We start from the raw sequence: 144,179 nt of genomic DNA, 5'->3' as shown, positions 1-144,179 counted from the left end.
CACAGTCTGGAGAAAAGCATGCCGTGTACACCCTGTCTGGGGCTGAAGACACCAACTGGAAGGAATTCAGCAGCTGCCATCTCAAAGTGGCATTCAATCAACACCAGCCTAAGGTTGGCTCTGCCAACTCACTCTGTTAAATGTGGTTCTCGGGGTGAGAAGCTGAGACTCTGGCACCTAAAACCTCAACAAGCTGCACAGCAGAATCTCTCCCATCACCCAGAGGTGGCTGGAATGGAATACGATTCATTCGTTACTTGGTAAATAAACATCTACTGACGGTCTACTATGGGCTAGGTACAGTGCCAGGCACTGAGGACCCCACGGTCAGCAAAATCAGATATGGGTTCCCACACTCATGGAAAAGGCAGACAAACAAGAAAACTATCACAAATAAATGTAGAACTGCAGCTATGACAAGAGGCTGGGGGTGAGGACAGAGCCTATAAGGGGATTTACCCGGTGAGAGAGGTCGAGAGAGATTTCTCTGAGGAAGCGATGGTCAAGGTAACACCTACGGATGAAGAGTCCATTGGAAAAACAGGGAGGGTGGGGGACATTCAGGCACAGGAAGTAGTATGTGCAAAAGCCCTGATGTGGAGGGAGCCCAGCACTGGCCAGAGTGCAGACAAGTGGGGAGCATGGCCTGAGAAGGCTCTGGACAGGCAGGGAGAGGCCAGACTGTGGAGTTGAGCCCCTATTCTAAGAACAGGAAGCCACCAAAGGATTTTAAGCAGGAGGGTGACCTGATCAGATGCACACTTTGCAAAGACCACTGTGGCTTCTCTGTGAAGAGTGGCTGGAAGCAGAAGGTAGGCTTGGGGAGACAGTGGTGGTCTGGGTGGGAGATGAAGACATGATGCTGGCGGAGACAGAGAGACATGGACAGAATCCAGGGTTATTTTGGAGGAAAAATCAAGCAGCACTGGTGTTGAAGTGGACGTGAGGCAGGGGGAGGCTGAAGCAAAGGAGGGGACAAGGATGACTCTTAGACTTCTTGTCTGAGCCTCTCCTTCTCTGAATTGAGGACCTCCTCGTTTGGGCGATCAAGGGTTCTCTAACCCTGAGGGGTCCCTAGAGCAGGGCTGGCAAAGGTCTTCTGTGAAGGGCCAGAGAGAAAGCATGTCAGGCTTTCAAAGTCTCTGTTACCTTGCTCTGCTGTTATAAAGGAAAAACAACCACGACAATAGGTAAACAAATGGGTGTGGCCGTGTTCCAATAAAACTCTATTTACAAAACAAGTGGCCCTACCCTAGAGAACCTGGAGGAATGTGAAAACTAGCCTGAAATCTTGGATTCCCCAGTCCCAAAGAGCTGGAGTATTCCAGTGAATTGGGGTGTTCATTCCCAGGCCTACAAGCCTTGGACCTCCCCAGGAAAATGAAGTAGAGCACTGAGGACTCTGAGGAGCCCAAAGCCCCACAAAAGACCTGCAGAAAGGGTCACTGGGAGACTTCCAGAGCTGGAGCTGGGCTGATAAAATAGATGTCTAGCTTCCCCCGGCCTTCTCGGAGACCCCAACACCTTCCAGAAAGGAAACCCAGGACAAGTCCTTCCTATACATCTTCATCTGTACTTGAAACAGAACTCTGGGAGAAACACAAGAAGGGCACCCAGGAAACTAATAAGTGCTCATCTGTAGGCCTGGGAATGGGAATGAGACTTTCACATGTATACCTTTTATATCGTTTTGATTTCTGAACCATAGCAATAGACTAAAGTATTATAACAGTAAATAAATTTCTTCATAAAACACACTGTAAAACAGTAAATAAATTTCTTCATAAAACACACTGTTTCTATAGGTACAGAAATGTATCTAGTTGCCGACCATTAGATTTTAACTATGAAAAAGACCCATATTTATCCCTAAAATCACAAGCTAAAATTAGGCTTGGGGCAGGTTTTCCTGTTGCACTGCACTTGGAACCATGGAGTTGGCTGTGAAAAATTAACAAAAGCACTCTTTTCTGGTTTCTCAGGTCTGCTCCCTCAGTTAGTAGAAGTCTACTTCCAGCTTCTCCTCTATGTTTTTAACAACTCCCCATCTCCAGGTAACAGCCCCCACTTTTACTGGGGGAACCTCCCCTCCCACGTTGGACACACTCTGGTAGGACTGTCAATCAAGAGATTCTGCCCACCTCGATGCTGGTCATGTGACCAGGCTAGGCCAATCAGCTTCCCTCTCCCCCAACAGGGTCTGGAGGGGGATCCCCCCAGAGAATGAAAAATTGTGAAAGTGCCTTGGAGAGTTTTGTTAGCTCCTGTTGCCTAGATCTTTGGAGCAGCTCTTTCTAAAGGTATGGTTATTTGACCTTTGTTTCCATGTTAACTGTTTTGTTTTATTTGATTAAATTGGCCAGTATCCATGTCTGTGAGTTGATACTGAAGAAGTGATCCTGCTTAACTATTTCCAGTGTGTCCCTGTGGCTTACAACGAAAGGGCAGACAGGATGTGCAAATCTCTGGCTTAGGACACCCCCTCTCTCCCCTTCCTCGCCAGACACCCTCTGCTTCAGCCCACTACAATTTCTGCCTTTTCTCCAAATGCACGAACTATACCTCTGTGCTCTGTTCCCGCTTTGGCACCTAAAAAAATTCCTACTGATCATTTGAGGCAGCAGATTGAGGCAGATCAGAGTGCCAGTCCTGGTGCCAATCTAGCATCCAGGGATTGCTTTTTGAAAAGCCCTGCGCTCCAAATATGAAACTGACCAGGCTCTTTTCCCTTGAGAAAGCATGACAGAATCTACCACAAGTCCAGGACCCCCTGAGCCCATTTCAGAGATGAGAGGATAGTGCTATGGTTATGACAGCACTGAATTTAAGTGTTTCTGCCAGCTGGCCTTGGGCAAGGTGCTTCCTCCTTCTAGGTCTCAGTTTTCTCATCTGTAAAATAGGTATATGAATTCTGCCTTCATCCTAGAAAGGGCTTATTTATATATTTAACAAACACACCCTACCAGACATTGTTCTAAATGCTTTACATACATTGATTCATGTAATACTCATAACAACACCATAAGGCAGATACTATTATTATCCCCGTTTTGCAGATGAGGAAACTGAGGCACAGAGAGTATGAAAACTGTAACTTAGTTGTCCACAGTTAAAGAGCTGGTGTGGGGACGAAATGAAAGACTGCATGGAAACTACTTAGCACAGGAGTATCAGTATCAGGAGATAATACGTGTTTCATAAAATACTAGTGGTATGGACTGAACTGTGTGGTCCCCAAAATTCGTATGTTGAAGCCTATACCCTCAATGTGACTGTATTTGGAGACAGGGCCTTTAAAGGGGTAACTAAGATTAAATGTAGTCATAAGGGTGGGGCCCTCATCCAATACTGGTGTCCTTATAAGAAGGAGACACATGGGATGCACACACACAGAGAAACGGCCATATAAGGACACAGCAAGAAGACAACCATCTGCAACCCAAGGAGAGAGACCTCTGGAGAAACCAAACCTGCCAGCCCCTCGATCTTGGGCTTTCAGCCTCCAGAACTGTGAGAGGTACATTTCTGTTGTTTAGCCATCCAGTGTGTGGGATTTTATTATGGCAGCCTGGAGCACTAATAACACTATTGAAGAAGACCCCACCTTGTGGTGGAAATCCCAGCTGTTTTTCAAATGCTCCTCGGCCTCCCACCAGGACATATTCTCCTTCAGGAACTCCCTGCCCCATTCAGGATAAAGTCAGACATCCTTGGCAAGATCTACAGAGCCCTCCAAAATACCTCTGCAAGTTCACCGTCTATCACCCATCCAGTCCCACCCTCCGTTCAACCATAATGAATTTCACACTTCCCTAAACATGCCAGGCCTTTGTACGTACCATCTCCACCTCTCATGTCCTCCTCTCGTGCCTTCACCCATCCCACTTCCCTGATGAGTTCCTATGCATCCTGCAAGACCCAGCCTCAGTATTTCTTCGGAGGTTTTCACGGAACTTCCCAGGCGGAGTTGGATACATCCCTCTCTGTGCCACTGCCATACCTTGCACAGGGTTCTGTTGTATTACACTGCTGCTACCTAACCTAGTGTCCCTCCACCACCACCACCATCGTCATCACTGTCACCATCTCTAACATCTATTGATGTGCTGTGTGCGAGGTACTGTGCTTAGCTTAATGCATAATCTTCCTTAAATCCTCTCGGTGATTTTGTGAATTGGGCTTGTCAGCATACTTTAGTTGCAAGGAACAGAAACTAACTACAGGTAATTTAAGCCACAGGGAAATTCCTGTAAGGAAATGGGGACCAGACCTTCTAAAGTAGCCTCTAGACTATAGCCAAGCCTGGGAGCAGACAAGGACCAAGGCACCTCTAGAAGCCAGAAAAAAAGAGGCACAGAGCACCTGGCTGGCTGGTCAGAAGAGTGTGTGGCTCTTGATCTGGGGGTGGTAAGTTCGAGCCCTACACTGGATGTAGAGATTACTAAAAAAAATGAAGGAGGAGGAGGAGGAGGAGGAGGAGGAGGAGGAGGAGGAGAACCAAAATAGAATAGCCTGATTAAAAGCCAGGGTTCTAGAACCAGACTCCCTGGGTTCAAATCCTGTTCATGCTACTCACTAGCTTTGAGGTTGCACAAATTACTTGGGCTGTGAATGCCTTGGCTTTCCCATCTGTGAAATGGGGATAATAGTATATGTCTGATGGTTTTACTCTAAGTATTAAATAAGTGTATGTAATTAAAGTGTTTACTACAGTGCTGAGTATAGACCACCCAATGGTGTATGGGTGTTAACTGTTATAATTGAGAGTCTTATAGAATGAGTTTGGTTAGGAGACCACCTTTGTAATTTAATCAAACTTCTTCCATTATTGGTCACCTTGTCTCACTGCTCAGGATTCGAATCCTAGGTAGAAAGCATCAAGAGTAGCCCAGCTTGTGGTGCAACCCCTCTGGAAAACAGTATGGAGGTTCCTCAAACAGTTGAAATTAGAGCTACCATTCGATCCAGCAATTGCACTACTGGGTATTTACCCCAAAGATACAAATGTAGGGACCCGAAGGGGTACGTGTACCCCAATGTTTATAGCAGCAATGTCCACCATAGCCAAACTGTGGAAAGAGCCAAGATGCCCATCGACAGATGAATGGATAAAGAAGAGGTGGTATATATACACAATGGAATATTATGCAGCCATCAAAAGGAATGAGATCTTGCCATTTGCAACGACGTGGATGGAACTGGAGGGTGTTATGCTGAGTGAAATAAGTCAATCAGAGAAAGACATGTATCACATGACCTCACTGATATGAGGAATTCTTAATCTCAGGAAAGAAACTGAGTGTTGCTGGAGTGGTTGGGGGTGGGAGGGATGGGGTGGCTGGGTGATAGACATTCGGGAGGGTATGTGCTACGGTGAGCGCTGTGAATTGTGCAAGACTGTTGAATCACAGTTCTGTACTTCTGAAACAAATAACGCAACATATTTTAAGAAAAAAGAAAAAGAAGAAGATAACAGGAGAGGAAGAAAAGGGGAGTATGTCAGAGGGGGAGACGAACCATGAGAGATGATGGACTCTGAAAAACAAACTGAGGGTTCTAGAGGGGAGGGGGGTAGGGGGATGGGTTAGCCTGGTGATGGGTATTGAGGAGGGCACGTTCTGCATGGAGCACTGGGTGTTATGAACAAACAATGAATCATGGAACACTGCACCAAAAACTAATGATGTAATATATGGTGATTAACATAACAATAAAAAATTAAAAAAAAAAAGAGTAGCCCAGCTTGGCTCCTGCACCCACTCCCTGTCTAGGACAGGATGGGGTCTCCAGTTACTGTGCCATGAGCCTGCAGCAAGTGGGAGGAAGGTTATTCCTCAAAAGAAAAGTAAGAGAGACTAGAATTTAACCCACATACAAATAATTTTCAACAAGGGGCCAAGGTAATTCAATGAGGAAAGGGTAATCTTCCAACAAATGGTGCAAACACAATTGGATATCCTTATGTTAAAAAATGAACCTAGACCTTTAACTTACACCACATGCCAAAAATTAACTGGAAATGGATCATAATCCAAATATGAGAGCTAAAACTTCTAGAAGAAAACATAACAGGAAACTTTTATGATCTTGGTCTAGGCAAACATTTCTTAGTAGTGACATTAAAAGTACAATCCATAAAAGAAAAAGTTGACAAATTGGACTTTATCCAAATTTCAAACTTTTGCTCTTTAAAAGACAGTGCTAAGGGGACGCCTGGGTGGCTCAGTCATTGGGCATCTGCCTTAGGCTCAGGTCATGGTCCCGGGGTCCTGGGATCGAGCCCCATATCGGGCTCCCTGCTACATGGGAAGCCTGCTTCTCCCTCTCTCACTCCCCCTGCTTGTGTTCCGTCTCTCACTGTGTCTCTCTCTGTCAAATTAATAAATCTTAAAAAAAAAAAAAGACAGTGCTAAGTAAAATGAAAAGACAAGCTACAGAATGGAAGAAAACATTTGCCAAACACGTATCTGACAAAGGACTTGTATCCAAAATAATGAATGGTTACAATTCCTTAATAAGGAAACAGACAACCCAATTTTTTAATGGGCAAAATGTCTGAATGAACACTTCCCCAAAGAAGGTACACCAATGGGTAAACAGTGTGTGACAAGGTGCGCACACCATTAGCCATCACAGAAATGCAAATTGAAACCACAGTAAGATGCCACAACATATTTAGAAGGACTAAATTAAAAAGACGGATAAATCAAGGGTTAGGACAGAGAGTAACTACAATCCTCATGCTCATGGTGGGAATGTAAAATGGTACAGCCACTTTGGAAATGATCTGGTAGTTTCTTTAAAAATTACTTAGTATACAACCCAGCAATTTCTCTCCTAAATACCTACTCAAAAGAAGTGAAAATATGTGTCCAAAGACATGTATGCAATTGTGTATAGCAATTCATAACAGCCCAAAACTGGACAATCCAAGTATCCATCAGTTGGTGAGTGGGTAAAATGAGGTTTATATCCATGCTAACAATAAAAGGGAACTCTGGACATATGCAACAACATAGATCTCAAAAACACTATGCTAAGTGAAAGAAGCCAGCCACAGAAGACTGCCTGTTGTATGATTCAGGTTACAGGAGATTTCTAGAAAAGACAAACTGTAGAGATAGAAACACATTGGGGGTCGCCTAGAGCTGGCAGTGGGAGTAGGCATCAACCGTAAATGGGAATGAGGGGACCTTGCGGAGTGATGGAAGTATTCTAAAACTGGATTGTGGAGGTGATTGCACAATTATATAAATTTGCTAAAAACTCATCGAACTGTACATTTAAAATGGGTGAATTTTAATGCATGTAAACTGTGCCTCAATAAAGCTTTTAAAAATAAGTGATAAACTATGAAATAACAAAAAAAAAAAAAAAAAAAAAAAGAAAGAATGGGAAACCAATGCTGTTAGCTGGGTTTGGATAGAAGAACCCAAACACGTATTATCCCTATTTTATGCACTAGGACAGTGAGAAACGGTGGCGTGCCCGATGTCACACAGCTAATAAGTGACAGAACCCAGATGCGAACCTCAACTCTTTGGCCCCAAACCCATGCTGCTGCCCCCTCCACTAAGCGAACTTTCTTCCCTGTTGTGCAACCTGCCTCCAGTCAGCACCGCTGCGGACGGAGCCATCATGAGGACTCTGCTCACATGGCAACGTGACCAGAATGCTCATCTGAATGACATGTAAGCAAGAGACATGCAGAGGCCTGATGTCCTCGGACGGTTCATTTTAAGTTGCAGTTGTTACTCTTCTTTGAGCGTGGTGTGCTCGGGTTCATTTGGTGCTTTTTGTATATTGCTCATCTGGCAGAGAATTACTACTCTACTCTACAAGTTCCCACAGATGGCTTTATTTTCCATTGCTATTAAATTGGTTTTGAACAAGACATAATTCTTCAAGTGCCTAGTGAGCTCTCTGGGTTTGCTCAGGCAAGATTCCATAAAAATGTAAATAATTGGAACACTTCTGGGATTATTTATCACAACTGACTTGTGGCTGTAAATTTATGTATTAATTTCAGCTATAAGCTACAGTGGGGAAAAGATGAACAGTTGAACAGACTCACCCACCTAACATCCTCTCTATGTCCCCATGTCCCCTTGGCTTCCAAGGAACATACTGTACAACGGCCCACAGATCTGGGTCTGAAAAACACTGGACAGCATCAGAAAGAAATTAGGTGGCAAGCAGGAAAAAAATCATCCCTCAGCAAGCCATAGACTGGTCTCTTACCACTCCCCCGGCTCTTGGAACTCCAGCCACATCAGCGTTCTTTTACTTCCTCCTGCTGATTCCTGCCTCAGGATCCTTGCACATGTGCTCCCTTGGCTTACAACATTCTTTCCTCCCTTTTTTTGTCTGAATAAACTGTACTCACCCTTTAGCTCTTGGCTCAGCATCACAAAAAGCCTTCCAGGTCTACTCTGGTGGTAGCATGCCTTCTCATCCACAGCACTACACACAACTGTAATTCCTCATTGTTTTGGGCTTTTTAAAACTTAATGTCCATCTCCCCTACTCAACTTTAAACTTCATGAGGGCTGGGCCCATGTCCTTTGTCACCTGTATCCCCACAGCCTGGCACAGAGTATGTGTTGAATGAATTGATGGCTCCATTTAAGAGTAGAAGAACATAGCTGGGCTCCCAGGGCTCTACCCATACACACTCAGAGCCCTTCATCACTGTCTGCACACAAGCACAGGTGTGCAGCTCCAGATGTGCCTTCACTCAGCCAGCACCTATATCTCCTTGTCAGAGGACTGCTCTCACTTTGCCTGGGCGTGCCAAAAGCCTGAAGGGGCTAGGAATTTCCATTCCCTTTAGGGAATTCCCTTGAGCCCGTAACCAGTTAGTGACAGGTACAGGTGTATAATCTTACCAGCTCTCTTGTCTCTGTGGGACAACCATCAGGCATGACCCGTGTTGCCTCTGGAGCTCCCTGTGGGACTGAGTCATGCTGGCCCTCCATGGGACCCTACTTGATGATACCACACTCTTCTTGCCTCTTCTGGTCCCCGTTCCGCATCTCCACTTCTCTACCAGTGTTCCCTGAGAACTCCTAATAAATCACTTTACACAAATCCTCATCGCAGGGCTGCTTCTGGGGAGCCCAACCTAAAACCGAGAGCCTGCTGCTGGAAAAGTTTCTCACTGAGCTGTAATTAACATCATAAATTTTAGTGCAAGAAAGCACTCCAGTCAGACCATTTGCTGATTCAGACAAGGATAGGTCCTGCCAGTAACCCTCTAACTGGCAAGAGTCATGTCTATAAAGAGAGAGCACTAAAACCCTCCACTTTCCAATTTTCACAGACATGACCCAGTGCCCCACTAAAAAGGAGTCAGGAGGCTGTGCCCCTGGCCTCCCAATCAAACTGGACATGAAGACTGTCTTGCGGGTGAGCCAAGATCATCTCTACCTACTCCTTCTCCAGGATTTCAGCTCAGGCCAGGGCAGGACTGAGCCTATGGGTGGGGAGAAGGGGGCCCTTTTGGCTAGAGGATCTTAGGGGGAGAAGATACAGGCTGTTAAGGTCTGTGCATACACAATCAAAAGAGGTTTAATAATGGGGCATATTTATTGAGGAATTTGCAATAAGGCAAAGTCACATGGTGTTATGAGAGGAAAGATCAGGGGAAACCTACATAGATAGGATTGGCTAAAAGGCCTCTCTGAGGAGATCCATTAAATTCAGCACTAGAGAGTTAGCTACATCGGGAAATACACTGGCCCACACAAAAGATGTCCATGTCCTGATCACCAGAGCCTAGAATCTGTTACCTTCCATGGCAGAAGGCACTTTGCAGATGTGACCGAGTGTAGAACTATAAAGTAGGGAGATTATCCTGGATTAGACCACAGGGCCCACTCTCATCACAAGGGTCCTCATGAGGGAAAAAGGGAGCAAGGGAAGCAGAGGTCTGAGTGACGTGGCCAGGAGCCAAGGCATCCAAGCAGCCTGTACTTCTGGAAAAGGCAAAGAAATGGATTCTCTCTCTAGAGCCTCCAGAAGGAATACACCTTAATTTCAACCCACTGAGACCCACCTGAGACTTGTGACCTCCAAAACTATTAGATAAGAAACATGTGGGGTTTGTTGTTGTTTAGGGAAGGTTTTGGTTTTCATTTTGGTTTCTTGTCAGAGAGAGAGAGAGAGTGCACACAAGCAGGGGGAGGGGAAGGGGCAGAGGGAGAAGCAGGCTCCCCGCTGAGCAAGGAGCCTAATACGGGACTTGATCCCACATGACCTGAGCCAAAGGCAGACGCTTAACCGACTGAGCCACCCAGGCATCCCGAAATGTGTATTACTTCAGGCCACAAAGTTTGTGGTCATTTGTTATAGCAGCCAGAGGAAATGAATTTGAGCATCGTCACACAGGGAACGGTTGTATACAAAGTTCTGAGGCAGGGGGGCTTCTAGTGTTATTAAGAAATATGAGGGTGACCAGTGTGGCTGGTACTTAGTTGGCCAGCCCCAATGACAAGGTGAGGTAAACAGGGGCCAGATCATGCGGGGCCTTAACAGACCACTGTAAGAAGTTTGGATTTTATTCAAAGACTGGTGGGAAGCCATTAAAATTTCTGATCCAATCTAATCAGCATTTTTCCAAAATCACTGTGGCTGCTGAACGGTAAAATGGGGGGAAGGCCTTCATGAGGAGCAGTAAGAGAAGCACGAAGACCAGGAAGCGGCTCCAGTCACCACAGAGTGAGACAGTGACAGTCCGCATCAGGGCAGTGGGGATGCAGAGGGAGAAGGCTGCAAGACAGATTTCAGACACTGATTATTGGCTCTGGAAAAAATCAAATAAAATAATCTGGACATCTTAATGCCAAAGGCCGTGCCATCAAGAGCGAGCCAGCTTTTCAGAGACCACATGTGGTCTTGACAGTGACAAAATGGCATCAGCACAGAAGCAGCCCCAGAGCAGGGACTTGGGGATGTTCCAGTAGAACAGAGAGGAGAAGGAAAATGTGTGTTCCTTCCTAAATGTCCAGCAACAAATGACTGCCTAGTGAGAAAGAAATTCAGCCAAAGTGCAGAAGGATGGTCTGGCCATGCTGTGGACCCTTGAGAAGTCAGATGTGATTTATGGGGACAGTGACTTATTCTCCTAAACAACTGTAAAGTCGTGACCGGAGTTCCATGAAAACCTCCAGTTCAACTTCCAATTTGAAGTTACAAAAATAAGCACAGATCCTTCAGGAATTCAGATTTGATGTGAAGTATATCCAAAGACCTGCCAACAGATTTGGAAATGTTAAAGACTCGTGCCTGCTGACAGAAGTGTTAAGTAGAATCAGTGTTCTGATTTTTTTTTAAAGATTTTATTTATTTGAGAGAGAAACCTAGCGTGAGTGGGGGGTAGGGGCAGAAGGAGAGAAAGAACCTGAAGCAAATTCCGTGCTGTCCAAGGAGTCCAGTGCAGGGCTCAATCCCAGGACCCTGAGATCATGACCTGAGCCGAAACCAAGAGGCAGATGCTTAACTAACTGAGCCACCCAGGCGCCCCTGGTTTTTTTTTAAGCCAGGACGAGGGGATGGTGCTTGTCCTACGGTGACCTTCCTGAGTCTCTTCTGTTCCTCACAAGAAACAATAGTTATAATGATGCTAACAAAAACCAACAAAAAAGCTCACATTTCTTGAGCACTTACTATATACAACAATCCTATAGACCTATTATTACCCCCGTCTTAGATAGGAGGAAACTGAATCTCATGAATTAAAATAATTTACCAACGTCATACAAGGAAGGAATGGAGATGGGTCTAACTACAAAATCAAGTTCCAAACCACAGATCTGCAAACTCTGGCCTGAGGGCAAAATCCCATCTGCCACTTGTTTCTGTAAATAAAGTTTTATTGGAACATACCCATACCCATTTATTTACCTACTGCGTATGGCTGCTTTCACACTCAAGGACAGAGCTGAGTAGTTGCAACAGAGACCATATGGCCCACAGAGCCTAAAATATTTACATGGCCCTTTACAAAAATAGTTTGCGAATTCCTGTTCTAGATCATACATGACACCGGAATGTTACCTCATAATGCATTCTCCTACTCTTCATGACACTTCCAAAAGTTAGAGCCTATTCCAGAGGACTGAATAAGAGACCCAGGATCCTTCCACTTCCCAGATGCCTCCCACTCCCATAGTTAGCCTGGGAAGACCCCTGGCAACCTTCCTCTTTGGCCTGCTCTGTGTTGAGAGGGTGGGGTGAGGGCTGCATTACTGCAAACAGGATTCCTGGTGCCTTGTGCCTCCAAGACCAGTTCCACACGTGAGAGAATGAGCTGGAGTACTCACTGGGGGACCACCCACTCCAGACATGGTTTTTTGAGAAGCATGACTGTTATTTATGAGATCATTTACTTTTCTAGCCAACCATAAAGTCCTGACCTGTATGAGTTCTATCAAACACCCCAAGCATGATTTCTATTACGAGGGTTTTCTGTTGGGGGTTGGGGGGTGCCTCCTAGAAAGTCTACTCTGCCGGAGGGAAGGGCAATGAGGATGGAAGGGCAAGGGTTTCTGACCATCTTGTAGCCCTTCCCCAAAGCCAACAGGAAAAGATGCAAAGGGAAGATGGGGGTCAGAGTCAGGCACGGTCCCTCCTCCCACTGGCTGACAACTATACCCACAATCCTTCCTAACCTTACCCGACCTGGTTCCTTTACTCCAGCTTCCACTCCTCTTTGATTTTTTTTTTAAAGATTTTATTTATTTATTTGAGAGAGAGAGAATGAGAGACAGAGAGCACGAGAGGGAAGAGGGTCAGAGGGAGAAGCAGACTCCCCGCTGAGCAGGGAGCCCGATGCGGGACTCGATCCTGGGACTCCAGGATCATGACCTGAGCCGAAGGCAGTCGCTTAACCAACTGAGCCACCCAGGCACCCTCCTCTTTGATTTTTAAAAGATTATCTTTGTATCATTTCTTTTCCATTTACCATCTTTGCTGATTGTTAAAGGGATACATGGCTAAGAATTTGTTCCATCTCCCTGGTTCTGAATTCTTGCGCCGTGCCACCCTGTAGGAGTTGTTAGAGCTTTGTAGTACATTATCGTATCTGGTGTTTCAAGTCCCTTGTCAGGAATCCTCACTGGACCACAGAATTATTTTATTAAGGTACTAAACAGTGGAAATTCCATGTGTTATTCTGTAAACTAATTTTGGAAGAATTTAAATCTCTAAACTCTTTAGGCTCCTATTCAGGCAATTGATACATCTATTTATCTAAACCATCTGCATTGCTCAGTACATTTTTATTTCAATTTTTATTTTTTGAGAGAGAGAGAGAGTGCACACATACACAATGCATGCACCAGTGGGGGAGGAGGAGAGGGAGAGGGAGAGAGACAATTGATGCAGAGATTGATCTTAGGACCCTGAGATCATGACCTGGGCCTAAATCAAGAGTCAGCTGCTTAACTGACTGAGCCATCCAGGCCCCCTCAGTAAATTTTTATAGTTTTCTTCATGCACTTCTCTTACAGTCTGGTTATTTTTTATTGATATTGCAAATGAGACATTTAATAGTAGCTGTCTTATTGGTTAATGATTTTTATTTTTTTAATATTTTATTTATTTATTTGAGAGAGAGAGAGAGAGAGAGAGAAGCAGCACGAGAGGGAAGAGGGTCAGAGGGAGAAGCAGACTCCCCACTGAGCGGGGAGCCCGATGTGGGACTCGATCCTGGGACTCCAGGATCATGACCTGAGCTGAAGGCAGTCACTTAACCAACTGAGCCACCCAGGCGCCCTGGTTAATGATTTTTAAATGTCAGATCCAGTCATGTTCCTGAACCATCCTACTGACAACATTCTAGTTCTCCTGATACATCACTTATGAATGATACATTGGTGTCATTGTTTCTCATAGTCGTGCCTCTTATCTCTGTAATGCCATATAGTCATTGATCAAAAACTTCACAACACACTTACATAGTATCAGTGAAGGTGAGTGTATTGGTCTGCTCAGGCTGCCATAACAAAGTACCACAGACTGGGTGGGTCAAACAACAGAAATTTATTTTCTCATAATTCTGGAAGCTAGAAGTCCAAGATCAAGGTGGCAGTAGGGTTGGTTTCTTGCTAGACCCATTAGAGAAGGATCTGTTCCAGGCCTTTTTCCTTGGCTTAAAGACGGCTGCCTTCCCCCCAGTGTCTTTACAAGGACATTCCTCTGTGCCCATCTATGTCCTTATTTCCTCTTCTCACAAGGACATCGGTCACACTGGATGAGGGTCCATCCTAGTAACTGCATGTTCACTTAATTACCTCTCTAAAGACTATCTCTCCAAATATAGTCCCATTCTGAGGTTCTGGGGGTCAGGACCTCACCATATGGATTTTGGGGTGGGGGGAACACAATTCAGACCCTAACAGTAAGCATCATTATCTCTAATGAAAACACATCTCATGTTTCCTCAGCAAGTCTGATGGGTACCTTGTTCAAAAGAGGGAATTTTATCACGCTTTTATTCCTCAAGTTTCAAAGAACTTTTTATAAAAAATTAATCTCAGGTTCTACTAAATGCCTTTTTTTGGTATCTATTGACAAATCATATGAGGGTTTTTTTTTTTTTACCTATTTCTCCGGTGTAATATGTTAATACATTCCTTGTTATTAAATGGTCCTGGATCAACAGAATATAAAAATAAATCCTACAGATCAATAGGAAAAGGATTTTTTTAATCTAGTATAAATTAGACAACAGATACAAAGAGAATTCAGAGAAAAGGAAACACTCTTGATCACTGAACATTCAGGGAGACACAAATTAAAAACAGAAATAAACCCATCCCACACAAGAATTAGCAAGGCTGTGGGAGACAGAACTCTCACACCCAGCAGACAGGAGAGTAAACCACAACCTCATTCACACATGCATGTGGGGAAAAGTATGCAATATTTGTGGTAGCATTGTTTATAATAGCCACAAAAATAAGGGAAGCCACCTAAATGTCCATGTGTAGAAAATAAAGGATAAACAAAATATAGTGTATTTGTATAATGAAAGAGCTAGATCTACTTGTGTCAACATGAGTAAATCTTGAGAACATAATGCCAAGAAGAAGAAGAAAAAAAGCAAGTTCCAGAGGGACACATTTAGAATAAAGCCAGTTATGAAATTTTAAGGACATACAAAATAATATGTAGCTGAATATTTATGGACACACAAAAATTGTAGGGATACAAAACATAGATTAGAAGGCTAAATACCAATTTCAAAGTAGTTGTTTTTGCAAGGGTGGGGGATGGAAGAAGGGAAGGAGGGGAGAGAATGAAACCAGGAGGGGTGCAAAAAAGGTGCCTCAACTAATCTATGAGATTTTCTTTTATTTTTTTAATAAAATTGATCTGAAAAACAAAAGTCTTTGCATTCTGGGGCTAAATCCTACTTGGTCATGGTGAATGATTCTATTAATATATTATTGAATTCTGCTTATTATCTTATTTATAGTTTTTCATCTAGTGCCTCAGTCTTCTGTTCTCCCCACCCCCACCACCAAATTCTTCAAGACTGGATTTCAGGGTTGTTCCGTCCTCATAAAATGAATTAGAGAGTTTTTCATGCTTTTCTATAATCTGGAACCGTTAGTCAAGTATAGGAAAAAATCTGCTACTGGAAAATTTGGGGGAAAAAAACACATTAGAAAAATCTCTTTTCAAGGAGGCTATTTTAGAGCTCCCATTTAGTTAACACTTTAACTTTTTAATTTTTATATGATTATTTTTCTCTTCACACATTACTTTTTCATGAGTCCATTTCTGTTGTTGAGATGGCACAAAAAATCTGCATCGTTACATTTTTTTCATCTCTTTACAAACACTTGTGCATAGTAATAGCTTGGTTTTAATCTCCCACACGCCATTTTGAGTTCCTCATTTATAATTTTGTTTGTTTTTCCTCCCTTCACTCAATATGCCAGAGGTTTATCTGTATTATTGGTTTTCTTCCAAGAACCATTTCTTGGATGCATTTATATCTTGAGCTTTTCTGTTTTTGAATCCATGGATTTCTGCTTTGTTCTCGAAGAGATTTATTGTTTTTACTTCCTGAAAATTTTTTTTCTAATTTTCATAGTTCTTGATTTTAAAGCTAACTTCATTTTTATTTTCAACAATAAAGAGCAATTTAAGGGCTTTGGCTATATCCTGTAAGTTTTCATATGTATGAGTCACATTCTCATTATTCTCTAAGTGGTCTTTGATTATATATTTTATTTTTCCTTTGACTCAATAATTACTTGGGAGATTGTTCTTTTTTCTTTATTTCCACATAGCAACAGCTGTTCAGTACAAATGTGAAAAACACAAAGTACAAGAGCAAGGCCAATGACGTGCCTACCACAGTGTCCAACATTCCATAAACATTTGCTCGATAGATGCACTGACTATGCATGACACAAACATAAAGCCTGGTAACCCTGAAAAATAACATCAACTCCCTAGTTATGTCCCAAAAGTCGAAATAATAACAAAATGAAAAGGGAAATAAGCAGAGTAGACATCCTCTGCCCTTTAGCCCATCACACAATTTGAATATTAGGTTCCACAGATGGTCCACAGATAACCTTAATACACAACAGGAGCGCCACACAACCAAATGAGGCCACCTAATGAATGGCAAAGACCTTTTGGCAACCAGGGCCTGACCTCACCCTCTCTCCATCTGCAAGCTAGTGTATTTGCTGAAATGTAACATGCATGCCCCCACATGCACCTAATGTGTCCATTCTGAAGATGTTTTAAGTCCGTCATAACCAGGGTCAATGGAGGTTACCATCCCCTAGCAGCAGACCATGGCAGCACAAACATCAGAACCAAGACTGGCCCAGAGGAGCTTTTACCAATTACATATGAAACAGACCCTTGACAAGACCTGCAGATTCCCACCCCCAACTTCTATCACATCTACCTGAGGATTTAAGATGCCCCTCTGTTGGAAGTCCAAAGTCCATCTGTTGTTATCATTTGTTTCAGGGACACAGATAACACCTTGTCCTTTTTTAAAATGTACTTTGTTGAAGTTCCCTCTCAAACTATAACAACATATACTCACATGAACTCTTCCCTTCAAAGTAACTAATGTCAACTACTTGGTATGTATCTTTCCATGTTTCTCCTGGGCTAATGCAAACAGGCATCCATAAAAAGTTACATGAATAGATTTTCTTTTTTGTCAAAAATGAGATCATCCTATACAAATTTGCTTTCTTTACTTAACAAGATATTAGATATTATAGGTATAGCTGCATGTTTTTGCGCCGGTAGCTACATAAAACTCCAGAGTATGAAATAATATAATTTACTCAATAATTTCCTATTTTTGTACATTTGGACTGTTTCCAAATTTTTCCAAGTATGCTGTAATAAATAAACATTTTTCTTTTTTTTTTTAAAGATTTTATTTATTTACTTGACAGAGACAAAGCAAGAGAAGGAACACAGGCAGGGGGAGTGGGAGAGGGAGAAGCAGGCTTCCGGCGGAGTAGGGAGCCCCAGACGGGGCTCGATTCCAGGACCCTGGGATCATGACCTGGGCCGAAGGCAGATGCTTAACAAATGAGCCACCCAGGTGCCCCAATAAACATTTTTCTATTGATTTGGTATTTTTGTCTACCCAAAGAGTATGTATATTTTGAGTATCAGTAACTACTTCCAGATTTTTGTTTAACCAATAGTCTAAGTTAAACAAATCACAAATTACTTTCAATGGTTAAAACAATTCTTACTCATACCAGCAAAGTATGAGAGAGTCCTTATTTCCCCCACATAGTCAGAAGCCATGGATTATGAATCATTTTCATTTTGGCCAAACTAATGAATTTCTAACATGATCTTACTGTCTTTTTATTTACATTTTCCCTTCCCCCATATGAATGAGCGTAATTTAATTCGCTTATTGGCATTTGCATTTCCTCTTGCAAAAATTGCCTACTCCTATCTTTCTTTACTGGATTGCCTACTCCTATTTCTTTACTGGATTTTTAAAATCTTTTCAGTTTGGAGTAGAGTAGAAAAATTAACCCTGGGGCTCTCCCCAGTACTTTTGCTGGAACTATCAAAAAAGCAGCACAGTCTAGTCTTTTTTTGTTGAAATCATTGATACAAAAGTAATGGAAGCACAGAGGTGCTGGTGCTGTCACGGCCACCATGGGAAAGAGTGAAGAAAAGGAAAATCAATATAGAGAAAAAATAAGTCAGAGTAGGGGGAGAGAAAGAGCTAATGACATCATCTGAAAACCCAGATACAGCCACACTCAAAGCTAGAAGGGTTTAGCCACTGCAGTTCCCAATTAAGATAGCCAAAACATTTTCTTCTGGGTTTGTGCTGGATTTGTCATTTGCAACCAAAACATTCCTGGCTGTAGTGAGTCTGCACACAACGGGATCACACCCTGATTCTGGAACAAAACCGTACCATCTGAGAGAACTGGACATTCTAAATTCCGGGTCCAGGTAATATCTGAACTGGCCTCATCACTGTTCCTAAATGTCCCCAAGGTTTCCTCCTATGTGACAGCCTCCAGAGGATTTGTGGCACAACAGTACACCAAGCCCATGGCAAGAGTTCACAGTGTATACCTATTTGTTGGTCACCAAACAAATTTCAAGTCTCTACAAGACACTTGGTTTACACCTGTGTATAGGCTGGACACACTCAAATGATACCAAACCAGCAAATGTGCAGAGACCCAAATTAAACAAGTCACAAGTTACTCTTGGAATGGCTGGGTATTTGTGTAAAAGGAGCACTGGAGTCCACAGATGAGTCAGAGGGCCTATGCAAGCTAGGTCTCCAACTGCTCATTGAAAACACAGTGGCTCCCCGAATGGGCTGTTATCATAGGCTATGCATCCTTAAACTATATGAGATTATTAGCTAGTGTTGTAATGAAAAGAAAGTAATTAGAACATGTGTTAGAAGGCTTTGTCTATTCTGGAAACTCTTTAACAGAGGGGAATCAAGAGAGCCTGCTGTGGGACTCCTGATTAGCATGGAGGGCCAGATATTGAAATGCTAACAGTTCACGTAAATGTTGAACATACTATCACAGTATCACAGAGGGTCATTTAGACACAACACATAGGCATCTCCCAACTACAGCAAAAATACCAGCAAGCGCTTTCATTTATTAAGTACCTGCTGCGTGCCAGATAATGAGTGAAGCAATTTTTGTGAATTACTTCATTTTTTTTCTTCATGCAATAGCTCAATAAGGTAGGTACCAAAACTTAAAGAAATCGAAGCTTAGAGAAGGGGGCTCCTGGGTTGCTCAGTCAGTTAAGCTTCCGATTCTTGATTTTGGCTCAGGTCATGATCTCATGGTCGTGGGATTGAGCCCTGCATCAGGCTCTGTGCTGAGTGTGAACCCTGCTTGAGATTCTGTCTCTCTCTCCCCCCCTCTGCCCCTCCCCCTGCTCGCTCGCTCTCACTCTCTCCAAAAACAGAAAAAAGGCTTAGAGAAGTTCTGAGGCGGAATAAGCTCTGTTATGCTGAAATAATAAAACCCTCAACATCTCAATGGCCTAAAACAACGAAGTTTAATTTTTGCTCATGCTACATGACCAGTGCAGACGGGGAGGGAGGGTCCTGCCCACGGTGGACCAGTGGGTGCTCTATCTGACCTGTGTCTCCACAATCGCTGCAATAGGGAAAACATGGCAAACTGCATGCTACATCTCAAAGCTTCCACGAGCAAAGGACACCCCTCACTTCTTGCATATCATTGACCAAACAAACCTCATGCCCTTATCCAAATTCAGGGTTGGGGAAGGAGAAGAGTGCAAGCCTACCTGTGCCCAAAAGGAAAAGAAATGGAAGTATTAGAACTGGTCAGAACTGGTCTCACTGAACACAAAAGAGCATGAGACAATGTGGCCTCTTCTAGAAACAGAGATGTGTCAGAAACTGTGGCGCACTCTCTGTTTCTCTCTATGCAACTGCTCCAGGTTAACACTTTAAAGTTGAAAGTCTCTTTGCCTCAACTACCCACGGATGACCATATCTCTAATGTCACTGCTGTTCTCATAGCTAATGACACTTAGATGATCTACATCCAGCCAGAATTTCAGAAGGAAAAACTTTTGATGTGTTCCCACCATGTAGAATCATTCTGCCTGTGCAGGTCCTTCGTCCCCTCCATGGAGACAGGTTTTTGCAGAACTCCATGGTTAAAGGTGGGAAAACAGGTTTCTCTTTTAGATCACATGGCACCTGGAAAACTCCTGGAGCTACAGCAAAATGCCTATTTGTAATAAAACACTGCAATACCTGTAGCTAGGCATCCATATACAGACAGTTCCTGAATTATAAATGGTTCAACTTAATAATTTTTTGACTTTACAATGGTGCAAATGGTACAATACTCATTCAATAAAAACCTTTCTTGGAATTTTGAATTTGGATCTTTTCCCAAGCTAGTAACATACAGTAGGATCCTCTCTCATGCTGGGCAGCGGCAGCCACAGCTCCCATTCAACCACACCATAATAAGGGTCAACATACAACAACCACCTGTACAACCATTCTATTTTTCACTCTCAGTACAGTGTTCAATCAGTATGAGATACTCAACACTTTACTATAAAACAGGCTTTGTGTTGGATGACTTTTTTATGTTTCAAGTTTTTATTTAAATCCTAGTTAACATATAGTATAATATTACACTATGTTTCAAGAGTAGCATTTAGTGATTCATCACTTAAATAAAACACCCAGTGCACATCACAAGTGCCCTCCTTAATGCACATCACCCATTTAGCCCATCCCCCACCCACCTGCCTCCAGCAACCCTGAGTTTGTTCTCTATCATTAATATGGTTTGCCTTCCTCTTTTTTTTCCCTTCCCCTATGTTCATCTATTTTGTTAAATTCCACATGAGTGAAATCATACGGTATTTGTCTTTAACTGACTTATTTCACTTAGCATAATACACTCTAACTCCATTCATATTGTTGCAAATGGCAAGATTTCATTCTTTTTGATGGCTCAATATTCTTGTGTGTGTGTGTGTGTACACACACGCCACATCTTTATCCATTCACCAGTTGATGGGACATCTGGACTCTTTCCATAATTGGCTATTGTTGATAATGCTGTTACAAACACTGGGGTGCATGTATCCCTTCAAAATCAGTATTTTTGTATCCTTTGAGTAAATACTTAGTAGTGCAATTGCTAAGTCATAAGGTAATTCTATTTTGAACTTTTTGAGGAACCTCCATATCATTTTCCAGAATGGCTGCACCAATTTGCCTTCCCACCAAAAGCGTTAAGAGGGTTTCCCTTTCTCTGCACCCCGCCAACATCTGTTGTCTCCTGTGTTGTTAATTTTAGCCATTCTGACAGGTGGGAGGTGATTATCTCATTGGGGTTTTGATTTGTGATTTTCCTGATGATGAGTGATGTTGAGCATCTTTTCATATGTCTGTTAGCCATCTGTAGGTCTTCTTTGGAAAAATGTCTATTCACGTCTTCTGTCCATTTCTTAACTGGATTATGTTTTTTGGGTGTTGAGTTTGATAAATTCTTTATAGATTTTGGATACTAACCCTTTATCAGATATGTCATTTGTAAATATCTTCTCCCATTCTGAAGATTGCCTTTCAGTTTGGTTGTTTCCCTCACTGTGCAGAAGCTTTTTATCTTGATGATTTTGCTCAACTGTCAGCTAATGTAAGTGTTCTGAGCACATCTTTAGGCAGGCTAGGTTAAGCTACGGTGTCCAATAGATGAGGTGTATTAAATGCAGTTTTGAATTATGATATTTTCAACCTATGACAGGTTTATAGGGACATAACCCCATCTTAAGTCAAGGAAGAGCTATACTTTCTAAATGTGTAAAAATAGAAAATGCAAGTTTCTTAAAACTCCCCCTAGCTGTCTGCTTTATTCACCATTTGGGCTTCCCTCAATACCCCCCATTTCTGTCTGTAACAACTTTCTACAAGAATTCTCACCTTTTTATTTCATTTTAATAGAACTTTTCAGCCTCCTGGGCATAAAACTCTTTAAAGTGCACATCTGGTTCAGAGGGGTTGTTTTTTTTTTTCCAAGAGAAGTTTAAAAACTTTCATTTTGCATTCAGGAATAAATGAGAAGTGGTGTTATTTATAATTGGCTCCTTCTAATTCAGACTAAATGTAGATTAATCCTAATTGATAACACATAAAATTTAATTAAACCTTAATAAAGAACCTGGGAAAGAGTTCTCAAAAGATAATATCAATGGTAATGTTGGATGCTGCACACTGCAGTACTTGAGATAAAACACAATTCGTAGGAGTATTTTCAGGGCTTTGTGCAAGTCCAGATACGGGTCATTATCTCAAATAGGACATTCATTAAAATTGTGGATAAATCTGAGAGGTGTTCTTCGTGCAGCTCACCAATAAGAAGTCTGGACCATAAGAGCCCCTAGTGACCTCAACCCTCCTTCCTCTCCCCAGCCTGTTGATCAGATGGCGGCTCAGCTCCCTGACCATGGAGCCACCCTGAATCATTGCCAGAAGCTGCCATCCCAGCCCACGATGCATCAGACAAACCCCAAACGACTGAATATCTCATTGTAGAAATCCAATTAACAATGCTACATAAACATCACCCTTCTGATCGATGTTCCTAGCAGAGAAACATTTTCATTTCATGTATTCACGAATATTTTTATGTGTTCAGGAGTGATTGAGGACCGATATTCCATGGTCAATCACCCCAATATCTAATTACTTAAAACATGAATAGAGAGCCCAGGCAGATGGGAGACCAGGCCCATAGGAATGGGACGCCTGCCCTAGAGATGGGAGCATACTCTCCAGCTGCTGGCAAAGCTAAATAAAAGAAGCAAACCCAGATGCCTCCAGGGGCCAGAAGGTAACCCAGGTGAGGACAGTGGGTTGGGCTGGGATCACAGCAAACTGGAAAGGGTCTGCCTAGTCCAAATGGGGCAACCATTTCTCCATTCTATCCATGCTTTCCATGAGGGACTATGGATCTAATGTTACCAGATCATTTTAGTCTTCATTAAAATTTTTTAATTTGGGGTGCCTGGGTGGCTCAGTTGGTTAAGTGACTGCCTTCGGCTCGGGTCATGATCCTGGAGTCCCGGGATCGAGTCCCACATCCGGCTCCCTGCTGAGCGGGGAGTCTGCTTCTCCCTCTGACCCTCCCCCCTCTCATGCTCTATCTCATTCTCTCTCTCAAATAAATAAATATTTTAAAAAAAATTTTTTTTAATTTGGATTGTAATCTGAATTTTTGAGTTGGTAGCAAATCTTTTTAAATTTTAAATACTCTGCAGGACTTGTGATTTCTCATGTTTAAGCTGACTCTAGATCTTTGAAGTTTCTTCCCTTCAGTTTTTTTTTTTTTTTTTTTTTTTTTAGAGAGAGACAGCGTTCACACACGGGGGCGGGGTGGGGGACCAGGCAGGATACGGAGACAGAACATCTCAAGCAGGCTCCATGCTCAGTACAGAGCCCAGTGCAGGGCTCAATCTCACGACCCTCAGATCATGACCTGAGCCGAAACCAAGAGCTGGATGCTTAACTGACTGAGCCACCCATGCACCTCCTTTTGGTTGATTCTTTAGCAAACATTTAGTGTTTTTTTGAGCATTCTAAGAAGGAACAGCCCATGCAGAGTGCCCAAAATAAGAGTATGCCTCGTGTGTTCAAGAAACAGCAAATAGGAGCACCTGGGTGGCTCAGTCGTTAAGCATCTGCCTTCGGCTCAGGTCATGATCCCAGGGTCCTGGGATCGAGCCCCTCATCGGGCTCCCTGCTTGGCAGGAAGCCTGCTTCTCCCTCTCCCACTCCCCCTGCTTGTGTTCTCTCTCTTGCTATGTCTGTCAAATAAATAAAATCTTAAAAAAAAAAAAAGAAAGAAAGAAACAGCAAATAGGGGTGCCTGCCTGGCTCAGTCAGTAGATCTCAGGGTCGTGAGTTCGAGCCCCATGTTGGGCATAGAGTTCACTTACAAAAAAAATTGAAGTATAAAATTTTAAAAATTAAAAGTATTAAATTAAAAAAATTAAAGTATACAATTTTAAAAAAAGAAACAGCAAATAAACTAGTGTGGCTGGAACAGAATGAGTGAAGGAGAGAGTAGGAGGTGAGAGAGAGGAACAGAGGAGGAAGCGGATCACATAGCGAGAAAGGTATGGGGCCTCTCAATCACTGGAATGACTGGTTTTTAGTCTAGGGGAGATGGGGAGCCACTGGAAGGTTTTGAGCAAAGAGACATGGGCAGACTTGTGTTTTTACCAGGATTCTTCTGGCTGCTGTGTTGAGAAGACCGTTGAAAAAGAAGTGGGGAGACCAGCTAGGAGACCCTAGCAGTATCCAGGAGAGGACAGTGGCTCAGACAAGAGTAGTAGCAATGGGGAGAGTAAAGAGATAGCAAGCTTCTACTTTAAAGGTAAAGCCAGGGGCGCCTGGGTGGCTCAGTCATTAAGCGTCTGCCTTTGGCTCAGGTCATGATCCCAGAGTCCTGGGATCGAGCCCCGTATCAGGCTCCCTGCTCTGCCGGGAAGCCTGCTTCTCCCTCTCCCACACTCCCTGCTTGTGTTCCCTCTCTCACTGTCTCTCTCTCAAATAAATAAATAAAATCTTTTAAAGGTAAAGCCAATAGGAATACCTGATACACAGGTTGTGGGGAGTGAGAAAAACAGAGGATTCAAGGACAATTCCAAACTTTTAGCTTGAATAACTGGAAGGATGACAGGTATCAATATATACCCCCCAATCCCAAATTTTCCCAGATGATTGCAAACAGCCAGGACACCCCATTTATCATCCCCTTTCCAATAATGATGATGATGTTGAAGAGTATTATCTTTTTATCAAGCACTTACTCTATGGCCAGGCATTTTTCTATGCATTATTGCATTTAATCCTCCATCCACTCTGTCAGTTAGATCCTGTTATTTAGTGCCATTTTCTCCATGATGACAGTGAGGTTCAGAGAAGTTAAACAAGTTGTCAAGTTCACAACGCTAGTAAGTGACACAGCCAGGATTTAAGCCCAGGGCCAATGACTACAAGGCCCACAACCACATCCACCATGCTATCTTCAAATCTACCTTTTTATATGTCAGCATGGGCTGGATCCTTTCACATATGTGATTTTACTTAATCTCTCCAATAATCTTATGAAGTAGGTACTCATGTTCCCATTTTCAAGTGGAAGTCAACTGAAATACCTACCCAAGCCCTACTTCCCTTATTCAGAAATCATTGTTCTCCAGGAAAATACAATACTGGCTTGGGTAGAATAACTGAGTAAATTAGGGGAGATATAAAGAGGCAAAAGACATAGTCTTCTCTGTAGGGATTGTGACTCTGCCAGAGAAGATGATCAGTTACCCAAGGCCAGTCAAATGCCACTAGGTCTCAGTATGTGCCTGCCTTCAGCAGGCAGCCCACCCAGTGCATGGAGGGCTTGCTCTGTATGAGGCTTTGAGAATAGAAAGATGGACAGGAGGAAGCTCCTATACAACTAAGGGCAATTAAGAATTGTGGAGGCATATGCATTCCTGTAAATGATGTGCAAAGCTTATTTAAATGCATCATAACTGCCACTGAGCCGAGTGTCTATTCCCAGTTCTTTCCCTTAAATGTTAAAGACTAAAGACAGCACTTACCATCTGCTGTAGCTTGAGATCTGCTCCTTCCCACAAGGTCTCCTGACATGGCAAGGCCTGGCTGGCAGCCCCATCTGACACAGCCCACCAACAACATCTAGAAGCAGTCAGAACATCTGCTGGCCTTTTCTCTGCAATATGCAGCTGCTGGAGACTTGTAACCCTTGCCTCTCAGGTCACTTCAGGCTGTGGACAATAAGGAACCCAGATCTGAGGGCATTTAGCTCAGTTCTCAACCAGTCTGGGTCCCTGGACTCCTGGTTATTTATTCAGCAAATGTTTACTAAGCACCTGCTAGGTGTCAGGTGTGGTTATAGATGATACCTAGTAAACAAGAGAGATTCAGGCTCTTACCTGATGGGGAAAAAAAAATCTAGAAGGGAAACAAACTTTGAATATGTTCACTAGATATATTAGGGGAGATGTACAGAGTATTGCAGGAACATGTAATTGGTAGATCTAAACCGATGTGGGGTATCCTGGAATGAGTGATCTTTGAGCTAAGAAATGAAGCAGGCATTAGCTCGGTGAAGGCAGGGACTGGTGAATCATTCCAGGCAGAGAGAACAGTGTGAGGAAAGGTCCTAAGTCTGGACAGAGCACATCAGTTTTGAAGAAAAGAAAGAACTACAGAACAGTAGAGGAGAGGGATATAAAATAAAGCAAAGACGCCAGATCTTATAAGGCCTGATCATCATAAGGAGTTCTTCTTATCTCCTGAAGGCAGTGGGGAGCTATTAAAGGTTTTAAGCAAATGAATGGCTTGATTAGATTTATACTGTTAAAAGATCATTCTGATGACTGTGAGGAGATTGATGGAAGGAAAGAAGAGAACAAGAAGTCCAGGCCATTGCACCACTGCAGTGGTCCAGGTGAGAGAGGATGGTGCCAGAGGCCATAAGGGTGGCAGTGATAATGAAGAAGATGGGGTCTAGGTTTGTTTTTGGAAGACACAACAAAACATGGTGAGACTGTATGAGGTGGGTGAGAGACAAAATGTAGAACTGAGGCTGATTCTACCTTTTAGGAATGATGGTGCCGTTTGTGGGATGGGGAAAAGGCGGAAGTGGGTTAAGTTTGGTAAGGGTGATGAATTCATTTCTAGATATTCTCAATCAGAGAGGACTACAAGACATTCAAGAGAATATATACGTCCAGAAAAAAATCTAGCCAGCCTCCTATACTGGTTATTTTTTTTATTATTACTTGACACAGAGAGAGACAGCGAGAGAGGGAACACAAGCAGGAGTGGGAGAGGGAGAAGCAGGCCTCCCACCGAGCAGGGAGCCTGATGCAGGGCTCGATCCCAGGACCCTGGGATCATGACCTGAGCCAAAGGCAGACGCTTAACCACTGAACTGCCCAGGCGCCTTATATTGGTTGGTTATTTGTTCGGATTCTTCTTTATAAAGATGGCATAGCCAGAAAAGAAAAACTTCCATCCTGTGACTCCTGCCTGGTTCATGCTGTTGCTATTACAAATAAAAACATACAAATAGGGGCGCCTGGGTGGCTCAGTCATTAACCATCTGCCTTTGGCTCAGGTCATGATCCCAGGGTTCTGGGATCGAGCCCCACATCGGGCTCCCTGCTCAGCGGGAAGCCTGCTTCTCTCTTTCCCGCTCCCCCTGCTTGTGTTCCCTGTCCATCCCTGTCAAATAAATAAAATCTTAAAAAAAAAATACAAATGGGGTGCCTGGGTGGCTCAGTCGTTAAGCGTCTGCCTTCGGCTCAGGTCATGATCCAGGGTCCTGGGATCAAGCCCCGCAACAGGCTCCCTGCTCTGCGGGAAGCCTGCTTCTCCCTCTCCCACTCCCCCTCTGCTTGTGTTCCCTCTCTCACTGTGTCTCTTTCAAATAAATAAATAAAATCTTTTAAAAAAAAAAACATACAAATAGATACCTTGAACATCCAGTGAGGTTTCAGCACGCATCATGAAGCACCTTGGACAGATCCCTGCCTGCCCTCCCCACAAAGCCAGGCTCAAGTCCTTCTACCATGTATCTTGCCTTTTATCCTGCCCCTTACACCCCACTGACCTCAAACACTACTTTCTGTGTGTCAGTTCATCTGTTCCTCTTATTTAAGGCTTAAAACCCAAAAGACATAACCTTGAATTTAAAGTCTTCCACCATCTGACTCCTGATGTGAGAGGCCATGAGACAAGCCTAAGGAAAAGTAGGGTCTGGAGACCAGTGAGGATCTTCCCAGCATCCGACATGGGGTAAAAGACAGAACACTAAACCAGGGAAAGCACGAAGGGAGAGAGAGAGATACAAGAGATCTGACCAAGAAATTAATGACACACAACGGATCCTTCCAAAAGCTGAAGTTTGCTTAGGAGATCAAGACCAGGTTGAGCCCTGCAGGACATGGAGCTAGAGACTGGAAAAAGCAACCAGGGAAGATCATGGGAGGAAGAGTAGATGCAGGAGAGGACTCCTGATGGAGCTTGCAGCAACACCAAAGAACAGTGTGTGCTTAAAATGCTGTGTGAGTGGAAGGCTGCAGCTTGATAGTGCATAAAAACACTCCAGTAATGGTATTGATTTAGGTCCACAACTTCTAATTAGGAGATAAAAGGAAAAGCAAGAGTATAAGGTGTGTGCCCTTTGTGTGCCCACATCACATAATGTTCACAATGCACTCTGCTTTGAGAGGGGAGAAATGGAAAATTTGTGGTACAGAATGCATAGTAAGGTCTTGTGTTTTTTGTTTTATTTTGTTTTTAAAGATTTTATTTATTTATTTGACAGAGAGAGACACAGCGAGAGAGGGAACACAAGCAGGGGGAGCAGGAGAGAGAGAGAAGCAGGCTTCCCACAGAGCAGGGAGCCCGATGCAGGGCTCGATCCCAGGACCCTGGGATCATGACCTGAGGCGAAGGCAGATGGTTAAAGACTGAGTCACCCAGGTGCCCCTAGTAAAGTCTTGTTTATGTTTGCACAGAAAATTTAAAGTCTGGCAGGATATACCCTAAACTGTTAGCAATAGCCGCTCTCTGAGAGGTGGGATCACAATAAGATTCCATTTTCTCTGTAATGTGTTTGTTTTTATGATTCTATACTAGGTCACTGTTTGGCCAGTATCCACAAGTGCAGCACTGTGGATTGCTACTACTTCTGATTGGTTGGGAAAAGCCACTCTCCCAACACCCTGCCCTCAAAGAACCTTCTTCAATCTACCCATGATCCAGCAGGTCAAGGGAGCTGGGAGCTGCCAGGTCCCCTCCAAGGCCAATGTCCATTCTGTTATTTTTTGTTTGAAAAAAAAAAATTTCTTTTTCTTTTTAAACACTTGGTATTGACTCCAATCAGAATTGCATTGATGCTGGAAGAATTTTAGAACATTGGTTTGCAGTTTTTATTGTGGTCACTACTCACATATCAAATGGACTCACTTTTATAGGCTTCCCCAAATCCTAAAAATTATTTTGAAATTGTCCTGTAGAGACGTTGTTTCTTCTTACGTACACTTCATCCAGCTGCAGCTGCCAAAATGAGAGTCCTAGCCAGGACTCTGTATGACGCTGTGTCACAGCTACTCTTTCCCGAAGACCTGGGTCAGCTCCCTCTTCCCCATTCACGTTATACTTGGCCTCTGTTCCTTAGCATTTCTTATGATTATGTTCTGCCACATTGACTGCTTCATAAGCACTCTGAAGATACAGAATTTGGCGGGGATTTTTGTCCTCGCTCTGCCTAGCCTACTGCCTGGTTTGTGGAGACTTCCAAGGATATTTATTGTTATTGATACTGAAACATGTTATTTGCAAAGTGATCCTCTTCCCTGGTTACTGCCAGAACTGTCCCTGCAGGTTTAGTGCGGTGGAGGATACAAAGCCTGTCGTCGGAGGCTTGAACCATGACTGGGGTGGGAAATTTTCCCCCTTCTGAAGGAACAGAAATCACTTGTCTGCCTGCCTGTCCCAATGGGTATTGCTTTTACAATCCTCTCTTATCTTCAATATCCTTTTCTACTCATCCCATTATCTGGTAACAAATATCACTCTTTTCTCTCACAATTGCTGTTACAGGACAAAAGTTCCTTACCTATCCCATATGCTCCTTGCTGGATATGAGGAGTCCCATTGCTTTTATCGGCGTCCTTGTCTCAGGGAGGTCAAAGTACCTTAAGCCAGATGAAGATTTTTCAGTGCCTGGCTGACCAGCCAGTGTATGGTTAATGAAGGTAATCCATGCAGGTGTCATAAGCAAATCCCCAAATTCCAGTGATTTAGCATAATGCGAGCTTATTTCTCACTCACATCAAAGTCCAGAGAGTGTTTCTGGTCAGCGGGCAACTTTCTTCCACACAGTGATCCAGGGGCCCAGGCTCTTTCCATCTTATAATTCCACTTTCCCCAGGGCTTTGGGATTACCTGCACTCAGGCCTTGGCCACTTTTTCAAAGACAAGTCAAGGTCTTTGAAGTGACATGTGTCACTTCTGCTCATGTTCCCTTGGTAAAGGCTAAATGATGACCACATGTTGATGCAAGGGAAGCTGGGTCCTGTGGTTGCTGGTCCCAGGAGCAACTCCATGCTGTCAAAAGGGGATCATGAGCCCTTGGTGGATAGCTAACCATCTGCCATAGCAAATGAATTTTCAAAGGCTTAGATGATCATCCAATGAGACTCTTAAGGAAAACCATCTCCAAATGAAGGCAAAGGAAACATTTTCAGGCTTATTCTAAGTCCCTTAAGAACACTCCCATTACTTGCCACAAGATGTGAGTTTCCATTTCATGGAAATGGGGGAAGGATTTGAACTGGGAAGGGATTGTGCAATATGACAACCCATATAAACCTTCAAGCTAGGCTTGTAGCATTGTAGGACCTGCTTCCATAAAGCATGTGGGCATTAGGAAGTCAAAATCATCCTGCAATTCTTTGAGCCAAACTGGTTTCCCTTTGGAGTTACCACTGCCCACCAGAGCATCCCCGCACTGTCATCATCCATACATCCAAACCTTGAGGCAAAAACCAAGCCCAGGAGGGAAAACTGAAGTAAACTCACAGAGCATGCGTCTAATAAAGCTATTTCTTTCAAAAATATAAGCAACTGCTACTGGTCCGTAATGAACATTTTTTATTTTTTAAAGTATTTTCTTTCATAGGGAAGAAATGTAATTCATTCTTTTCCCCAAAATAATAAAGAAAATTGCTACTGAGAACAGTTTGGCATTTGAAACGTAGTGGGAGATTTCTCCAGCAGATGGTTTTGTGGCAAAAAGCTTTTAAGAATTTCTAACTGCTAGCAAAAAATATATGAGAGAGAGAATGGGAGAGAGAGAGAGGGGAAGGGAGGGAGGGAAGAAGGGAGGAAGGGAGAGGGGAAAAAGAAATAGGGAGAGGTTGATTTGATATGATCAAGAAAAGATGTACCCAAAGAAAGCAATCCTTATTCAAGTTCTGATGACTCAAATGATCCACAGACTAGGTTGTAGATTCCAAAATCTGGCTGTGCATCAGAATAGCATGGAAAGCTTGTTTAAAATAACCATGGAATCAGAATATCTGTGGGTGGTGACCAGACATGCATATTTTTTTAAAGTTCCATAGATGATTCTGTTGAAACCCAGTGGCCCTTTTTTTTTTTTTTTAACTCTGATGGTGGTTATGCAAACAGATAGGCAGTATTTTTAGCTCAGCAAAGATCCTGCCCTCTTGGCCACTTGGCCGTCCTTTGCTACATGTGCACGTCCACCAGCAGCAGGCTGTTCAACAGGTCCCTCATCTTACCACACAAAGCACTTGGGTGATGTTCTTAAGAACCCCATGGACACAGATACCAAAGCAGTTAATTATTTTATTTGGAAGCAAGGGAGACAGATTTCACAGCCAATCCACCCAGCACTATCGGCAGAGAATCAGAGCTATGTCACAGCCAATGGCTCTGCCAAATACCATTGGCCACATCCTCTCAGAAGGCAAGGCTTGGCAGATCAGCTTCAACTCCCAACACAGCTGCCTGCTAGCTGAAAGGCCAGGACAAGTCCCTCCGACTCAGTCTGCTTATTTATAAAATAGTAACTGAAAATTCTGACCCCAGAGTGCTGTGAGCCGCAAATGGGAAAAAGGTGAGAAAAGCACCTGGTAAAGAACCTGCTACAGAAAAGGAACTTGATCAATGGTACCTTCCTTTCCACATTTCTTTTAACCTCCTTCTCCCTGGAAAAAGGAGAACCAATTGTCAAAGGCCGACAGAAGACATTCACGTTTTCCCAGCACTCCATGAGTTGCCTACAGAAGGGTTATCCAGGATAGAATTTGAAGACGGGTGTTGATCTCTACTATTCTTTCTGTAAGGTGGCTACCACCGAATAGACTCTTACTTCTAGTCCCTGCTGTCACTTCAACCAGAAAGCATCTCTTGGTACCTGAGGCCATGGTAGGAAATGCCAGGTATGGTTTTTGCAGCTGTAATTTGAGTTATGGGCGTGATCTCTGTGAGTCCCACACGGTCAAATACTAAATTATATGGGATTCAAATTAATCATATAGTCATAAAACACCAGACTCTAAGTATTATTTACCCAGCATCAAGCAGATGTTTGTTTCCAAAGCTACAATCTCCTCTAATTGGCCGACACTGTGCTGCAAAAACACCAATACAAGCTTATGTTCTCTAATGAATGACAAATGCCTAGAAGAATCCTCTGCGAATTGGCAGCCTCCCCCTCCAGCATGCAAATTACGTGGAAATTCCATCAGTACATGCAGATAAGCTGATCTGCATGATTGGCAGACTGCTGGATAAACACACCCATGGATTCATTGTCCAAATTCAATTTGGTGGGTTCATCTTTGTTTTTAGTGATCATTTGTTAAGTTATTCATCCAGCCAACATTTACTGAGCAGCCATTCCACAACAGGCACTGTCCTGGGCTTTAGGAATATAAAGATGACTAAAAATATGGTCTCTCACTTCAAGTAGTCCACAATGGAAGAAGGGAGACATGACTGGTAAAGAAATAAAATTAACAGTGTGAGAGGGGCAAAAATAGAATGTGGGCAAGCCTCTGTGGTCAGAGAGAGAATAAATCAACTCTACCTATGGGGTTTAGGGACAGCTTCCCAGATTTTCAAGGCAAAACTCAGTGGAAGATCTTCAGAGTCAGCTAGACAGACAAAGCACAGAAAGGGACGTCACAGTAAAGAGAACAGCAAGGACACAAGACAAAACATGTCGGGGTCTGGGAGCCGACAACAGTTCGAACTTGCTGGAGCATACAGTACAAGCAACTGTCTGCTGTTTGAGCTCCTTAAAAATTCGTGCAAACTACACAGCCCCTTTGAAGGGTAATGTGGTCGCATCTATTGAAATTTAAAATGTTCGTATCTTGTTTGTATAGCATCAAAAGATGGGAGGAAAAAAGTGATCCTCTATAAGGGACTAGTTAAATATGGTACATCCACATAAAGAAGTACTACACAAACTAAATGCTGTCAAAAGGCAGGGGTATATGCCCCATAAACTCATAGGAAAATATTTACAGTTATGGGAAGATCTCCAGAAGATACTGTCAAGTGAAAAAATTGTGAGACAAAAAGACAGGATGCTGGCACGCCTGGGTGGCTCAGTCGTTAAGCGTCTGCCTTCGGCTCAGGTCATGATCTCAGGGTCCTGGGATCGAGCCCCGCATCGGGCTCCCTGCTTGGCAGGAAGCCTGCTTCTCCCTCTCCCACTCCCCCTGCTTGTGTTCCCTCTCTCGCTGTGTCTGTCAAATAAATAAAATCTTTAAAAAAAAAAAAAAAAGACAGGATGCCACCTTTTGTGTGAAAAAGAAGACAAAATAGGAATACCTATTCTTCTTTGCTTTATTCATAAAGAAATCCTGGAAGGATATACAAGAAACTAATACCTGTAAGGGTTGGGGCGGGGGGCAGAACAGATTAGAAAAGAGGTGGGGGTGAGACTCTGCAATGCAGACGTTGTAGATCATTTTGTTTTATTTTCAAATCACATAAATGCATAATCTCTGAAAAAGTAGGACCAGGGGTGGGGCGCCTGGGTGGCTCAGTGGGTTAAGCATCCAACTCGTGATTTTGGCTCCAGTCATGATCTCAGGGTCTTGAGATCAAGCCCTGCATTGGGCTCCACACCCAGTGGGGAGTTTGCTTGAGAAATTCACTCCCTCTGCCCCTCCCCCACCCCCTCTCTCAAATAAATAAATAAATACATCTTAAAAAAAAAGTAGGACCAAATTTTAAAATGTATCTGCCTCATGGCCCACCAGTTCCAGTCTTGGTATCAATCACAGACAATCACTCACACATGTGCATAAGGATATTTGTTGTAGTGTAGCTTTAGCAGCAAAAAAAAAAGAAACTAAACAAAAATGTCCATTAATAAAATCATAGAATAAAAAAGTATGTCATACTTTGGAACATCATGCAGCAATTAAAACTATGAAGTAGATCTTCCTACCCACATGGACAAATCCAAGACTTCCAGAAGGATAGGATCCTATTACTATAACACACACACACACACACACCAAGTTAACACCGTGCTATCTAAGATGAAATAATTCACACCAATCTGTTACCAGTGCTTACTTCTGGACATGGGCTAGAGCAGTAGTCAGTGATCATCTTCTATAAAGAGCCAGACAGTCAATGTTTTAGGTTTTTCAGGCCTACGGTATCTGTTGTGCCTAATCACATATGGCAAACACAGCCACAGACAATATATAAATGAATAAGCTATGTTCCAATAAAACTTTATTTCAAAAACAGACAGAGAGCCAGATTGGGACTGCAGGCCGTAGTCTGCCAACTCCTGGTTGAAAGAACCAAGATAGGAGGTGTTGATTAGACTTTTTTTTTTTTTTACAAGGCGAATGAAAGTATCTTACTCATCTAATTAAAGGTAATTAAAAACAACATGGGTACATTAGTCTGCTGGGGCTCCATAACAAAATACCATAGACCGGGGGGCTTGAATAATAAACATTTATATTCTAATGGTTCTGAAGGCTAGAAGTCCAAGATCAAGGTGCCAGGGGTGGTTTTTGGTGAGGACTCTCTTCCTGGCTTATAGGCTGCTGCCCTCTGGCTGTGTCTTCTTCATGTGTTTTTCCTCTGTGTGCATGGAGGAAGAAAGAGAGCACTCTGGTGTCTCTTCCTCTTCTTACAAGGACATTAGTCCTATCGGATCAGGGATCCATCCTTATGATGTCATGTAACCCTAACTACCTCCCTAAAGGCCCCACCTCCACATACAGTCACACAGGGGGTCAGGCCTTCAACATGTGAATTTTAAGGAGACACAATTCAGTCTGTAACAGTGGGTCAGGACTCGTGCCCTATGATAACAATACACACAGGCTCCTCCTCCCAGAATCCAAATGAAATCAGTCAAGATCATGATGGTGCTTGACATCAGAAGGCCCAGCCAGGGATTATACCTTCCTTCCCTAACCCTCTCTCCTTCTCCCTGGCAGGAATGTTTTAAGGAATTGGCTCATGCAATTATAAAGGCTGAGAAGTCCAGACCCAGGAGAGCCAATGGTATATTTTCAGTCTGAGTCTGAGTTCAAATGCAAAGGAAGACCAATGTCTCATCTCAAAGACAGGCAGAGAGAGAATTCTTTCTTATTCAGCCTTTTAAGTCTCTTCAGGCCTTCAACTGATTGGATGAGGTCCACCCACACTGGGGAGGGCAACGTGCTTACTCAGTCCACAGAATCAAATATTAATCGCATCCAGGAACTGTCTCACAGACACACCCAGAAATAATGTTTAACCAAATATTTGGCACCTTCTGGCCCAAATTGACACATAAAATTAACCATCACAGCAAGTGACTAGAAACAACTCAAATGTCCACCAGTAGAAGACTGGTTAAATAAATTATGGGACAGCCAGACAAGGGGACACTGTACAATTGTAAATTTAAAAAAGAGAAGAAAAAAGAATGAACTTCTCTAAATACTGCCATGGAAAGATCAAAAGTGGAAAAAGCAAAGTGCAGAATATGTGCATGATAGGATACATTTGAGGAGAAAATGAGAAAAAATTAGCATTTATATTTGTATTTTCTTATATATATACACAAGATATATATCTACCTTGTATATATATATATATATATATATACAAGGAGTCCAAAAGGAGTCCTAGGAAACCACACTGCTCTCCTATGAAGATAGGAGCTAGGCACATACAAGACAAAGAAGGGAGAATTTTTGCAAATTCTTCCTATTGTCTGGATTTTAACTGTGAAAATGTAGTACCAATCCAAAAAAGATTTTAAATAACTGAGAAGGGAAAAACAAGTGTTGGGCACCCCCGAAGGTCCAGTCTGGAAGTCCTCAGTACACAACCAGCCAGCGGTGAAAGCTATGAAGAAAATGAGGTTGTCCAGGCAAATATGGTGAGAAGGAAATAATGTGGGAGTCAGACCCTGGCGAATGCCGACATTTCGGGGGGGGGGGGGCGGTGAGGAAACTGTGCAGGAGCAGAGAGAAAGATAGAGAAGGGGAGAGACAGGTGGTCTCGGAGGGTATGTGATGGTCTCACGACGACGAGAAATGTAAAGCAGACTTAAGCATTCGGCAGTTGGATCATTTCTGGAATGATATATTTAACCAGATAGTCTGTATTGTGTTTGCACTTTCTGTAGGAAATAGATCATGTAGTTACATCTCTTCCCTGGAATTTCTTTAGCTGCTGTCAGTGCAACCTGATTTGAGATGTAAATAAACTGCGGAGATAATGCTGGGATCTCGGCAGACTCCGTTCTGCCGCCCGCCCAGGACGAGGGCGGTGATGGATGGTGCGAGGGCCACTGCATAATCTCTTCTGTTTTAATACTCGATTATCATGTCCCTCATCTTCCCCAGAACCCGACTCAACACATTAAAATCTCTTTGTTCCTTCCACCATGCTTGTATCTCCCTTGCATCTCCAGCCTCCTTTAATATAGTTCATTATTGAAATGAACACAGAAAACCAATTACCCGGGTGGCAGCAGGAGCTGGTCGGGTGCCCACCCAGCCGCACCGGGAGCCTGACTGCCTGTTGAGATAAATAAGAACCCCCATGCACGGCCAAGCTCCTCACCTGTCCTCAGGCTCCTGGGCGCCAACCCGACACAGCCATGGGGCTTTAGACTTTCCTGTTCAGCTAATTCAGTGCATGTTTGTTGTCACCAGATGCTATGGGGGGGGAGGGGCGTGGCGTGTCTGAAGTGCGGGGCCAGGGAGCTCTGCAGGCAAAGCCATTGTTAACACAGTGAGAGCAGAGACTCTCAAAATACCTGAGTTCAAATCCAGGCTCTGCCAACAAAGCTGTCTGGCTCTGGGCAGATTCTTAACTTCACAGTGCCTTGGATCCTCATTTGTGAAATGTAAATAATAATAGTACCTACCTGGGTGCCTGGGTGGTTCAGTCGGTTAAGCATCTGCCTTCAGCCCAGGTCATGATCCCAGGGTCCTGGGACTGAGCCCCACATAGGGCTCCCTGCTCAGCAGGGAGTCTGCTTCTCCCTCTGACCCTCCTCCCTCTCATGCTCTCTCTCACATTCTCTCTCTCTCAAATAAATAAATAAAATCTTTAGAAAAAAAAATAATAGTACCTACCTGTTATGGGTCGAATTGTGCCCCCCAAAAAGTTGAGAGTCCTGACCCCCAATACCTGTGAATGTGACTTTATTTGGAAATAGGATCTTGGCAGATATAATCAAATTAAGCCTCCTGGAATAGGGTAGCATCTCAGTGGGGTGACCAGTGTCCTTGTGAGGAGAGAGATCTGGAGCCACAGAGACAGACACACATGGGAAAATGCCACAAGATGGCAGGGGCGGAAACGGGAGTGATGCAGCTCCAAGGCAGGGAGCAAGGGCAGCCACCAGACGCTGGAAGAGGCAGGGAAGCATTCTCCCCGAGAGGCTTCAGAGGGAGCATGGCCTAGCCAACTACTTGATTTCAGACTTCTAGCCCCCAGAACTAAGAGAGAATAAATGTCTATCATTTTAAGCCACCCAGTCTGTGCCAACTTGTTACAGCAGCCCCAGGAAACTCATACACCCCCTCAAAGGGTTGGTAGGAGGATTAATTAATTATACATGCAATCCATGCAAAGTGCTTAGGAGAGTGTCTAATACCTAGTGAGTCATACAGAAGTGTAGCATTATTGTTATTACTAATTATTATTGTGGTAGGCTTGTCCCATAAGCAGGCAAGTGTCCCTCATCACGCTGAATAACAGCTGACAAATAGATTGGGCACCTTCCACCTTCACAGAAACCTAGAGCTTCTGGTTGGTAAGCAAGTCTTCAGTCTACCTCTGGAGCAGGTGAAGAGCCCAGCTTCTCCCGTCTACACTGCTCAAGTCACCTTTGCAGGACTATTGTGACAGGAAGGATGTCCAGGGCATTTGCATAGGCTGACACCTTGTCAAAGACTAGGCTGGTTTCTGCTATATTGAATCATCCTGGTGGAAGAATCAGTTCCTTACTCAAGGTTATTGAGGCATGGGAGCACTCTGGCTAAGCACATCGATATTGAAGTCAGACTATCTGTTTCAAATCCCAACGCCTCCCTTACCAGCTCTGTGACCTTCAACAATTCATTAACCCCTCTGAACCTCAGTTTCCTTATCTGTAAAATGGGCAAAAGCTAGCATATAGTATATAAGAACATACAGGTGAATAATCTAGAGAAGGTGGGGAAAGGGGCAGTCTATTCAGAAGCAACACAGCCTCCTTCTCCTACATACATACACACACACACACACCACCCCTCCATCTGCTGGCACCTCTCAGGTCATTCCTATAGCCTAGTATAATTATCTGTTCTTTTGTTGGTCTCTCTGTATAGACTAAGCTCCTTCAAGATAGAGGATGAGTGTTCTGAGCATCCCGAAGTCATCCAGAACACCCAGAGTCGTTTTTTTTTTTGTTTTTTTAAATAATTTTTATTGTTATGTTAATCACCATACATTACATCATTAGTTTTTGATGTAGTGTTCCATGATTCATTGTTTGTGCATAACACCCAGTGCTCCACGCAGAATGTGCCCTCTTTAATACCCATCACCAGGCTAACCCATCCCCCCACCCAGAACACCCAGAGTCGTTGTAACCAAGAACACACATAGAACAAAGTGTCTCAATCCTAAGGCATATGCATCCCAGCTTTACGATTTTTACTCTATCTACTTACTCCCTGAATTCCTATTTTAATAATAAGTTCCTTTCAATCAAGGCTCAACTACCTGCAGGCCTAATCCGACCATACCCATTCGTGTACTATCATCTGTGGCTGCTTTCGAGCTACAACAGCAGAATCGAGTAGTTTGCAGTAGAGACCATGTGACCCACAAGACTGAAGGTATTTACCATTTGGCCCTTTACAGAAAAAGTCTGTCAACCCCTGCTTTCAATCAATTTCTTTTTATTTTAAGTGTATTTTAAATAGGAAACTTCCTATAACTAATGTGACTGGAAACCAGTATTTCTTGCCATACATGGAAGGCAGCATTCAAATCAATATCGAACTACTGAAATAAACCACATACCAGCTAGAAGTACTTACCGTGCCTCAGGAAGCCAGGCTGCAGTGCACAAAGCAGAAGGCTTGGATGGAGGTGCCTGGACGGACAGTGGAAACGGGGCAGGCTACTCTGCAGAACAAATGTAGAAAGAGAACAGGAAAGTGTGAGTACTGGATCTTAAAGGACAGCCATGCTTTAATAGTGTAGAAGGAGGAAGACTACACCAGTAAAGGAGTCAAAGAAGAAACCCTCGGGGCAGAAGATGAACCAGAATTTCTAAGAGCAGAAGCTCAGAGGACAAACAGGTACAAGGGGCCGTTGAGAAAGGTAGTAAAGGCTCCTCACAGAGGATCCAGAAAAAACATTTTTTTTTCAACATCTCAAAGTAGTAAGCATAATTTGTAAACAGGATTAGAAAAGAACATCTCAGCATATTTATAATGAAAACAGCTGATACTAATGAGCACAATAACATTTAAATAGAAATCTGTTTACCTTTGGGAGATTCATGCAGAACTTCACTGCTGAATTGATTGATTTAAGGACCAGGGACTGGACTGATTAACCTTACTGAGCTTTCTGGGTTTAAAGGGTAGCTGGCTGAAGTGCAGAGGCATCCTGAGAACCTAGCAGCCTAACTAACCAGTGATTGGGAGTATTTAGAATCAGGTGGAAAAGAGGTCGCAGCACCCAACCTGACCATATGCTCCAGCTCTTTCCTTTATGAACACCAGACTCCTTGAAAAAGCTGAAGAAAGCTATGCCCCTCCTTCCCAGAAAACTGCACGGAAATATATACACCAAAACTTCTGCATTTAAATTTTTTTTCTATGTTGGAAATGTATTTCCTACACATGAAGAAAACTTAAAAGCAATCTTTTAAAAAAAAAAAAGTCTTGGCCTCATTTTTTTATAACACGTTAAGATTCAAGGTCTATTTGAGTGGTAGAGGGAATAGATCTAAAATAAAACAAAAAAAAAATTCCAATTCTTCTCAAAATCTCATTTTAATGAGATTTCTGCGATTTCTTGGCCTGAATAGAAAGTTGGAATTGTGGAGTGGTCTTTGGCATCAAAACCAAATTGTTTTCAAATTTTCATTGAAGGGACACCTGGGTGGCTCAGTCAGCTGAGCGTCTACCTTCGGCTCAGGTCATGATCCCAGGGTCCTGGAGAACTGCAATCTAGGACAAGCACTTCAGCGAAACCGCAGGCAAGTCTGGAGAACAAAGAGAAGTGTTCTTTTAAAGGGGAAAGGGGGATGTAGGGGAGGCTGTTCTAAACTAAAAGGCCATTGGAGTAAACCGGGAGTTTGAAGTGGAGTGGTTTCTCTTTGGGTTGCTGCCAGGGCAGGAGGAAAGCCTTTCTTCCTCCTGCTGGGGTAGTCAAGCGGCAGCTAAGGTAGTAGCCCCTGTAAACTGTGACTCTTCCTGTTGGCTCTGCAGTTGACCAGTGCTGGGAATGAGAGTTCCCCCTGCTGGCCTCCCACCTCCATCCTAAACACAGTTTCCTTTTATTAATTTTCACATTCCCCACGCCCCCCTCCGCCTTTGATGGAGAACTTTCTTTGAAAGGCGCTGCTGATCAAGAGTCATGTTTTCCACATTTAGTGGTTTTGTCCCTCAGTGCCAAGGAGGACCTTTCCTGGTTGCCATGTCCTATATTGGAGGGAGTGTGCACAGCACTTGGAAACTATGTAACGCCATGTTTGAATAACAAGGAAGCTTAGGAGGGAGAAACTCTCAGGCCCTTCCCATCTGTAATCCAAGATGGTTAAGCCCTGGAGATCATCTTGAGGTGTTGAGCCAGCATCACCCTATTAGGTACATTGTTTTTTATTTTTAAAGTTTGAAGGGCAAGAAAATACAAAACTTCAAATAATTTTACAACAGAAAAAGTAACATGACCATTCCAAATTGTAGGATGGTTCTAATTCAGGACTCTAGGTCTGAAAGTTGGCAACCGAAATACTTACTGGCACTTATTCCAACCTCAGGAAGAAAGGTTCTCCCTATGGAGGCAAATCTGGACTTGTGTATGACTCCTGGAGGTCTCCACTTAGAGACTTCTCTTAAAGGAGAACAGTGGCCACTCCAGGAGCACACTGAAAGAATCAACTGAGTGCGTTTGGGAAGATGCAGTGTTAAGTGTAAACAGGAAGCAATCACTGATGAACTTTTTGCAAAACAGTAGAACTTCAAAGACATTTTTAAACAGTACTGTTACCACAAAAGAACTATTTATGCCCAAGTATTATTAGTAATACAGTCTGTAAAGTTGTAAATTCAAAAATCATGACTATGGATAAGAATTCCAAGTCGGTGAATAGTTCAGATGACTTTTTGCAGATTCTGAACCTTCTAACACTTCAGGAAAAGAAAGTGAAAGATGAATTTGTCCTGAAATCAAGACGAGGCAACTTCCCAAAGACCGTAATCAAAAAAGGAGGTTTCTCCCTTTCACCAAGGCTTGGGAAATGCAGACAAGGGCATTATCTTTCCACAAAAGAGAGAAAGGAAACAACAGTGAGAAAAGGTATACGGGCCTTGTCCGGACATCTTGTCAGATGTCCCCTGCTTCAATTCTGGGAAATCTTAACTTTCAGGTCACCAGATGGTGTGCGGGTCCAGTCAGAGGTGGGTGCTTTCTTTAGATGTTTCCTGTGACTCCAAGAGTCTTCCCTAGAGTTTGGTGGCACAAAGCAGTTCCTGATAAGGGCTTTGCATCGAGGCTGAAATCTCGGGGGGGGGGGGGGTGGGAATCCTTTTCTAATAGATGAAATCTCCAGATAGCAAGGTGGAATGCCTAAGGTCATTGTCTTCTGGAAGCACACGGTGAAAAACATTGCTCCACAAAAGCATAGTTATTCTAATAGAAGCAATCAGGACTTTATAATACTGAAATATATCTCCTTTTATCAGCTAAGCATCAAAGGAGAGAGGGGCCAAGTGCATTGGTCACCCTGTGACTATCTCAAAGGGTGAGAGTCTGTGAGTTCCAAAGGGGGTGGATCTGAGATTTAGAAGGACCAATTACAGTGCTTTCACCCCAAATACCTGGAGGGGGTCTACAAATTTTGCCAGTTGAGTCTCAATAGTGCCAGTGAGGATGGTGTGCACAATGAAAAGTGTTGTAAAAACAGCACTGACTTGTTGAAGCACCTGACCAATAAAGTGGGTTCCCCGGTCACTGTGAAGTTCAGGAGAAGTTCCTCAGGTAGGGATAATCTTTTCTAACAGAATTTTGGCCACAGAAGAATTGGCCTATCTACAAGAGAAAGGTCTGGTCCAGTAAGAAAACATGAAAACTATGACTAAAACATATTTATATCCATGAGACAGGGAAGCTATATGAAATCTATATAAACAGGTTTCCCAGGATTATACTTGGGACAGGTGGAGCAAGTAAGGTAGGTACTTTCTGCAGCCTTATTCATATTTCCCCACCAATACTGGTTCCTCAATGCTAGCATTTTGTCAGTAGACCAGTGGTTTAAGGCATACAGAGTGGTGAATAATGGGAATTTTAGAATTTCTTGCAGGAATGGATGGTTAATTGGGCCAAACCAGAGTTCTCTCTTTTTATCAAGCCAACAATTAGATTTCCAGTATTGTTTTTCTCTCTCTCGGGGCAATAGTTGGGTATCTCTAGTCAATTTTTCCAAATTATCATTTGGGAGAACATCCCTTTGGAACATGACAGAGGTTTGGCTATGGGTTTCCTTGGAAGCAATGTTTTTGGCAGAAATATCAGGTAGGTGGTTTACTTTGGCCTCCAGGGACTGGAGTCTGGAATGCCCAGGAACCTACAAAAGTATGTCATCTAATAAATTTCGGACATAGGAGCCATTTTTTTTTTTTTGAGAGAGAGAGAGAACGAGCAAGAGCATGAGCAGGGGTGGAGAGGCAGAGGAAGAGGGAGAGAGAATCTCAAGCAGGCTCCACACTCAGCGCGGAGCCCCACATGGGCCTTGATCTCACGACCCTGAGATCATGACCTTGAAATCATGACCTGAGTCAAAATCAAGAGTCGGGTGTTTAACCAACTGAGCCACCCAGCCCCCATAGGAGCCATTTTAAATTTTATTCCCAATGGAGGTTAGGAAACCTTGTTGCTTCCATAATATTCCAAAGTATGAACTACCCCAAAGGCATACTGACTATTGGTATAAATGCTTAGGATTTTCTTGGCTAAAATACAAGCCTGAGTAAAGGCTGAAGTATCAAAAGATGAAGTTGCCATCTCAATGACTTCAGAGAGATGCGATAACATACTCAGCATATTTACCATTTTCACCCTTTAAATAAGAACCATCAGTATACCATGAAAAATCTGCATTGGTTAGCTGAGTTTCCTATAAATTTCCACAGGGAGTCAAAAGGTAATCTGTCAGAGTTAAGCAGTCATGAAGGGTTCCATCTGGGTGGAAATGTAGTCCTTGTTTCAAGATCAAATGCCCTAAGTATAGAACCTGAGTTTGAGCAAACTGCAATTTTTCTTTGGAAACTTTGTGTCCCTTTAAGGCCAAGGATGAAGGCTGTTTCCTGTGAAGAGGTTTCAGAAGGGGAGCAGAGAAGCATCATCTGCATATTTTAACAAAGTAGAGCCTGCAGAAAACTTTCTATCAACCAAATCAGGTTTTTTTTAATTTTTATTGTTATGTTAATCACCATATATTACATCATTTGTTTTGGTGTAGTGTTCCATGAATCATTGTTTGTTCATAACACCCAGTGCTCCATGCAGAATGTGCCCTCTTTAATACCCATCACCAGGCTAACCCATCCCCCTACCCTCCTCCCCTCTAGAAACCTGTTTGTTTTTCAGAGTCCATCATCTCTCCTGGTTCGTCTCCCCCTCTGACTTACTCCCCTTTATTCTTCCTCTCCTGCTATCTTCTTCTTTTTCTTTTTTCTTAAAATATGTTGCGTTATTTGTTTCAGAAGTACAGATCTGTGATTCAACAGTCTTACACAATTCACAGCGCTCACCGTAGCACATACCCTCCCCAATGTCTATCACCCAGCTACCCCATCCCTCCCACCCCCGACCACTCCAGCAACCCTCAGTTTGTTCCTGAGATTAAGAATTCCTCATATCAGTGAGGTCATGTGATACATGTCTTTCTCTGATTGACTTATTTCACTCAGCATAACACCCTCCAGTTCCATCCACGTCGTTGCAAATGGCAAGATCTCATTCCTTTTGATGGCTGCATAATATTCCATTGTGTATATATACCACTGCTTCTTTATCCATTCATCTGTCGATGGACATCTTGGCTCTTTCCACAGTTTGGCTATTGTGGACATTGCTGCTATCAACATTGGGGTGCACGTACCCCTTCGGATCCCTACATTTGTATCTTTGGGGTAAATACCCAGTAGTGCAATTGCTGGATCGAATGGTAGCTCTAATTTCAACTGTTTGAGGAACCTCCATACTGTTTCCAGAGGGGTTGCACCAGCTTGCATTCCCACCAACAGTGTAGGAGGGTTCCCCTTTCTCCACATCCCCGCCAACATCTGTCGTTCCCTGACTTGTTAATTTTAGCCATTCTGACGGGTGTGAGGTGGTATCTCATTGAGGTTTTGATTTGGATTTCCCTGATGCCGAGCGATGTTGAGCACTTTTTCATGTGCCTGTTGGCTATTTGGATGTCTTCTTTGGAAAAATGTCTGTTCATGTCTTCTGCCCATTTCTTGATTGGATTATTTGTTCTTTTGGTGTTGAGTTTGGTAAGTTCTTTATAGATTTTGGATACTAGCCCTTTATCTGATATGTCATTTGCAAATATTTTCTCCCATTCTGTCGGTTGTCTTTTGGTTTTGTGGACTGTTTCTTTTGCTGTGCAAAAGCTTTTTATCTTGATGAAATCCCAATAGTTCATTTTTGCCCTGGCTTCCCGTGCCTTTGATGATGTTTCTAGGAAGAAGTTGCTGCGGCTGAGGTCGAAGAGGTTGCTACCTGTGTTCTCCTTTAGGATTTTGATGGACTCCTGTCTCACGTTTAGGTCTTTCAACCATTTGGAGTCTATTTTTGTGTGTGGTGTAAGGAAATGGTCCAGTTTCATTCTTCTGCATGTGACTGTCCAATTTTCCCAACACCATTTGTTGAAGAGACTGTCTTTTTTCCATTGGACATTCTTTCCTGCTTTGTCTAAGATAAGTTGACCATAGAGTTGAGGGTCCATTTCTGGGCTCTCGATTCTGTTCCATTGATCTATGTGTCTGTTTTTGTGCCAGTACCATACTGTCTTGATGATGACAGCTTTGTAATAGAGCTGGAAGTCCGGAATTGTGATGCCGCCAGCTTTGCTTTTCTTTTTCAATATTCCTCTGGCTATTCGGGGTCTCTTCTGGTTCCATACAAATTTTAGGATTATTTGTTCCATTTCTTTGAAAAAAGTGGATGGTATTTTGATGGGGATTGCATTGAATGTGTAGATTGCTCTAGGTAGCATTGACATCTTCACAATGTTGGTTCTCCCAATCCATGAGCATGGAACGTTTTTCCATTTCTTTGTGTCTTCTTCAATTTCTTTCCTGAGTATTTTATAGTTTGCTGAGAACAGATCCTTTGCCTCTTTGGTTAAATTTATTCCTAGGTATCTTATGGTTTTGGGTGCAGTTGTGAATGGGATCGACTCCTTGATTTGTCTCTCTTCTGTTTTGTTGTTGGTGTATAGGAATGCCACTGATTTCTGTGCATTGATTTTATAGCCTGCTACTTGACTGAATTCCTGTATGAGTTCTAGCAGTTTTGGGGTGGAGTCTTTTGGGTTTTCCACATAAAGTATCATATCATCTGCAAAGAGTGAGAGTTTGACTTCCTCTTTGCCGATCAACCAAATCAGCTTTTAAAAGTTTGTGAAAAGTAAAGACTCTGTGAAACCCCCGGGGGGCATTACTGTCCAGGTGTATTTCTGTTCTTACCAAGTGAAAGCAAAAAGATACTGGCCATCCTTATCAACAGGAATACTAAAAATGCACTGAGCATATCATTTGCAATGAAAAAAATGCTTTCAGTGGGAGTGGATGTCAGGAGCATATGGGGGTTAGGAAAACAGGGTATTGAGGGATAACAATGTTATTTATTGCTAGTAGGTCCAGGACAAACCTCCATCTTCAGCCATTGGATTTTCTCATAGATAAAATGGGGTGTTTACAGGGACTAGTACAGGTGATAATGAAACCTTGAGCTTTATAATCTTCTATATTGGCTCGCTGTCTTGAAGGACTTCTTTATAGGCTATTAATTAATTTCGGTAAGCGGTTTTGAGGGATCTATCTGAATCTTGATGGGAGGTGCACAGTGGATTCTGCCAATAACAGTTGAGGATTCTGCCCATAAAGAAGATGGTAGCTGATCCAAGAGGAATCAGTGATAAGGATCCCTAGACTCAGCTATGGTGCAACATCAGAGATGGAATCAAAGACGTCAAAGGGTCATTTAATTCCCCTGGTTGGCTATTTTGGTTACTACTGTCAAATTCTAGAATTATTTTCCTCTTTTGGGAGAAAGAAATTCTGGCAAGATACTTTTCTAAGAAATCTTGGCCTAATAAATAGGGCCTGAGGAACTAAGGAGAAAAGGGTGCATCTCTCTCAAAGGACCTAGACAAAAGGGAATAGATTCAGAGACAGGAACCTGTTGAGGTTTATTAAGAGACCCCCAGTATTTGAACTGTCTTAGTATCCGGAGGCACTGACAGTGTAGCTCCAGTATAACCAGGGACAGAGACAGATTCATTCTTAATCTGGAGAATGGTTTCTCCCAGCCACTAATAGTAAGGACTGGGAAGTTCCTTGAAGCCCATCATTGGGAATTGGGAGGACACTGGAAAGACTGAGCAGAGGGCGCGGAAGATGCCTGGAATGCTTAAGTTGGTAACATCTTAAACCAATGTCCTGGCTCTTTGCAATAATAGGAGAAACTAGAAGGGTTTAGGGGCCTTCACCCGCTGGAGCTGAAAAATTTGAGAACTTTAGCAGTCTTTTAGTGGGCTCATCTAGGATATGAGCAAGCAGGTTTGCCAAATTAACTAAATCTGAAGTGCACAAAATTTCCCATTCCATCCTGGTCCTTTGGTCTGATTCCTTCCGGAAGCAGGCTGTTCCAAACAGAGGAAAGAAGAAACCAACTCATTCCATTAATAAACACAGAATTAAATGCTACCCTGGGGCGCCTGGGTGGCTCAGTCGTTAAGCGTCTGCCTTTGGCTCAGGTCATGGTCCCAGTGGGATCGAGCCCCACATCAGGCTCCCTGCTCAGCGGGGGGCCTGCTTCTCCCTCCCCATTCCCCCTGTTTGTGTTCCCTCTCTCGCTCTCTCTCTGTGAAATAAATAAAATCTTTTAAAAATAAAAAATAAAATAAATGCTATCCTGATGGATTCAACATCTAAATAAAGGAAGACCAGAATTTTCTTTAAAGGCAACTTGGAGTTGGTTTTAATAGTCATGAACAGGTTCATCAGGCTTTTGTGTGCAAGCCTGAATGTTATTCCAATCAACAGGCTTAGAAGAAGCTACTGTAACTACTCACTGGTGATTTCCAGTGAGTGTCCTAACTTCCTGCCAGAAGTCAGGAGTTTGTTTCTCTAAATCCCCTTCAGGATGTTCCCATTGGGCTAGTTCTATCCAATGCTGGCCCGACCTTCAGCAACAAGCACGTAGACTCATTGATATAAAGAAGCCAGGCTGGTAAGTTTGGATAACTATGCTACATTCTTAAGCAAACCTCTGGGAGTCCTCAGCCCCGTTAGGAAACTCTTTAACTACAGCTGCAATTCAGGGACACCTGGGTGGCTCAGTCGGTTAAGCATCTGCCTTCAGCTGGGGTCATGATCCTAGGATCCTAGGATCGAGTCCCTCATCCAGCTCCTTGCTTGGCCAGGAGCCTGCTTCTCCCGGTCCCCGCCCCTCCCCCACCCCGATAAATAAAATCTTAAAAACAAACAAAAACTATGACTACAATTCATCCTTAGTGCAGGGAACATAAAGACCTGGGGGTTTATCTGGATTCTCAGAAGACTTAACTTTAAAGGGGAGGTTTTAACAGGTTCAGGAGAAGACGGAGCAGGGGGAGGCTTGGAGGGAAAGGGAAGTTCAGCAGAGAATAGAGGGAAATGGCACAGGAGGCAAGGCCTGAGCACAAGTGGCTGCCAAGGGTTAGGAATCCCAGGAGGAGGGGGAGGGGGAAAAGAGGCCTCAGAGGCATTTTGACTTCTTTCAATTATTTGTTTGCCTCAGTTAATTTAGAAATACTATTTTGCAAAGAGGCAAACTTAGAATCCTGAAAACATTTGGAAGCCTCAAGGTACCATTTACAATAGGTACCTCATTCAGTTTGTTTGGTTTTGAAGCCGCGGCTTTCTAATTCAATTTTAAGTAAAAGAAGTTTGGTGAGCTCAGATGTTCCCCATAATGGTCATTGACGGTCTAAATTACTTCTGGTTAAGTTGGTCCGTTTCCTTAGCCGTTCCAGTAGGAGTTATCGTCAAGCATTTTGATGACTGGGATCCCATTTCTTAGAGGTTTTTCTCTAGAGCAAAGAGAAAAAATTCCTAAACAGAACAGTTTCAACAGGAACAGTCTGGTTCCTGAGGGATCAGACCAAAGCCCAGCGTAATTCCAAAGGGCACAATCGGGTCCCAGAAAGAGTCGGACCAAAAGCCAAACAAGTACACTGAGGAAGGACAACGCTTTAAATAAAGCCTGTAGTGAAGCACCGGGGTGGCTCAATCGGTTAAGCGCCAACTTTTTTTTTTTTTAAGATTTTATTTATTTGTCAGAGAGAGTGAGAGGGCATGCACAAGCAAGGAGGGCCGCAGACAGAGGGAGAAGCAGGTTCCCCGCTGAGCAGGGAGCCTGAGAGGGGCTCGATCCGGGGACTCTGGGATCATGACCTGAGCCGAAGGTAGACGCTTAACCGACTGAGCCACCCAGGCGCCCCATAAGCGCCAACTCTTGATTTCGGCTCAGGTCAGGAGTCCTGAGATCCAGCCCCCAAGTCCGCCTCACGCTGGGCGTGGCGCCTGCTTGGGATTCTCTCTCTCCCTCTCCTGATGCCCCTCCCCTATCTCTCTGCCTCGCTCAAAAATAAATAAATAAAAGCCTGTAGAGCTCAGACAAAGAGAGCAGAGCTCGATATCCAGGAGAAAACTTACCCTCAGACTCCAGGGTCCCCGAGAAAGCAGTGAGCTCAGCTGGCTCTGTGGGCGCCGGCACCAGTCTTCTCTGGATCCCACTTCTGATCACCAAATAACATTAACCTTAAACAATAAAACTGCCAGGTGTTTCACCAGCAAAAACGACCTTATTCTAGACAAGCAAACTACCACAAGTCCTCAGAACAAAGGAAAGGAGTTTGGTTTTTTTTTTAATAGAGGAAAGGGGAGGAGTTAGTGGGCCTCTTATAAACAAAGAGTCCATTGGAGTAAACTGGGAGTTCTAAGTATAGTGGCTTCTCATTGGCTGAGTTTTGAGAGTCTCTCATTGGCTGGGCTGTTGCCAGGACAGGAGGCAAGCCTTTCCTCCTTCCCTTGTGCAAGGTGCATCTCTTCCTCTTGGATCTGCAGTTGAGAAGAAGCGGTAGAGTGTGAAAGCTCCGCCTGCCTCCCGACTCCATTCTTTTTTTTTTTTAAAGATTTTATTTATTTGTTTGACAGAGAGAGACACATGAAGGAGGGAACACAAGCAGAGGGAGTGGGAGTGGGAGAAGCAGGCTTCCCGCGGAGCAGGGAGCCCCAGAACCCTGGGATCATGACGGGATCCGAAGGCAGACGCTCAACGACTGAGCCACTAGGCGCCCCCCCCATTCTAAGTGAGGTTTCCTTTTAGCACTTTTCACACCCTCAATGAGTTCCTGTGATACTTTTTATAATAAGAAATATATATTTGGTCTTGTCCCATTCCTGGCACAGAGCTCCTAAAACCCTTGGAATTTCCTAAGTGATCAGAGCAATCAAGGTGTCTTTTGTTATGTTAAAATGAGTTACCTTTTGGACCCACGCAGAAGAATAGGGGCTGGTTGCCAGGAGAACCAGCCCTGTGATTAGAGGATTGAGACTTTCAGGGACACCTTGGGTGGCACAGTCAATTAAATATCTGACTCCTGATTTGGGCTCAGGTCATGATCTCATGAGATTAGGCCCAGCAGCCCCTGGCAGCGCGTGGCAGCCGGGGTAGGCCATGTGCTGGGCATGGAGCCTGCTTAAGATTCTCTATCTCCGGGACACCTGGGTGGCTCAGATGGTTGGGTGTCTGCCTTTGGCTCAGGTCATGATTTCAGGGTCCTGGGATCTTGCCCCATGTCGGGACCCCAGCTCAGCAGGGAGCCTGCTTCTCCCTCTCCCTCTGCTTCTCCCCCTGCTTGTGCTCTCTCTGTCCCTCTCTCAAATGAATAAATAAAAATCTTTGGGGGGGGAGATTCTCTTCCTCTCCCTCTGCCCCTCCCCCTTCTCTCCCTTTCTAAATAAAAAAATCAAATTAAATTTTAAAAAAGAGGGTTGGGAAAGTTCCAACCCCTACTCCAGCTCCAGGGAGGAGAGAGAGGCTGGAAGTTGAATCAGTCACCTATGGCCAATGATTTAATCAACCGTGCTTATGTAATGAAGCCTCCATAAAAATCCGGAAGGACTGGGTTCAGAGAGCTTCCGGGTTAGTGAACACGTGGAGGTGCCAAGCTCGGGGAGGGTATGGAAGCTCCATGCTCTTTTCCTCATACTTTGCCCTACACAACCCTGGCCATCTGGCTGTTCCTGAGTTACATCCTTTAATAATAAAGTGGTGATTAGTAAGTAAAATGTTTCTCTGAGTTCTGTGAGCCACCTTAGCAAATTAGTTGAAGTTGAGGAGGGGCTCTTGGGAATCTCTGCTTTTTAGCCATTTGGTCAGAAGTACAGGTAACAACTGGGCTTGTGACCAGCATCTGAAGTGATGGGGAGGCAGTCTTGTAGGACTGAGCCTTAACCCATGGGATGTGATGCTATCTCTAGGTATCTCGTGTCTGAATTCAGTTGGATTATAGGACACCTAGCTGTGTTGGAGAATTGCTTGCTGGTATGGGAATACCCCCCACATCGGAATTGGTACCAGAATCTATTTAGTTCCTCAGCATTCCTAAGTGTGTTCAGATTTTAACACACCAAGAAATGAGTAAGGCTTATCTCTCTCAAAACTTTGGAGAGGCTGAAAGAGCTCACAGTTTTTCTGCAACATCCATAATGGTAACATAATGGTAACATAAAGGTAAGAAGGACCTTGAATGGAAATACCTGCTTCATTCAGTTGGCCAGTAAGGCCCTCCAAGTAAGTCCAGTGGTGAAAGAATTTGCTGCCACATTGTTCTGCAAGGGGGCTTTTCATTCCCTCCAAAAGGTGAAAATTCTGTTCAATATTCAAGCAAGAGGTTGGGGATTTGTTTTCTGGAAAGGCAACACACTTGTGTTTAAACAAGATGAACATAATATTATGCATGCATTTTGTTACAAAAACTCCTGAAAAGACCAGCTTTTATGACACTAGACAAGACTCCTTTCAAGATTTTGGCCGAATCTTTGATACCAACGTAGACTGTAATGAAGCATGCAATGTCTCCACCAAAGGAAGAAGCCATGTGTTGTCAAGCATGACAGATGCTCCCTTCCATGCCCAGATTTTTTTCCAGTTAAAGTTACACCTGAAAAAAAAAAAACTTTTCAGCCATTAATGTCTCCAAAGGGACCCACCAAAAGAAAACGTTTCTTCTGATGACACCGGAGGGCACATAACAGATGAAGAGTAGTAGCTCCACACTGAAAAGTGTTAAGTATTTTCGTGCAATTGCAGGCTGAGGGAGAGGAGTAGCTGCAATTCCTGCTTTCAAATATCAGGACGAAATGTCTGTCTCTTAGAGTAGGTAAGGTTCTTTGATAGAGACACTGTTTTATTGGTGTCTCTGCTCCAAGTCATAAACCAGTTTGATCACTGCGAGAGCACAGGTTTTTCCCAAGACATCCCCTATTGCACAGATATTTTGTTGCTTGGCAATGTAAGAGGCAGAGTTATAGAATGGTCCCACATCTGGCTTTGGGGCAGGGACAAAGGCAAGTTCAGGGGAAGTTTCATCCTTTTCAAATCTAACCTTCTTCCCAGGAAACATACCTACACTGCAAGATACTATATGGGGATGCTGAAAAGGAAGGTGCTCCTTCAGCTTTGTTCCATGAACCCACTGACAAGTAATTCACATTCCAAGAACCATTATGGCTTTAGTGACCCATTATGTTCAGTAATGAAATTAAAATCAAGGGATACGGAAGTCGCTTCATGCTTTTATTTCATGATACTTCCCAAATGGGCTAAGCTTATGATTTCCTTAAGCATTATGGCAACGTAAACCTTCTTTCATTTCTATCAGAGAAATTAATCTAGGTATAGACAGGTGACAACCATAAACTTAGTGTATCACCTCACTGAGCAACCACCCCATTCTACAGAACAATTGTTTGGAATGAAACAACACCTTCATTATATAATTTGACCACAACTTTTTTTCCCAAAGATGACCCTATTCCAAATGACAGAAAGAAAAATGGAAGAAAAGCATCATGCATGCATGTGTATGTGTGTGCCTGTATGTGTGTGTGTCTGATTCATAGAATACTTGCTGCTCACCCACAGGCCCCATATCTGGCCCTCCCCTCTCCTGTCTGAGGTTAAGAAACTCTGCAATTAATATTGACTGGCCTATTGCTGCTTTACAAATAATTGAATGGAATTGTTATGAGCTGTTTTTTTTTATTTTTAAAAAGCTTTTATTTATTTGAGAGAGAGAGAGAGCACAAGTGGGGGGGGGGGATGGAGAAGCAGGCTCCACGCTGAGCAGGGAGCCCGATGTGGGGCTCGATGTGGGACTCGATCCCAGGACCCTGGTATCAGGACCTGAGCAGAAGGTAGGTGCTTAACCAACTAAGCCACCCCAGCATCCCTGTTGTGAGCTGTTCTGAGCAACCAGACCAAATGATAGATTACAGTCAACATATATTTCAAGCCCAAAATGGCCCATATTTTCCACCCTTCCCACCATTTTTTTTTAAGACTTCATTTATTTGAGAGAGAGAGAAACAGAGGGACATAGAGAGAGCATAAGCAGGCAGGAGAGGAAGAAGCAGGCTCGGATCATGACCCGAACCAAGGCAGATGCTTAACCGACTGAGCCATCCAGGCGCCCTCCCACCACCATTTTTAGACTCTTTGTCCAACTCCTTATTTATGGATAGGGCTCTCCAGTGATGAATGATACTCCCTTTGTGACATTTGAGACGCTCAGATTGTGAGTGGTAGGACTCTTTATTTTCCTCTTGGGAGGCAATGTAGCATAGTGGTCAAGTGAACAGTTTTGGAAGTCAGATGGGCCTGGGTTTGACTTCCAGATCCACTATTTATTTTACTTCTTTAATAGCTATGTGGCCTATTTAATCTTTCTAAAGCTGTTACCTCATCTGTAAAATGGAAATTAAAGGAGATAACAAATCTGCACTAAAGAGTCTGACTCCAATTTTCATTTTGACCTTGACAGCCTTCAAGCTCTACCCGTTCCCCTTCTGCTTTGGACTCATATCTCAGCACGCTGATAAGCAAGCCTGGGTGTTCCTTCCTTTGGTGACAGCAAGATGTTCACACCACAGAAGCCCTGGCAGGTGGGTGGGAGCCCTCATCCCCACCCTACCCCTAACCACCATAAAAGCCAAGACAGTCTCCATTCTTTGCTCTCTCAAGGCATTTTGTACCTACTTGGGAAGCTTGCCCTGCTTTCCCCCAGAAAGCCTTGTTATTTGAGGAATAAACCTTGTCATACCCTCTTGTGTGTGTGTGCATATGAACCAAATATTGACCGATGGAGTCCATACCGCTGCTTCCGGGTGACCACAAGAAGTGGCACAGTTAACAGGATGTCTAGGCAATGCCACCTCCAGTGAGGGTCTTTCTTCTCTCGCTGTGGCTTGCAAACTGGCTCTCTGTTGCTGGAAAGCATGCATTACAAGCTGCTGTTGCCCAGTGTCTTCTTTGAGTTGTGTTGCTGCCTGTTGGCTAGCTTGCACTTTGAGCTGAACTGCTTTGTGCCACATCTGCTGAGTTCTTCAAGGCTCTGTTATACTTAACCAACCCAAGTCAATAATAATTGGCATTTAGGAACAGGAGTATGGGATTGGGGCCCTCCGTAAAGTAGCCCTGGGTCATGTGTCTTGGCCTGGACCCATGTGTCTTGGCCTGGACTCAGATGGAATTGAGTCTCCATTCCAGCATCACCCATTACTGCTGCTAGGTTTGGGGGAATGACTCTTACCCTGTGACCATTGTGTGTGTCTCAGCCAGGCTTTAGCTCCCTGGAGGGCTCAGGGGAAAAACTGATACCCTATACACTATGCATGCCTTTTGGGTGGTCACTCATGTGGAAGAATATCCTGAGGTCATACCCCTAAAAATGCTTTTGTGGCTGCATATGCCTCTGTCATAACAAGTTTTGTCCTCACGGTTATAGAAAAAAACACTCATAGCACCTCTGTGGCACAAAGGGTTAATTTAAATACTACTTAAGCTATGGGTCCTAAAACTCCATAAAGCAATCATCTCCATGGGGGGAGGCCCCTAATCCTGACAATACTAATTTGAGGGTCTCTGGAGGAAGAAATTTCTAAATATGAGCAAGGTAGAGATGACCCACTCACCAAAGTATAGGAACCACCACCAGGTGATGATGATGATAATGATGATCATGATCGTGATCGTGATACCACCTGGATAGAGAAGGAAACAAAACAACAGAAACAGAGATTTGGCCCAACTGGAAATCCAAAATTTACTAAAAGAATTTATAGAATAAAAAGGTAAAAGGGAGTAGATGGGCTTTTACAACCTTACAGCATAGGTTCTGAATTGACTGAATATCTACTGAGATACGCCAATTGGAGGCCTTAGTCAATACTGAGACTCAAGTTATACTTTACCTGAGGATCCCACTAAATTTAAACATGGTCATCCGTATAATTTCATGGGAGTCATTAAACATAAAATACAAGAGCAAAAAGGTGTGCCTCTCCTTCACCGTCAGAAATATTGCCTTGCCTAAATTCCCCACAGTCAAAGTGCCCGTTGCCCGAAAATATCCCAAAGTGGGCATGGACACTCTGAATTCAAAGAATGATAAATTAAAATTCAATTAAATCTCTGCCACTTACAATCAGTTTAACAAAAATGAAGCCCCATAGACCTCCCTGCCCCTGGTTAAAATATTTAATAAGATCCATTATAAATCAAAACAGGGCATTTAAGATGGAAACATGTTATCCAACACCTCTTTAAAGAAGGGAATGATTATCCCCATTACTGCTCCATTTAATAGCCCAAGTTGGCCTGTTCCTAAACCTTGGAAGGAATGAATGGTACCTCACCATGGATACTGGAATCTTAATGTCACAGTCCTACCCACTGAGGCCCCCATATCCAGTATTATCTAAATTACTGACTTCATCTAATCAGCAACTGGTAAATACTTTGCAGTCATAGATTTGCTAAATCTCTTCTATTCAGTGCTTATTTTAACAGCCTCTCATTCGCAATTTGTCTGCACTGTCAAAGGGACAGTTTTACCTGGCTACCCATGGAGTACCTCAACAGCCCTGCCATTGCACATAATCTTGGCAAGCAAGATCATAACCACAATCAATGTGATTGAACATAGTAGGAAGCTATTCATTCCTATCCCTAATAAGGACATCCCTAAAAAAGGATGGGACCCAAGAGTCAGCACAATTCACTGAACTTCAGAAAGTTATCTGAGCACTGAATGCCCTGGCTAACAATCAGCCCCATCTGCACACTTTTTTAGACTCGTGGGCCATTGCCAATGATCTGGCCCTTGGTCTTGCCAATGGCACAAACAATTCCTCATCCAAAGTTAACCCCTTTGGGGTAAAGGGAACTCCATGAATCTCTTGCCTCACAGATCCCTAAAATATACATCAAGGTCACACATGTCTCTGTATATACTAAAGCCACGGTACAAGGCCTCACCAAGACATTTTTTATCTCCTTTGAAGTTTTGACCAAAGCACTCATTTCAATTCTCAAAATACACAATGCTGGGCTCTTTAATGATTCATTCTATGAAACTTTCATCTCCCCTGCTGATCTCAAGATACAGGCTCATAGAGAACTATTAGTGCTTAATTAAACAAGCTCAAACTCAATTAAATGAAACATAGCACATTTCAGTCATTAGTCAAACATCAAGGGTGAATTATAATAAAGAGTCTGCCTTCATTTCTGATGTTTGACTGCTGACATCTTCCAAAACTACCCCTCCCTCATCCCCTTCTGCCCCAAATCTAAGCAAGCTGATAAGGAAGGCTAGATGCTCTCTCCTTTGGAGCCAGCTGGAAGTTGTAAGCCTAGCCCTCACATAAGACCCCTCACCCCAACCCTACTCCTAACTACCATAAATGCTAAGCCAGTCTCCTCTCCCTGCTCTCTGTCAGGCCATTTTTGGACCTGCTGGAGAGTCTGTCCCGCTCTCCCTAGAAAGCCTCATTATGTAAGAATTAAAACTTTTCCTACCCCTTGGTACATGTGTGGCATCATCAATCTTGACATCTGGACTAAACTGGGGGGGGGGTGTCCATGTCATCTTTGCTAGGTGACCACAAGAGTACCTGGCATATTGCATGTTTTTTTTTATTTTCTATTGTTATGTTAATCACCGTACATCATTAGTTTTTGATGTAGTGGCATATTGCATGTTTAATAGATGGAAATTAGTGTTGTTTTTATTTACCCATTTAAATTGATGGATATATGTAAACCTGACAGTTATCATATTTATGCTTGGATATAAGAGAGACAATGTTATTAATCTAAGTGATCCTTGATGCCAAAGATGTCAGCAACCTTTTCTGCAAATGACAGATCCCTCATGTCACAGGATGCTAAGAACTCCCAGTAAAGAGCACTGAATGAAAACTTAGAGGATAAGTGTTTCCTGAATGGGGGAGAAAGTGGCACATACTAAGCATTCAATAAACAGTTTTTGAGCAAATGAAACATTTTTTGAGTGAATGGACCTGGTATGTGGGACTTGAGAACAAATTAGATATAAGGAAGAGAAAAGGAACAAGTCAAAAATAATTCAGAACGAGAAAGTTGTCCTGATGCGCTTCATCCAGGGGCACATGGCAAACTTTAGTGATCAAGAAAATAATGCTTTTAGAAAAAGTTTTGGCAGTGAGACACTGAGAAAAACCTATCAATTAATATCAAGCCTGGTCCTTTTTAAGACACTGTGTAGAAATAATTCCAAAAAGATTAAAATCAGTGCAGAAACCAAGGAACCATTTTTTTATCATATTGATCATTCCAAGTGAACTGTTAGGTATCTCAGAAAAATTGTGGTTCTGAATTGCTTTTGCCTCTAACTCTGGACCTCTGTTCCTAAAGGATTGTTTCCTAGAGGAAAACATTCAACCAGAAAATTTTAGCACATCAGAATCTCTCTGAAGATTAAGAAGTCTGTGTAGGACTGAATGTCTAAGTTGAAAAGTTTTTGCTGTCATATTCAGGTATAAATCAAATAGGTCTTCATATCCCCTTCCTTTCTGTCTGTAGTTCACCTACATCAACCTTTCTCTCAGAAGTGAAATAAAATTAAAGCCCATGACACTGAGTGTCAGTCATGGAGGGACATGTCTCCAAGTTTGCCTCTGCTAAAGTGCTTCCAGAGACACGTGTCTCACACGAAGTGTCCACTGTACTTCTTCTCTACTCATTTTCACATAATACAAAAGTCATATTTCAGATGCACAGTTTCCACTGGGCTAACCTCATTAGGTCTGGCCACCTCTGTAACTGTTGGAGTCTCTTACTTGAATGATTAGTCCCCCTCTCCCGACTGTGTGGGTTGACTTTCTCCCCATCTGGGGTTGCTTGGAACAAAAATAACTACCTCAAATCCTCATCACTAAAGCAAGAGGAGGTGGCGTTAGATCTCTCAGAACAGGATGTCATTACAGGTTTTCCTTGTTAGCTACAGGTAAGACATTTGAGTGGACCTCCCTCTGCTGACCTTGCTACACAGTCTTCCCATGTCTGACATTTGACCTTCAGAGTGCTGCCAGAAAAGGGACTCAGAGTCCAACAACTTAATGATTATAGAACACAGAAATCTGAGCCCCCAAGTTTAGCAACTCCACTGGTTTCTTTTGTGCAGCACTGCTTCTGCGTAACTAAGGGAAAGCCTTTCAAAATGGTGGCCAAACTTCTTAGGTGTTGGTTGATCTGAATATGTAAACCTCATCCTCCCAATCCAATGAAAAGTCAGCAATTGGCTGGACTTCCGGTGCCATTGAAAGGCCAGGTTTGGCTGCTGCCTTTGGAACCCTCAATCCTGGTAACATCACACTTAGACTTGGGAACGTAAGGAAATGCAGGAAATCTGACTTCATGGCTTTGATTCTTGATTCTTCTTTGGAATCAAGGTAATTTTCCTGCTTAAAGAGCTATTTTATTAGAGTAATAGGCAAGAGGGACGTGCCTTACTTCATACTTTCAAACTTTCATGACCACCTTCACTATTTTGGCTATGTGCCATTTGTTCTATGATTTGCCTAACATTGTTCTTTAAGTCAGCTCATTCTTAATTTATTTTTTTAATCTTAAGCAATAATATCTAAGAGCTAATGAGTTTGGTGTGTTAGTCATATATCTCTTTTCATAATATACATTATGCTAAATACCCATTCAAGTATTTTTCAAATGTTCAACTTGGTACCATTTAAAATAATCTTATACACCATATGTAACAGTCAAGATTCAGGCAGGACAACAGAAACTGCACAAGTTTATCTTAGAATTTTTTAGACAGTATGGGAGAACTAAAAATGCAAAAAGGGAACACTTGAGTTAACACAGAAATAGTAACTGTATGAAGCAGTTACTGAAGGAACAGAGGGAAGAGTACAAGGTTATTAGAACCTAGAAGAACACTGCTGGTGTAACCCCCTGCCCCTGCCAAGGTATTGCTGGAGTGATGGTACCCAGAAGAGCAAGCAAATAAGAGGAAGGCATCCCTTCTTCCCCTTTCTTCCTTCCAGCCTCCCTATTCATGGAACATCCAGTTGGCAAAGGAGAAATGTGGTTCACAGATCTCCAGACCCAGCATTGCAGAGTAGAGTCTATAAGGATGGATCAGTTGAGAGATGATATCCTGACGACCAGCACACTTCACTTGGCAGAATGCAGGGGTCCCCCCTTATCTGTGGTTTCAGTTACCCATGGTGCAGAAGCAGATGATCTTCCTTTGATGAATCAGGTGAATACAGCCTAACCCTATGTCATGATGCCTACTTCAATTCACCTCACTTCATCTCATCACATAGGCATTTTGTCATCTTGCATAACCACAAAAAGAAGAGCGAGTACAGTACAGTAAGACATTTTAAGAGAGAGAGAGAGAGACCACATTCACATAACTTTTATGATAGTATATTGTTATAATTGTTTTATTTTATTATTATATATTATTGCTAATCTCTTACTGTGCCTGATTTATAAATTAAACTTCATCATTGGTATGTAATGATAGGAAAAAACGTGGTTTATATGGTGTTTGGTACTATCTGTGGGCTCAGGCATCCACTGGGGGTCTTGGAACATGTACCCCGCACATAAGGGGGGACTACTGTACTTCCATAAAAGATGCTCGGAAGAGAAATGCCTGTTTGGGCAAATATGCTTGTGTGTTGTAAGAGAGAGAAGTTGGAACAGGCTTTCCAGACCCCCTCAAGGCCCAACAAACAAATTATAATTTAGACGAGTCTGGGATTCTTCACAGCTCAGCTTGTGGTGAGGGTATTAGCTTCACAACTCCAAACAAGCTAAGCCGTCTGTACGAACACCCTCCACAGCACCTCGCTGGGAAGCCTGGAGGTGCTGAAAACATAAAGCTTTCAATTCTTGTTTCCAGCCATGGGAGTTGAGCTGGCACATGGGCTCTATCCAGCCCCAGGAAAGGATACCACAGACCTTGCATCCAAAGAGATCACAACCAAGATGGTAAGGCAGAAACTCTCGAAAGTTTCCAGCACAGTGCAGTACGAATCACCTTGGTCATGTGCCCTATTATTGCTGGTTGCTGCTTTAAAATCACCTGTGCCTTCCAATCACACAAATTCCTCACTTGGTTGCAAAAATGCCCTCAGTTGTTCACGCTCCTTATCCCCCACTCTTTACAATGTGACTTCACAGCTCCTCGTACCATGAGGTGGTGTCTATTTCCTCACCCCGTGGGCTGGCTGTGATGACTTTCTTTGGCCAACAGGACGTGGCAGAAATGATGGAGTGTCAGTTCTGAAAAAGTCAAGAGGTCTTGCGGGCTTCCACTTTCTCTGAGAACCTTACCATCACGTGACCAAGCCTGCCCAAGCTAGCTTCATGGAGGGCAAGGGACTGGGTGGAAAAGAGCCAAGGTGCCCCAGCCAGGAGACAACCTCCCCCTCAGAAGCAGAGGCACCTGCTGATCCATAGCTGACTACAGGTGAAAAAGAGAGATCAGCCTAGATCACAAAACCACCCAGCTGAGTCCAGCCTAAATTGCCACAACCTGCTGAATCACGAACTAATAAATTACCATCATTTTTAAGCCACTACATTTTGGAGTAGTTTGATATGCAACAAGAGCTAACTGGCTGCATATGGCCAATGAGGCTGTAAAAGAACTTGCCTGCCCCTCTCTCTCCAGCCACATATTTCATTTCTCTCCCCCTCATTTACTGTTCTAATCCCTTTACCTAGACCACTCTTTCCCCTCCCTCCCCTGACAGCCAAGTCCAACACATCTATTTTTTAGTCTCAGTTTACATAAGACTTCCTCCAAGATCTCCCTCAATCTCTAACATAAATTAGATGCTTATCTCATACTTTCCCATAGAATACCTTTTCCTTCAAGGAATGTATCAGAATTTGTAATTATATATCTAACTGTTAAGGTCTTTGGTTAATGTCTACTTCCTCCAGTCTCCTGGAAGCTCCGTGAGGACCTCTCCATACCCAGCACCTAGGCAGTGCTTGGCACAGAGCAGGTACCCCATTAACTATCTGTTGAATGACTGAATGGCTTCCAGGTTAAATAACTGAACATTCTGGATACCAGATTTTTTTTTAAGAATTTATTTATTTAGGGCGCCTGGGTGGCTCAGTTGGTTAAGCGACAGCCATCGGCTCAGGTCATGATCCTGGAGTCCTGGGATCGAGTCCCACATCGGGCTCCCTGCTCAGTGGGGGGTCTGCTTCTCCCTTTGACCCTCTTCCCTCTTGTGCTCTGTCTCTCATTCTCTCTCTCAAATAAATAAATAAAATCTTTAAAAAAAAGAATTTATTTGAGAGAGAGCATGTGTGAGCGGGGGAGGAGCAGAGAGAGAGAGACAAGCAGACTCCACAAGAGTCGGGTGTTCAACCAACTGAACCACCCAGGTGCCCCTGGATACCAGATTCTTAAAGAAGCCTATTTGAAGGATCAAAGAAGAAAGTGATGCCACCTCCTTTTGTTCACTATTTTGCCTATTCCTGACGCCAGTTCAGAATGCTTGGAACAGACGTGACTGATTCCAGATGCAGAATTTTTGCCTTTCCTGGACCATGATTCTTCCAGGCTCTGAATCCATGTAGCAGAGATAGCTAATTATCCTTCAGTATCGCTCCCGCCGTCTTCCTTTTATATTCCTCCACGTGGTTTTAATAGGGCACACGGCTGTCCCACTGGAATCTCACTTCTCAGCAACTAGATATGGCCATGTGACTAAATTCTCACCAAGGAAATCTGAGTGCATCTGCATCTTCATCAGTTTTCTTACAAAGAAATTGCTGGTCTGGGGCGCCTGGGTGGCTCAGGTGGTTAAGTGTCTGCCTTCGGCTCGGGTCATGATCCCGGGATCGAGCCTTATGTAGGGCTCCCTGCTCAGTGGGGAGTCTGCTTCTCCCTCTGCCTCTGCCCCTCCCCCGGCTCATGCTCTCTCTCTCTCAAATAAATAAATAAAAACACTTCAAATTAAAATATACTTAATGTCTTAACCTAAACAGATTCAGTACTCTGGAAATTCCATATACAGATGGACACTTGCTCTCCTGAACTTTAAGAAAATCTTACACCAACATGCAGGACTTTTCACTCCTATCAGAGTTTCCTTAACTACACAGGAAAGAGAATTTGTACCCAAAAATGTCTGGATTATCACAAAGTAGCCCTCCACAAGCAGGGGATTTTCTTTAAAGTATTATATTCTATCTTTGAATTCCAATGCAAATTGTTTACATCCTTTACTTATTTTATTTTTTTAAGTTTATTTTTTAGTAATCTCTACATCCAAGGTGGGACTCAAACTCACAACCCAGAGATCAAGAGTCACAAGCTGTACAGACTAAGCCAGCCAGGGGCCCCAGTACTTCGCTTATTTTAATAGGAAACAATGTTTTCATTTGCTTGCCATCATTTCTAAGCAGTATAAGATATATCCAACCTTACTCATAATAAAAAGGAAAGCAAATTAAAACTACAAAACAAGAGGGGCACCTGGGTGGCTCAGTCGGTTAAGCGTCTGCCTTGGGCTCGGGTCATGATCCAGGGTCCTGGGATCGAGCCCCGCATCGGGCTCCCTGCTCAGCAGAGAGTCTGCTTCTCCCTCTCCCCCTGCTGCTCCCCGTGTGCCTTCTTTCACTCACTCTCTCTCTCAAATAAATAAAATCTTAAAAAAAAAACCCTACAAAACAAGCAAATAAAGTTTAAATGCAAAATTTAAATTGATCCACCACTCAACCTCTGGGAATCTCCTCTCCAGATACTCTTGCACCTGCATGGAAAAACATCTGTGCCAAGATGGGCATCCAGCACCACCTGCAATAGCAAGACTGGAAGCAACCTGAGTGTCATTCAGTAGAAGAGTAGATTTGTGTGATGCAGTAAGTGGGTATATGTTGGGTGGGTTCTCTGAGAAGCAGATGTAGATACGGAGTGCAAAATGTATTACTGGGGAGTAACAGCTATGAAGAAAAAGGAGAGGAAATAGAATTGGGTGAGGGGAGTGCCACGAGAGCACAATTTAGAGCTAATGTAGTCTCCACTGGCCCAGAGGGAAGGAAAGATCACCTGTTAGGGAAATAGCCAGGCCCACCCGTGGTATCACCAGTACCACCATCTTTTGCCCAGCGGTGGGCTGAGGGCTGCCTTGAAAAGAACATGACCCCAACTCAGCGGGTGAGAGGGGACCCTGAAAAAGCTGCCCGCTTCCCATTCCTTGACTAGGCAGTGAGCCCTTTTTTATTTTTTAAATATTTTTTTAAGTAATTTCTATACCCAACATAAGGCTTGAATTCACAACCCCAAGATCAAGAGTCACACGCTCCATTGACTAAGCCAGCCCAGTGCCCCAGGAGCCCTCCACTTTATTTATAAAGATTTTATTTATTTAATTGACAGAGAGAGAGAGAGCACAAGCAGGGGGAGCGGCAGGCAGAGGGAGAAGCAGGCTCCCCGCCAAGCAGGGAGCCCAATGCAGGGCTCGATCCCAGGACCCCGGGATCATGACCTGAGCCCAAGGCAGACGCTTAACCGACTGAGCCACCCAGGCACCCCTCACCTCAGTTTTTTAAAGAACACAACAGGCTACCATTGTGTGAATAAACAAGGAAATGGGTTTATGTGCGTGATGCACAGAAAGGCATGGAAAATCGCTGGAAGGAGTCACAAAACGCTGGTGCTGTGGCTGACGCTGAGGACAGAGATTTAATTTTCTTTTTCTTTTTTTTTTAAGATTTATTTATTTATTTATTTGACATAGAGAGAGAGAGAACAAGTAGGCAGAGAGGCAGGCAGGGGGAGAGGGAGAAGCAGGCTCCCCGCTGAGCAGGGAGCCCGATGTGGGACTCGATCCCAGGACCCTGGGATCATGACCTGAGCGGAAGGCAGCCACTTAACCAGCTGAGCCACCCAGGCGCCCACAGAGACTTAATTTTGACCACTCTTGGTACTGCTAAATTTTTTACCGCATGCGTCTGGTTACACCCCCTCTAAAATGAACATCATCAAAGATGTTGTTTAATTGTTCTGATGAGGGGCGCATGGGTGGTGCAGTCAGTTAAGCGTCTAACTCTTGGTTTCAGCTCAGGTCATGATCCCAGAGCCCTGGGATTGAGCACCGTGTCAGGCTCCGTGCTCAGCATGGAGTCTGCTTGAGATTCTCTCTCTCTCCCTCACACTGGTGCTGTCTCTCTCTCTCTCTAAAAAATTAAATAAAATCTTTAAAAAAATTGTTATGTTGAATGAAGTACTTGCCATCAGGAAACACCAATGAAAAATCCCTGGCCAGATTACTATTGACAAAACACTGTGATACTGATCTTTCCATTTCAGAAAATTCATCCTCAGTTGAGGTACATGGACATCACATTATCAGGTTTGGTTCTGTCCTCTCTCAGGGACAAAGTACTTCAGGAATGTAGACACAGTAAATTTCTGGAACCACATGGTGAATATCAATACTTGCCAGAAAAGGAGAACAATGATATCTTACTGAAAATTCCTTCCCCGGCTGCTATACCATGCAGCACTGAGCAAATTAGCCTGGCTTCGTAGACTTCATTATTTTAAAGATGGTAAAAAGGCCAAGTCCCTGACGTTTCCCCTTTCATCAAAATGTAAAGGACTGGCTGCCTCCGGCTCTCTCCACCAATTGCTCCAGCACATCGTTTGAACCCATTTGATGGTGTCACTCAGTAAGGGCACCTTTTTCAACTTGGCTGCCTCTTCTTGACCTAAAATAATTTCAACCATTTCTACAGCTCCAGGCTCCAGCAGGTTTTCTATTATTACCTGTACCTTTGACGGTGATTCTAAGCTGACCTTGGATGAAGCGACAAACAATATTTTATGTTTGCTTGATTGTACTTCTCATGTATTGCTCCAAGCCAAGACTTTTCTTTTGAGTTGCAAAACACTCTAGTGCTTTGCCTCCAAAGTCACACAAGTGGTTTTCCAATACCCCCACAAGTGTTTTGTTTCATGCAATCAGTGCTCAGATTTTTCTAGATGGAGAGACATATGGTTGGGCCCATTTTAGCAACTCCATAATAAAACCAAATACAAAAATAAGCATCTAAGAATATCCCATGCTTTTCAGATTGACACCCCGGCTCACTACTCAATTGCTAGTTGTGGCTGGCAGTGCATGCAGCGTCTTTGTGGTCAAGTTCACTGTGGCAAACTCAGAAGCAATGCCGAGTCAGAGCTCGGGGACTTTTGGGTTGTATGGGATCCATTCACTATGTGGTACATGTCACAGATTTCAAGCTTTTGCTTCAAATTCTTAAACCTTCTAGCTGGAGGTATAACTTTAAACTTACGGCTCCTTAAGAAAGTAAACAAAAACTGATACAAAAAGCCCCAAAGTCAGAATTGTCAGCAATCTTCTATGTATTAGTTTATTCATTCACTCACTCATCTATTCATTTATTCATTCAGCAAGTATTTATCGGGTGCCTATTTACATGCTAGGCACTGTGTGGAGCCCTGGAAATACAGGGGTGAGCTGTAAGAACAAGTCTCTGACAATGTTGAGCTTACGATCTAATAGGAAACAGAGATGTGAGATAAATCATCAAACAAACACATTATTATATATTGTGAAAAGTGTCCTGAAGAAAAATAGACTTCTCTAAATGAATATAGGAGACCTACTTTAATTTGGAGAGGTAGAGAAGGGACATTTAAGGCAAGACCTTTTCTTGGTCTGTTTGACCTGCTGTAACAGAACACCACACACTGGGTGGCTTATAAGCAACAGAAATTTATTTCTCACAGTTCTGGAAGCTGAAAGTCCAAGATCAAGGTGCCAGCATGGTCATGCTACGGTAAGGATCTTCTTCCGGGGTAGAGACTGCAGACTTCCAGTTGTGTCATTGCATGGCAAAGAGCAGGAGAGGAAACATGCTCTCTCCTCAGGACCTCATCAAATTCTCACCACCTCCCAAAGGCTCCACCTCCGAATACCATAACATTGGAGGGTAGGGTTTTAACATACGGATTTGGGGGTGGGGACACATTCAGTCCATAACAGAGAAGTAATTTCACAGGTGCGAAGTGGAAGGAAAAGTGTTTTAAGCAGAGGAAACAACACAAGGGAACCCTGGGAAGGAAAGAGAGGATGTAGTCAAGGAGATGAAGGAAGGTCAACATGGTGGGGGCACCATGACTAAGGAGGGTGAAGAAGACACTCCCGGAGACAATGGAGGGGACCAGACCGTGCTGGGGATGTGGGCCACGATGGTAACTTTAAGGAAGCTTTTGAAGGTTGTAATGAAGGGACTCGCTTTAGTGGACGTGCGTTTGTTTGAGGTTTCTCTGGCTTTTGTTGAAAGAACAGAGGAGCCAGGAGGTAAAGAGGAAGTGAGGAGGGTACAGTTGAGTCATGATGGTAGCCTGGAGTGATGACAAGGGGATGGAAAGCAGTGGATGAATGAGAGGCCTGTTTTGAAAGTAGAAGAGACAACCCTTGGAAAGAGAGTGACCGTTCAGAGCAGAGGGAGAGTGTCAAGAATGTCAGAACAACTAACCACACCCCCTGTTCAAAACTCAGTCTTCTCTGACCATCTCCAATGTCATATCCAGGACTCAATGTCCTCCTCTATGAAACAGGAACACTGCTACTTACCTTCTCAGGTTGTGCCAATTGAAAGGGTCAATGCTCAAAATGGCCCTCTTATGATTATCCCCTTTGTGTCCCGTATCTTCATCTCTGCCCTTGGTGATACTGCTATTCTTTGAGGGGACCAGATTCTGTCCTTGCTTTGCCCATCCACCCACCTTCATCTAAAGTTATTTCTCATCCTTTTGTGCAAAACTAAGGTCACCTCTTCTCAGTCCATAAATTCCCTGTCATCGACATTCACATCCACACTATTTCTTCTGCAATGCTGAGCAAGGAGTTGGAGTCTCCTCCACTATCCACAGGTCCGTTAGGTATGAGGGTCCATTTAACAGTCCCCCAGCTTGTATTATTTTGCTTGGCAACAGAGTCAGCTAGACATGGTTTTCCTGGGCTCCAACATGGGCGCCAGTGCCTTTGCTCCAACAGATGGAGAATAAAATGCCCTTCAACAAGGTAATGTGGATATGCTTATTTCCCATACGGATGGTTCTCAATAGCCATGATGAGGAAACTCATGTTGGTGCCCTCACAACAAGGTGAGGTCATCATGGAAATTTCTAAAGTATAAGTGGCTGGTTGTTTTCATAGACACTAATTACAATTTCTTGGGCCAGGAATTCCAAACTTTGTGGTAGGTGCTTCTGGATAATGCCCCAACTAAATCAATGAAGGATTTCATAAGTAAATGAAGCTTAAAAATCAACTGGAATAGTATCATGCCAACATCAATCTCCTGGTTTTAACAATGTAATAGGGTTATGTAAGTATCACTGGGGGAAGATGGGTGATGGGTATATAGAAAATCTTGTGCATCTTACACTATTTCAAACTAAGAGGTTATAATTTTTAAAATCAAATACAACTCAAAAAGTTAATTATGGCAATCAGATTTGAAACACTCTATGATTGTACTTCTACATGCTTTAAGGAAGAATAAAATGCTTCATGAGTCATCAAAGCTGTAAAAGCAGAATGTAAGTCATGTGAAAAGCCAGGTAGACACAACACTATAAAAATATCTCCACTGAGGGGCGCCTGGGTGGCTCCGTTGGTTAAGCGTCTGCCTTCAGCTCAGGTCATGATCCCAGGTTCTTGGGATCGAGCCCCGCATCGGGCTCCCTGCTCCGTGAGAAGTCTGCTTCTCCTTCTCCCACTCCCCCTGCTTGTGTTCCCTCTCTGTGAAATAAATGAATAAAATCTAAAAAACAAAACAAAACAAAACCCTCTAATGACAGAGTCTGAGTTTCCAGCCAGTTATCCCAGAAACCTGAGTGATAGTGGTGCTGCCCCGCTCCTGTGACAAGGTTATCCCCTACCCTGGGGGTGCTCTCAGGGCCCCAATACAAAGGCCTTCCACCAAGCCAGCCAGCCCTACGGCCCTCCCCACTTTCCTCAGCTTAAATTCTGAAAAGCTCACTGGGCCAAAAGCTCAACCACACATATATTCTCCCATAAGCCTTGGCACCAGTGTCCTCAAATATGCCTGATAAGCTCATGGGCCACACTGAGAAGAACAATAGTAGCTAACACTTACTGGATACTTCCAAGCCCTTTGCATCCATTATCTTAATTTTTGTAACACAACCAGGAGTCAGATAAAATAACCCACGTTAAGACAGAAATTCTAAACCAGTGACTCTTCCATGTGGTAATTAGGGCCTGTCCCCTGCCTCCACCTTCATTTCTAACCCTTCTAGAAAAACTCTGCCCCTCCTTCTCTGAGGTTGAAGAATTTATAAGTGAAAAATCACCCCATTTTTCTCAAGGGTGGAGGGAGGGGGGAAAATCACAGCTGCCTTCAACCAAGAGTGTGAAAAATAAGCTTAACCAAACCTGAGATAAACTTCGTAGTGCCTTTGAAAAAATGTGTAAATCAAGTCGCATTTGTCCATCTCTCTGCTCTTCAAAATTATCATGCGTGCACCTGAAGTTTAAGCAAAGAAATCCATTAAACAAACCTAAAATCATGAAACCAGATTTAGAGATGTATCCCCTTGCTCTACTGAACGGCCAATTCAGAATACCATTTTGTCTTCAAAGAGCCCTGAAGGTGCTCATCCTTGTCATCTTTCTGTTCTGGTAGCAGAAATATTACATCTTTGAAAAGAAAGAAAAAAAACTATTCCGAGAGCTAAAACAGAAAAAATCTTTGAACTATTGAGGGAGAAATCAACTCATAGTTACCAATAAACCAAAAAGAAAAAAAGAGACTATTTCAAACCAAGTAGGCCCCTCTTCCATATAGTCAAGTGTTAATTTCTGAATCAGCCTTAGACTATCCACATAGATATTCACATTCTGCTGAAACGTCACACAAGCCCCAATTCAATCAGTTAAACAATTTCATTCTTTCTCTAAGGAAGGAACCAGGTTGTCAGATAAGCAAACCTCAGGTAAAGCTTCTAGACCCTGATTCAGATAGATATTACCAGTCACATATAACCTCTTTCACCGGGATGGCAGTCCTGATGATTCATCGACAAATGTAACTTGACGTCATTTAAATTTTAAAATGCTTCTCTCAGCTGTCTCAGTTGCTGAGTTTTGTAATGAGCAGGAATCACATGTACCCTCAGGGCCTCCAAGCACAGTTGGGCTGTGTGTGCACAGTGCAAAGGCTCTTGGCCAAGGTGATGAGTGGGGACAGAAATCCAGTCCTCCCTCTGATCACTAATTAAGCCGTATGACCTGATCCAAAGGGCTTCAGACAAAGGGAGGGATGCCTTTTGGTAATTCATTCCCCACAACACCCAGAGAAAGCACTGTTTAAAATTCACCTGTAAATAAGAGGCACTTCTTTGTAATCCACTTATAAGAACTATAGGTGTCAGTTGTGGCCACAGAGATCACCCGTCGGCCGCCCCCTTAATATGATCTACATTCTACTTGTAGGTAGAACTGGGCTTTTGCCCACAGACTTCCTCAGCTCCAGCCCTTCCCTACTCTTATCTCTCGGGCTTCATCCTTATTTTGAACTCTGGACTTCCAGTTCCATCAACTGCAAGTACAAGACCCATTCTTTCTGATTCTTATTTTACCTAGAAATTCAAGTACAGATGTTTCCTGGAATACTCAACCCTCAACATGTATAGACTGTTTGGTATAGTGCATAATACAGTTTCAGGGATAAAGAAAATGTTGCATTACGGATGAACACACAAAATATCTGGTGCCCCGATGAACACCAAAGAACTCGGTATCAGTAAACTGAATGTATGCTTACTCAAAACTGCATAGGGCCCGGCTAATCCAGCAACTCTACAGAATTTAAATTTTTCATACATGCCTTCTTTTTTAATACCTGTCATTGAGATGCAATTTGCACACCATAGAATTTACCCATGTAAAGTATACAAGTCAATTCTTCTAGTATATTCACAGTTGTGCAACCATCAGCACAATCAAGTTTAGCACATTTCCATCACCCCAAAAAGACACTCCGCACCCATTAGTAGTAGTCACTCCCCATTCTGCCCTCCCCACAAATACTGGCAATCGCTAATTTACTTTCTGCCTCTGTAGATTCTAGACATTTCATATAAATGGATGCATACAATAGGTGGTCATTTGTGACAGGTTTCTTTCACCTAACGCTGTGTTTTCAAGGTTCATCCGTGTCATAGCAGGTGTCTTATTTCATTCCATCATATGGATAGACCCCTCTATTTTGTTTGTCCATTCTTCAGCCAATGGACTTTTGGGTTGTTTCTACCTTTTTGACTATTATAAATAATGCTCTGACTTACCTTTTGAAAGGCTCGTTCCGGTTGTGTTGCCAACAGAATCGAAGGGCACATCTGAGACAGGGAGAAACAGCAAGGACATTCTTGCAGGGATCCGGGTGAGAATGGTTGGTGGCTCGCGCTTGGGTAGACAAGTCACAAATGGCCACATTCTGATGTTTTTTTTTTTTTTTTCACATAACCTGCTTCTGAAGCTTTCCCTGCTTCTTTTACTTTTTTTAAACCATCACCACAATTACTTTGCTACATTCTTGCCGACTTCTTGGATCACATGTCTAACACCTTGATGTAAACACCTACATTTATCTTTCTTCCTGGGTATGTGTTAGGGGCTTAACAAAGTCTCAGCTCCCCCAGGATGTGCCTGCATGAACCAACGGAATCAAAATCTGCAAAAGGAGAACTCTCCAGTGTCTCTACAGTTTCGCTGTAAAGATTTCACGGGCTTAGCCTCAAAAATTATTTCATCAAGTTCAATGGACATGTGTTCTTTAATTCTTTGCTAGCCCATTTTTTTCCCTGACAATGTTGGTAACGATATTTCTGCAGCAGACTTCTCGTCTAACATACTAGTTGAAATGTCAAAAGGCATAGGGTTTGGGGTGCCTGGGTGGCTCAGTCGTTAAGCGTCTGCCTTCGGCTTAGGTCATGGTCCCAGGGTCCTGGGATCGAGCCCCGCATCGGGCTCCCTGCTCAGCGGGAAGCCTGCTTCTCCCTCTCCCACTCCCCCTGCTTGTGTTCCCTCTCTCGCTGTGTCTCTCTCTGTCAAATAAATAAGTAAAATCTTTAAAAAAAAAAAAAAAGCATAAGGTTTAAAAAGCTTTTCTCCGATGGAATATACTCCTTCACACATGACATGGTAACTTGATCGAACAATGTTGTAGGGGCATTTTCTTGGTTAGATTAAAATTTTGTTTGCATGCATTTTTCGATGGCTTTCAGCTGTTGAATAGCAATATATGTAAGAAGAAGCTGAAAGTCTTATGTAATAGATATTTTGTAGATCTAAAAGCAGCACAATTCCCTGAAAAAGCTGATCTGTGACAACAGAGAGGACTCTATTCTGCTGGGCACCTGGAGGAGTTTGTCCACAAGTTTGGGAGTAGAAGTCAGAAAGAGTGAGAATTCTCTGCAATTAAGGTGTCAGCCAAGTAAGAGGTATGCATCTTCATGACATCAATAACAAACTTGATCAGATAAAATAGGGCAGCACTAATTGACCTGACTCGGGCCATGCTGGAAGTAGACAGCCATCTCAAATCAAAGGGATGCTGGAGAACTTTCTCTAGGATTCCGCTTGCAGTCTTCGGAGGGTGCATTCTTTGATACTGGATGTTTTAAATGGACCAGTCAGGTCCCAGCAGGAAATGGATGTCACACTCAAATGGGGTTATTGAGGACAGCTGAATGAAGAAATTATTACAGAGGTGTGGGTAGGGTTAAGAGAAAACAAGAGACATGAAGTACCTTGGAACTGTCAACAGTGGGAGCCCTTAACAACCCATGTCTAAAAGGGAAAGGGGAGAGAGAGTTTTCTGGACCCCAGGGAGTGGTAGCTATAAGGAAGGGCTGTTTTCTTCAAGGAGGAGCACAGCCACTGCTAATCCTCAGGGTGGCGGGAAAGGAGCTGGGATCCTCCAAAAAGAAACTCTGCACCCGTTAGTAGTAGTCATTCCCCATTCTGCCCTCCCCACAAATACTGGCAATCGCTAATTTACTGTCTCTGTAGATTCTAGACATTTAGAATGTAATCAGGGCCCCAGGGCAGATGAAATTGAGAAGAATGGAGAGTGGATCTGGAGGTATAGGGAGAAAGTATCCAACACATCAACAAAAAAGCCAGGCAGCTTTTAAAAAGTACGCAAGTTGTAAAATTGTCCTGGGAATGAGCGGACATTGTAGGCTCTCAAAAGCTGGTATTCCAAGCATCATGGAGAATCAAAACAGCTTTTAAAGATTTTATTTATTTATTTGACAGAGAGAGAGAGCACAAGTAGGCAAATCAGCAGGCAGAGGGAGAGAGAGAAGCAGGCTCTCTGCTGAGCAGGGAGCCCGACATGGGGCTCGATCCCAGGACCCTGGGATCATGACCTGAACCGAAGGCAGACACTTAACCGACTGGGTCACCCAGGTGCCCCTCAGAACAGCTTTTAAAACACAGGTCTTCCTCTGGAAGAGAAAAGGTAAGTATGCCTGGCAGTATGCTTCCTGCATCTACCCAGAAAGGATTTCCCAGAGCCTGGACCGAGGCATACACTGGAGCTACTGGAAGAAGCCATGCCTATCCAAAGGTCTTATTGGAAAATACAGTGCCAGACACTGGAGGGGAGATTTGTGAGCACACCACAAGGATCCTGCAAGAGTGTCGGGCCCTGGGGAGAAGTGGGGAGCCAGAACCTTAAAAGCATGTTTACAGGGATCAGTATTGGGGCTTGGCATCATTGCATATCATCTCTAAGCTTCTGTTCTTTCATTTTGATAGCTAAGTAATCGACAAGACCAGTGTGGGTGTTTGATTATGGGAACGGTCATGGACTATACCAACAAAGAGAAAAGCCCCCTGCATCTGTGCAAAGATCAGAGAGGCCTTCACAAGAAGTCATAAGACAAGGCGCTGCAGGATGCCACTTAGAAAATGAGACCTGGGTGGGGGGCGGCACCTGGGTGGCTCAAGTGGGTTGGGTGTCTGCCTTCAGCTCAGGTCATGATCCCGGGATCCTGGGATCAAACCCCATATCGGGGGGGGGGGGGTCCCTGCTCAGCAGGGAGTCTGCTTCTCCCTTTCCCTTTGCCTCTCCCCCTTCTCGTGCTCTCTCTCTCTCTCTCTCTCTCAAATAAAATATTAAAAGAGAGAGAGAGAGAGACTTGGAAAGAGCAAGTGCTGTGTGAGCAAACCCAGACTATACAAGAGGGCTAAAGGCCATTCCCTGCACCCCAGAATTCTTGCCCTGCACAATGCTAACTCAGGAGGTAGAAAAGCAGGCGCTGATATGGCCGCCCTTGGGGGACAGGAGGCACAGGCCCAGTTGGACAAGCAAATCTGCATCGAGACTTGGGTACCTGGAGTCAGTTGGTATGACTCAGTCCCCCTGAGGCCAAATTCCCAAGAAGGAAGGCCCCCGGAGGACTGGAGGAGCAAGTCTCTCACCCCCAATGAGAGTCATCTCCAGAAAAAGCCTAGGGCTCAAGGCAAAAACCTTAAATACTATTTTGCTATTTTATCATCTGTGTAAAGACAGTTTTCAAAAACAGGGTTCCTGTAACCCATCAGACCCTAAGGTGCATCTGAGCTGAATTCAGGGTAAAGCCTGGTGCTGTCTGGGGCCCTATGAAGCCAGAGTGTCCATACTCTACTTGTTATAGAAAAAATAGCACTTTGTGATCAGCTGCACCTATGATAAAAAAAACTTTCAGACATCCAAAAATTAAGAAAAGCAAGAGAAACCATTCCAGCTGCTGGAGGTATCAGAAAATCCAACCCAAATTTGTTCATGTAACTGAATGGACCAGGGGCAGATCTGCAGGTATGGTTTGATCCAGGCTCTAAAAGCTTTTACCAGAACCTAGGTTTGCTCACACCATTTCTTTTTTTTTTTTTTAAGATTTTATTTATTCATTTGAGACAGAGAGATACAGAGAGAGAGCATGAGCGGAGGAGAGGCAGAGGGAGAAGCAGATTCCTCGCTGAGCCGGGAGCCTGACACGGGGCTCGATCCTAGGACCTGGAGATCATGACCTGAGCCAAAGGCAGGCACTTAACCATCTGAGCCACCCAGACACCCCCACACCATTTCTTAATTCCATTCCTTCATGGCTTCTCTTCTCACGATTTCAAGATGGCTGGCCAGTTCATGTCCAGAAGGAAAGAGAGTCTCAGTCTTTCTCTCTTTCTCCCTCCCTTCCTGTCTCTCTCTCTGTGTGTCTGTGTCTGTCTGTCTGGCTCTCTCTTTCCCTTCCAACAGTTAAATAAAAATCCATGGCCCGGCTCTCACTGGCCCATCCCTGAATCAATGCCTGTGGACTGAGGAATGGGATATGCTGTTTGGTTTAAGAGAATCAGAGCCCAGCCCTGGAGCTGAAGGTGGGATTTATCTGACCTCATCCACATGGATGGAAGTTTCCCCAAAGGAAATTCAGTCTTGTGGGGAAGGAAGACTTGATGCTGAGTCATTATAAAGTGACAAGCACTAAAGATAAATACACATAACATGCCTCCCTCTTCACAAGAAGTAAAAGATCCCCGAGGGAGAAACTGAAAAGGAACAGGATGCCCACCCAGAGAAACTTCTTCCCAGCCGGGGTTTGTGCACATGGACAGGTTTCCTAGTTGAGCTTACATTCCAGAACTAGACTGTTTCAAAGATGGCTGCCTATTTCTCAGCTCCTCGTACACATCTCACATTTGCCTACCCTGCACTCATTTCCCCTTATTCTGTGTACTCCGGAGGTCAGAAGTCTGAGTGTGGTTCGGTTGGATTCTCTGCTTAGGGTCTCACTGGGCTGAAAGCATGCTGCGACTGGGGTCTCATCTGGGCCTTGGGTTCTCTTCCAAGATCGCTGGCTGTTTTCAAACTTGAGTTCCTTATGATTGTAAGACTGAGGTCTCCATTCTCTTGCTGGCGGTCAGTCAGGGACCTCTAAGCTCCAAAGATCCCTACTAGGTCCTTGCCACATGGTCTCTCACGCTGAATACCTCTGACTTCAGGAAGGGCCTAGTTCCTTTTAATGGTGCACCTGGTTACGTCAGCCCCCCCCCCACGATGATCTCCCTTTTGATTAAGCCAACAGATTAATAAAAATTAGTCTGAGGAGTGACACTGCATCACACCCACGGGTTCTGCCTGTATTCAAGGGGAGGAGATTACACAGGATATGCACACCAAGGACCTTAGGGCCATCTTAGAATTCTGTCCAACACAGTTTGGTAACCGAACTCTTCTGGAATCAGTCCTTTCCTGTTCGGTCAGTGTGATCTGGGTTAAAGTGTATCATCTTCCAATCCACAGTAGAGAACCAGCACTGTCTGAGGAGGGCATGTTGAAGACATGGTGTGTAAGTCAGCTTTGGCTGCAGTAACAAATAACCCCAAAGTCTCAATGGCTTCCCATAACAAGTATTTATTTCTTGCTCATGAGTATTCAGGTTGGTTCTGACTCTGCTGGGTATGGAATCCAACAGCAGGGTTAACATTGAAAGGTGAACCGGAGTAGCACCTGCCAGTGTGACCTGCTGCTTCCCTGCATGCAAGGTTGGGTTCATGTCTGTTCCATATGTCTTCTCATCTACATGTTGCCTCACATGGAGAAGCAACCACTAACAGGTCAGGCTAAATCATGCGAGCCCATTTATGATGGCTGTTGGTGGAATCTATCACTTCTGCTCATCTTCCAAAGCCCAAAGTAAGCAGTGTTGAGATGCATGACAAAGTCACATGGCAAAGGCTTGGATGTACAAGCCTAATCAAGGGAGTAATCAAAGGAATTGGGGTCAGTCATTCAGGCCACCACACACAGGAGCGTTCCAGAGGATTTCAGAGGCTGACAGCAATTCTTCAGTCTTCTTCTAAGGGTGGCCCCTCCTTCCAGTTCCCATCAGCGTATATCTGGTCTGACTTATCAAAGGCCAGATGGAGGGGAAGACTAGAAAGGCGAGCAAGTTGCAGATATCTGTCCAAAGGTCAAACAAGCCCATATCCCTTTCAGAAACAATCAGTGACTGAGACAGTAAAGGCGGAGAAGTATAAAATGAATCCCCTAAGGTGAGTGAAAATCCTAGGAGTCACTGGACACCTCAGATGGATTTATAGAGTGGGCACTCACTCCAAGACACACTTTGGAGATGTCCCGCCTGTCACTGTGTGGCCTGGCAATTCTGCAGTGTATTAATTTTACTTCTACTATTTAAAAAATTTTTTATACATATATGTTTTCCAGGGAAGCAATATAGATGTTTTTAAAGGAAAGAATGGGCAGCAAACTTTTAAGGACAAAGAAATATCAAATACTTAATATTAACTTCTTTGCTGTGTTGTCACTCTCCATCATGACAGCATTTCTTTAGCAAAACCAGGTACACACATACACACACACATACCCCAAGACACAGCCACCTCTCCTTGGCCGTGCAGCCTATCCCCAGCAGCTGTGGTGACTCCGGGGGCACCAGGACTAGAGAGAACAATGTAATTCTAGGTCCCACTGGATGGCATACTGAAGTTACAGGAACACTTCCAGCCCCCATCAAGCCAGGCTCAGCGTCTGCAGTGGGCCTGAAGGTGGGGGTTCCACGAAAGGATCTCACTGGCATGATGGTCAAATATTTGATACCCAGTATGGTACAGGCAGTCAGGACCATGGCCAGCACCCTGTGACCTGCATGGGAGTGAGTGACTATGATCCCTGCATGGGGGAGGGGGGGAGAGTTATAAGTTGTAGAAGATGGAGGCTGGGAATCCAACGGCAGGGTTGACATTGAAAGATGAACGGAAGCAGCACCTGCCAGTGTGACCTGCTGCTTCCCTGCATGCAAAGGACTGCGCATCTCAACCTGAGACCCCAGGGGTCCTGCAGGGCATAAACTGGGTTTGTCTTCCTGCCTGAGGCAATCACCAATTATATGTGCTATGAGGCAAGCTGGCCTCCCGCCAGAGGAGGAGGTGAAGGGATTTACAGAATCTCTCTCTGATCTGACTTACTGAAGAAGTTAAAAGATACTCATCCAGAAGGCAGCATAGTGCAAGGTAAAAAGTCAAGATACAAATCCTCATTATCCAAGAGGCCTTCGACTAGAGTTCCTTAACCTCTCGGACTCAGTCCCCTCATCTGGAAAATGGGAATCCTAACTGCATCCACCTGGCAGAGTTGTGATGACAACAAAGTGAGCGAGGATACGGGCAGAGCCCTCAGAGCAGGGCCTGATACAGAGCTGGCCCTCTGGGAGTCACTTCTGTCATCCAACATGGGATGAAGGTCCAGGAATTCAATTAAAACCAAAAGATCAGAAGGGAAGGTGATGTGGGGCACCTGAGTGGCTCAACTGGTTAAGCAGCCTACTCTTGATTTTGGCTCAGGTCATGATCTCAGGGTCCTGGGATCGAGCCCCATGTCGAGCCCCATATCGAGCCCCATGTCGGGCCCCATGCTCAGTAGGGAGTCTGCTTGAGGATTCTCTCTCCCTCTCCTTCTGCCCCTCCCCCTGCTCGAATGCACACTCATGCTCTCTCCCCCCTCTCTAAAATAAGTCAAGAAATATTTAAAAAGAAGAAGAAGAAGAAGAAGGGAAAGGTGAGGCACAAAACTTCATGACACTGGCAGCATGAAGTCTGACTCAAAGGGAAGTTGTCTTTATTGATGTTCCCCAGGAAAATCCAAGGCCAAAGGAAAAAGTGGGAACTGAGCTGGATCCAAGTCTGCTTGGACCCGATCAGAACCCGCACAGACCCATTCTCATGCAACCCCCGTCTCTGATCAGCCAGTCTGGCCCAGCTAAACTGGGCGGCTGGTGCTGTCAGTAACAAGATCAATGATCTGTGATTGAGAAGCAACATGAGCTGCCACTTCCCCGCCAACATTAACAAAGAACCAAGTCAGACCCTACATAGCACCTGCGGGGCCACACCTTCCATATGCCAGTATTTTGATGTTCTAGAATAACTGCATGTGACATCTGAAAATACACCAGTCTCTATAACACCTACCCATGCTGCTTTTTAAAATCCTCCCACCTCTTATGGAACGCCAGAGATGTTTGGGATTTCATGCAGGCTTTTCGTCTTATCTAGATGTCTATTGTGGACATGTGACCAGGAAGAGAACGCAGGGCATGCTGGTGGCAGAACACAAGTGCCCAGGATGCCTAACTTGCTACCTAAGGGAAGTCACGAGAAACAACTCTGGTTTTTGTTTTTGAGACGGTGTAACAGCCTGGGAGGTGGCAAAGTACACTTCCGTCCCCCTTTCCTGAGCTGAAGGCCAAGAGCATCCTGCAGATTTCCAGAAGGAACTCCATCCCTCCCAGCCTCCAAAAGGATTGGGCCAGTGGGCTGACTTTCCTCTGCTGGGCAATAATCACATGGGTGACTGACTTACAATGTGTATTTTCTTTTATTTCAACACATCCCCAAAGCCCAGAACAACTTAAACCCAGAAGAGCCACCAATTTCGTCAAAAAAGGAATTTTTTGAAAGCTTAACTGATAACTCCACGACCATTCATTCAGCTGACTCCCAAGAAATGGAAGGCATCTGGAAAATGTATTTAAAAATTGATTTAACGTTGAGCCGTGTTAAATGTTTTAATTTCCAAGCAATGCAAGACCCACCGAACATCAATTAGACCCAGCAATCAGGCAGGAATATTGGCTTCTGTTGAGGGATTCATTTATTTCAGCTCTACTAAATATCTAAGAAGGAGAAATCCAATGCAGCCTATAGCTCCAAGGGAGGGACGTTAAGCCAGAGAAGAAGCCAGATCAGACCCCGGCTAAAATGGTGCCTTTGCCAACACCTGCCACCCCCTGACATCTCTCTCTGGAGGGAGGGCAGTGACTTGTACATATTGTCCTCATGCTGTTGACAGAAAACACCCTTCCCTCCCCACAGTTTCTCTGTCCCCAAGCTAGAAAGCAAGAGAGGCTGAAACAGGGCAGAGAATGGCTCTCTGCTGAGGATACAGGCCAGCTTAAGAACTTTTTAGGATCATTTTTAATAATTATTCTTCCTTTCAGTGCCTTTTAAATTTCCAGGTCCTGGGGACTCCCTGCCCCAGTGGAGGCTGTGGGCGGGGGTAGGGGGTCTCACAGTCTGCAGTGCCTCTGTTTCCACACGCCGGGGCCCACTGCTTGGGCACTGAAGGGCCATGTGCACGCGCCGCTCACCACACGGTCTTGTGCAGGAGAACCAGCAGAGGACAGCCAAGCCAAGGACCCCAGGTGACAGGGCCTCCTAGAAGGAGACAGGAGTGCACACGAGGTCTCAGCAGCCCTCGGAGGGCAGACACAGCATCCCCAGCTCCCTGGGTCTCCTTCTGGACCACTCCCTTGATCTCCCAGAATGCTGTTTGCTCTTCTCAGACACGGGAATAATGACCCCAAAGCAGGGGGCGTGGAAGGGGGCTGCCACAGGGGAGTAAAAATTAAATGACATTGTGTGAATCAGCTTGTACCAGAGCTGCCTTAATCATAAGAGTCACTGGGGAGATTGTTAAAAATGCAAATTCCAGGGGGCGCTTGGCTGGCTCAGGTCCTGATCTCGGGGTCCTAGCATCGAGCCCACTTTGGGCTCCCTGCTCAGTGGGGACTCTGCTTCTCCCTTTCCCTCTGCCCCTCCCTCCTGCCCCTGCTCATGCTCTCTCCCACTCACAGGCGCTCTCGCTCTCTCAAATAAATAAAATCTTAGAAAAAAATGCAAATTCCAGGATCCTCCCCTGGAGATTGTGATTGAGCAAGCTTGGGATGAGGCCCCAGGAATCTGTATTTGAAAGATTCCTCCCAGGTGATCCTGATAATGAAGTAAGTTTGGGAAACAAGAGATTAAGGGCCTCACTGATAGGAAGGGCCTGTGGAGTGAAGGGAAGGAGAAGGCATCTGGGGTCCTACAGGGACACCACTTTCTGACACTGCTGGTTCAAGGGAAAACTGGTCCTGCCTCTCTCCAGGGGATTTGGTGATATCCAACAAAATTACAAATGCATGCACCCTCTAACCCAGCAATCCCACTTGGAAGATTTTATCCTGCAGATATACTCAAACAGATGCAAATGGTAAGAGGTTATCCCCTGAAGCCTTGTTTGTAATAGTTAAAAAACAAACAAACAAACAAACAAACAAACAAAAACGTAAAAATCCTTCTGTAGACATCTGGTTAAATACACTTATGGTGTAGCCAGAAAACCAACAATTGCAAGGCTACTATGTACAGATACAGAACTGTCTCCAAAATATATTGTTAGATGAGATATGCAAGGTGCAGAACAAAGGGTATAACATCCTTTTTATAAAAGTGCAGAGATAATCTATGGATAGGTATAGACTATCCCTGGACAAATACACAAGAAGCTGGTAACATTACTTGCCTCTGGGGAAGGAATGGGTGACGAGGGGACAGGGGACAGACAGACGGAGACATCACGCTGCATTCCTTTCCAGCCCTTACATAGTTTGAATCTTGCGCATTCTCTTCTGTGTGTTATATAATACACACAAAACACAATATTTAAAAATAATTTTTAAATGGGGGCACCTGGGTGGCTCAGTTAGTTAGGTGTCCAACTCTCTCTCTTTTTTTTAAAGATTTTATTTATTTATTTGACAGAGAGAGGGAGACAGCGAGAGAGGGAACACAAGCAGTGGGAGTGGGAGAGGGAGAAGCAGGCTTCCCGCCGAGCAGGGAGCCTGATGCGGGGCTCGATCCCAGGACCCTGGGATCATGACCTGAGCCGAAGGCAGACGCTTAACCAAATGAGCCACCCAGGCGTCCCAGGTGTCCAACTCTTGATTGCAACTCATGTCATGATTGCAGGGCCATGAGATTGAGCCCCGCATCAGGCTCTGCACTGGGTGTGGAGCCTGCTTAAGATTCTCTCTCTCTCCCCCTCGGCCCCTCCCTCCCACTCCCCACCTCCACTCAGCTCTCTCTAAAACAAAAAATTTAAATGCATATTATACTTCAATGAAAAGTTTTTAAAATAATAATAGTAAATCAGGGGCGCCTGGGTGGCTAAGTCAGCTAAGCATCTGACTCTTTGATTTCAGCTTAGGTCATGATCTCAGGGTCATGGAATCGAACCCTGCATTGGGCTCCAAGCTCAGTGGGGAGTCAGCTTGGGATTCTCTCCCTCTCCCTCTGCCCCTCTCCCCCCAACTCAAATAAATAAATCTTTAAAAAAAAATAACAATAATAGTAAATCAAAGGTGCCACCTCTGGCCACTCGTGGCTGCACAAATTGGGAATTCCCCTGTTCTCCAACCCCAAGGGAAGGCTGGGGCAGACGGAGGGAGATACGCACATCAGGAGAAGGTAGAGTGGAGGTTTTGAGCACCAAGTTCTTTTTGCTCACTGGGTATTTGCTCTCATTGCTCTCTCTACCTGGGACACTCAGCCCCATGGGGCTGAGTCCATATTCTCCTCAACCTGGGCTGCAGTCTAGACATTACTGTCTTTGGGAAGTTTCCATGGCCGCTCCCTGAACCCCCAAGCCTAGGTCAGCTGTCTCGCCCATGTGTTCCCTGTCACAGCGCCTGTCATACTGCCTCATGGTCGCCGGGCTAGGTATGCCTTCCCTCACCCCCATGCTGCACTGAGAGCTTAGCGAGCACCAAGGACACATCTGCCTTGGTCACTGCTGTCTCCCCAGAGCCCAACACCACGGCTCGTCCAAAGATGGTGCTCACTAATGATAGAAGGGGTCACAAAGAAGTGACGGGGGTAAGGAAGAGAGGACCAACCCTCTTATCCTAGCTCGGCCCTAGTCACCATCACCTCCTTCTGCCTCCTTTCTTCCCCGGTCTTCCAGGATGTGAAATCACCTTGTTCATTTACAAGACAGCCTTACCTGTCTTCTCACCTCTGTACTCCCAGCTCCTGCTGCAGGCCTGACATATAGTAGGTGCCCAATATATACCAGTTGAATTTATTAATTAATACTGGTTAGTGAGAAGGAGGTAGGATGCAAGGGAACCGCTGAAATGCATTTACCCCCGAGAGAATCTGATTCAACGAGTTTGGGTGGGGTCCACGAAACCGGCTGTTTTACAAGTTCCCCCAGGTGACTTGAAAGCACAGCCAGAGTTGAGCGTCATTTACATACGCTTGGTTGGGACTTTGGATTTTCCTCTAAATGCAGTCTCCGAAGACTGTGAGACCCCGCTCTGAATCTTTAGGACCCTCCCCGCCCAAGGCCGGGCAGGGCGGTACTCAGGGACAGGGAAGGGGGCTAGGGGTGGGGGCCCGGGCAGAGGGTTGTCCCGCTCACCAGGAGGAGAACCAGAGGAGGGGGTCCAGGTGGGACTGGCGCTTGGGGGCGTGTCCAGCCAGGAGCGAGTGTTGGCGCCATCTAGCGCCCGCTGGAGGCTCTGCAGCTGCAACATGCTGAGCTGCCGGCGCTGGGCTGGGGTCACCGCCGCGGCGTTCTCAGGGCCCAACGAGGCGATCTGCTCCATGGACAGCTCCTGCAGCGGAGAAAGGGGACAGCGCCCTCAGGGGGAGGCCCTCGGGGGGGTGCTCTCCGCGGCCTTCCCAAACCTCGGTCATCCGCCCAGGGCCCGCACAACTTTGCCATACCCATGTACCATTTATGCTCTTCTTGAGATTTTTCCTTAAAATCACATCGCTCTTTTCACTACTAGAATACATTTATTTTTTAAATGGAAAATTTTAGGTGGAAATTTCCAAAAATGGAAGACCAAAGTGATTTGCCATCAGTAATCATTAACAATAAGCCAAAAGAAATGAACATTATTGAATTTGAGCGGGCTTTGTTGGCCAACAATGTCTGAACCCAAGGCCTCTTAAAAAATAATCAAGAAGAGGAGACTTGAAGTGTTATAGAGGGTTAAAGACACTTCAGCTCCAAACTGAGACTTCCTCATTGAAGTAATCAGCATCAAAGGAGAGTTGGAAAGAAAGTCATGATTTTCTCACTGTGTGACTTAATGTTGTTTAATTCAGCACGAGGTGCTTCCCCCAGGTTTCAAGTCCCCCACCTGAGAAACCCTGGCATAGAGGAGAAAACACAAGCCTAAGGCCAAAGATCTGAATCTGTGTCCCAGCTCTGCCACATACTAGCTGTGTGACCTCGAGCAAATTTCACAGCCTCTCTGGGCTTTTGGACTAGATGTGGGATGGCGCCAAGAACTCCTCTCCTGTGTGGATTCTGATCCTCTGGCATGACTGCCTGCGCACCCTGTGGGTGAGCCCTGCGACGGCTAGGTGGTGGAAAGATGTGGTAATCTATTAGTGACGTCTGCCATGGCCACTGCAAGTGGGAACTTCTGCCAAGTACACTTATGTCTTTGAGGACCCTGAACAAGATGTTGACTGAAGCTGCTTCTAGCTCAGAGGACTTGGTGGCTAGTTCCAGAGGGTCTGGAATGAGATGGGATGGCAGATGAGATGGCAGGATTCTGAATTTGTAGAGAGGCATCTAAAATCATGCTGCTTACTTTCTAAGGGCCCCAAAGATTCTGGGAAAGGGGTTATATTTTTTATTTCCTCCTTCACCCTCTTTTTATTCCCTGTCTAGGGAGATGCTTCCCCTGCTTAGAACCCTTCCCTGCCCCCCACCTCCAGGACACAGTTCCAGTTCCTGAATGTGGCAATGGGGCCCTCAAGCTTTGGGCCAAGCCCACCTGTCCAGTTGCCTCCCATCGGCACTCTTCGCTACAGAAGAATGAGCACCCGTATTTGCAGCCCCCAGGGGGCAGCACCTCTGCTATGTACTTCCTTCTGCCTGGAGCGCTATTCCTCCCTCCAACCTAGCTAACCTGTCATGCAAGGTCAGCATCACCTCTCCCCGCCCCCCCCAACACACACACAACACAGGTACTCTTCTGGCTTACACCTTCCATCTACCGTTAACACAGTCCGTATTCTATAAATTATCTATTTTTTCCAACCTGGCGGACTTGCAACCCACCAGCCAGACGGAATCTCTAGGCCCACTGGACTGTGTGCTTTAAAAAAAATAAATTCGAAGTGGTTGCCAACATTTGATTATCAGCAGGTTTCACATGAAAATGGAGACCTCTGGAATCGTAAATAAAATAATAATAAAAAGATAAAAGGAAGATCTAGCAATACTGGGCCCACATTGTCACACTGCGCTGATGTGCCAGAGATGAGAAGCAGCTTCCCCATTCAGGGCTAAGTTTATTCACCTTGGACTCTACCCAGGCCACAGGCCACTGCACTGTCTTATGTTACTCCTAAAGCCCTGAAGCGCTAGGTTATACCTTTTCACCAGTGCGTCCCCAGGTGCACCTAGAAATTTCTGAAAAAGACAAATCCCTGAACAAGGAAACAACCACAAAGTGCACTCCAAACAAAACCAAGGGAAAGTGCTCAGCAACATGCCAGCATCCAGAACCAAGCCACCTCTGCCCTGCAGAAACCCCCAGAAGGGCAGCTCTGAAGCCTTCAGGACTACTATTTATTTCCCCCCAAACAGCTATTTCACCTACTCTGTGCTGGAAACTGTCCTGTGTTGTGAAGTCGTTCAAGGTGGGCTATCCATCTTGAAATGAACCAGTGATGTGGCATCACGGGCGTCTGTCCAACCTCATTTGTGTGTCTTCCACAGTGGTGGTGAATAGAATTTATTTCCAAGTTACCCAGCAAGTGAGAACACCAGGGCCACTCCTTATCAGAGCAGACTGCAGTCCCCACCAAACACTCCCCTAAGCTCGTATGGGGACACAAGGCCCTGCCTACCCTGTTTCCCTAACATCAGCTGATCCAATGCCACCTCCTCAATTTCATCTATAGCCATTTCTCATCTGTCCTGTTGAGGTTTTCTCAATACTTTTCTTTAAATCAACTAAAATATGTTTACTTCAATCAATTTAAAAAGGAAATGTTATACAGGTCCATAATTCCTCATCGGCCATTCTGAAGTCCAAAAAAATCTCAGAACTGAATGTTTTTCCCAAAGTTTAAGACAAACTTATATGCCTGCAAAACCTTGAATTGATGTAAGGCCATTTATAGTCTCTATTTATTCCAATTAGTGTGGCATCACTGACTTCTTCGCAGAAACATTAATGTATAAGGTGCTTCCTCAGACACTGCTGAGGGTGTTAAATTACATACTGGAGTTTCACAGAGTTATCTTTTTAAAATCTGGAAAATTCTGAATTCTGAAATGTATCTGTTCCCAAGGGTTCTAGACAAAGAAATATGACTCTGTCATACCATCATAAATAGAAAATCAATACCTTGCTATGAAGAGAGGCCAACCATAAAAATAAATACAAATTAAAACATAAAATTTTAAGGAAAAAATGTGTTTAAACCTAAAATTATCTTGTGACCCATTCATTGTTGGCATACACCTCTCCTCTGGCCCTATCAGCAGAAATCTGGTTGCAAGGCTCTAGAATCCAAGGCCTGCCATCTGTCTCTGATTTGAAATGGAGTCAAGCTCCTATTCTCCTTGAAGAACTGAGTACCTACTTTGAATATCTCATCAGGAAGGCATTTGATTGCTGATGGCTGGAAATACGGCATCAAATCCTTGTCCAGCATTTGTAGCTCTTCCTTCGTTAATCCAGCTGGGGAGAAAAAGGCATCACGAGGGTTTAGTTCAAGACATCGGAACTCCACTTGTTTTATTAATGGTGCTACATAATGTACAGATCTGTGTGTTCTAGGCAAGCGTCATTCCTTACAAAAAGCCTTGAAAATCACACTGGAGAATTAAGTTCCCTTAATCAACTCTGATAAAAAAAAGAAAAGAAAAAGAAAAATTGGGTCACATCAGCCCTGATTGGTCTCCTACAATGAAAAGTAGGCCCAGAAGGAGCTTCACTTTATGCAATTTCAGATTGTGTATAAAACTATTTAGAAGTCAATTAAATCACATCCTAAACCACTTTAGTGTACACAAGAACCACAAAGAGAGCTTGTTTAAAGAGCAAATTTGTAGACCCCCCTCTGCAACCTCAAGTCATGAATCTAGATTTTACTATAACTTTACAGATGTTCACTACGTACAGCCAAGGATTCTTTTATTGTTATTGTTATTATTATTTTTTTTTTTTTTTGCTTTTGTCTCCAGATTTCAGGTTGGAAAGGGAGAGGAGGCATGCTCGAGGTGTCTTACCTGCAATAGTCCCAAGTTCCTGCAGGACAGAGCTGGACCATTTGGTGGGATCCCCAAATACAACTTCTGCCTTCCTCTTAAACTCGGCCAAGACACGGGTGCTACAGAGCAGGGTCCCGATTCTGGCCACCACCACCCTGGTTAAGAGGGAAGGATACAGTGTAAGCCTGGGAGACTCTCCAGACACGACAGGTGTGCAGAAGGTAGGTAGGCTCAGCATCCAGAAAGGATCCAGCTGATTCCACTCCTCATTTTAACCCAGAAAGGGGGCAAGGCATCAGGAAGCAAAAGACATCTTGCTGAATGAATGAACTGGCCAATCAATCATTTGCCATTTTGAACACTACTGGTTTGGATACCTGAATTCTGAGATCTTTATGAGTGAGATTTCGGTGACGTTCATAGTACACAGGGCTGTACCAAGTCCTACTAAGTGGAAGCTCTTCAGATCCTGGATACTGTAGCCTGAATCCTCCAGGAACCCTTGCAGAATAGATTTAGCCTAGAAAAATAAGGAAGGATAAAAGAGGAACTATCCAGGGATGATGAAAACCCCAAGGCTTGAGGGAATAACTGAGCTACAGCAGTAGCTTACCAACCAATCCCCGATTTACTCCTCTGGACGCACCCCCCATTCCAAACCATCCTAGCCACTGCCTCCAGGTTCATGTCCCTAAGGTGCTGCTTCTAGTGAGTATGTCCCCTCATCCACAGAGGTGTGTTTTGGCAGTGAAACTCTTGTACCCTTCACCAGCACTAAAGGAACTGTATCCTGTGTCTGTGTCTGCTAGCTTATTTTCTTCAGTCACTCATGACCTTCAGATAGTTTGCTCATTTGAGTTCTCCTGCATCAGGATCCAAACTTCTCCATCATGTTTCCAGAACTTCCTTTTTTAAAGATTTTACTTACTTATTTGACATAGAGAGAGAGCCAGAGAGCACAGGGGGGGGCGGGGGGGGTCAGCAGAGGGAGCAGAAGCAGGCTCCCCACTGAGTAGGGAGCCTGAGGTGGGACTTGATCCCAGGACCCAAGGATCATGACCTGAGCTGAAGGCAGATGCTTAACCAGCTGAGCCACCCAGGCACCCTGAGACTCCAGAACTTTCTGACAAAACCTTTTAATAGTCTGCTTTTTTGCCTTTGCTCAAATCAGTCCCTCCATCTTTAATGCGCGTCCTGCCTTCCCAACTGTTAAAATCCAACCTTCGGGGCGCCTGGGTGGCTCAGTTGTTAAGCATTTGCCTTCAGCTCAGGTCATGATCCCAGAGCCCTGGGATGGAGCCCCACGCGCTCCCAGCTCTGCGGGAAGCCTGCTTCTCCCTCTCCCACTGCCCCTGTGTCTCTGTGTCAAATAAATAAATAAAATCTTTACAAAAAAATAAAATAAAATCCAACCATTTTTTTATTTCGGGGGTTCAAGTCAAATGTCACTTTCTTTATGAAGTCTTCCCTCATGATCTCAACCACAGTTAATTTTTCTTTCTCTAAAGTCCTACTTTAATAGGTTTATCCCTCTCTCTTCAATTCCAGAGAATAGTATAACAAATGGTTTGGTATTGAAAACCACAGAGGGATCTCTTCAGTGAGCTTTAAGGGGGTTGCTGTATAGGGTCCCTGAAATTCTTGCACAGTAGCCATTCATTGTTCATGACTTTCCCTGGAGAGGTACCCCTCCCACTCTTACTTCACGTGGTTCAGGTGGAGCTAACTGCCTTCTGAGTTCCAGGGGGGGATGCTATGGCCCAGTCCTGACTAGTCAAGTCATCTCTTAGCCTGGCTGCCATGATGTGTTCTAGATGGGCCTGTGATCCAGTGAAAACCAGCCAGGACTTTGACTGGAATAATTAGGGATGTCCTAATTGAAATAGGGAAGTAAGACAGCCTTCTTTATCTGGAAGGAGAACATTCTTTACTCTGGACTGGGCCTTGGAAGGATAAACACCTGGATCTGCTAGAATTCACCGCCTGCAAAGAGCCTGCCTCTAACTGAAGCCAACACAAAGGAAAGCAGTGTCAAAATGGTGACAGATAGATGCCTGACCATAGTGTTGAAGATCTGGATCCAGCCACACCTGAACTCTACACTTGAACTTTTCAGTTATGGGAGCCAATAAATTTCTTTGCCTGGTCAAGGCACTTTGAGTTGTTTTTCCTGCCACCTGTAACGAAATGAACCCTGATTCATTTGAACTACCTATGTTGGACCCGAGGAAGGATTCAAGTCAATCCTTTGGAGGTGAACTGTATAATAAAGTCTGGATCCCTCAGTGCTCATAGGGGCAGGTGCAAAAGAGGACAAGAGCTCACAAGGCAAAGATGGGGAGGAGACATCCAAGGACAAACATCTGAGTGGGAGTGAGGGTCACAGGGATCCAGTGAGTCTTCCCACCTCGTTTTACCAGAAGTTCATGCCATCACACAGTAAGAATCATTACAGTGTTGAGAGGAAGTGTTGGCAAAGATTGGGAAATGTTGCACTGGGTTTCCACTTTTCATGTCTGTTGCCTCCCTATCCCCCAGGTCTGTCTAAATGCTACCTCACCAGAGAAGACTGCCTGATTCCCCGACCTCAAACAGCCTCCCTCCCTATTTCCCTGAACACTTTGCCCATTTTCTGTTATCAATTATCACAATTTTAAGGCATTTTTCACTGTGCTCAGGTTTTTTGTCTTGTATCACCAAGTAGAATCCCCAGAGACACACAATGTATCCAGCTAGTTCATCAATGTACCCCTACCACTTGGCACGATGCCTGGCACACAGTTCAGTCCGATAAGGACTTTTTAAATGAATGAATGAATATCTGAGTGAGTGATCTATAGAGTTATAGGCAATATATGCTCTTTTGAAGTGGCATCAGATTGCTGCTTTCACATGATGGATTGGCTTCAGGGAGATTGTGATTATAAAACTCGCAGGTTCCATAGGGGAGTTTTGGTAATATCACACTCAGACTTAAATGTCTCTGAATGGGAATGTACGTCCAAAATAATAATAGCTAATATTTACCGAATGTTTGCATGGGGAGCACTTTACATATACCATCTCATCTAGCCCTCACAACTACCCTGTGAAGTACTTTTTTTAAAGATTTTATTTATTTGGGGCACCTGGGTGGCTCAGTCGCTTAAGTGTCTGCCTTTGGCTCAGGTCGTGATCCCAGGATCCTGGGATTGAGTCCTGCATCGGGCTCTCTGCTCCCTGGGGAGTCTGCTTCTTCCTCTCATGCTCATGCTCATGCTCACTCTCTCTCTCTCTCACAAAACTAAAATCTTAAAAGAAATCATCCTCAAAAAAAAAAAAGATTTTACTTATTTGTCAGAGAGAGAGAAAGAGAGAGCACAACCAGGGGGAGAGGCAGAGGGAGAAGCAGGCTTCCCGCTGATCAAGGAGCCCAATGCGGGGCTCAATCCCAGGACCCTGGGATCATGACCCGAGCCGAAGGCAGATGCTCAACCAGCTGAGCCACCCAGGCGCCCCAACCCTGTGAAGTATTAATATTATTCTCATTCTCACAGATGAGGAAGCTGAGGCCCAGAGAGGTAAAGTTACTAAGCCCCATTGGCTACACAGCCGGCAAATAACTAAGATTAAAACCCAGGCATTCCGACTCCAGAGCTTGTACTCTTAGTGAAGATGTTTGGGTATGAAGAGAAGAGAGAGATTTGAGGCCGCTTTTGAACTTTTCCTATTAAGGCTTCACAATCAGGTGTCACTAGTTGACTCATAACAATTTGTGCTCCCCAACTATCAGGCGTGCCCATTTTAAAATGAAAGTGCGAAAATACGATTCAAATAAAATTACTTTGAAGATGCAGTATTAAATTGTCCTTGCCACTGGATCCTGGAAAATGCAAGCTCAGCCTGCAAGGTGATAAGCCAAAATATATTTACTTGAATGACTGGACCAGTGTATCTGTAATGATTCCAAGACAATTAATACTAACACTTTTAGGCAATATTAACCCTCTGAAAAATGAATAGCTGTAAGATTTCAATCTCTCTGTTCATCCCTCTGGCTTCTCTAATAGTTTTTTTCTCCTCTTAAATTGGTTTTTAAACTGAACTCTGTTAATGTAGTTCCACCAGGTCTGACTATTAATCTAGAAACATGCATTTAAGGGTTTGATTGGGAGCGAAAGTTGAGGAACTGACTGCAAATGATATATGCAAATGTTAGGTTTTCATATCGTCTTCAAACATATTGATAAATCTCACTGGCATCCGTGTGAATTAAAATCGGTGCAAAGGGAAATTCTCTAGTTTCTAAGTTGGATATATTTTTCTGTTTTCTCCCAGACTGTAAATATTTTAATATCTGAAGGGTGATGTGGCACTTCTCAAACAGTCAAAATCAGTCTTTATAGAATGTCAGGATGGAAGAAACCTCAGATTGCTGGGTTTAGACCGTCTTGCAAATGAGGTGAGATGCCAAAGAGAGCAAGTGTGGTGGTGGTGATGATGGTGACATCAGCAGCCACAACAATGAAAACAATTAATTTTTACTGAATTCTATGTGCCAGGCATTGTTCAAAATGTTTCACATGTATTGACTCGCGTAATCCTCACGGCCAGGGTCTTCATGCCGCCCAGCTCCGGGGTTGGGGGCGGGGTGCAATTCACATTGTGTTGTGTTTGAATGGGGCCAGAGTTATGGGACATGGCCATACTGACTCCAAAAAGCTCATGAGACTGGGGGACATCCATTGGTTTTGCCTGCCCAGCACCCATCCTCCCTTTGTTTGAGAACACCATGCTTTTCCTTGGGTGAACTACCCTGTATTTGTTTCCTCTGGAGGTTGTTCCTTCTGGAGGTTCTAGAGAGAATTTATTTCCTTGCCTTTTCTAGCTTCCAGAGGCTGCCTATAGCCACATCATCCATCTTCAGAATCAGCAGCCGAGTGCCTTCAAATCTGTGTGTCCTTCTGCGTCCCTAGTCACACGGCCTCCTGGATCTGTGGCCTCCCGTCTCCTTCTCCTAAGGACCCTTGTGATTACACTGGGCTCATCAAGAGAATCCTCCCATCTCAAGATCCTTAAATTAATCAGATCTGTAAAATCCCTTTTGCCACGTAAGGGAACATCTTCAAAGCTCGCAGGGATTGGGGCACAGATGTCTTTGGGGGCCTTATGCAGTCTCCCACCCTCCATTCCCCCTGTCAGTTCATAGGGTCATGTTGAGATGGACCCCACTCCCTGATGCATGCCTGGCCAACCAACATATTCTACTCCTGATCACAGTGACTGCTTGGGGTGGGCAACTGCACGATTGGAGTCAATGCTGGGACTTTTTCAAAAATTCATGCAAGAGGGGCTCTTTCTTTATGGGGATGCTAAGTAGATAATATGGAAAGCCGGTGTTGAATTTGACCACTAAGGGAGGGTTGCCTGAGCATGAAGATACCACAGAGCAGCTAAGACTCCCCTTTCTAGCAATACAGTGGGTTAACATCCCTCCCAGTTGAAACAATTAAATTCTGGAGAGACCTTCTTCTTTAATGCATGAAGGATTAACTGACACAGAAACCAACTTCCTAAGCAATGAGAACACTGAACAAAATCTATGAAACAACTATATTCAGACACTGGACAATGGAGAACACAGGACTATGATCCTGAAAGAGGGAACATAAATAAGGAAAGCCTGAAATTGCCCTTGCTTACTGCCAAGAAGCATTTTCCAGGCCAAGGAGCAGGAAAGGGAACCCAAACAAACCCAGTGGTCCAGCTGAGCTGAAAACATAGAGATCCAAGGTCAGAGAGGCCAGGGCACCTGTAATCTGTGGAGGGAAGTACTGGAGAGTAGAAAACTTCAGAGAGAGAGAACACCAGAAGAGAAACTTGGCAGAAGAGAGAGAGGTCTTCCCCCATCTGGCTGAGTACTGACCTCTCTACACAGACCAGGAGTGAAATCTACATAAGTTGGAAGACACATCAGAAAGTGATAGGCTGAACAATTCTCAGAGCTCATATGGAGTTGGAAAGAGATCACATTCCCACCAGCCAGAACAGAGGGGTCTGGAAATACACAGTGCATTAGGCAGAGTCTCCAGTAGAATCATGTCTGAATAATGGAGATAAGTTAACTACAGAATAAAGGTCACTCTGGACTTACCTTAATAATCCTCAAAAGGAAGCCTTGGGGCACCTGGGTGGCTCAGTCGGTGAAGCGCCTGCCTTTGCCTCAGGTCACGGTCCCAGGGTCCTGGGATCCAGCCCCACATCAGGCTCCCTGCTCTGCGGGGCGCCTGCTTCTCCTCCCTCTGCCCTTCCACCCCCACTAGTGCTCTCTCTCTCAGTCTCCCTCTCTCTCTTGCTCTGCTCTCTCTCAAATAAATAAAATCTTTAAAAAATTTTTAATTAATTAATTAATTAATTATTTAAAAAGGAAGCCTCAAAAGGATCAGACTGATTTGAAAGTAATTTAAATGTATACCAGTAGTAATCCTAAGGGGCACATCCACCCCAATGTCCATAGCAGCAATGTCCACAATAGGCAAACTATGGAAAGAGCCCAGATGTCCACCAACAGATGAATGGAAAAAGATGTGGTATATATATACAATGGAACATTACTCAGCCATCAAAAATCGAAATCTTGCCATTTGCAATGACATGGATGGAACTGGAGAGTATTACGCTAAGCGAAATAAGTCAATTAGAGAAAGACAATTATCATGTGATCTCACTGATAACGTGGAATCTAAGAAACAAAACAGAGAATCATAGGGGAAGAGAGGAAAAAATAAAACAAGATGAAACCAGAGAGGGAGACAAACCATAAGAGACTCTTAGTCATAGGAAACAAACTGAGGGTTGCTGGAGGGGAGGACACTGGAGGGATGGGGTACTGGGTGATGGACATTAAGGTGGGCATGTGATGTAATGAGCACTGTTATTATATAAGACTAATGAATCACTGACCTCTACCTCTGAAACCAATAATACATTATATTTTAATTAATTGAATTTATTTATTTACTTATTTATTTATTTTTAAAGATTTTCTTTATTTGTCAGAGAGAGAGCATGTGCACAAGCAGAGGGAGAAGCAGGGTCCCCGCTGAGCAGGGACCCTGATGTGGGGCTCGATCCCAGGACCCCGTGATCATGACCTGAGCCAAAGGCAGATGCTTAACCGACTGAGCCACCCAGGCATCCCTAATTAATTGAATTTAAATTTAAAAAATGTTTAGGGGCACCTGGGTGGCTCAGTTGTTAAGCATCTGCCTTCGGCTCAGGTCATGATCCCAGTATCCTGGGATTGAGCCCCACATCAGGCTCCCTGCTCAGCAGGAAGCCTGCTTCTCCCTCTCCCACGTCCACTGCTTGTGTTCCTGCTCTCGCTGTCTCTCTCTCTGTCAAATAAATAAATAAAATCTTTAAAAACAAAATAAATAAAATGAATTTTAAAATATTTAAAAAATATAAATGAATGAATGAATGAATGAATGAATATATGCTGGAACAAAGCCCAATACCCTTCGAAGGAGTACAACTAAATCAAGCACTCAAAAAATATAAAATTCACAATGCCCATTAGCCAGCCAGTCAAAATTACCAGCTTTGCATATAAAATAAAAATACATAACCCAAAACTAAGAGAAAAATTAGTCTATAGAAACAGACTCAGAAATAACTGATGACGGAATTAGCAGCAAAGATTTTAAAGCAGCTATTACAAATACTGTATGTTCAAGGACATAAAGGGAAATATACACAAAATTAAGACAGAAATGGAATATTTAAAAGATCAAGCAACATCTACTTACCTGTCCCAGGGTCCATTCGGTCTGCCGGCTTAGGGAAGCCACGGTATCAATGGAGCTGAGATCCAGCTGCTGCAGCTCACACTCATTAAGAGCCAGAGCAATGCGCCCCAGGGAGGTGATATGGTATTCTTTCCAGTAAGAAGGCATGTCCCAAACCTTCAAGTGAAAAAAAATCCAGATTAGACTGACCATTACTAACAGTATTTTAAACAGACATAGGGTAAATCTCTTTAACATTTGAAGTTCTCTTATAAATCAATAAGGAAAGGACTACAACTGTATATATATGTGTGTGTGTATATTGTGTGTATGTGTGTATATATATGTATGTGTGCATATATGTATGTGTGTATGTATATGTGTATATACATGTATGTGTGTGTTGTGTATATATACATGTATGTATGTATATACCTGTATGTGTATGTATATGTATGTATGTGTGTATATGTATGTATTTGTGTATATATATGTGTGTATTTATGTATGGGTGTATATATATATGTACAGGTGTATATATATATATATGGGTGTGTAGATACATGTACGTGTGTATATATACATCTATGTGTGTATATGTATGTGTGTATATATGTGTATGTGTGTATATATGTGTGTATGTGTGTATATGTGTGTGTGCGTGTGTATGCATGCATGTGTATATATGCATGTGTGTGTATATACATGCAGGTGTGTATATGTTTATGTGTATATGCATGTGCGTATGTGTGTATACATGCATGTGTGTGCATGCATGTGTGTGCGTGTACATGCATATGTGTATTATACATGTGTGTACATGCATGTGTGTATTTACGTGTATGTGTGTTTGTATGTATATACACATGTGTGTGTGCGTGTGTGTGTATGTGTGTATGTATGCATGCATGTGTATGTGCGTGCATGTGTATATATGTGTGTATATATGTGTGTGGGTGTATACATTTGTATGGGTGTATATATATGTGTGTGTGTGTATATGCATGTGTGTATATATATGTATGTGTGTATATATATATGTATGTGTATACACACACACACACACACACAAGTGCAGTATATAGACACATATATACACAAACACAAAAGACATGAACAGAACAACTTTTTATCACAGGAATTTATTGGTCTGATTTCTTGGCCCTCATCTTGAACTGGCCACACACAGGGTCCCTGGCCAGTGGACTAAGGTTTTGTCTAAGATGACAAGGACAACTCAGGGGATGTGAGGGAGGGTGCTTTTATCTTCCTTATTGTAGTTTGAGGTTTTGATCTTTACTGGCTAAAGAGGCCATTTATCTTTGTAAGCACAAAACATTTTTGCTTTCTCCAGTTTTCTGCTAATGGTGAAAGAATAGAAGCAAATAAAGTTTTACTGATTTTGGGGGAAAAAAAGATTAACAAGAAATTCACAAAAGAAGAAACAGACATGGAAAAAAGTTCAATCTTGGTCATAATTTTTTAAGTTCTACATTAACAACAATCAGAGAATACCATGTTAGCTGATCATACTGATAAGGAATAAAAAGATCAATCATTTATGGTGTTGAAAAAATATGTGGTAAAGGATACTCTCATTTATTGATATTGAGAATATAAATCAGTACATAATTTTTGGAAGGGAATTTGGTTATGCATATCAATAGCTTCTAAAATATTTATACACTTTGACCCCAAATATCCACCTCTGGGAATTTAGCCTAAGTAAATAATGAGAGACAAATGCCCCCCAAAATATGTACAAAATATGTACCTTGAGGCATTAAAAAATATAAGCAACCTAAAAGTCTACCAGTTTGCTAAATAAATAAGGACCAGAAAAAAAAGGACCAACCATAATATGAAATATTATATAACTATTTAAAATGCTGATATAAATTTATATTTCTGATATGGAAAAATATGCATTTATACCGTTGGGTGTTGACAGCAAGTTATTGAATAGTGGGTGAGCATGATATTATTTTTTTCTAACATATATGTGTGAGTATACATGAAATATATAAATACATTTTATACACATACACAGAAGTCTGGGGGAGCTTCAGGTGACTATACCAAAACAGTAACAGTGTTTATCTCTGGGTAGAAGATTATGACGGATTTTCTTTTTTATTACTTGTCCAACTTTTCTACAATAAACTTGGGTCATTTATATAAAAAAGAGTTATAAAAATAATTTTAAGGAACTTAATGTCTTTACCCCACAAGGATAACCAGATAGTCTACAACTATCCAAATGGCTGAAACAAGCCACTCAAAGGGAACTTTATAAAGATGGAAAAAGACTTGTAGTCTCCGTTTTACTCCTTCCTACTACATTTTCAGACAAATTTGCAATGGATTCTGAGAAAATCTGCTGTAAGCAGCAATTGAGATTCTCCAAGTGGAGAAAGAAAAGGCACCATTCCTGGAAACCGTCTCAGAGGCACCAGAACACCCACAGAACTTTTTACTGAGTGTCCATGAGATGCCAAGACACATCTCTGTTCTCTGCTACAGCCCTGAGAAGGAGGAACTAGAAATTTCTCAGATGTGGAGCACACACCTATGGCACTGAGTTGATACAGAGAAATTACAATGGCACAACGCACGTGAAAACTCCCTGAGGTGGGTTCTACACACAGAAGTGCTGGGACCGTCATGCTGGGGTTTCCCTCTCTTGAAAGCTCCCTCCCTGAGGTGGGCTTTACCTGTAATGCCTTCTCCTTTAGGGTCATCAGCTGAGGCAGGCTGAAACCCCTGACGGCCCCCAGAAGCTCCACGCTCCTGATGAACGTCTGTTCCTCCATGCAGAGCAGGTCCTGGGGGGCCCAGCAGGCATTGGCTTCCGCCAACTTGAAGATGTCACCAGAAGAAGGAGCTATGACTCCATGGCAACCTCAAGAACGGGGAGGAAGAGAAGAAAGAGAGCTTCAGGGAATGTTAGTCTTTATTGAAATGAGTAATCTCCTTGTCCGGGTGGATTTATTCATGAGAGGCAGCATAGCGTAGACACTGAGAGCAGGGATGCCGGGAGCAGCTGGAATCCCACTTCTGCCACTTCTTGCTAATTATCTGGTAACAAAATCACCGAAATGCCAAATTTTGCACAGCCACATGCACACAGTAGCAGCTCTGTCACATTACAGTGGGGCTCCTAATCGCCTGGAGGGCAGTGGGAGCTGGTGGTGAACAGTTCTGGCTTCAGATTCAAATCCAAAGCTATTTAACCCCTCTCTGCCTCAGTTCCCTCATCAGTAAAATGAGGATAAAATTATCTCATCAGATTTTTGGAAGGATTAAATGTATTATTATATATGAAGCACTTAGAACGATGCCAGGTATACAGTAAGCACTCAATACTTGTAAGCTATTTTTATTAGTTCTGTTACCAGCAGCTGCCACCGCACATTTGTTTGCAACCCAGAGTTAAGGCATCCAGAATTATGAGGAAGAAACAGTCCTATTTAAGTGTGGTAAGGGTGGGATGCCTGGGTGGCTCAGTGGGTTAAGCGTCTGCCTTCGGCTCAGGTCATGATCTCAGGGTCCTGGGACCGAGTCCCACACTGGCCTCCCTGCTCAGCAGGGGGTCTGCTTCTCCCTCTGCCTGCTACTCCCCATGCTTGTGTGTGTGTGCTTGTGCGCACTCTCTCCCTCAAATAAATAAATAGAATCTTTAAGTGTGGGAAGGAAGAACGATTTGCCATCATGGAGGCTATGGTCTTCCCACTTTCTGGGAAAGAGGAGAAATGGGCCTGTTGCATTTTCCTTTGCAACAGGAGAAAACCCATCCATTTCAGTCTTTGACTAAGTTGAACATCACCTGGTCAAACCAGTTAACATCATCAACACACAAATGGGATATTTCTCCCCAATGTGCTCAACCTGGGAGAAAACCCAAGGCTCCTTGTCTTTTTTTTTTTTTTTTAATTCATTTATTTGAGAGAGATGTATAGAGAGAGCAAGCACCTAGGGAGAGTGAGAAGGAGAAGCAGACTCCCCACTGATCAGAGAGCCAGATGCGGGGCTCGATCCCAGGACCCTGGGATCATGACCCAAGCCAAAGGCAGACGCTAAACCAACTGAGCCACCCAGGTGTTCCCCCAAGGCTCCTTGTCTGGAGAGCAATCCTGGCTTTCCTGTCTTAGCAGCCGTCCACCTCTGAGGCTCACAGACTCACCAGCACCACCTGAGCCAGAACATTCCCAAGCCCTGTGGCCACTCCATTTTCACTGCCTCTCAATGGCAACTCACTGGACTCCAGTCAAGAGGCGAAAGTGGACCAGACTGAGGTTGCCACGTGTGGTCCTCAAACATCTTTACCACAAAAGACACATCCTTCCTAGACTCCCCCAACTCCACCCCCACTTTCCAATGAAAACAGGATCCAGTGATAGTACAGAATTAGAGAGGAACAAAATGGTTATACCTTGTGGCGGGGACTTGGTCTTATCCTGCTGTGGTCCCTGCCTGGCACACAGTAGGTGTTTAGCAAATATTGGTTGAATGAATCAACACACAAATTAACTAAAATGAAACGAACTAGTAATTCTGCTATGCCATTAATTACTGTAAGCACAGCAATAATGAATATCCAGAACCACGGAAGAAAACTCCAACAATGCAGTCCTAACAGAGGGTCCTCCCCAGAGTGTGGCAAGTCTTACTTTCGCACGCCCGCACGCACAGAGCAGGTGGGCTGCCATGTGACAAGTGACTGCTGGGCTGTGAGAGCAGGAGGAGCTAATGGCGATCGCCACCAGCTCTGGGCACAGATCCAAGAGCTGCCATTCCTCACTCCATGACTTTGGCCAAGTCTCTTAATCTCTCTCTGAACCTCAGTTCACTGTGTCAAGGAAAGGGAAGCAAGCACAGCACCCACATCACAGGACAGGGGTGCACGGAGAGAGGACCACCCGAGTTAAACACAAATCGGATCGTGACACTTCTTTGCTTGGTGCCTCCATGAGACCCCAACTCAAAGACAAAGAAAGTCCTTAGGGCTTCCTTTATAAGGCCCTCTGTGGCCTTGTCTCTCGTGCACTCCAGTCCCACTGGCCTCTCATGTCCCATTCCTTTCTGTTCCTGTCACACTTCCGTTTGCCTGGAAGACTGCAACGCCACATGTCCAAGCAGCCCATGCTCACGATCCCCGGGGCTTTCCCAAAACGTCCCCTTCTCAGCGAAACCTACCTCCACGGTTTTCTTTGCAAATTATAACCTCCCACCCCCCACTCCCTGACCCCTTCCTTGCCTTGCTTTCTTTTCCTTCTTGGCACTTACCATCCCCCAAAATACTATGTCTTTTATTTACTGTGTGTGTGATTCATTGTCGGGTACCCACCCCCACAGCCCAGCCCCTTGAAAGTAAGTCCTCTGAGGACAGGGATTTTTGTCCGTTTTGTCCACACAGTCAGTGCTCAATAATTATTTTTTGCAAGAAAGCAAGCAAGCACTGACTGCCAGCTATTCTTATTACAATTATGATTGGGTCCGATTAACCTTGTCCCCTCCTGCTTGGCACCAAGTCTGTGCTCAGTGGGTGCACAAAAATCATAAAAAGAGCTAACACCTATGGAGCATTTCCTACACTGCCCAGCACTGTTGTGAACACCTTTACAGGTTTCTTTTTTCTTTTTTTTTAAGATTTTATTTATTTATTTGACAGAGACAGACACAGCGAGAGCGGGAACACAAGCAGGGGGAGTGGGAGAGGGAGACCTTTACAGGTTTCAATCCACTAACCCTCATAACAACCTAAGGAGATCGGGACTTTCACTCTCCCCATCTTACAGAGGATGAACACAGAGGCACAGAGAGGTTAAAGGGCTTACCCAAAGTCCCACAGCCAGTAAGCAACAGACCCAGGGTTCACAGCCTGGCCCCAGCACTGCAATACACTGTCACTCAGCCATTTACACCCTTTAAGTCAATTCTTTTGAAATGTTTGTTGCCATGGACTGGCCTGGGTAAGGAGTACAAGATGTGATTCCAAATCACTTTACTACAGGGGTCATTCTTTGGCCTGTGGCTTTTTGCCATGATGCTTTGCAAACATTGCATCCAATCCCCTGGACAAAGGAGGCCTCTGGATGCCAGGGACTCAGGCCAAACACCTGATGCTCAGCTCCAGCTGAGACACCCCAGAAACACTCACCGGGGCTGGGGGCAGAGCTGGGGCTCTTCTCACTGTTGTTCCGAACAGAGTCAAAGACAACCCAGAGGAATTCTTGAGGGGGCATGGTCCCGGCTGTCTTGGAAGCTGTCTGCTGAAGGATATCTGGAAACTGTGTGCAGGAAAGAGGAAGGAGGAGAAACAAATAATAATTAAAGCACATTAAACACAGATTTACACTGTGATACTACTTACTCCCTTCCTCAGGGATTGTGTTTCTTCTATAGCAGCTTCTTATATAATTGCATCCCCTAGCTCAACTAACTTGGTCTCTACAAAGAATCATACAAAATAATACTTAACCCCATTAGCAATCCACTAAATGTTCAATACCACAAGTATATATTGTTTTTCACCCATCTGATTACCAAAAATAAAAGAAAGTGAGAATACCTAAAAATAAGATGAAGTGATAACACTTAATGCTGAGCAAAATGCAGTAAATACGCAAACTTATTCTTCTATGGGACTGTTAAATGGTACAGAATTACTGGAGCAACCTGGTAAGATCTATAAAAAATGTAGGAGAGCCTACCCCGTTTTGGTCTGGTATTGTTTTTAAATTTTTACTAAACTTTACATTCAACATAAAAAGGAGAAAGAGAGGGGGCGCCTGGGTGGCTCAGTGGGTTGAGCATTCAACTCTTGATTTTGGCTCAGGTCGTGATCTTGTGGTTGTGGGACTGGGCTCCATGCTCAGCGGGGAGTCTGCTTGAGATTTTCTCTCTCTCTCCCTCTCCCTCTGCCCCTACCTGCCCTCCTCATGCTCTTTTTTTCTCTCTCTCTCAAATAATTAAATAAATTTTTTTTTTTTTAAGTAGAAAGAGAGGATGCTCTCTAATTCTGAGTGGAGACTACCGATGAGGGAGCTTCCAGTTGCCCTGGAGAAGATGCCATTTCTCATCTAGAACCAGTGCGATTTGTCAAGACCCAGGATATTATTGGTAGGCCCAACAATGAGTCCAGAGCATTTATCAAACTCTCCCACACAGCTATGCGTCGCTAGGTCTCACTCTGTCCAAAGAGAAAGCCCCTCAGGTTATAATAGCTCCTCTTTCAATTCTAACCTTCAGAATTAGTGTCCCACTCTAAACCAGTTGTTCCCCATCCTAGCTGTAGGTGACAATGACCTGGGAAATCTCTGGACACCAGGCCCCACCCCGAAGATTCTAAGACCATTGGCCTGGGGTAGGGGCCATGTAGGTGTCGTTTTAGAATCTCTCCAGTGATTGTCATGTGCAGCTAAGGTCACAAGCAACTCACAAGAGGCATAGTTAACTTTTAAAAAGCAAAATGCACAGCAGAGTGAATGGTATTTTCCATTCTGTATTTTTTAAGGGAAGAACATATATAAGTAGGAGGAGGATTTTCCTGAAAGGGTGCAGAAAAATCTGGGAAGAGTGATCACCTCTGGGGAGACAGGCTGGGGACCTAGAAGTGGTGGTGGAGGAGAAACTTGCTGTCATCCTGTAGCTTTGGGTATAGTTGAAATGTCTTAACCAGGAGCATGTATTACTTGTCTTATTAAATATTTCAGTCATTAAAAATAAAATAGAATAATACAACACAACAGCCATGTAGCCACACCTAACTTAAGAAATAAAAGATCACAAATATGGTTGATTGGTCCTTCCCTCCCTCTTTGGTCTCCTTCCTTCCCCAGAAGTAACCAGCACCCTGAATTTGGCATTAACCATTCTCATGCACTTCTAAACTTGACTTAACATCTAGAACTGTTTTTGCATGTGCTTAAAATTAATGTAACTATTTTCATGATAAAAAAAACACCACTATTAAAGCATTTTCATAGTGAAAAAAATTTTAACTAGTATTTGTTTGTTTATTTAGTATCCTACTGTATGTACTCTTTTGCAACTCACCTTTTTTAACCCTGCACTATGTTTCTGAGATTTAACTGTATTGAGATAAAACTTTTTCAATTTCAAAAGTTGATCTTTAGAAGATAAGTATATAATATACATGCATCTGCTACTTATGACTATGTGGACACCACAGAAGACGGTTTTACCATGCCTGGACACTGGAATGTACACTGTGTGTGAACCTGGGTGATACGCTGTGTATTCAGGTTCTGCAGAGCACGTATGACAACGTACATCTTGCATGCGCACGTGCGGGGATGAGAGTGTGTGGATGTGCCTTGCAGTCCATCTGAGTCTCGTCCAGCAAATACTTACTCCCTCCCCACTCTCCACTTCTGCATGAAGGAGACTACTTCCTGCCCCCTGAGGTTGAGCTTGGTCATGTGACCTGCTTTGGCCAATGGAAAGTGACAGTGCCGTTTCCCAGGGGAGGCCTTAAAGGAAGTTGCACTCTGGTGCTCCCTCCTTTGGAGTTTCAGACCTCCATGGCGTGAAGAACAAGCGCCAGGTAGCCTGAGCCCCAGAAGCAGACTCTGGAAGCAGAGCGGTCCTGGTGACCCACAGACCAGTCCTCAAGAAATTAATACTTATTGTTGTGTGCCAATGAGATCATGTGGCTTGATTATACAGCAAAAAGATGACAAATTGGTACCTGTTTGGCACAGCTCTTGGCCTACGCTAACTTCTGGAGAGTTGCTCCAAGCAAAGTGTGTGTCCAAAGGCAATGCTCCATAAGGATTTGGTTTTGGATTAAATGTGTTTACACATGCGATTGCACACACTGGACATATATGTGCATGTGTATATGGCACTGCTGAATATTAGCCCTCAAACAGGCATGCATGTGGGGAGCACACAGATAGCAAGGTGGTAACTGACCTACAGCTCCCAGTCTGGGCACGTGTGCCCGGACGGAGGGCCATGTGAAAAGCCCAGAGTTGGTTTCGCTGCTGTCTCACTCCCTTTTCCCAAACCTTGGGTATCCTGGAGCAGAGCTGGGAACATCTGAGCCCTTTGAGGCAGGGAGGAAGGTTCCAGAAAGCAAACAGGCAGTAAACCCAAGGGGGAGTATAACTGACCACACTTTCTCTCCCCTTCAAACCCCTTCAGCCTTCCAAAGATGGAACACAGAGGTACCTTTGTGGCAACAGAGCTTAATTCATCTGCTGAAAAAAGTACTAGAAAGGGTCCCAAGTCCTTTGTCGTCTCGGCCGTCCAGTTCTGGGGAAGTCTAGGAAAAGAAGATAAGCAGTCATCTGAAACACCGCACTGTTTTCTCTGTCTCCCAGCATCCTTTTCTTGCAGGAACAGGCCAACTTCATACCTGGGCAAGTCCCATTTCCCTGACCAAGAGAACAGGCATGTGACGCAGGGTAGCACATACAGGACACCAGGTCACCCTTGGGAATTTTGTTGGAACTACTGGAGAAGCCCTCTTCCTCCTGGTATCTCTGGCAGTAAAGAGAATACTGGAAGTTGTTCCCATTACCAAGTAAAGAGAATAGAGGCCACACCAAGGAACACAGAGCTGAGGGCTGGGAGGAGCATATTCCCAACAACATCACTTGAGCCTCTGGATCCAGTCAGGCCTGGAGTATACCCCTGGAGTTTTCCATTACATTCTGTTTCTGAACTCAATAAATTCCCACTTCTTTTTTAGCTTGAATTGTTGGAACTTCTGTCACTTACAGCACAGCCTGTACTTCCTCTTCCATTACTGTCCCCATTCTACAGATGTAGAAATTAAAGTGCAAAAAGATTAAATAGCTTTTCCCGGGTCACATAGACAATAGAGCGTACCACCACGTACACAAAACTTGAACCCAAGGAGTCGGCCTCTAGAGTCCATGTCCCATGTGCCTGGGACAGAGTAATTACTCCAGAAACATCTGCTGTTTTTAACCGCTGACTGATGGCTAGGTCCTACTCAAATACCCGCCCCAACTTCAGAAGACTCTACATGAGAAAAAACAGTTCTGTGTCCGTCCCCTCCCCTGCCCAGAGCTGCCCCAGACCCAGAGCTGACAATGCTTTGATCATCGGCATTACTGTTACTGTTTGTTGTTGTTATTACACAAGAATAAGGATGCACCTCCTTGCATTTGTAAAGTGCCAGCTTTCATAACTCCTGTCCTTAAATGTGCCAAGATCGTACTGGTGACAACCACAGACGCCTACAGAGCAGCTACTGTCCTCACTTTACAGGGCATCTGAAGCCCAAAAAAGAAAGGTCACATTTCTAGAATAAACGAAAGCGGCTAACCTTGCGCTAAGCAAGAGACTCTCTTGTTTGGAGGGCAGGAGCACCAGGGTTCGGCACCCCTTGTGCAGCGCTCAGCCCCCCACCCTCCCCATCCCCGGGGCCAAGCCTGGCCCCTCCTCACCCGTGCTGTTCCAGGAGCCTGAGCCTCACCGCAGCCTTCTGCTCGGGGCTAAGGTCTGGGCAGTCTCTGAGCCCGTGCAGGGCTGTGGCCCAGGCCGGAGTGGAGACCCCACGGTGGAGGACGGCTGCCGGCAAGTGGCAGAGCAGTTTGCCCACGATGTCTACCGCGTACTCATCAGCAATGAAGTTGTCCTGAAACCGACAAGCGGAGCTGATGGGAAGATCCAGCAGGGCTCAAGATCGTGACCCCTCCACAACACATCCCAATCCCCAACCTCGTGAAGAGGTTCCGGGACCTGAATCACCCACCCTACCATGGACTAGAAGAGACAGCACAGGGTCTGATTTTACCCCAGGGAGGCAGGCCTTGGAAGTCTAGGAGGCCCCACCAAGGAGCCGGTGTGGGCAGAAGACTTGGCACGTGGTGAACACTCTATAAATGAGGACTGACGTCATTGTTGGTGCCATTGCTCTGAGGATACCCCAGAGTTCAACGACCATGCTAATAATACTACAGCAAGAATAAAAACAGCACTTCAAAATCTGTATGGGACTTGAAAGCCTCTAAAGCTCTTTCCCCAATGACAAAAGGAGATAGATAACATTTGAATATTTAACACATGCCAGGCAGTGTTCTAAGAGCTTACACTTCCTAATCTTCATCTTCAAAGTAACTGTAAGAGGTAAGTACTAATATCACCCACTTTTTAAAGATAAAGAAACTGCCAGCCAGTGGCAAGCCTAGGGGTCACACTCAGACAATGTGCCCTTTGGGCCTTGGCATTGAACAATTTATTGCCTATTTCATGCCCTCAATAACTGTGCAGGAAGTGCTCTTGCACCCATCTTAGGGATGAGAAGACTGAGGCTCAAGGAGGGGAATAACTTGCTGGAAGCCACATAACCAATTACCGCCAGAGGCCAGCCTAGATCCCAGACTGTGTACTGTGATCTTTCTAGTCCCCCAGAGCAGCCTCCCATCGTTCAAGCCCCAGGATGGCAGTCCTCAGAACTGATGGCCAAGACTGCCCCACCCAGGGTCCCAGGGCCAGCTCTGAGACCCACAAGTCAGACTTCAGGCCATCACCACAAGCTCAAGGTCCCAGCCAGATCCCCCGAGGGCTCCCCAGGATAGCCATAGACACCCAGAGAGGAAAGAATATCAGGGAAAGCGTCACCCAAGAAGAGTTTCCTTACCAGGCACTGCTGTACCTTCCTAAGGACTGAATTCTTTTTGTGGGAATCTAAAACCAAGGAGTCCAACTGACTCTTCCCCAGGCTGATCAGAAACGGTACACACTGGGAAGCTGGGACAGAAGCCAGGTAGCGAGCCCTGGAAAGAGACGGGGAGAATGAGAGGGGGAAAACAATGGCAGCTCTGCATTTGCCCCTGAAATCAGCCTCCACATGCCCAAGAGCTTATCCCAGGGCTGTTCTATAAATGTTTGTTCTCCCCAGGGATGTTGTGGCTCCTCTTGTGATGGAGCAAGCCTCCCACCCACCACGCCCCTCTTCTGTGGGCAGGGAAACAGATGTCCCATCCTGCCTCTCTTCTACACCCAAGTAGCATCAATCAGAGAATGGGGTCTCCATAAACATATGTTGAGGGGTGCCTGGTTGGCTCAGTCCTTAATCCTCTGCCTTCGTTTCTAGTCATGATCTCAGGGTCCTGGGATCGAGCCCCGCATGGGGTTCCCTGCTCAGCAGGGAGCCTGCTTCTCCCTCTCCCACTCCTCCTGCTTGTGTTCCCTCTCTCGCTGTGTCTCTCTCTGTCAAATAAATAAATAAAATCTTAAAAAAAATATGTTGCCTGATGGACTGGTTGAGGGGAGATGAAGAGAAAGAAAAAGAAAAGGTAGGGACGCCTGGGTGGCTCAGTTGGTTGAGTGTCTGCCTTCGGCTCAGGTCATGATCCCGGGGTCCTGGGATCGAGCCCTGCATCGGACTTCCTGCTCAGCGGGAGCCTTCTTCTCCCTCTGCCTCTGCTGTTCCCCCTGCCTGTGCTGTCTGGCTCTCTCAAATAAATAAACTCTTAAAAAAAAAAGAAGAAGAAGAAAAAGTAGAAGTAAGAGATAAAGAACAGAGAGAATAAGATAGAAAGTGAGAAAGAAAGACAAGGAGAGAGCAGGAAAAAGTAAGAGAAATGACACCTGATTCTGGCATCTCCAGTCCAGAACACCCCCCACCCCACCGCAAACTCTTGACCATGTATTCTTAACGGAGGCAATATGGCCCCCTAGGGGTAAAAACTGGTTCGGTTAAAGACAGCGGAAAAAAAAAAAATCTTAATTATTACAATGATTTGTGACCCACTAAACCTCAATCCTATTCAACAAAATCTTATTCTTGGTAAATTCTCTCATTCAGGAGAAATTAAATTGTTCCCTTTAGGGAGGCAATAATGAAACAGAGGTTGAGAAAGACCGCTCTAGACCCACATGGCCTACTCATCATGACCGGTAGACTGTTCCAAAACCAAATTCTACATGTTCTTCCTCTTCTACACCAGCCCATGTGTCTTTTTCCATTTATTCCCAAATCTGTCGTTGCTACCAGCTTAATATTACTCAAATCTGTTCTTGCCTCTCCATTCACAGGACTGCTATCTTATTTATCTCTTCATTCATTCAGCAAATATCTGCTGCATGCCAGGAACTGTACTGGCACCAGCTACAAACATGAACACTAGATGAGGGGGAGGTCCCTGTTCTCAGGATGCTTCATTCCAGTAAGGTAAAGACAAGAGAAACCAGTGAATAAAACAGGTCATTTCAGCCAGTGATAAATGTAAGGAAGAAAACAAAATGGCTCTGCAATGGAGAATGATGGTGAGGACAGCTGGGGAGCCCGTTCTAAGACACAGGTACTTAAGCTGAGATGTGGATGAGTAGAAGGAGAAAGCCATGCCAAGGTCCAGGCTCTAGAAATAAGCTTCCATGTCTCCCTCCTTCCGGCCAGGCTCCCCTGCAATCTGTCCACTATGTGGAAAGAAGTAATGATCTCTCTGAAACATAAATCTGAGGATCTGTGCCCAGAATACAGGTGGAACACCTCATGGTGTCATACAAACCTTCCCTGATTTGACTGTTACCTCTCTGGCATTCTGTCCCCCAACTACTCTGCAGATACACACCCTTCACTTCCCTTGCCCACCGCTGGACCAAACATTCCTTGTGCCCCTGCCTGGAGTGTCCATCTTGAACTCTGAAACCCCCAGCTCATTCTCTGAGTTTAGTCTCCTCCAGCTCTCCAGTCTGAAAGAGTCACACCCCCCTCTGTGCCCTCTACCCATCACCCTTTCCCATGGTAACAGCACCTGGCTTTCTTGGAGAATCACCCCCTTCACTTGAAGTCCTTGTGGTTTGGGGTGGACCCCACTTCACTCTCAGCTCCAGGGGTACAATACCAAACTAAGCCAGTCAGAATTCTCTATCCACCACAAACCCAGTCAAACCCACGACTTACTGAGAAGGATGGGGAAAAAAAAAGTCTTTTAACCAGGAGGATATAGCCTTGAATCGGCCAGAGACCACTACAGAGAAAGAAGATGCCTGACGCAGAAGCCTACAGAGGAAAGCTGGGCCAAAAGACAGATGGCTGACCACTGAGCCCCTGGATCCAGTCATGCCTGAAGTCTATTCCTGGAGTTTCCAGTTACCTGAACCAAAACTGACTTTTATTGCTTAAGCCAGTTTGAGTTAAGGCTCTTATCACTTTCAACCAAATATCAACTTGACATTATAAATGGCTTCATGCTTGTATATTCCCCCTCCCAGAGACTGTAAGCTCTTATAAGGGGAAAAATAAATGATCTTTGAGAACTACTACACAGTAAGCATTCAGTAATTTTTTTTTTTAATAAATGAAGACAATTAACAGCAAGAGAAGGAAGAGGGAAATAAAGAGAAAAAGAGTGTCCAGACTATGTTTGAAAAAGCAGGGCTCCCCCTCCCAGGCCTGAAGGCCCACCATACCAGGAGAAATTCCCACAACTCACATCAGCCTTGATCACCCTGGAGCCTGGGCACAGCTGGGAGGCCAGCCCAGATGGGACCTGCTTCACCGGCACTCACTCGGGCTTGGATTGCTTTGGCTTTGGTTTTTAAATAACAGGGGGGGGAAAAAGGCAAGAGACTCTGTCTGAAATATCTATGTGGGGTTCAGAATTTAAATCCTGGTTCACAAGGGCTTAATCCTGGAAGGCACTCTCCACTCTGGCTCCTCACAAAACGCCGGGGGTGAGATGACTTGGATGACTCCCACCAATCTCATTGTTGGGCCAGACAGGGGAGCCAATGTTCACTTACGGGAGTGCAGTCAAGAGGAAAGGTGGCATAGAGGATCTGGAGACCTCCCAGTATTTCCACGCCAAACAATTAACCTGAAAGATTAAAGCAATTCTAGGAATTTAGTCCAATAATCATAAGAGCAAACAAAACTGTGCTTTCTTTGGGCCAGGCACTGTTCTAAGTGCTCTATATATGTTTACTTATTATTGAAGAGAACACCCTACGATGTAGGTATCACTACTGTGCCCAGTTTAGGGATGAGCACACCGAGGCGACAACAAGACGAACACAAAAATTTAAGTCTGAGAATGCTCACCTTGTTTTGTTTATAACTGCAAGAAAGTGAGATGTTAAATTCATTAAACAAGGAGGCCATTAGACTGAAGTGGCCCTGATGACAGGGCGCCCTACGTAAGCACACCAAAATCGAAGTCCATAAATGCCTCAAGGTTATGAAATCAAAACAGCAACAACAACCAATCACCAAGAGTCAACTAGGCTTTAAGCTATAACCAGTCAAATAATTTCTTTCTCTGCATCTGCACTTTCTCTGTATATGTCTCTTCCCCTGCAGGGCACTCTAAACCACTTCTGGTTCAGCACTGCCCAATTCCAATCGATTTTTGCTCAGAAAAACTCTAAATTTTTCTGAACTCTAAATCTCAAAAAAAAAAAAAATATGCCTAGGTTTACCTTTTAACAGAGCCAGAATGTCACTGTCCCTCGGTCTGGGATTGGTTAGGTAAGTTATGGTATATCCATACAACTGAATGCTATGCAACTATTTTGTTTCAAAAGGTAGATTTATATCCATTAACATGGAATGACGGCCATGACCTATTTATGTACACACACACACACACGCCTGTGCTATAAAGTTAAACAGAACAACGTATATAGTATGAACTCATTTGTGTTTTTTTAAATTACACGTAAATACATTTTATAGACACAAAAAAACTCACAAAGTCGATAGCAAACTTTTCTTCGTGGTTACATTAAGAGAGATTCTCAGGGCGCCTGGGTGGCTCAGTTGGTAAAGCGTCTGACTTTGGCTCAGGTCTTGACCTCAGGGTCCTGGGATCAAGCCCCGCATCGGGCTCCCCACTCAGTGGGGAGTCTGCTTGTCCCTCTGTCCCTCCCCAATGCTAGAGCACTCCCTCCCTCTCTCTCTCTCAAATAAATAAATAAAATCTTTAAAAAAAAAAAAAGAAGAACTCTAAATCTCAGCACCTTTGAGACTTTGGGTTGGAAAACCCTTTGTTGTGGGGCTGTTCTCTGCATTGTAGGAAGTGAGCAGCATCCCTGGCCTCTACTCAGTAGATGCATCTCCCCCAGGAGTGACAACCGAAAGTGTCTCCAGATATGGCTAAATAGTTTTCCGAGAATCACTGCTCCAGGGGAAATTTGGGGAAATTTTACTCTCTATATATTGTTTTATTCTTTAATAATAATTATGTGTTTTCAGCAAAAGTGTAAACAACAAAGGCAAATTTTCTAATTAACTGGTATTTGAAGCTCCTGAGCATTGAGGGATTCTAGGTAAGGAGCTTTGTTGGAACAATTCTTCCTCCTTGAACATGGAGGTCTTCCTCAAAGTAGGTCTGACCTCCACCCACTGGATCAGTTTGAGGAGTATAAAGGAGACCGCCATGCCAGGGTCCAGGTTACCAAAATAATTTGCTTTCCTCCCTGCGTGGGCAAACTTCTAATACAGTTCAATAGTTCTTACCAGGGAACTTTTATAAATGTGAATTATCAGGCTTCACCCCAGAAGTTGGAAGTGAGGCTCTGCAATCTGTGTTGTTGTTAATGTTGTTTTCATCTGTGGGGTTTTTTTAAACAGCTTTATTGAGGTATTTTGATATGCAAAGACCTGCACGTATAATGCATACACTTTGATGAATTTGGACATAGACAAACACCCTTGATACCATCACACAATCAAGGTAATAGACACATCCAACACCTCCCAGAGTTACCTTTATTCCTTTTTGTTTTTGTTTTTGTGGTAAGAGCACTTAACATGAGATCTACCCTCTTAACAAATTCTGAAGTATACAATACTGCATTGTTAATGATAGGCACTGTGTTGCACAGCAGATTTCTATAATGTATTCATCTAGTAAAACTGAAACTTAATACCCATCAAACAACCCCAGCATTCCAGGCAATGCTGATACTCAAATTGGAGAACCACTGACTGAATGCAAGGGAATGACAGGGCTTTGTGAAAATTTTGCCTATTCCTCTAAGGACCTTGGATTATACACCAAGCTTTAAGCTTATTTCCTGGCTCTCAGGGAGAGAATTCATTATCTGGAAACTTTTCATTCATATCTACAACACGCCAGGCCAGAGGCAGGAAGATGCCTTGTATATCTGCCTGCTCACCCTCTCAGGACTCTGTCCCACCAAAAGTTTAGACTCCCAAGTCCAAACACTGTTCCCAAGGCCCGATTTTACTTGCTTAGATCCAGTGAAAAGTCAGTTTCCGCCTCTGGTCTCCCCAAAAGGATAAAGAGTCTCCCTAACCATTTGGAAAATGAAGTATTAAATGAAGAAGAAAATACTTTTATTAAAGTACTGTTCCCGGGGGGTGGGGGGATGGGTTAGCCTGGTGATGGGTATTAAAGAGGGCACATTCTGCGTGGAGCACTGGATATTATGCACAAACAATGAATCATGGAACACTACATCAAAAACTAAAGATGTAATGTATGGTGATTAACATAACAATAAAAAATTTTAAAAAAATACTGTTCCCATTCCAGGCTACCTCTGGAAAGGACAGGAAGGAGGGAAATGACTTTCAGTCTCAGAACATAATTACGAACATGCCAAACGGTGTACCCTACAACTGTATTTTATCTGAGTTTCGATCTGAGTTTAGAATAACCAATCTGGTGAAGCTCTGGCTGTAGAGACAGGGTTATCTGGAGCTTTTAAAAAAGAAACTGGAGGGGCGCCTGGGTGGCTCAGTCATTAAGCGTCTGCCTTCAGCTCGGGTCATGGTCCCAGGGTCCTGGGATCGAGCCCCGCATTGGGCTCCCTGCTCCATGGGAAGCCTGCTTCTCCCTCTCCCACTCCCCCTGCTTATGTTCCCTCTCTCACTGTGTCTCTCTCTGTCAATAAATAAATAAGAAATAAATAAAATCTTTTAAAAAAAGATAAAAAAGAAACTGGAGAAAACCTGGCTCAATATTTGGCCCCACATCATCACTTGCATGGGAATAATCCTGGCACAAATATTTTAAGCTGCCATAGTCAATCCAAGCAGGGAGAGAGAATCAGAAGCTCGAACGTGCTGTAATGGTACCTGATAGGGTGAGAGCAGGGAGAGGTTGTTCTCAAAATAGTGGAAATGGGTCAGAAAGGAGTCCGCACTCATGGCATCAATGTGGGAGCATGTCACGCCTTTGACCAGCTGCCCTGTGCTGGAAAACAGAACAAGGGACCCAGGAGAAGAAGGGCTGGGGAGGGGAGAAGAAAGAAGGGGCAAGAGAAAGCAGGTCTGATGGGCACAGGCTACAGACTGACTGTCCAACTCTCCCTCCTGGGAAATTAGGCTCCAAAGGGCTCATCAGCCCCCAGGCCAAGTATACTCGCCTACCTCAGGAGCTCCTCGGGCCTTCTGGTCGACTTTGACAGAAGCTCATACAGGAACAAGGCCTGAGGGAAGAGAATGGTTGCCAGTACGGATAGAGCACTCACTTACTTACTCACTCACCCTGAGGAGCACAGTGTGTGCCCAGCACCGTGAAGCCCTATGGGGAGGACACACTATGATCCCATTTTACAGATGGGGAAACGGAGGCCTAACAGGCTATGTTATTCACCCAGGCCCACACAACTGCTAGGTGGTAGAGCTGGGATTTGAACCAGTGTCAGAGTGATTGCAGAATGCATGCTCTCACACCTGGAGGATCCCCTGTGCTCTAGAACACAAATGAGGAGCAAAGCCGTCAGGAAGCAAGGCTGGAGGTTTATTTCCTATGCTTTGTGAAGCTGCTGATCAGCTGAGGACCCTCCACAGCCCCTGTCCATGCCCCCCTACTAGCTCCCAGGAAGCAAAAGAGAAGATGGATGAACAGACCAAGATGGGCTAGAAAGTACCATCAATAAAGTAACTCCTACTTGCAGCACACGCTGCCCTCCAACCCTCCCAGATGGGCACTCTACAAGAACAATACCTAGTAGGCAGGGGAGTCATTTGTTTTAAGGAACGTAATTTTACAGAACACCTAACTTGCAGATGCGATCAAGTATGATATTCATCTGTTTTATAGACTCTGAAACTTTGAACATAATTCCTCAAAAGGAATAAATTATGAGCCAGGGTTAGGCAGAGGCATCTGTGACATGACAGCCAGGCCCAGGAGAAAGGAACAGCTAGGAAGGTAAGCTCCCTAAGCTCTGTGTGTGGCCCCAGACATTTCCTCAGGCGCAGGATCAAGTTCTGGAACCCTATCCCACCCCAGTCTTCCCTATCGCTAAGATTCTCTCCCTCCCTCTCCCTCCGCCCCTCCCCACCACACCCCACCCCTCAGCAGGTGCACACATGCTCTCTCTCTCTCTCAAGCTCTAAAAAAAATAAATAAATCATTAAAAAAAAGAAAGAAACTATCCCCATTTCACACTGAGAAAACTGAGGCTGAGTGAGAAGTGGCTCCCCCAAAGTTAATAAATGGTAGCACCCAAATTCATGCTCAGGTCTTGTCCAACTTCTTAATACTATGGGGTTCTGCCCCCTGAGTGTAATCACACAGAAATAAATTTCTTTTACCAAATTCACCTTAAAACGGAGCTTTCCCACAAGGCAGAGAGTCAGAAATCCAGGAGCGATCTGGGCATCATGGTTGTGATATTGTGATTTACAATAAGAAATCTCTATTTGTTCTTATTCCCTTTTCTGGCACCAGCTCCTAAAACCCTGGGAATTTCCTAAGCAGGGAGAGTAATCAAGGCCTCTTTTCTCATGTTAATGAACGACTTTTTGGAAAGCACCTGAGGGTGGAGGGATGTTGCTGGAAGAACCAAACTCGTGAGTGGAGGGTTGGAACTTTCAGTCCCACCCTGGACCTCCAGGGAGGGGAGAGGGACTGGATGCTGAATCAATCACTAACAGCCAATGATTTCATCAAGCATGCCTATGTGATAAAGCCTCCATAAAAACCCAAAAGCACCCAGTTCAGAGAGCTTCCAGTTGGTGAACGGGTGTAGGTGCTGGGAGGGTAGCGCATCTGGAGAGGCCATGGAAGCTCCGCACCCATTCCCCACACCTTGTCCCATGCTTCTCTTCCTTCTGGCTGTTCCTGAGTTATAGCCTTTTATAATAAAGCAGTGATCTAGTAAGTAAAATGTTTCTCTGAGTTCTGTGAGCGCTTGACTAAGTTAATCAAACCAAAGTAGGGCAGGGTGGTCATTGGAACCTTTGATCTACAGCTGGTAGGTCAGAAGCACAGGGGACGAGGACTTGTGACTGGCATCTGAAGTTGAGGGGCAGGGGGTGTAGGATTATAGGGCTGGACCCTTGACCTGTGGGATCTGATGTCATCACCAGGTTGACAGGGTCAGAACTGAGATGAATCATAGGACACCCAACTGATGTTGGAGAATTCCTTGTTGGTGTGAGGAACCCACTCCCCCCAACATATACACATCCAAATTGGTGTCAGAATCCTCAGTGGTCATACCTGACTCCTTCGAAGCTCCTTTTCCTTTAGGACTGTAGTGTTAAATCCAGGTTCCCTCCGTAAATCGAAAAGAGACACCTCCTTAAAGAAAGCCCCTTGTATTTCCACAATGCCTGAGGTAGTATCTCCTGCTTCAATCATCTGCCAAGAGTGAGGATAAGCATAATAACCACCTTGTAGAAGGTGCACTGAACTTTGGGTAAGGGCCAGGCACTGTGTCAGTGCTTTCAGAGGCCATGAAATCCACCATATCTGCTCAGCAACCCTCTGAGGTGGGGGACTATCCTTACCCCCATTCTGCAGGTGAGAAAACTGAGGCTTAGTAAGTAACTGGTTGAAAGTTGATAAGTAAGATTCAAGCACAAGTCCATCTTATTCCAGAACCCACATTCTTTATTTTAACCAGACGTGCTATTGCTATCTGCAAGGTGTTGGTATTTTAAGTCCAACTCCTTGGGTTTCATTTCCTAACAGATTTTGCAACTGGACACAGCAGGTGTGAGAGAATAGGACGCCCAACGACCCACTGCCAAGGGAGAAAGAGGAACATAGGTGTGACTTCAAATCATGGAAGGGGCTTTCAGAAGCACTCTGTGAACTTCGGGATTCATTTTGAGATTTGAAAAACAAACTTTCAAAACATTATCATATCAAGAAACCTAATTTAAGAAAAGTCTTCCAGAGTCAACTGGCTAAGGAAAGCTCCAGGGTCTGGGAAGAAATATAGTGTGACCCTTGGAGCGCCTCGGTGGCGCAGTCAGTTAACTGTCCGTCTCTTGGTTTCAGCTCAGGTCCTGATCTCAGGGTCATGAACTCAAGGCCCCACATCAGGCTCAGCTTAGAGTCTGTTTGAGATTCTCTCTTCCTTTCCCTCTGCCCCTCCCACTCATGCTCTTTCTCTCTAAAATAAATAAATTAATCTTTAAAACAGAAAGAGAGGAAGGAAGGAAGGAAGGACAGAAGGAAGGAAGGAAGGAGGAAAGGAAGGAAGGGAGGGAGGAGGAAAGGAAGGGAGGGAGGGAGGAGGAAAGGAAGGGAGGGAGGGAGGAGGAAAGGAAGGGAGGGAGGGAGGGAGGGAGGGAGGGAGGGAGGGAGGGAAAGAAAAGAAAAATGCAGCATGAACCTCTTTCTGGAAAAGAAGGAAAGTGGCCATCAGGGCAAGGTTCAGAACACACCAAAGATTCAGCTAACCCCAGCCCTGAGTCAATGGCCCAAAGTCACAGCACACTCACAAAACCCCAAAACCACATGCTCTGTGAACCACACGGCTGAGGACCCGATGTCTTCCTCTCACCTTGCTGAGGACACCTTGCTTCTGGGCAGGTGACAAGTCGGACACATGCAAAGAGACCGTGCTTCTCAGGACCTGCAGGAGGTCCCTGCAATCCATGCCATAGAAGGCCTGGGTGCCAATCCCGGCCAGCAGCACGCCCATCTGGCTGACATTGTAGAAAGACGGCACCTGGGAAGACCGGCCGCGAGGAGGATGAGGTTCTACTCTGGTTTCTCACCTGGGAGACACTTACCCCACTGCATGCCGGTATCTGGATGGGTGCCAGGGGCACGACTGGAAGCAAGACACATGCTGCCCTCCCAGACCTTCCTTCCTTCCATCAGGAAAGAGAGTCAATATCAAAACACAACACATGAAGCTAGTGCTCTGCCCAGGGCATACCGTGCTGTCCGAGGCCACAGTACAAATATCAAAAAGTCATGACCCATGCACCACAGCTGGCCATACAATGGGCTTCTGGGTGTGTGTTGAACTTGGACTAGCTGACAACATTTTAAAATGGGGGTAATTTCCATTAAAATCCAGGTTTAAAAAAAAATCTGAGCACCAGGCAATACCAGGCCCACATCGGCAACAGATGGCAAGAACTGACCAGCAGCTGCCCCTTGACGTAGGTCATGGGGCTCTCAGTTTACCTAGCCCCACCCCCTCGTACAAGGCCCCCAGGTAGCCCACTTTTCTCATGAAGTCCCCTGACACAGCAAACCCCATGCTCATCTATCTCCATGTAGAAGCTTTGAGTTGAAAAAAATGTTTCAGGATATGGGTCTGATATTTTATGACAGATAGGATTGTGGCTGTCTGCCCCATCAGAAACTCTACTTGTTTTGTCTCCTTCCTTTAGAGTAAAGATGCTAGATGGTTTTCCATATAATCAGGAACATTCATTCCTTAGCTCTACAAAAAGCCAGTTGTGTGGTTTGCCTGCTGTGCTCTGTAGAATGGATAGTCTCTACCATCCTCAAGGAAGGCAAGACCTCTCGAGCTCTTGGCATCTTCATAACAATTGCTTCACCAAAGAGACAAGTCACTTTGTCCAGGACTGGGAGGAACAAGACGGTCTCCCTCAGCTCCCTGAAATCAAATGCATGTTTCACTGTGCAAGTAAACTCACAGGGCCCCAGTCAAAACAGAGGAGGGCAGCCAAGCCTTCAAACTAATTTGCCATGAGGCTAGAAGAGACAAGAATGGGCTAGCCTTGGCCTTGAGTCAGAAAGTAAGAATGGATGGACCATGGCCATGGTGCCATGCTGGAGGCAGTCAGCATGGGAGTTAAGCAAGCAGACTCTGAAGCCAGACATCCTGGGTTCAATCCCAGCTGTGTCCCTTTTATGGGACCCTGGCAATTCCCTTACACACTCTGTGCCCCTCATGAATGACATAGAAAATGAAGATCAGAACATACTACTGACCTCAAATGGTTGTTGAGAACATTGAACAATTAACTCACTTAGACCCGAACCTGGCACACAGGAAGTACTTAATGTATATGTTATTATTGTCACTTTGGAATTGGTCCCCAGTCCAGTCCTCATGAACTAGTCTGCATCCCGGGACACAGCTATGAGACAGAAAGAGCAGGACACCAAAATACTTAGGGGCTCAGGGTTCTGGAGCCCCTTTTACTGAGCCCAGGGCAGAGAAATGATTTCCCCAGGAAAAAAGACTCATTTCCCACCCCAGGAGCAACTGGACATGGACTAATAAGGCTCCTGTCCCCTCTAAACAGGACCTTCTGCAAGGACAATTCCCTCCCTGCTGCCCAAAATGAATAAAATAGCATTATCTTTCATCTCAGGATGAGGGACGTGTTTGCAGCCTCAATAACAAGCAAGGAAATCCTGGAATAGGTCCCAAGCTTTGCAAACAACACAACAGCCACCACTCATTGAGCTCACACTCTAGGTCACATGTTCCAACCTCTTCCTGCGTACTGACCCGCAGAATCCTTACAGCCCTCCTACAGAAGAGGCGCTATCATTATCCCCATCCTACAAATAGAGAAACTGAGGCAAAAAGGCAAGCCCATTGTCCAGTGTCTCGCAGCTAGTAAACGGCAGAGCGAGTCCTCTTTGGCACCATCTTCGTACTGACTGGCTGTCCTTGTGTGTCACTGGCCCTTGGGTCTCAGAGCATTAAAAAAAAGAGTTCCAACTGACCTTCTCATGGGCCAAGTATTTGGCAGACAAGATGATGACCTGGCTCTTGGTCCAGCCTGAGACCTGGTTGAGGGTAGACATGGCACCATGCACAGCCTCGGGGGAGAGGGATTCCAGCTGACTGTGGGTCAAGCCCACAACCGCATCCGACAAAGAGCCCAGAGTCTCATTGAGGGTCTGGTTTTCCATGGCGATGTCCAGGAGGTCGGCTTTGAGCTAGAAGGGGAGCAAGCTGGCATGAGGGTGGGTAACAAGCAGCACAGTGGCTCCCTCTGCCTACGCCCTGGGGTAGTCACAACACCCTCCCCAACCCTGGCCCAAGGAGTCCTGACCAGACAATGAGTCGCCCCAATGAAGAGCACCACCTCCTCTGGCCTTGACCTTAATATGCTACAAATTCACTTTGTACTTCATTTAAATATTAACTTGCTATTAAATCAACCTTGAAACAAGGCAGAAGGAAATTTTGTTCACTTTGTCCATAATTCTACCACCCTCTCATAGCATCTGTTGTCTTTTTGTGACCTTGAACTCTGCATCCATATACATGGCTGCTTTTCTTTCATGAAACATCCAGGGTGTTCTTTGTGATAATATATAATCCATGTAAAAATAATTTTTTATTTAAGTGAAAGTAAAATCTCCTGAAACTCCTCATAAAAATAACTATGATTAGGGGCCCCTGGGTGCCTCAGCTGGTTAAGGGGATGACTCTTGATTTTGGCTTAGGTCGTGATCTCAGGGTCCTGGGATCGAACCCTGCGTGGGGCACCCTGCTCAGCGGGGAATCTGCTTCTCCCTCTGCCTCTACCCCCGACACCTCACTCATGCTCATTATCTCTCTATCAGATAAATAAATAAATCTTACAAAAATAAGTAAACTACAGCATGTTTCACATAGTCATAACATGAATGGAAGTATGATTTTCTATATTTTTTACTTAGGTCTTACACAGATTTTCACGTTTCTGGGATCGCCTTAACAATGATTTTATTATACTATGCCTATCTAGTTATAGTTAACTGTGTTTCCTAACCACTCTCAGTAAAGAACATTGCTACATGACCTCTGTGCCCAAAAATGAGAATGGTTCATGTTTTCACACCTGAAGTTGTAGGAACAGTGGATTCCTATCAGAAATGTGCACACCAGTGTACCAGGCAATACTGAAATGGCCACTGGGGGGCAGCAGAGTGAAATGAAAGAAAGCTGTCACAGCCTTTTCTGGGGTCTCCAAATTCTGCAGCTTTCCTTCCCAGCGGCTCAGCTTCCACATCTGTAAGACGGAGACATGTGCTTGAGCAGTGCTTTGCAAAGCACTGTGGTCCTTGACCAGCAACATGACCCAGAACCTTGTTAGAAATGCAGATTCTCAGGCCCTGCTCGGGTCCTCCTGAACCAGAGACACTGAGTTTGAGGCCCGGCAACCAGTATTTTAACAAACCCTCCAGGTGACTCTGATGCACCCTCTGGTCTGGGAAGTACTGAGCTAGGTGATCCCAAAGGGTACTCTTATATCTTCACTGTATTGGACTTTCTCTGTCAGAACGGCCACCGCTTATGCCTGTGGCTTTAAAATACATTCATCTTCTGATGTTTGGTTTGAGTTGGCTTGGGAGAGATCCTTTTCCTTGAAAATAAAAACATGCATTGGTGAAGATCATTATGACTATGTCCAATGTCAAATGGGATCGGGAATTTTATAGTTACATGTGAAAAACTACTGTGGAATTATTGATGGCATTATCAAAATGTTCTTTTTTTTTAATTCTAAGTAGGCTCCATGCTCAACCCGGGACTCGAACTCACAACCCTGAGATCAAGAGTCGCATGCTCTCCCAACTGAGCCAGCCAGATGCCCCAAAATTTTAATGTTGCTCTCACATCATCTTTTCAATTAAAAAAAAAAAATGAAAAGAGCCAAAAACAAAAAGAAGCCAGGCAGAACTGACACTTGAAGGGAAGAAAGGAGAGAGAAATGGGGAGGGAAGGGGAAATGAGAAAGTCTGTCTGTGCCAGTTTGCCCAGAACTTTGGTCTAGGAACTCAGTAAACACACTGTAATCCAGTGTTCTCAACCTTGGCTACACTGGAATCACGTGAGGATTTTTTGAAACATACCATTCCCAGGCCACAGCCCTGACCAATACCTTGAGAATCTCCAGGGACGGAGCTGGTGGGGTGCTACTAAGGCAGAGCCAGGTTTGAGAACCCTGCATTATCTCCTTCTGTTCCAAGCATGGTCACCAGACCAGCTGCTTCAGCATCGCCTGGAAGCTTGTCAGAAGTGCAGCCTGGGTGGCTCAGTTGGTTAAGTGTCTGCCTTCAGCTCAGGTCCTGATTCCAGGGTCCTGAGATGGAATCCCATGTCGGACTCCCTGCTCAGAGGGGAGTCTGCTTCTCCCTCTCCCTCTGCCTGCTTGTGCTCTCTCTAATAAATAAATAAAATCTTTACTAAAAAAAAAAGTACAGTCTCCACTCAGGGCTCCGCTGAGACCCACTGAATCAGAATCCACATTGAAGATCCCAAGCAATCCTTACACATGGTTAAGTTCAAGGTGGCCACTCTGAATTTTGATCTATCCCAGGTTTTCCCTTATACTGCTTTATGTCATTTCTTCCCATTTTAAGCTCATCCCAGGATTTGAGATGCCATCTGCTGTGGCTGAACCTAGATCCTGATTAAGCTGACGTGTTTTCTCTCAAAGGCCAGGCAAGACTTTGCTCTCCGTTTCTCCAGCCATCTCCCCAGGGCCCTGCGCCCCACTGCACCTGCTGAACCCCAGCCTGAAAGCCCCTCAGGTGGCTGCACTTGATCATCTGGTGGAGGAGGACTTGGGCCACTGCGGCATCCAGCAAATCCAGGTCATCGTAGAAACAGACCAGCAGCCCCAGCCTGTGTGGGAAAATAAGGGTGCTGGCGGGGGGCTCAGAGCTGGGGGCCACAACCACAGCCCTGTCCCATGCAGAACCAAGAGTGATGGTCAGAGCAGCTACCACATGCCAGGGATCATGCTGAGCCCTGTACCTGATCACCCCATCACAGTAACCCTATGAGGTAGATGCTCTTATTAGCCCCATTTCACAGAAGGGCAAACAGAGCAGTCAAGTAAGTTGCCAAAGACAAAGTAGTGGAGTCAGGACTTAAAACTAGATCCATCCAGCTATACCATCTCTCTTCCCAGGGCAGTCAGAGACACAAGGGAAGTGTGATGCTGAGGCCATTGAAAACTCCCATTTTCCACATGGAGATAGAGGGTTTGCTCACCTCAGATGATGATGACCTCAAAAGGAAAGAAAAAGACAGGAAGTAGGACAGTGTAAGGGCAGGGGGGAGATTTGAACCCTGGTCTAGCTGGGAGCACTGTACTTAGTGGTTAAGAGCACAGATTCAGGCCAACAAGAGTTTGAAGCCCAGCTATATGGGATATTTGATCCAACAAGTTACTTAACTTCTCTGCCAAGCTGCTGCATGCACAGTTGAGCAGTCCACACTGTGTACCACTGTACAGGGTGACCCTGTCTCTCTGAGCCTTGAATAAAAGGGAGGTTGGCTTTGTTCACCATAGCACATCACAATGAATATGATGAACGGAGGAATCAGGAGTACTGTGAGAGTTCAATGGGAAGATCAGCACACTTCCTGGTGGACACCAGGCACTCCTTCATTAATGGATGCTCTTAGAGCTAGTATGAAATCTATTCAATTCAGCATGGCTGGACCACCTGGTTGACCAGGCTCCACCTGGATTGACCCTCTCAGAAAGACACTGACATGGGGCACCTGGGTGGCTCAGGCGTTAAGCGTCTGACCCCTTTCTGGGGTCACCAAGTACACAGCTCCTGGCCCATCCACCTGGAGGATCATGTTACAATCTTTAAATTAGAGAGCTGATGTCATCTGTGGATCCCCCACCTGAGAATCTGGATAATAAGAGGTTCACAAATATGGGGACCCAAAAGCTCTTTCCAATCCTCAACCCACCCTAATGGAAATTACACATTGACCTTGGACAGAAAACTGAGTATTTAAGATATTCTATTTCCATGCTCAGAGCTGAAATCTTGGCACTGGATAAGGTTGCATAAAATGCCTGGCACAGGAGAGGCTCAGAAAGAATTTGTTCCCACCTCACCCCACTTTATAACTCCTTCAAAGGGTGTTTCTTTGGGGAAATGCTTCCCCTCATGTGCACAGAGACATGGGGCTATTTAAAGAGATGGACCAGCCACCTCCCTTCCCTCCCAGGGTCCTCTGCTGCTCAGAGGAAGCTGGTGCTTCGATCACATTTTGGGAAACAACTCGGAGGACCCCTGCCCCTTGCCTGTGGATGGTGGAGGTATTCCTCATGTCAAAGCTGGAGGAGCTGATCCTCTCCAGGAACGCCTGGGCCAGTTCGGGTGTGATGTCATAAACCGTGTCCAGCAGCTTGGTGGCATTGTCATAGCTGATAAACAGCCCAATCTGGTGGTCAAGGGCAGGAAGACTGGTGAGGAGGACTGACGTGGCCCCGAGCAGCCCCACCCTAGTGGTCCACGCTGTGCCCCACCTCAGAGACTCGGAGATGCCCAGTTCCCGTTGTCACTGATTTCTCAATGGTCTGTCACAACTGTTTTGGCTTCCTCCTCAACCCAACACTTAGGAAAGTGTTATATTTCAGTATCTGAGCTGTTGAACTCTTTGGAAGCTAATGTTTGCACATTTCTTTGTAGATTTGTTATGGGGAGGTCAGAGAATATGGCCCACAAACTCTGGGGCATCAGGGTGTTTTTTTAAGTAGATGAGTAAGTTTACAAATGGGCCTCGGGTGATGAAAAACAGTGTGTGCTCCCTTGGTAAGATACAAATATAGAGAAAGATAGAAATATATAGATTCAACTTTATTAAATACACCATTCAGATTCTTTCTGTTCTTATTCATTTTCTGCCTAGGTGTCCAAGGGTATCAAGCTGAAGTCTCCCATCTTTCTATGCAGTTATTCTGTGCTCATGAAGTCGTCTCTCCCTTGTGGATTCTATTCTTTGTCCATACAAAATTCCCCCTTAGTGTTGGTACCCGGTGGGGCTTTGCCTCCCTTCGCTACACTTTAGAAGATGAAGAAAAGTTGCAAATGACCTCTTGATCTTAGAAATTCCTCCCCAGGGGTCCAGCTTCCTAACAATTTAATCTCCACCTAACTTCCAGAAGTTCGCTCAATATTGGGAAAGTAAAATTGAGGTTAATCCATTTTATAACTGCAGATTACAAAACTGAAAGATGTTTGAAATAGTCTCAGCCCCCTAGGTCAAAAGAGGAACCTAGATACGTCAACTATACTTCAATTAAAAATTTTAAAAATTTTTCTTAAAAAGAAGAACCTGGGGGCACCTGGGTGGCTCAGTTGGTTAAACATCTGCCTTTGGCTCAGGTCATGATCCCAGAGTCCTAGAATCAAGTCCCATGTCGGGCTCCATGCTCAGCTGGGAGCCTGCTTCTCTCTCTGCCCCTCCCCCTGACGCTTGTGCTCTGTCTCTGTGTCTGAAATAAATAAAATCTTTAAAAAAGATAAAGAAAAAGAAGAACCTGGTTCTGCGTCTGGTTTCATAATAAGCCGACATTGTTGGATCAATTGGCCCTTGAGAGAGCCAGTCATGTGATACAAACACTTCTCTCACTGACCAGGAGAAAGTCAAGACACACATGATAAAAACTGGAGGCAAGCCCTAAAGTCTTTATGAATGCCTCCCTGTTGGCAACATGCTTTGGAGACTGCATTCCAGAATCATGATGCCCAAGGGATTTCAGTGTCACTGGGTCAACAACAGGAGGACAGACAGGTTGGCCAGTGAGTGAAAGTAACCTTAGAACTTGTACATTTCTTAACTGTAAACTCTACCGTTAAAATCCAATCATTGCTCATACTGAAATAGCTATCAATAGAAGTAGCTATAAATAGAAGTCGCTAGTAATCCATGATTCGTTTGATTTGGGTTCATGCTTCCAAGGACCAGAAACTCTATAGCTATTGTCCTTGGCCTTTCTTGAATACAAAAATACCCTAAAATGATTTTTGGTTCACAGCCAACATTTTCTTTATATCATGTTGGTTCACACTGGAGCTACCCTGGTTGTCTACAATTCTTGTTCTTTTCTTGGTTCGTCTGCACTAAAAGCAATCTGATGACCAACGACTTGAGGCCTCATCCCAAGAGTTTTCTTCAGAGATTCAAGATATATTGGCCGAGGTGGGTATCCAGTTTTCCAGGGCACCTCGACTGGCTGAACATGAGAGGTTTAGAATACACCTTTCCCCAGATGGCTCGGTGATGGGAACATGGAAATGTATGTTTCCCACTTACTTCTAAAGGACTAATTTTCACAATTTCTTCAAATGATAGGTGAACCATGTATCTTCCCAAAATCCATAAGTTTTCTGCACTGACCCATGAAACAGAGTCATCTGCAAAAAAATATATAAATGGAGAAATACGTAAATAAATAAATAAAAGCCCCTGCCTGGTATGTGATAATCAAAATCATCTTTGACGTCAGGACTTCCTTCCTATGTTCATTCATTCGTTCAACAACCATTCATGGACAGCCTCCTACCTAGGAGACGTTACGCTACACATAGGCAATCACAGATACCAGCCACCTGAGGCTTTGTTCCTCAGCAGCATGGTCCCTGGACTAGCAGCACCAGGACCATCTGGAAACTTATTAAAAATGCAGATTATTTAAAAAAATGCAGATTATTTGGGGGTACCTGGGTAGTGCGGTCAGTTAAGTGGCCGACTCTTTATTTCTGCTCAGGTCATGATCTTGGGGTCGTGGGATTGAACCTGCCTTGAGCTCTGCGCTCAGTGTGGCGTCTGCTGTGTTCCCCTCTCCCCTCTTTCTCTGCTCCTCCCCCCGCTCACACTTGCTCTCTCTCTCTCAAATAAATAAATAAGTAAAGTTTTTAAAAAAAAGATTCCTTTAAAAAATGCAGACTATTTTTTAATAGTTAAGATCACAAAATATAGTTTTACTTTTAGTTGGCTTAGTTACTAAATAATCTGGCAACTTGAAATATACATGACTCTTTCATTACTACCGGTAACAATCATTATCAGCCTTATTGATTAGCACCAGGTTACAGTATTTGAGCCAAACCAACTACTCATCCTTCCTCATATGCACCCCAAATGTTCTCCAAATCTTCTCTCATGTGGGCCCTTTTCATCAGCTAGGATGCCTTTGCCCTAACTCTTCTGCTCTGAAATCCTATCTTCAGAATTGAGTTCAAACATTCCCTCTTCCCTCTAAAGCCTTGTCTTGTCTCCTCAGCCATCAGTAATTTCCCCCTCCTCTGAATTCCCAGAAGATTCTGTCGCTCTGTTCAGGCATTTGAAATTGCTCGTCAGCGGGATGTCAGTGGGACTTCAAGAACCATCAAGTCCAGGCTCCATTTGGACTTCACATTTCACTAAGCTAGAATCAACCTCATTGCCTCCAATCCTTCAGTAAACGACTTTTACACACAACAACATTGCGTTGGCGGCATTTGGGGGAAATGGAAGAAGCAGGGGAGCGTTTACAGGACACAGTGACTTCATCACCAAGAGCTGTTGCAAAAAGCCAGGGGCAATGATTCTCATGCCCAGACAAGATGGTGAAGTCAGCGGCGGTATGGGCTGGGTCACAAGACCAACAGGATGCCTCGTCAGCCTGGGAATCAGAGCTCTTGGGGTGAGCAGAGAGAAATGCCCTAGGATCCCCTAGATGAGATGAAGACTCTGGACATTTGACTTGGTTATTAGAAGGGCTGGTCCCCGAAAGCTAGAGAACTGGGTGGTGTGCCACTAAACTCATCAAGAACCAAGTTGAGTTGTTAATTTTAGATTAGTTATAAAGCATAAAGCGTATTTCTGCAGACCAAGGATCCCAAAGATGGGGATATTTTTAACACCCAAAGTATTCCCAGTTAGCTCAAGGAACTTCATGAAAAATAAAAAGCTTAAATGCCAAGTAGAATTCGTTTTAATTCACTTGAGTATAATAATAAAACATAGCATATAGGAATTTTAGAAGGAATGTCTGTCTCTAATTAAATTCTGGCGACAAGGACTTAGGGAAGTCTAGAGGCTGAGTGGCTCTCTCAGGGTTACACACGGTGAGATTCAGATTTCTGGAGGCTGTAAATATGCATCAGGTAGAGGGAATTCTGCCACACACTGAAGACATCGATTATTCTGTTGTGGGACACTCCTTATACACAAATCTCAGAGCTTAATTCCAGGAAAAGGATTGATTGGCCCTCACTACACTCCAGTCCCACAGGCTTCCTTTATGTTTCCCCAAAACACTGAGCTCATTCCCACCCCAGGGCCTCTGTGTTTGCTGTTCTCCTGCCTGCAACACCCTTCCCCCCAAAGCCTCACAGGACCCGTTCCATTTTCTCATTATGGTCTCAATTCAAATGTCAGGTCCTCTCTGATTCTTCAGTCCAGAGGCTGGCAAACTACATAGCCCACCAGCCAAATCCAACCCACCACCTGCTTTTGTGGAGGCTGTGAGCTTGGTTTTTACGCTCCTAAATAGTTGGAAGTAACATCAAAAGACTATTTTGTGGCATGTGACAATTGTGAAATCCCAATTTCAAGGCCCATAAATAAGGTTCCCCTGGGACCCAGCCCCGCCTGCTCACCTGATATCAATATCTGCTTTAGCACCAGAACATGAGAGTTGATTCACTGAGCCAGACTACAGGCCCACAGAGCCTAAGATATTTACTCTGACCCTTTATGGAAAACGATGGCCAAGTCCCGTTCTGGTCCAAAGCACTAAGCCTTTCCATAACATTCATCCATTTTATTTTATTTTCTTCATAGCACCTACTGGTGCCTGAGCCCTCTCTCTCTCTTAATTTGCTGGTTTAAAACTTTTCTCCACCTACCCTCCCCCAATAAAACAAGAGCTCTATGAGAGCAGAGACTTTGTCTTTGTCTTATTTTCCTCTGTATCTCCAGGGGCTGACTCACGGTAGGATTTGGTAAGTGTTTAAAAAGTTTACTCCGTTTACACGACTCACATTAAAAACTCAACAAATTGAAGCCATCTGAGACATTGTCTGCATTACTCATCTACACAATCATTCTTTTCTTTTTTTTCAGTTGTAGTAAATATAACATAAAGTTTACTAACTTAACCATTTGTAAGCGGATGGTTCCGCGCTATTAAGTACATTCACTTCGCTGTGCAACCATCAACACCATCCACCTCCAGAACATTTTCGTCTCGCAAAACCAAAACTGTCCCCAAGAAACAACGACTCCCCACTTCCCCCTCCTCCCAGCCCCTGGCAACCACCCTTCCTACTTTCTGGCTCCATGAATTTGACTCCTCTAATACATATCTGTAAAATAAATGAGTCTTGACCTACTTCTGCCTCGGCTGCCAGGAAACTTTGAGCTAAATTTCTGTGCTTTATTGCCTAGATTTCCTTTTAAAAATTTACCGCGTCCCACTCTAATCCAGATTTATGATAGATTTTTGAACTTGAAACCTTACTCTAAAGGTTCTCTTTGAATCCAAGACGCAGTCGTTATTTACGTTCCACTTACAAACTAGGACAGCCCATTGATTTTAAGATGCAGAGGCATCCTTATTTTGGAGACTTGAACGTGTGGGAAGTGTATGGATGGAATAGGGTATGGGTTTGTTTTGGGTTTTTTCAGTTTTGTTTATTTGGGGCACCTGGGTGGCTCAGTCAGTTAAGCGTCCGCCTTCAGCTCAGGTCATGATCTCAGGGTCCTGGGATCGAGTCCTGCATCGGGCTCCCTGCTCAGTGGGGAGCCTGCTTCTCCCTCTGTGGCCTCTGCCACACACACCGCCCCCCCGCCACTCATGCTCTCTCTCTTTCTCTATCAAATAAATAAAATCTTAAAAAAAAAAAACACACATTTTATTTATTTGGGAGAGAGAGCGCTAGAGTGAGAGACAGCATGAGCCAAGGCAGAGGGAGAGGGAGAAGCAGACTCCCCTCTGAGCAGGGAGCCCGATGCAGGACTCAATCCCAGGACCCTGGGATCATGACCTGAGCCGAAGGCAGACGCTGAACTGACTGAGCCACCCAGGTGCCCCTGGGGTATGTGTTTTATTCCATAAACCACATCAAACCCTTTTCGGAAGGTGGGAAGGACGGGTAAAAATAAAAAATAACAATGAAATCAAATCCCTATCTTCAGAGAGGAAGCACTACTTTTAAGGATGGACTCCCCCTGAAAAGTGATCCCACTCCGAAGCCCAGGCTCACCAGTAGCCTTGGAGGACGTCTGCAAAATCCCAGTCATCCAGGAGTAGAGAGCTCTCTGGGAATGAGCCGAGGTTTGGTCGTAGAGATCTTTGAACACCGCAGATCTAAATGACAAACATGGGCATCAATTTCGGAACAAACAGGTGGAGGACTTGAGACAGGGTCAAAACAGCCAATGGACCCAAAGCTGTCTTGTGTTAAAAAGCCTTCCCAGTCCCCTGCTACGTGTAGCTATTGGCCCATTTATCCTCTGTCCTTCACATCTAAATATCTTCCAAAGAGTGCTCTCCACTTCCTCACCTCTTAGTCACTTCTTTTTTGTTGTTGCTGTTGTTTTATTTTTTTATTTCTTAAGATTTTATTTATTTATTTGAGAGAGAATGCGTGTGCGCACAAAAAGTGGGGGGAGGGGCAGAGGGAGAGGGAGAAGCAGACTCCCCACTGAGCAGGGAGCCGGACTCAGGGTTCAGTCCCAGGATCCTAGGATCATGACCTGAGCCAAAAGCAGACACTTAACCGACTGAGCCACCCAGGCACCCCTCTTCTTTTTTTGTAACAGCTTTATGGAGATATAATTCCCACATCATATAATTCACCCGTTGAAAATGTACAATTCAATGGTGTTCCCAGAGTTGTGCAACCATCACCACATTCAATTTTAGAACTTTTTAAACATCTCAAAAAGAGGGGCGCCTGGGTGGCTCAGTCGTTAAGCGTCTGCCTTCGGCTCAGGTCATGATCCCAGGGTCCTGGGATCGAGCCCTGCATCGGGCTCCTTGCTCCGCAGGAAGCCTGCTTCTCCCTCTCCCACTCTCTCTACTTGTGTTCCCTCTCTCGCTGTGTCTCTCTCTCTGTCAAATAAATAAAATCTTAAAAAATAAAAAATAAAAAAATAAACATCTCAAAAAGAAACACCATACCCTTTAGCTACCACCCCCCAACTACGAGTCACCCCAACCCCTAGAAACTACTCATTTACTTTCTGTCTCCATAGATTTGCCTCTTCCGGACATCTCAGATAAATGGAAGCAGGCGATATGTCATCTTTGTGACTGGCTTCTTTCACTTGGCATGATGTTTCCAACGTTCATGCATGTTGTACAATGCATTAGCACTCCATTCATGGCCTTTTCAGGGCCAAATACTATTCCACAGTCTGTGCCTGCTACATTTTGTTTATCTATTCACCAGCTGATGGACCTCTGGGTTGTTTCCACCTTTGATCTATTATGAACAGTGCTGCTGTAAACACTCATGTGCCCGTTTTTGTGCGGACAGACATTTTCATTTCTCTTGGATAGATACCCAGGAGCAGAATTGCTGGGTTAGATGACAGCTCTGTCCTTGGCCTTTCAAGGAACTGCCAGATTGTTGTCCAAAGAGGCTGCATGATTTCACATTCTCACCCATAGTATATGAGGGTGCTGATTTTCTCCATATCCTCACCGACACTGGTTAGTATCTGACATCCTGGTTTTGGGGTTGTTGTTTTTTTTTAAGTTTTTGTTTAAATTCCAGTTAGCTAATGTAATATTAGCTTCAAGGGTACAATATAGTGATTCAACATCTCCATACAACACCCGGTGCTCATCACAAGTGCACACGTTAATTCCCATCACCTATTTAACCCATCCCCTACCCACCTCCCCTCTGATAACCATCAGTTTGTTCTCTGCAGTTAAGAGTCTGTTTCTTGGTTTGTCTTTCTCTCTCTCTTTTTCCCCTTTGCTCATTTGTTTTCTTAAATTCCACATATGAGTGAAATTATATGGTATTTGTCTTTCTCTGCCTGATTTATTTCACTTAGCATAATACTCTCTAGTTCCAACCATGTCATTGCAAATAGCAAGATTTCATTCTTTTTATGGCTGAGTAATATCCATGATATATATATGATGATCACACCTTCTTTATCTATTCATCAATTGATGGACACTTCAGTGGTTTCCATAATTTGTCTATTGCAGATACTGCTGCTATAAACACTGGGGTGCATGTATCTCTTCAAAATAGCATTTTTGTATCCTTTGGGTAAATACCTAGTAGTGCAATGCTGGATCATAGGATAGTTCTCTTTTTAACTTTTTGAGGAACCGCCATACTGTTTCCAGAGTGGCTACATCAGTTTGCCTTCCCACCAAGAGTGTGAAAAGGTCCTCTTTCTCCGCATCCTCACCCACACCTGTTATTTCTTGTGTTGTTGATTTTAGCCATTCTGACAGATGTGAGATGGTATCTCACTGTAGTTTTGATTTGCATTTCCCTGATGCCGAGTGACGGTGAACATCTTTTCATGCGTCTATTATCTGTGTGTCTTCTTTGGAAAAATGTCTGTTCATGTCTTCTGCCCATTTTTTAACTGGATTATTTGGTTTTGGGGTGTTGAGTTTTAAAAGTTCTTTATATACTTTGGATACTAACCCTTTATCAGATATGTCATTTGCAAATATTTATCTGACATTTTGATGTCAGATAAATATCATTTTGATATTTATCATTTGATATCATTTGATATCATTGATATCATTTGATATCTGACATTGTCCCCTCCCCACCACACCTCTCCTCGTGGTCCCAGTCACCAACGACCTCCTTGTTGCCATACGCAGCAGTCCCATTTAGTCCCAATATGACTTGACCTTATAGTAATGATATCAAAGTTACTTTTTAAATAAATGTTAATTAAAAAGAATGAGTCATGGGGCTCCTGGGTGGCTCAGTCAGTTGGGCATCTGCCTTCAGCTTGGGTCCTGATCCCAGGGTCCTGGGATTGAGCCCTGCATCAGGCTCCCTGCTCAGTGGGGAGCCTGCTTCTCCCTCTCCTGCTCCCCGTATTGTGCTTTCTCTCTGTCAAATCAATAAAATCTTTTAAAAATAAAAATAATGAGTCACTATAAAAAAAAAACAAGTAAAGAATAGTATCAGTGGTGTACAGATAGGGCAAAAATTGTGAGGGTGGTACCAGAATGACCGACATTTGGGAGGCACTGCTTTAGTCAAACCATTTCTAAACCCCACAGATGTTAAGCTCTGCTCCAGGCCTCACATGTTAACCTGCTCCCCTTGCTTTCTCCCCTCTGCCGTATATTACCTCTGAGGAATGGGGAGTGGGGTTCATGGGCTGGGGGAAACCCTCACAGGTTCTTGAAAGCGTCCTCACGCAGGTCCCGGGGGAGCTTCTCTGCGATGTCCGGCTGCAGAAGGCTGCCTGAGGAGCCCCTCAGCACCCTGCCCAGGATCTCCACACACTCCAGCGAGTTCAGCACCTGGAAACACCTCTCCAGGGTGATGAGAAACAGGCTGCGGTTCACACCAGGGCTCTGCAAGGCTTGTTTCCGGATCTCTCCCAAGTCAATAACAATGTCTTCCAGCTCCTAAAATAAAGAAAGAAGCTAGGATTGTCTTGTGAGAGGCCTCTAGATTTGGAAGCCCTGGGAGGAACCACACTTAGTAGTGGGGAAATTCAGGACCACTGTTTAACAACACTGCTCTGTCAAACCTTCTAGAACTTTCCATTTATTACAGAACAAAGTTGAGGCCTTCACCTGCCTCTCCCACACTAGGCCACTTCTCACTCTCCAGGTATACCACATGACTCACACCTCAGGCACATGCTTGAGCTGGAATTCCCTCCCCACCTCCTTCCTCTAGTGAAATCCAGCTCATCCCTCATGGATAAGCTTAACTGTCATCACCTTCTTGGTGAAGTCTTCCCAAATGTCCTCCTACTTTGGTCAAATCAAATCTCCCTCCACTAAGTGCTCCCAAATGCACCTTGAGCCAAACTCCATGATGCATTAGAGATGCTTATGGGCCTGTCTTTCCTCCATGCCAATGGTTCTCAACCCTGGCTACACATCAGAATCCCTGGGGAGGTGATCCCAGCACCGCCATACAGAGTCTGATTTAACTGCTCTTCGGTGGAGCCCAGGTAGCTGACCATAGTGTGCAGTAGGGGTTGAGCCAGAAAAGTCCTTGAGGCCCACGCCATGTGCCTAGTGGAATGCCTGGTATCCAGAAAATATTGAGAAAGCCTGTTAGGATGAATGAATGAATGAATAAATGAATGAGCGAATGAATGAATGATTCTTTTGAACCACAGAACCCAGGAATGCTGACAGGGCTTGGTCACAATTTGATTGGCACCTGTCTTTCACCCAGCACACCCTGCAAACATAATAACCATCACTGACTGAGCAAAGACCACACACTCAACAAATGTTATATGCTATTATCTCAAGATCACAGGTGATGTAAACAAGAGATAGAATAAGCAACCTTCCCAAACTTACACAGAGCTAGGATCTGAAACAGGTGTATCTGCATCCAAGCCCACACTTCTAACCATGACCGAGTGTTTCCTAACTTCGGTCATTTACTCTCTGGGGGTAAACAGTGTAATGGTTAGGAATGCAGCTCAGGAGTTCTGCAGCAGAGGTCTGTGGATAGAATTTAGGGCATAAGTAAACACTGGAGGAAACTGCACCTTCATTTTACTGCCACAGAACTTACTTCCAGCATTTCCTTCAGGAATGAATGTAGACAATAAGCCACCAAAGCACTAGCAGGACCTTGGATTTGTCATCAGTAGAAATCTGAAACTTTCATAACGCATTACAGTTGTCACAGATACCTTGAAATCTCCTTTATAATCAATACCTCCTCAAAATTACAGAAGCTATTTGACTCAGAGTTAAATCTTGTCATTGGATGTGTTAAGCACATCAATTACTATATTCCAAATGTGTTTGTTTTATATATTTTAATAAATGTCCTTCAATAGAATTGGCTTCCTTTATAATCCTTTGTGTTTTATTTTATAGATTTTTCACAAGTTATTCTGAGAAGGGGCCCATGGGCTTCACGAGATGCCAGAAGGACTCACAGCTGGAGTCAGGAGCCCAGGTTCCAACGTCAGACCTCCCACTTTCGAGCTGTGTATGCAAGGTTATTCATTCAACCTCTCCAAGCCCATTTCCTTATCTGAATATTGAAATGGTAAGATTATTATTGTCCTTATCTCAGAATGTCCTGGAAGGGATTCAGTTGGTCCATGCATGTTAAACCCTGAGAACAGTGTTGGCAAACTATGATTCACAGGCCAAATCTGGCCCACTGCCTGTTTTTGTGAATAAAGTTTTATTGGAACACATCCATGCTCATTCATTTGCCTGCCACCTATGGTTGTTTTCTTGCTACAACAGCAGAGTTGAGCAGCTGTGACAGAGAATACATGGCCTGCAAAGCCTAAAATATTTAGTATCAGGTCCTTTATAGAAACAGCCTGCTGAATGTTCCCTTAGAATAACACCTGACACATAGTAAACCCTCAACAAACATTAATCAATATCATTTTCATAGACCAGTATCCTCAGTTTTGTCATACCTTTGCACTGCCTTTACTATTATTTACCTCAGACTTTTTTTTTAAACCGACTCTTTTTTTTCCTAAACTTAAATTCATTTCAATAGGAAACATTACATCTCTACCAAACTCACAGGTTGGATGTACCCATTCTATTTTAATAACAGACATTAAAGTAAGTCTGTAACTACTAAAATGTTTATACAGTTCAACTCCTTCTAGGAAACACTGTTTCCCACATTAAAGTGTCTCCGATAAAGAAAACTCTAAACCTCACCTTTCTGGGTCCCAAGGATTTTTCAGGGTCTCATAGACCTTGCTCTGTGATGATGCTCTTTGATCGCCAACTTTATTTTGTGGAAATCTATTTCTGGTTTTTTTTCCTACCCCCAGACTGTAAACTCCTTGAAGGCAGGGGTTGTCGTTCATCTTTCAACCCAGTGTCCACTGATGCATAGTAATCATTTATGGATGTTTATTGAGCCAAACTATTAGAAGCTCCTTGGTACCCCTCATCTCTTAGCTCCCATAAGAATATATACTATAAGGCTCTTCATTTGAACTTTGGAAAAAGTAAGTGAGAAAGCCAAGGTCTGCAAGCTCCTGGTTGGAGGGGGGGGTTGAAGGGAGAAGGTGGGAGGAAGACATAAAGAAGGCCTGAGTCAGGCTCAGCTGGAGTCAACTCAACAAATACCATCTGGCTCTGGATTTCCCCTACTCCCGGGGTGCCAAAAACACCTCACCAAGAGGTCCTTCTTGTCTTCTAAGAGGCATTTCATGGCGGTGCAGAATTGCTGAGCATCTGTTTCCCTCAGGTCCTCCAGCAGCTTCTGGGGCTGGTACAGACGCTGCTCCAGGTGGTGTTCCACGGCTGCCTGGATTTGGGGTGTTGAGAAGACACAGTGAGGACAGAACAGGAGCACATGGTCAGCACCACGGCCAGCAGCCCAGCCAGGCCACCTCCTTCCCAGCAGAGCCCACCAGCTGGCAGCTAGCCCTCATGTTTGGTTTGGATGTCTCCAAAATTTTTCATTAGCTGCCAATGTTTCAAAGTCAGGGGATTCCCCACAAAAATCCAGACTTCCAAGTTCTCTTGGAAAACACAAAGATTTGGCAATGCTAGGCGTATCCCCTTCCTGGTGAGAATAGCAGGCCGGGGAGAAGCTCTTCCCCATAATTAAGCTCCTCTTCACCACCCACCCAGCCAGCCGATTTCCCCGTGGCCTGCCTGGTCCCTATAGGTGATTGGGGTTTCAAGTCCAGAGCAGTTGGCCTCTGTCCAGGCAGTTTACCACCCCCCGACTGGCACGGCTCAAACCCTTTCCCACGCCCCAAGCTACCAGCGTAGAAGCAAAATTCAGGCAGCATGAACAAACTCCCTCTTGGCATCCCCTCAGAAGTGAGGAGGAGAGGACAAAAGCGTCTCCTAAAAGAGATTACCTCTGCTGTCTGGGGAATTATTTTCTAAATCTCCGTTAAATAAAAGTGCTCTAGAGAGGCAGCATATTGTGATGGCATGTGCAAAGCTGGGCTCTAGAGCCAGACAACCCATGGGAACATCCCCACATTGCCACCGACTAGCTGTGTGGCCTGGGACAAGTTATTTAACTAGGATTGGTAGATAAAACACAGGATGCCCAGTTAAATTTGAATTGCAGTTAAACAGTGAATAATTTTTCAACATAAGTATGTCCCAAAAATTGCATGGGATATATACTGAAAAAATTATTCCTTGTACATCTGCAAATCAAATTGAACCGGGAACACTCTTTTTTAAAGCAACCTCTACACCCAACGTAGAACTCACACTCACAACCCAAAGATCAAGAGTCACACACTCCACCGACTGAGCCATCCCAGTGCCCTGGGAATACTGTGTTTTTATTTGCTAAACAGGCAACACTACTTTGGGGCCTCAGTTTTCTCAGCTGAAAAACAGACACCGTAGAAACTTACTACATAGGGTTTTTATGAGGATGAAAGGAGTGTGTGTAAAGTGTTTTCAACAGTGCCTAGCATATAGATCAATAAGTGTCACCCATTATTCCCTATCTTGCATGCGTTGAATAATGATTTACTCAGTGACTCTCCCACTAGAATGAAAGGCCCATGTAGGTAGTAATGTGACTGCCTTGTTCTCTTCTGAGTCTCCAGTGTCTAGAATAATGCCTGGCAGAGATCAGAGGTTAGATAAGTAGATACTGAATGAATAAATAAATTTATACAAAGGAAGAGAGAGAAGATATCTACTAGTCAGGTTAAAATATACACATCTCATGAGAAAACACTGCTGGAGAGAAAAGGGGCAGGCATTACTTGCCTTTAGGTAGCCACAGACTGATGAAGAGAAGAAAGAAAGCAGATGCCATGAGGCCAAGAGCCACCTCCAGGTAATGGGTGTCCTGGTAAAGGGTTAGCAACCAACTCCCTGAATGTAGCTCTCATGTGAATGTTGGTTGATATTTTCATTTTCATTATAAAGTAAATAAAAACTGGAACAATAAAGATATCAGGACTTCATTCATTCAGATGTCAGAACTTCATTCATTCAGATGTCCCAACTTCATTCGTCAATGACATGACTTCTTTGCTGAGTTGGAGAGTTTTTGAATACCGAAAGAATATTTCCTCAATTTTCTGTGCTATTCACAGTATAATGGTAAAGATACAACATACTACCCTGGGCTGACGATCATGCTGATGAGGCACATGCTGTCCAGTTTGCCACAGTCCCCGGCAAGCCCTACTGCTCCACAAATATCTTCATCATCTATTACCATGCCTGCGCTACTGTTTTTCTTACAGTAGAGTTAAAAGGGAAGAAAAATATTTTTTGAACCCATAATCAGGAGACTGATCATTACACCCAAAGAGCCAGTCTCCTGTAATTCTGTTTAGCAAAAGAATCCCACAAGTTTTAGCAGACTAGGTGGCTTCTCAGAAAGGCCTCTCTTCTTACTGCTGACATGTGACTGTGGACTATGAGCCAACGGGATGTGGGCAGGAAGAAGGGGGCAACTTGCAGGTCATGTCCTTAAAGAGAAGATGCTCGCCCTTTGCTTCCTCTTTCCCACCACCCCCTCTCCTGAGCTGGAGAATAGATGTGCTATTTCAATCACGTGGGCAACAACTCCCTAGAGGATGACAAAGCAACCAGGTAGAAGGAAGCTGGACCCCTGGATAGTCTTTTGAAAGAGAGCTTCCTCTCTTCTCTGGATCTCCCACCGAGCTCTGAACTGTCTAACAAGAGATAGAGATAAACTACATTGTTTGTATCCCTGGAATTTGGGGTCTCTTTGTTACAGCAGCCCAGCCTACACCCTAATACACCAAGTCTCCAGCAGAGGCAGAAAGGAGGAAAAACACAAAAGAACTTGTGTCATGTTTCAAAACAACTGGACAGAACACGTTTCCTTGTGGAAGTGAAAACTAGCTCTATACCTTATAGTCCACTTCCCCATCCTACCTGGCCCCTGAGTTTACAACCCTGGAGTGCTGAGAGGGAAATATATGACAGGGATGAGTCTCAGGTACACACCTGCAGGCTGGGGATGGTGAAGGCGACATTCCGTGAATTCAGATAGGCCAGGATTCTGTGAGACAGGTCTGCCGTCCACCCATGGGAGCTTCAGTTGAAGACAGGAGAAGGTCACAATGACAGGTTCCCCTATGATGAGTGGTTCTCCTACTTGCCAAGTGGCCAGGAGACCAGAGTTCAGGCAGGATGTGGGGAATGGGCCGGGGATGCTAGGAACCTCTTGTCTGGAGAGGTAGGAGATTTGTTAACCTGGCACAGTGGTGGGGAAGTTCCCCAATCTACGAATCTTCCAGGATCCCATTCTCTCAAAGACAATTATCAGTTTCTGAGCTGTGTGCAATATTCTAATTCCTGTAACAATCCACTTGGATTAACTACAACCCAAACAAACTGACTTGGAAAGATGTCCTTACTATGCTAAATTTAAAAAGCAGATACAATGTATATCATGAGAGGCTGGAATAGCATAGTTAAGAGTGTGAACTCAAAACCCGAATTCAAATCCTGGCTCTGCCACTTAATTGTGTGGCCTCAGGCAATTTACCGAATTTTCCTGTGCCTCAGTTTCCCTTTCTATGTGATATAGCTAAAAATTGTGAAGATTCTAGTTGTTCACACATGTAAAGTGCTTAAAACAGTACCCAACCACATAGAAAATGCACAATCTCATTCAGAACAGCCAAAAATTGGAAATGACCCAAATGTCCAACAACAAGCAAAAGGTTAAACAAATATCATACGTCCATTCAGTGGAAAGTCACCCATCAATAAAAAAGGAATGAGTTGGACTTCAGCTTCCAGCTATGATGGAGTAACTGGCCGCAGATAAATCTTCCTGCCTTCAACAACTGGAAGGCCTTTATAATCCCATTTTTGTTACTAAATAAGTAGATGGATGAATAAATGAACACAAAAATAGACAGATAGGTAGATAGATAGATAGATAGACAGATTTCAGCCTGAAAGAATATATCCAAAACTATCAACTGGAGTTAGTTACATTAGGAAGAAGAATGTTTATGGGGACTCTTTCACTTTAACATAATTGAGTGCCCTTGTCATGGGCCCCCAAATCCCCATTTTCCCCCTCATAGTATTCATCATATTAGAATTATCTGTTAATATTTGTCTTTCCACAAGACTCTCTAGTGCCCTGCCCCCCATCCCCGTTATCTAACACCATTCTGTATGCAGTATATAACACGACAGGGCAATGGGCCCTGGAGCCCCACTACTGGATACACCCCTCAGCTCCACCACACCTCCCAGCTGCATGACCTTGATTCACCCTCCTTGTGCCTCAGTTTCACTATTCTGTCCAGTGGGAAAACAACAGGACCTTCCCTGGGGGATCTGTGAGGATTGGATATGTTTCTATGAATGAAGTGCTAAGAATGGGACCGCTACACAGTAAACACTCAATAAATGTTAGCAGTTGTACCAGAACAGAGAGGAATAAAAGTTTGTGAAACAAATGTATCTGCTTTAAAACACCTGTGCACTGGTTGATGTTTTTTTGTAAGGCATATGTACATACACATTACTTTTTACAATTAAGAGACGTCCCTTTAGGAATTTTTTTTTATTATTATTTGAGAGTGAGAGAGAGCACAAGAAGGGGGAGAAGCGAGGGAGAGGGAGAAGCAGGCTCCCCGCTGAGCAAGGAGCCCGACGCAGGACTCAGTCCCAGGACCCTGGGATCATGACCCGAGCCGAAGGCAGACACCTAACCGACTGAGCCACCCAGACGCCACCCCCCGCCTTAGGAAGTTTTATCGGACATCTAGTCCATCCTTTCCCCTCCCCTCTAGGGTGGGTTACCTTTGAAACTGTATGAGATCCAGTAATGCTACACGGGAATAAAATAAAAAGACAGCTTTAAAAGAATCATTCCAGAGAGATCACAGGCACATTCTGTCTGAAATTTTTAGAAGCAGCAAAGTGGGGACAGAGGGGGGACATTACCATTCAGATAGCTTCCATCTATTATTTCTTCCTAAAAGGCAAAGAAATAATGTGAACTAAAACATCCAAAAGTTGGCAGTTCCAGTAGAAGAGATTTAGATTAAAAGAAAATGGGATACTCACCGCCATTTTTTGCAACAGTGGATGCAAATCTGTAAGAAAGCCATTGAAGGTAAAACTAGAATTGAATTTTGTAATCTTCAGAAATATACATATGGGGCGCCTGGGTGGCTCAGTTGGTTGAGCGACTGCCTTCGGCTCAGGTCATGATCCTGGAGTCCCGGGATCGAGTCCCACATCGGGCTCCCTGCTCAGCGGGGAGTCTGCTTCTCCCTCTGACCCTCCCCCCTCTCATGCTCTCTCTCTCTCTCTCTCTCTCATTCTCTCTCACAAGTAAATAAATAAAATCTTTAAAAAAAAAAAAGAAATATACATATGGGTTAGGAAAAGATCCCTCCCCAAAAAAAGTCACTCGTGAAGGAAAATTTTAGTGAACTTTAATTATACCTGTGCTCTTGTGTCCCCAGGGTGAGAAAACCCTGGTTTGAAAACCCTTTTAGAATAATCCTGAAAATCCTACACATATGTGTGTATGCACACACACACTCACATGTATGCACACACCCCGGATACTCTACAGCACCTTGTACCTAAGTTGATCCATCCCACTATCTTCCCTGAGATGTGTGGAAACTATGGCAGATTATTCCTCCCTCAGGACTTACCCTGCCTGGAATCTGGAACTCTATGACTTGCCACGCCATGGCTCAGAAAAAGGAACAGGAAAAGAAAATATGTCCTAGGTTCCTGGGACATCCTCCTGTAGTTAATTCAAGCACAGAAGTGATTCAGGTTTGTATTTTTAAAATATATTTAAGAACATTCAGAAGACTTGGGGCACCTGGGTGGCTCAGCCAGTTAAGCGTCCAACTCTTGATTTCGACTCAGGTCATGATCTCAGGGGGCTGGAATGGAGCCCCGAGTCGGGCTCCACACTCAATGGGGAGTCTGCTTGGAGATTTCTCTCCCTCCCCCTCTGCTCCCTCCCCTAACCTCTCTCTCTCTCTAAAATAAATAAATCTTTTTTAAAAAAAGAAAGAGAACATTCAGAAGACAAAAGGAAAAAACAAATAGGCCCAGAACCCCTTGAGCTCTTTTTAAAACTACATTTTAAATTCCATGTACTTTGCTCCATCTAAACCCCTGTGCTAGTCAGACACAATCATCTCTCTCCTTGATGACAATGGCCTGTTTATGTCCTCACACCTCCTCCTGTTTCCTTAATCCAGCAGAGAGGAGTGATTAGAAGCATGGGCTCTGTTCTATCTGACAAGGGGTTTATATCTAGACTATAAAAAGAACTCTTACAATTCAGTAAGTAGAAGATAGAGGCAAGAAAAGATACAAACTTAAGTTTCATTTTAAACAAAAGAAATGGCCAGTAAACCCATAAAAGATTATCAGCATCATTAGTCATCAGGAACATGCAAATGAAATGCACAATTAGATACCACTACATAGGGGCGCCTGGCTGGCTCATTCGGTAGAGCATGCAACTCCTGATCTCGAGGTCGTAGGTTTGAGCCCCACATTGGGTGTACATACTGCTTAAAAATAAAATCTTAAAAAAAAAAAAAGGGACACCTGGGTGGCTCAGTCAGTTAAGTGTCTGCCTTCAGCTCAGGTCATGATCCCAGGGTCCTGGGATCAAGACCCACTGAGCAGGAAGCCTGCTTCTCCTTCTCCCTCTGCCCCTTCCCCTGCTCATGCTCACTCTCTCTCTCTGTCAAATAAATAAATAAAATCTTAAAAAAAAAAAAGATACCACTACATATACTAGAATGGCTAAAAGTTAAGAAGACTGACAATACCAAGTATTGATGATGATGTGGAGCAAGAAGAACCTCTTTGGAAAACTGTTTGGCAGTGTCTTATACAGTTAAATAGGCAATACTCTATGATCCACAAATTCTACCCCTGGGTATTTATCCAAGAGAAATTAAAACTTACATCCACACAAACACTTGTATAGTTTCATTCATAATAGCCCAAAACCGGAAACAACTCAATTGTCTAGGCAGAGGTGAAAGGCTCAATACGTATCATTCAATGGAACATCACTCATCAATAAAAATAAGTTGGACTTTTGCTTCCAGGTCTGATGGAAGGAGATAAACCCTCCTGCCTTAAATAATTAGAAAACCAACCAAAACAATGAAGCGAAGGCTTCCAGACATTGGACAACAGGTAGCACAAGACGGAGCTTCTAAGAGAAAGGAAACCATTGACATCAAAATATATATTGGTCTCTGCTCTGGGTTCCTGGCACAGAGTTCCCAAAACCTTAGTAAATTCCTACGTGGTAAAAGTACTAGGAGCATCTTTTGTTCCACTGAAGCGACTCTGGGTGGGCTCCTGGTGGGCTCCTGGATGGGGGCTGGTCACCAGAAAAACCAAGCCATTCTTCTCTAGTCCCACCTCCATCCTCCAGAGGAGAAAGAGGGGCTGAAAATGGAGTTAATAATTGATCATGCCTGTGCGACAAAGCCTCCAAAAAAATCCCAATAGTACAGGGCTTGGGAGCTTTCAGGTTGGTGAACACATCCACATCAGGAGGGTGACCCACCCCAACTCCACAGGGACAGAAGCTCTGGCACTGGGGACCCTCCCAGACCTTGCCCTATGTATCTCTTCATCTAGCTCTTCATCTGTATCCTTCATCATATCTTCTCATTAACTGGTAAAAGTGTTTCCCTGAGTTCTGTGAGCTGCTCAAGCGAACTGACCAAACCTGAGGAAGAGGTTGTGGGAACCTCAGATTTGTAGCTGTTGGACAGTTGGTGAGGTTCTGACAGGATGCCTGGAGGCCAGCAACGAGGAGGTCGTCGCCAGCTATCGGGAAGGTCAGAGGCCTGTCCTGGCAGCACGCCACAAGAAGCCGGATCAAACCAGCCAGCCCCAAGATGGTGGGTGCCATGACAGGAAACCCCTGGCCAAATTAGGAAGTAAAATCACAAAACCCTGCTTGCCACCCCAAGTCATGACTATTTCACCCCTGAGTTGACAACTGTCAGTAAAGGATAGAAACCCGACCCTCACGACAGGCAGCTGTCTCTTGAATGTGCTCGGTCTGTCTCTCTCTCTCTCTCTCTCTCTCTCTCACTGCTCTCATATCTCGAGAGTGTGCTTTGCACTTTAATAAACTTTCCCGCTCGTGTTAAGTCATCCACCGAGCGGTGGGTCTTTCCTCGAGTTCATTCTCGTGACAAGACCAAGAACCTTCGGTGACTCCTTCGGGTCTGGCTGGGTCGAGGCCCCAGGGCCTGGGGTCTCCCTAAGTTCACCTGGCAACACAGCCACCTCACACAGAAGTTGTGGGCAACCTGGAGACCTACTGTGTGGAAACCTGTTGTGTGGAAACCTGGAGACCTACTACTCGCTGCCTGGAGTTTGCTTCCTTGAAACGGCTCCTAGTGCGGGAATGGTGGGCACCGTGCACATTCCAAGGACAGGGGAGGGGATGAGGAGCCTCCGATTACCAGGCGCCAGCTCACGGGTGCACCCGACAGTCCTGTGATCTCTCAAATGACCTCCCCCAACAAGGGGTCACCAAACCACAACCCAAATTCTAACAAGCCGCCTGGTTTTCTGGGGCTCACAAGCTATTTTTTAATTTTTTATTTTATTTTTTTTAAGATTTTATTTATTTATTTGACAGAAAGAGACACAGCGAGAGAGGGAGCACAGCAGGGGGAGTGGGAGAGGGAGAAGCAGGCTTCCCGCTGAGCAGGGAGCCCGATGTGGGGCCGGGGCCCGATCCCAGGACCCTGGGATCATGACCCGAGCCGAAGGCAGACGCCCAACGAATGAGCCACCCAGGTGCCCCTCACAAGCTATTTTTTTAAATAGTTTAAAAAAAAAAAGCAGTATCTCTCAACACATGGAAATTTCATGTACGAAATTTATATGTTAGTGTCCATAGCAAAGTTGTAAGGGAATCGGGCCAGGCCCGTTCATGCCAGTATCATCTGTGGCTGTTTCCAAGCTTCAGTGGCAGGGCTGAGTCAGTGCAACAGAGATCAGTGTGGTCTACAAAGTCGAAAATATTTCTTCTCTGTTCCTTTGCTGAAAAAGTTCGCCAAGCGACACATGTACATATTTACAGAAGAAATGTGGTGTTTGAGAGATGGCTTCAAAATAATAGGGGAGGAGGGAGGTGGGAGGTGAGGATGGGTTTGTCAGTGGAAGCTGAGTGGTGAGCACATGAGGCTCATTATACTCTTATGTCTGCTTTTGTATGTGTTTGAAATTCTGCACATAAATGATTTTTAAAAGAAAAAGCAACGGAAGAGACTGTGTTTTTAGTGAGAGAGGGTGGAGAGATGAGGGGGAAAGGAGATGGAAGCTGCCAGGAGGGGAGGAACTAGGGGGGGGAAACAGGTGGGGATGGGTCCTTCAGGTCAAGTGGAAGGAGGGGGGAACCCTTCAAAATCTGTTTATGGGTCAAATCAGATGAAAACTGGGGGCTGCCCTTTTTGCTTCACCTGACTCTCGGGGAGCCCACACCCCAATGATGGGATACTACCCTCTTGGGGTATTAACAGGAACTTGAAGGGAACCCCCATCATGCCCACCCACGGTTTCCTGAGATTATTTTATAGGCGCCCCTGTATTCTTTCTTATAGATTTCCCTGGTATTGTCTAGCTTGTCAAGCAAATGGATCCTCTAACCCACAAGGGGACTTCCACAACCAGCTTTGCAAACAATTATGCTCATTTTACTGCCCAGGGCAAAAACAAACTGAAACTTTTGAAACCTACAAACACCAAAAGGCACACATTCCAACAGGTTTTGAGGGAAGGGGATCCCAAAGCCCTTTGTAGACACGCTCTGCCCCACCAATCCCCCCTCCGCCAGCTGGTACATTCAACTCTCATA

At 44.4% G+C, this 144,179-nt stretch overlaps 1 protein-coding gene and 1 non-coding gene across 8 annotated transcripts; one reads left to right on the top strand and one right to left on the bottom strand.

Annotated features, from left to right (window-relative positions):
* Window positions 1-78,729: 78,729 nt before the first annotated feature.
* On the bottom strand, window positions 78,730-140,060 carry OTOA (otoancorin). 7 transcript variants are annotated; one of them, XM_028090391.1, is made up of 29 exons: window positions 139,966-140,060; window positions 139,364-139,392; window positions 139,241-139,271; window positions 139,097-139,124; window positions 137,276-137,363; window positions 134,481-134,612; window positions 131,511-131,746; window positions 128,373-128,476; window positions 124,435-124,535; window positions 122,420-122,559; window positions 120,867-120,990; window positions 119,201-119,371; window positions 118,095-118,310; window positions 115,936-116,103; window positions 114,642-114,782; window positions 112,559-112,617; window positions 112,265-112,418; window positions 108,964-109,037; window positions 105,854-105,989; window positions 104,658-104,848; window positions 103,411-103,504; window positions 100,373-100,502; window positions 96,927-97,114; window positions 94,234-94,389; window positions 86,821-86,963; window positions 86,462-86,598; window positions 85,813-85,910; window positions 82,616-82,811; window positions 78,730-79,587 (listed from the first exon to the last, which is right to left on the bottom strand). In XM_028090391.1, exons 1-29 carry the CDS (start codon window positions 140,054-140,056, stop codon window positions 79,517-79,519), a joined length of 3,627 nt encoding a protein of 1,208 aa, XP_027946192.1. In that variant the 5' UTR covers window positions 140,057-140,060; the 3' UTR covers window positions 78,730-79,516. The 7 variants fall into 7 exon arrangements, with proteins under 7 accessions (XP_027946192.1, XP_027946193.1, XP_087885155.1 ...); XM_028090392.1 differs by having other exon boundaries at window positions 112,265-112,382; XM_088029029.1 differs by lacking the exon at window positions 114,642-114,782.
* Window positions 109,964-110,047, top strand: TRNAQ-UUG (transfer RNA glutamine (anticodon UUG)). Its single transcript has one exon. It is a non-coding gene; the product is annotated as a tRNA-Gln (tRNA).
* Window positions 140,061-144,179: the final 4,119 nt, after the last annotated feature.

This window comes from Eumetopias jubatus, unplaced genomic scaffold (genome assembly GCF_037043125.1).
Source record: "Eumetopias jubatus isolate StellerSeaLion01/CBP00866 unplaced genomic scaffold, mEumJub1_p1.0 scaffold_12, whole genome shotgun sequence".
NCBI lineage: Eukaryota > Metazoa > Chordata > Mammalia > Carnivora > Otariidae > Eumetopias > Eumetopias jubatus.
This window is presented reverse-complemented; position numbering and strand designations above follow the sequence as displayed.

Bases quoted from the DNA above. Each gene is read 5' to 3' on its own strand.
- OTOA (XM_028090391.1), bottom strand. From the start codon at position 140,056: ATGTCCCAGGAACCTAGGACATATTTTCTTTTCCTGTTCCTTTTTCTG. The intron at 109,038-112,264 runs GTACCATTACAG...TTAATCTTTCAG, and splicing joins CCCTGCTCTCACCCTATCAG to GTTAATTGTTTGGCGTGGAA. The intron at 103,505-104,657 runs GTGAGGAGGGGC...TTCTTTTCCTAG, and splicing joins AGGCTCCTGGAACAGCACGG to ACTTCCCCAGAACTGGACGG.